We start from the raw sequence: 144,179 nt of genomic DNA on the forward strand, positions 1-144,179 counted from the left end.
CTTGTCCTGCCAGCTTATCTGAAATCAAATTATGCAGGGTTATTTTGGGGGGAGGAGGAGGAATGCCTTCGCATGCCTGGATCTTTTTCACATGTTCTTTGATTAAATCGGCCAGGGATGGGACTTGTTCTGAGTTTTCTTTGGCAGAAATCTCGGAGCTAAAAAAAGAAACTGTTTTACACTCTTTTGTTTTGCTCCATGAACTGTCATTCCTGCATTTCACCTGATAAAGAGGGATAATTACATTATCTGATAAACAAAAGTTCGAAATACAATATTTGGAGATTTCGTTGTTGGCCTTCAGATTGTGTAGGATGCTAGTTGTCTGTTTAACTCTGCTTTGTACGTCTGGAAAACCTGAAAGAGAAAATTGTATATTAGGCTGTTGAAGTCCATTGGCCTTGCACTTGTTGCGTAAATAGCTGACGGCCTGGCTTCTGTGAGTTTCAGAGCTGAAATAAATGTTAATTGGGTAAGATGTATGTCCTGAACCATTTATTTTGGACTGTAGTTGGACAATCTTGACTATGCTAGAGCTATTGCCAAATACTTTAGCGATTGAATCAAAATGTGAATCTTTGAATTTCCATTCACTTTCTAGCACAGATATTCCTAGGTCAGATACATTAGGGATGTGAGCGGATGCACCAATTCTGGCAAGCAGGGGGTCCAGTGAGTTACTGTTTAGATTTTGTTGTTTAGGTTTTTCTTGAATATTCAAAATTTTTTTCACTTTTTTCACTTCCATGGTCGATGCTTTGTTCTTCTCAATGTTATCAAGAAGAGCTTTGTTAGCTTTATTTTCTGTTTCAAGTTTAACAATTCTGTTTTCGAGATTTTTAACTGTTAGTGCCAAAGCTTCAAGCTCAGCATTTTTGTCACTTTTAGTGTCATTCGTTTTGTTGTTTTCACTGTCCATGTTCATTAAAAAAAGTCTTTCCTCTCTACCGAAAAGAGGCATTTAGGTAAAGAGGGGGGGGGGTGAGCTATTATAAAAATGAGAATTCTGGATTAAGTGGCAAAAAAAAAGAATTCATATATTTCAGATGGGAAAGGAGTTGTTTAAGTTAATAGAAGAAAAAAAACTGCATTTAAGTTAAAATTGTTATGTAAGATGTATTATGATAAGACAGGTGATAAGTCAAATGTAGGGGTATTTAACCCTTTATTCACATAATTTGAATATAGGTCAAATATCACACTTCAAGGACATGTTTCTTCCTCAAGGTCACAATTGACTAATTACAAAAATATATCTATCTATTTAAGAAGGTATAGATATTTATCTATCTATCTATATTATGATTTATGAGTAACAATTACTAAGAATCAATATCCACATAAACCATTTTAAACACTTTGGACTAAAACTTGAAAAATGATCAAAAATAAAGTATTACAAAAAAGCATTTGTGAAAAGATTCAATCCTCATAAAATTAACAGGGCCTGTATCTGTTTGTCTGTACCAAAGGATCTCTGTAACCGTTAAACTGAAATGATTCTCCTTTACAGTGTAGCTTCTCATGTGTACTGGGAATGTTTATAACTATTTTGGAGGAGGGCACATTTACAACCAACCTCCCATGAGAAATTGCACCTAGAAAAAATGAATGTTTATGTAAAATTTTTATTTTTGCCTCTTGGGGCGTAGCCGCTAGTCGTTGAATAAAGTAATACTGAAACTAAATATTTTAAAAACGCTCAATTTTCTACCAATCCAATATAATCTTCGTTTGTACTACTTTACAGTAAATATATTTAAAAGAAATTCTGGTGTTTTCCTTCACAGTTCTTGTTGAGCACAATTAACCCTGCACTTAGGTTACGCAGGGTAAGGGCTACAACCCCGCAGGGGTTAGGCATAGGAAAGAAACTATACACCCCCTTCACGCACCTCATAATTTACAATTCATTTTACAAATACGGAAGGGGGTGGGGGGGAGGTTAGTTCTCGACAGGCATTTTGTTGGGAAAGCACCGAAAATGTTTTCCAATATGAATCTACTGTGTATATTTTTGTACTGACCCATTTATGTATTAAAAGTTGTAAGTAACTGAAGCCGAAAAGAACTAGGTGTAATTTCATTTTAACAAATGATTTTAAAAATAATTGATGGTTTTACATTTAAAGTAAGGCAGGTTTAATAATATAATAACTCACGAAACAAAATGTTATTTAATTAAATTAAAAGATAAAAAATCATTCCTTTTATCTTAATAGTTTGATCTACGTTACCCACACTGAAACTCCAAATAATTGGTTACATTACCTAAGCACTATAAAAAATTACATAAGGTAGATTATTAGTATCGATAATAAATGATTTATTTGCGTACTTAATTCAAGTTTTGCAAGCTTTCTGTTACCAGTGGAAATACTCAATAACTATGGCTGTCCGTCTGTCCTTACCGATATAAATGTCAAAGTTAAACCTCTTATATTGCTTTGAAAACATCAAAGTAGATTATTTAGGTAGAAAAGTGGCTGTAAACTAAACTGCTCCCTGGCTGCTATTGAGCCGCTTATATTATTAATTATATTTTCACAGCTGCTATTTGAGTTAGACATCACAATTTTCGTTATTTTTCATTCAAGCAGCACTTCATTGCTGATGGATGTTGTCATCCTTGTTTTTTTTGCGTAAGTTATTTGTTAGTCATCTAATTTATGTTCAAGGAAAATACCCATTTAAATAGAAAATGTAAGATTTTGGATAAAATCTTTTACAAATCCTAATATTAAAGGGTGGACTTAATGGACTTTGTTATTCAGTAAAGCAATATTTAATTTTCAATAAGTTTTCAGGGAGTATTAGCCTCCTGCTATAATGAAAGGTTGATGGAAAGAAAATTGTCTCCTTTAAAACAAAATAAATCCTGCACATATTACAAAATTTAAAACATAAAACGTGAAATCTAAAACTAAAATTTTTGTAATGTCAAAAGCTAGTAAAACCGAAAAAAATTAGAGACTTTTGTCATTTCATTTTGACTTTTAAATCTCGAGATGGATTTATGCTATATTAATTCCGCCTTCTTTCCCCTTCGAATATATTGCCCTAAATGCTGGGGGCACAGCTATTATAAAGTAGTAAGGTTGGTTCTGTCTGAAGCTTAAGAGTTCTCATTTTAGGTAATTGCTTTACATATCTCTTGTGATGGTTTTAGGCCTTTCCATATTCAGACTTATGCTTGAGTTGGTTTTAGGCTATTATTCTAGCCCCCTCTGCCTCTTTGAGTACAGCCGCTAGTAATAAATAAAAAAGGCCTTAAAATCTGTTAGTAAAAAAAAAACATTTATAAGTCTACTGTGGAGTATCAAATATCCAATTAAAAGTAAATTTCTCAAATAAAAAGTTCCTAATTATTTTATTTCCTTCTCTAGAGAGACGTCTGAAATCTTAATTTGAAAAATAAGTATTTGGAGTCAAAGACAAATATTAGGCAAGTTTAATGTTAAGTATGCATAGTTAAAGTATGGCTTTAAAACCATTTAATATCCGATGGATTAGAACCAGTTCTCAACCATACCGAATAAACAATGTATAGCGTACTACTCCTAAAACAGACAATTTTCCATGAATAATAATATTTAAAAAATCATAAAATCAATACCAGTTTTGTTAGATCGGGCCTTTGGTCCTTCGGGGCGAACAAAACTGATTTTAATCTTATAATTTTAATATTCACGGACTGACTATAATACGATGCGATAAATAATTATTAAAAAGTTGCCCTTTCTTAAAATTGTATAATCTAATGTTTGTAAAGAAATTCAATTTGAATAAATGTCTTTATTATTCTCAATAAAAACATTAAGTCAGAAAAAAATGTGGTATTAATTAATTTTAATATAATGAAAAGACCTTTTTTACTATTCAAAATAAATCCCTAAAAATGTTAACCATTTTTGAATAGTTGAAGAGAAGAAAAGAGCTAAAGCAATGCTCGTACGAAAAAGCTAACATTTTTTTCTTGGGGGGGTGGAGGATGGGTTACTTTCAGGTCACATTAACTCCCAAAGAATAGCATAAAACCTGCTGTGACTCAAATAAAAATCTTAAAGATAGTATAGTACCTAAAAAAGTTATTCTTGATTTTTTTCATGCTCACTTTTTAGGGTTTTAAAATTTTTTGAATTTATTTTATAATAATAATTTAGTTACATTGTAAACACAACAAAAAAGTCAACAATTCATCAAAATTTTGTATAAAAAACAAAGAATGTATTTTGATAGTTCTGTGTAGTTGGTAGAAAGGTATTTTAATGATACTCTGCAGGTTTAAAAATGATCAGTTTTGGACAGGGGAAAAACCATTAGCCTTCAATTCTGTTTGGGGGAATGTCTCGTTTTCCAGAAGCGCAGCTTCTATATAACTTTGGTATTTCTGTACGTCAGACATCCTGACAGTTCATCCATCAATGTTTTCTTAAGAAAATTAAATGTATTTTTTTCTAAACATTCAATGACCATTTAACGGTTGTATTTGCGCTTCCTTGGAAAAGCTGGAAAGAGTCATGCGTGACGTCATAAAAATACGTCTGAAAAGGGGGGATGAGAGGAGAAGCTGGAAAGGAAACCCATAAAAAAGAGATGGATAATAGACTTATCTTTATGACGTCACACAAGACACTTTCCAGTGCTTCCCTTTCCTTTGTTTTAAAGATATAGTGAATTTTTAAGGTTTTTTATTAAATAAATGTTATTGTTTTCTAAAATAATCTTTTTTTATATTGATAATTGATTGTTAAACTTTGTATATTAGAAGTAGATAACCCATTTTTTTCAACTTTTCAACTGGTCTCAAAATAAGAATATGAAAATTCATTTTGTCCTTCAAGTAACTATTTTTTTGGTAAGATTATTGGTGAAATTAATTAAATATTTTTTTTTCCTAAAAAATGTCTGGTAAATCATCCTATTTTGAAATGTAGTGATCAAAAAAATACTCTAAAGTTTCAAATGACAAAGAAACATAAAAAAAAGTTTTAAGTATTAAAGTCGAATCTTTTAATTGAAAAATACTTACTTTTCTGCAATAATATATATATTGCACTTTTCTTATTGGTTAACACCAGGCTTTGCAACCCTTTTCTTCCCCCAAACTTTCCCTTTTTTCACCCCAGATAATCGCATTAACGTGTGGAGTACACCCCGCGGCTTTAACCCCTTTCTCCACCCTCTTCCTTGCGGGCATTGAATTGCTTATATTTGCGCCCGGCGGGCAGGAATCTAAGCCCTCTCATTGGTTGATTATGCCTGGCGGGCGTAATGTAAAGCGTTCCCATTGGCTGATTATGCCTAGAGGGCTTAACTAATGCTAAACGGGGTAAGGGGGGGGGGGGGATGAAATTAGTAAAGGAATGTTATAAAAATAGAAAGATTCTGAATTTATTTGCAAAAGTAAATAAACATTATTGTAAACGATATTTTTTTGGTAGCGCAGTTACTCTATAAATAAGATATGTCAGTCAAAATGACACCTTTTCCAATTAAGATATTGAAATTGTAATTACAATATAATGAATTGGTCAATTGATTTATTACAAAAACAAATACATTTATTCTGAAAAAAATGAAATACCAAACTGATCTTTTAAGTTAATAACATCTGTTGATAACAAAAACGGCCTAACAGAAAAAATTGGTTTCAATAACGATTGATAACTTTTTATTTGTGAACAAGTTAGGGCTAACATTTCTTTGAGTGAAAAATTCCTTCAAGAAATTTTATTATTTTTAAAATAGATTTTCATTTTATGTCAATCTTATTTTTGTTTACTTTCAAAATCTCTCCATAAATGTAAAAACCAGGGAGGGATAGGGAAATGGCTTATGATTTAGTTAACAGTATCACCCTACCTTTCCCAAAATATTTAGAGGCTACCTAAAGCAGAACTTTACAATATTTAGAATTTTTAGTCCAGTATGCTTTCCCTGAATATATCTTAACTTGTAAAAACAAATAAATATTTTCCTTTTTTTCCGGATTTAAAAATATCAGGGCTTAGGAATAGGACAATAAAATTTATCTTCCCTCAAAATATATGCGTGCAATTATTTGCTAGTCTGAGAATAATGGAGAAGAAAGTTGTGTAGATCAATTTCACCAAATGTGTATCTTCCATCCCTGAGATCTTATAAATATCCATAAATTTGTTGTTTTGATTTGGAGAAGTTAATTGACTGAGTCGCCTTGAGGGTCGCCCATTAAAAATAAATATGTTCATTCAATAACACAAATTTATATTGCCTATGCAATAATCATAAATACAGAGACGTGCATAAGGGGGGTGTTGGTGAGTGTGCACACCCCCTCTTGGTGTCCTATACACCTTACACCTCCCCTCACAAGGGACTGCTATCCTCTGATACACCCTCTGATACAGCCAGAGGAGGTTACTAGGTAAAAAAGCCACTAAATTAAATGGAATAAATTTTGCATCCCGCGTCAATTAACCAATTAATGAACACTTTGGGAGCGATGTCAACGTTTTAAATTGATAGGAAAACTCTAACATTAACAATCAACGCCACATTTTACGTATTTACGAAGTAACATACGGATGAACTAACTCTAATTGCAGAAAGGTTTCACTTTTAAAGATGTTAGTTTGTTTTTAAATTTTTTCTCTCCAGATATTAGGGATAAATACACATATTTACAATAGTTATACTAAGGATATTGAATTAAGGTTTCTTCTAATATTGATAGGTATACATATCTAGAGATATACTAATCTATCTGTAGTTAAACTTATACAATAGTAATAAAGTAATTATAACTAAATGTAAATACATATTTATTTTATTGTTTTTTTGGCAGTTTTATATAAACCATGTAAAAATATAGCAATTTTGTCTCTAAATGAACAGATGAATATCAACAAATGCATTAACAGGGCAAAATATCAATCCTCAAAAAACTTAAAATTTATAGTATTTTAAATTATCTTTCGATAACAACTATTTGATTATTTGACAGAAATAGTTATTAATGTATGAAAGGTTAAAATTAGAAAAGTAAACGTTGTTATAAAGCAGCAGAAAAAAAGTATTCTATAAAAAAGGACAATAATATCTAATAATAAGTTTTGATGTAAAATTCCTTGTATGAATCTAAATAGACCACAAGAGTTTTAAGCCAACGAATGGAGAATGGTATTTTTGTTCTGTTGAATTTAAAGTCAAATGCCCCTTTTGCTTTCTCCCTATATGTATACTAGAGGCGCATCCTCTAGCATCTATGGGTAGATAGGGTCTAGAAAAATCAAAACCATCTTCTGAGAATGAATAAGCTTAAACTATCAGGGTACCTATTTGATGCTTTCCTAGAATAGAGAACCCAATCATTCCATTAGTTATTGATATTTTAGGCTTCAGACAAAAAAAACCCTGAACCTTATGTAACACTGTTTGCTTCGCCCCTAGCCTCTATGGTAGATTATGAAAATAGCTTAAAACCACCCTAAGACATTTATAAATCCTCATTAAAAACTACATCTAATTTAGACCAGTATCTTCCCAGATTTTTAGCTTTAGACGAAGATTGAAAATTTAAAAAAATACTAATGCTCAATGATGGAAACTACATTTTACTTAAATGTAAAGCATACTACCGCTTTAAACGACATTTTGGTTGTATTGAAAGCACACTAATAAGCTAAAATGTCCAAATAAGTTCACACTTATCTTTTATTAAGTTGGTTGTCTTGGGGCATTAATAATTGCAAACACATTTCCTATAATCTTTTAAGACCCACTTTTTAGTGATGGCCGTACAAAACAGTTGATAAATGATTTAGCCTATTTTCACCAAAATTACTTATACTAATTTAAACAAATTTGACGAAATAAAAAAAATCAAATATATAGCTCAATAACTACTTAACCGATTGGACCCTCTTTTTTAGTCAATCTTCACATAGGTCCTGTGATGGTTTTAGGTATTTTATTTTCAGATTTAGTGTATTAAACCAAATAAACTATTAAACTATGTAGTGTTTTAAACAATTTTTCTAGCCTATCTCTGTCTCTTAGAACCCTTAGATGCTGATATTATATAAAGTTGAAAGAACAACTGCAACATAATTTATATTTACCTTTTCAGACGGACAGTCAAATCCTAAATACAAATGACCTTCTCTTTACTGAACTACAGTTTTGTGTGAATACTTGTTTCATACAAATGGATGAGGTTGCAGTATTTAAAATGGAATTTAGGTCATTTGGAATTATAGTTTTTGGGAGATAATCACTAATTGCGTTAGTGTACCAATCCTACCTACCCACACTTTCAAAAAGTCTTTTAACTTTTTCACTTCTCTTTTGGGACCTTTTCCACTCTGCAAAAGAAGTTTCTAATGATAATACACATGTGTAGATAACAATTAGTTGTTTAAAAACTAGTTGACGCTTAACTTAATAAACCAACAAATCCAAATTCAAAAAGGGTCCCCAAAGTTTTTAAGCCTAAGAATAAGAAACCGTTATTATAAAACTTTGGGGACTAGAGCAATGTCTCTTCCCTTCCTAATAACTATAGTTTTTTCTTCCTAAAAATTTCTTTAATTTAAATTTTTAGTGTGGGAGGGGGGTGGGGCGCATGTATAAGGTTGCCTATAAATGCGATTTGCCAATATTTCTTTTATGACTTTTAGTTATAATTGTAAAATCTTTGAATGACTTTTAAAATGACTTTTCTATTTTGTATTAAATACATTTATTGTTTATAATATTTTGAACATTTTAAACTTAACACACCTCTATGTAAATAATTATATTTGAACCTAACAGTTAATTTAAACATACAGCCTAATTTTATATTCAAATGATACAAATTGTTCTGCTCAAACCCTAACCCTTTTTTCTCCCTCCTAACCCAAAAAAGAAGAAAAAGAAGATAGATAACCTCTTTATCTATTTCTACTCCCTATTTTCTTTCCCCTCTAAACAAATATACAAATTTTCCCTCTACACAATTGAAAAATATAAGATATTTTAAAATTAAATTGAAAACAAGAGGGGGGGGGGGAGTTAACTTTTTAAATATCCTTAATTTTAACCATTACTCTTCGCGGCCTATACCTGCGGCGATATAACCCTGCGGGCAGGGGCTTCCAAGCTTTTTATTTTAGGGGGGGGGTAATTCGTGTTTGGGGGGGGTAAAATGGCGCGCGAAGCGCGCCGCAAATTTTTTTTACCCCCCCCAAAATTTTTACCCCGGGGGTAAAATTTGCTTTATTTACCCCCCAAAATTGTTTGGGGGGGTAAATACTCCCTCCTAAATGGTTGGGGGTGCCTACGGCACCCCCAGGGTAGGGGTAAATTTTGAAAGGGGGGGGGGGGGGTAAAATGGAAAAAAAATTTGGGGGTACCTACGGCACCCCCAAAATCGTTTGGGGGGGGTAATCGCCCCATTACCCCCCCCCCTTGGACGCCTATGCCTGCGGGTTTACTCCTTACAAATATAACCTAACCTAACCTGACCTAAAGTAATAAACAAACAAACGAAAAACTACCCTCTCACCTTATTTTCAATTTTGTATTAAAATAAAGTTGGGGCGGTTTGGTGCTTAACAAGGCACCCATAAAGCTCATATAAAAAAACTTTCAAGATGATCAAATTTGTAAATTATCACTGTATATTAATGCACTATAAGAGCAATACTAATCAAAATATTATTTGAATTTCCAATTGAGCTTCAAAATATTTCATTGTGCTTCTTAGCATCCCCTACTCTATCATCTGAAATGATATATCCCTTTAGAGTTGGTTGATATGGTAGTGTATTTTCATTTTAGCCGAATTTTTCATCAAGATTTAAAAAAAAATAATGGAACAACTTTGCAAATATATCGAAGCAGCTGTTCATTAATATAGCGGCTTAATGCAGCCTCTTTTGGTATTTAGGGTTCATCGGCTGCTTAGGAGGCCGTTGGCGTACTGCATAAAGAAAATAATGTCTACCTGTCTGTCTGTAGCTGTCTTAATAACCGCTGAATCGATATAGATCTCATTTACATGAAGCTTCTTCAATTGCCAGATAAGGTTTTAATTGCCCTAAGAGGCATCAATATTTCAATTATACGTGTTTTTAAAATCAGTTAATTATAGAATCTATGCACACTTATTAAATTTAACCAACCAATGATTTTTTTATCCAATCTTAACCAGACAAATGCCATCTAGCTAAAAAAGATGCGTAGATTTCATTTCTGGCAACCAGAAAATCCGCAGAAATCGAATTAACAAGTTCCAAAAAAGTTTTATTAAAAAAAACCTTACACCAAAAATAACAAACAATAATTATAACGACGACTTAGTTTCTTTTTCCTGTTTAATACGAATATTGAAACTAATTTTCAGGCATGCATGTTTGTTGGTATTGTACTTTTTTTAGAAACCAAAATACAGACATATTTAAAACTACGAAATTGTATATTAGTTACTAGAAAGATTATATTTTTTTTCTTGCTTTAAAACAACTTTTTGTACATAAAAACCCGTAATGTCTTCATTATTGACACAAACATGCATGCTGTATAGTTTAAAAAATGTAGTCAAATAAAATACCTGATTAGAATACAAAGCAAGAAATAAAGGTTATCAACTCCCTATGAGCTTTTTGTGTTAAATAGAATTATTAATAAGAATAAAAGAGTTTCAAAAAATAGTAAAATAACAAAATGTTAGGTTAATTGTTAATATTAAATCAATCAAAAAATGTTTTACATTCTTATAATTCATTTCAATAAAACATATATATGCTCAACAAAGGTTATTTATAATTATGAATTCTACCAGACTAAAATATAAAAGGGGAAATAGTTTATGAAGACGACACAAAATGATTTTAAAAATTACTTATTTTTTTCTTTTTTTTTAATCTTTAACAATTTTAATGTTTTTATTATGTAAATATATAAAGTATTATTCAAACTTAAAGGATTTAATCTTTTTCTTTGTAATTAATATGTCTAAACAGTGTAAAAATGAAGTTCTTAAATACGAATTTTCAAATCATTAGATTTTAATACAGTTTATTATAGAAAAAAAGAATAATTTTAACCAAAAAAAATTGCCACAAAAAGGCTTACTGTATTATAAATCTGACCTAATTGTATAATTGCATTCATTTTGTTTATTTACCTTGAAAAATGAGTGTTTAAGTGCTGCATTGGTTAAAATCAAACCTATAAGTGCTCCTTATTCAGTGACAGAGTGAAAAAATATATACCTTGTTTTATAGTTTTTGATCTCTTTTTTTTATATATTTTTATCTGATATGTATATCAAAATTTAAAAGTATCTATTTCATTAGATATTCATACTTTGCTAAAACGTCTTGGTTACTTTTTGCACTATATTTGCTCTAAAAAGGATTCTTTATCTGACTTTCACATTTAAAATGAAAGATTTTATGCCAATTATTGTGTTGACTGTAGAAAAAAATAATTATTTTGATTATATGCAATTTTCTATAATAAAATGTGAGAAATGCCTTTTTACTAACACTGAAAATAAAATGTATGTCTTGAACATGTCCTAAACTCATAGATAAAAACTTTCATAAGAACATTTATTTCAAAATATGTCATTTAAGGCATGAAATTAATTTTGCAAATTAACATTGCAAATGTTTGCAAATAACTTTTGAAAATGATTTCTGCGGATTTTCTAATTTACATAGGTGTTTTCTGCAAATTTTCCCCTTTCCAAAAATACCTTCCTCGTTAAGATTGGCTTCAAGAAAGTATTTACTTTCCAAAAATGATATGTGTATGAACATGCCAATAGTAATTCTTTGGTGGTTTTGTGTGATGACTGGAATGATATGGTTTTGTCTCCCGGGCATGGATAAATGATACAAACCAAAACTAAACACATTTATGCAAATATAATGGTTCCACTAAGATAAAATTTCGAAAAGGATAGATAGATAAGATAGAAATTAGATACTTAAACAAATAGCTAGCTAGATGTATAAATGATACAAACATAGGTTTTGTAAACATAATGGTTCCACTAAGATAGAGAAAATTTATACCAAGATAGATAAGATAGAAATGAGATAGTTAGAGTAGATAGATACAGAGATAGCTAGAGGTATACAAATAGTTTGGTTCTTCAACTAAGAAAAGAGAAAATATCTACTAGGATAGATAGATAAGATAGAAATTAGATAGTTAGAGCACATAGATACAAAAAGTTCTAGCTATACGTATGAATAACTTAAATTTGATGGTTTTTATAGAAAAGTTTTAGGTACATTTATGTAAGTTTCAATCTTTCTGATTAAAGGAAAAAATGTGATAAAACATCTATTAAATAGATAGTAAATGATAATTAAAATTATAAATTCTGCAAAGAAGTTGTATCAACTTTTTTTTTTATAGCTAGCCGGTTCTTTTAGTAAGTAGTAGATGTAAAATTTTTCATAGAATTCAGATATGCAATCGGTTTTTTTGTAGACCTCTTATTTTTTAAGTAATTTAAGTTTTTAAAAAAAATAATTAAGTCAGTTTTAAGGTACTAAAACGCAACAAAATAAAAGAAGAAAATGGTCAGTAAGAACAAAAATAGTAAGATCTTTAATTTGACACCTTACTTTTAAAATTCTGTTGAGTAATTATTGAAAAAATCTATTTTTTTAACCTCGGTATAATAAAAACTTTAGACCTAAATATTTTCTCAAACAGACATAAAAAACATGGGTTCATATATACCATTAGAATCAGAAAAATATTACGAATCCATTGTAAGCAAAATTGAAAAAAAATTAAAAAATTAAAAAATTACAGAAATGGCCAATTATTTTTTTTGTTCAGACAACACTATTGTCTTACCTTTTTTACCCCCTCTTTACCCCCTTCCCATTTTTATACTCAATTGAAGAATTAAGACGTTGCCTGTACAACATAATATGATATTTTCATATAAATCCTTTTATTGTAGTTTATATACTATATTGTAAACTTTTTTTTTCAATTTTGCTTACAATGGATTCGTAATATTTTTCTGATTCTAATGGTATATATGAACCCATATTTTTTTATTTGTGAAATAATAAAATTAAGTTCAAAGTTTTTATTCTCGTGGGTTTAAAAAAATCGATTTTTTCAATAATTACCTGACAGAATTGAAAAAGTAAGGTGTCAAATTAAAGATCTTACTATTTTTGTTCATAATGACCATTTTCTTTCTTTTTTTTGTTGCATTTTAGTACCTTAAAATCGACTTAATTTTTTTTTTTAAAACTTAAATTACTTAAAAAATAAGAGGTCTACAAAAAAACCGATTGCATATCTGAATTCTATGAAAAATTTTACATCTACTACTTACTAAAAGAACCGGCTAGCTATAAAAAAAATAGTTGATACACCTTCTTTTAAAGTAAAACAACGTTGTTTTACTTCAATTTAACTATATCTAACTTAAAGTTTCGTGCCTTTTCTATCTTTAGAAAGCAAAAAAAATTATATAAGAATTTTACATAGGAATTTTATTTTATCATTATATAAATTACTAGCGGCTACGCCCCTAGAGGCCTCTAGTGGCACTTTAAATGTTTTTTTTTATATTTAAAATATGGCTATGTTGCGTTTGACGTTTATGTTTGCTTTGAACTCTCTTTTCAAAATCGAGAAATTTAAAAAAATTAGATTTCTCTAAGGAGGGTGGTGGTATCCTCCCCCAAAATAGTTTTAAACCTTCCCAGGACCTATGATAATCTACCCTGTTAAGGAGAACCCGATCGGTTCAGCGGTTAGCGAGATCCTTTGGTACAGACACACAGACACACACACAGACAAACAAACAGACAAACATCCTGTTACTTTAGTATAAGGATGTTCAGTATTCGATTAGAGCTTGTATTTTTATTTGGCGCTTTTCTATTTTATAAAAAAATGTCTGTCTTATTAGTAAAAAGAAAGTTTTAAAATAAATGATAATAATAATAAAAGGTATTGTATTTACTAATTAGTTTGGACCAATTTTTCCCAACTTTATGGCTTTTTGGTGTATTTTCACCTCTTTCCTTTGTTTATTGTTTACAATATTAAAAGAAATACATAAAATTAGTTTTTTTTTTGCATATGCAGGGATAAAAAGGATAGAATAATAATACTTTTTTTCAACGTAGAAAAAAATCATAGTATTGTTTAGAAACCGAATAATATCCGCTGGATTGGAACTGGTTTCAGACATACTAAAAAAGCAAACATTAAAAACAATTTTCCACAGAAATTAAAATAAATCAGCTAACAAAACTGGTTTTTATATGATTTTTTATTTTAATATCCGCTTAAAGCTGCATATAATACGATGCGATAAATAACAATCATTCAACTACCACTTTAAATTTATAGCAATTTAAACTTGCTTACCTTTTACTTTTTTCACGGTTTATTTGTGGAGGGGGGGGGGGGGGGCATTAATAACCACCAAAAACTGCTAATCAATGTGGTTTCCCTTACAATAATCCCGACGCCAAATGCTTCTTTTTCACTTTGCCATAAGATTTATTTATTTTTTATGATCCAAATGGTAACTAACCAAAAAACCATAAAATTTCCCTATGCTTTTAAATATGGGAAAGTTGTATTTTTTTTGCTAATTGAACACGAGCTATCAATACGTGCTTAAAAAGATACTCTAAAAGTTTTATTGTTAGTTTTAATTGTTATTCCTGTATCAGTCTTATTTTATTTACAAAAAACGATACACAATATTTAGCGAAATAAATTTCTTTAAAAAAGCTAGAGATCCGTCATGTTTAACCTCAAATACTGATTTACTGGTAATGATTAAAAAGTGTACCCAAATAAAACAGGAATCACCATGAAAAGTTTGAAAACTATATGACTATTTTGGCATCCTAAGTTAATAATGAAATAATTCCGGTACGGACAGACTTTAATTTTTAAAAGCTTTGTTAAAAAAAATATAGTGAAAAATTATTATTTTTCTAGTTTCAACATTTTTGCAATGATTGAGACAACAATACAATTGAAAGAAATAAAAATTAAACTATCAAGTATCCTATTAAATAAACAAAAAGAATTGCCGAAAAAGAAGGCTTATACAGGGATACAGAGATAGGTCAATTTTAATTAAATTAATCCTCCAACAAATAATAAATTCAATTCCCAAGTATGTAGTTAGATAGTTGCTCTTTGACTGAACATCGAACTTATCAACTCAAGGCTAGGATGGATTTAATATTACTTGGATATTACACCAGATTTTTATGTCTAATAAAGTAGAGGTTGTAGCAGGCTAAAATAACGATCCCCTAAATCCACCCCCTTTATCCCATCCCTTTCTCTCCTACTCGATAAACGAGCTGACCAATAAATGTCCATGTTAAAAGCTAAATATTTCCCTGGTACAATATTCACGTATATTATACCAGTGTGGAGCAATCCATGACAGAAAATTAACCCTTTGATCACACTTTCTTTGTCTGAAGATCTTAAATTTGAATGGTTGAATGGAAAATAAAGATATTATCATAGCAGTAGGAACCATTTTTAACGTCTTTAGTTATGAATCATTGTTAAGCCGAGATTCAATATGGTATTCAAAACTTCTATTTTAACAGCTCGCTGGGGAAATAGGGGAAGGAAACAGTTTATTTTTTTTATTGTTGCCCTATCCCTGTTTTCTTTGGTACATTATGCTTGCAATCAAGAAAATGATTCATAATTTTGCGCGGCATTTGTGGCACGAGTTTTACCCGCGTAATTTGTACAACATGTGGCAGTACAATACTATGCTATGTAACTAGACAGTTGAGGTAATTAGGAGTTCAGGAAATTTTAATATATAAGATTTTTTAAATTATAAACAAAATCAATTTGAATAAAAGATATCTCATGATAAAGTGATAAATTCACTGCATTGAAAAAGTATCTTTCTTTAATTGTTATTTATTTGAAATATATTTCGGTGGACATGGCACCCTCTTCAGTCTTGTACAGTTTAGCTGGATGGTTAAAGTAAATCACAGTGCTTTTTCTGTGTAAATTTAATTTAGAGCAAATTAACTTACCAGAGCTGCCATATTCTAAAATATACCAAAGCTGATTAAAAGAGAAAAGAAGATTTGTCTATCTATTTAAACTAGCTCTAATGGATCATTTCTATAAAAGACTGCTAACTCTTTCTGCTATATCATTATAACTTTTAAATGAACTTTGGAAAAGAAATAATTTAAACGTTTAAAATGGCCAGTCATGTTAATAGAAAGACAAGGGCAATGCTTTGGCTTATAACGAGGAACTTTTAACATTTCTTATTTATAAAACTTCTCCCTTTTCCTGATTAATATAAGACACAGCACTTGCCATTATTAACTTCATTAGCAAAGCTTTCAAAATTATACAAGTGGTATTTATACTGTCTGTTAGACTTTTATATCATGGAGGAATAATAGAGAAGAGGTTGACTTTTTTACTCTATGCTTTCACTTAATATGCCTTGCGAGAAAAAACTACCCCCCCCCTTATTTTTTTAAATAAAGTGAAAATAAGGGGTGGGGGGTCTCTTTATGTGTCTAATCCCTGAGGAATGCCTAACCCTGCGTGGTCTACACCTCCGTGTCCCTAACCCTGTGGGGCTACCCTGTACGACAACCTAACCTAACCTAGCCATGGTGACAATTAACACCACAAAAGTCTACTCCCCCTAATTTTCAATTTTTCGAGCACTAAAAAACCCACCCCTTCCAACTTTTAAAATAAATAGACAAAAAGGGGTGGGGTAGTTTATCACCTTCGGGTCCTATACCTGCGTAGTCCTAACCCAGCAGCAGGGCTATCCATTACCCAATAAAACTAAACTTTAACTTAACTGAAGTATTTAAAAAAATCCTTTCCCTTTTTTCAATTTTGTTATAAAATATGAAAGTGGGAGGATTTAGGTGCTCAATTTGAGTGAAGCAACATCTTTTCTTGTTAATCATGTGAAGAATTTGCCTGTTCATGTTTTATGAAGGTGGACATTATGGACAAGAGTTTGTCTAATTGTCCACATTATGGACAAGAGTTTGTCTAATTGCAAACATTATAGTAATGGAATTTAATTCATTTTATACAATTGTTTTTAATTCTCTAAGCATGTATGAACCTTTTTTAGCGAAACTTTTCTAGTAATGCCCTTCTGTCTGTTTGTTTTTCCTTCCTTTTTAAGGCTATATTAAAGCTAGATTCTCTCAGATGCTTACAGAGATAACAACTAAATAATAGTTAGAAGTTATGAGTTCACAATCTCTTCTTCCACAAAATTTGAACTTCAGTATGTTATTTACTCTGCTTTTTATTTAATCTTTCTTGAAATTAATGCATTAATTTACTGTTCTTTATATAATAATAATTTATTTCCCGTGTGTACTAGTTATCGATGTTATACTTGTACTTGTTAAAACTTTAAAAGAATTTATATAAATTTTTCATATAAAATGGAGAGATATTTATAGATATCTTAAAATATTAACTAGTAAGGTTTTTTTAAGCTAAACATCTAGATAATCTTTAAAAATGTTTTGTGGTGGTTTTAGGCTTTTTTTCTGATGTCTTTAGTATTGAGTCTAGGGGTGAAGCAACTAGTTTAGAATTTTCTCCAACACTCCACTCCTATCAGTTTCAATTTGTGTTTTGTTAATAATGTACATGGAAAAAAAAATTCCTGTTGATGAGGGCAGTTTTGCCCTCGAAACGTTGAATAAATTTAAAAGTTTGATGCCTTGAGTTTTTCATTCTGAGGATTTTACATGTTGGGTCCGTTAACCATTCGTCTTACTTATCCACTCCTATCAGATGAACAAACTGACTAATAAATGAATTCCATGTTAGGAACCTAAATTTCCCCTGACATGATATTTACGTACATTCTATATACATTATAGATATTTATAGATAGATACTTATTAATAAAGGAGGGAGTATGAAAAGGTGTGTAAAGATAAACCTTGAATATAATATACCCCGAGGACTTATATGTATAGAATATAGATGCATATATATGTTAGAGTACCCACGATATTTGTCCTGTTGGAGTAAAAAAAAACTAAAAAAAACCATGTACAAGTAACAGGATGTTTGTCTGTTTGTTGCTTAAGTTTTCGCTAAATGCTTTATTGTGATTTCTCTTGGGAGGGTGGTGGTACCCTCCCCCAAAATATTTATAAACCTTCCCGGGACCTATGAGAATCTACCCTGTTAAGGAGAACCCGATCGGTTCAGCGGTTAGCGAGATTCTTCGGTACAAACACACAGACACACAAACAGACATCCTGTTACTTAAATTTCCATTGGAGGATCGACTTACCTCAAGTGCACCTAGAGACCTCTATGGATAATGGTTATATCCAATATAATAAACCAGAAAGATTTGTTTGTTTGTACGTCTTTATAACAACTGAACCGATTGGGTCGATTGATTACAACTTTCAACAAATTTGGTATAGTTTCTATACATCAGCATGGCGAAAATCTTTGGTACTCTTATGTACGTAGATGAAAATAAATGGATTTATTCAATATTTATAAGCACAGTCAACATTGTATTTACTTTTAGTAGCGCAGCTACTCTATAAACAATGTTGGTCTATCATTCTTTACGTCTGACCGGTTAAATTACCAAAAGAAGAATTTCATATAAGTTTTTTGAGATAAAAGTCGACATTTTTCTTTGCTTACAATAAGATTTAGATTTTCCTTTAGATGGAGGTACGTCTTTGCAGGGATCTAAAAGAATAAGACAATGGCCACTAATAATGTAGATCATAATTAGTAATTGAAATGTTTGGACACTCGACTAAACGAACCACCCAATCAAAATTGAATAAAAGTCCCCAAGGTTGTTAAGCCAACGAATAATAAAACGTTATTATATGATTTTGGGGACTAGTGTAATAAACAGAGCTTTGTCTCTTCCTCTCACTGACGTCTTTGGGTATGTATTTACAACATAAAGGTTGTACAAGGAAAAAAAAATATTCGATGAAAATAACGAGGAGCGGTCCTTACAAATAATCATGTTTGTATATATGTATGTATATTGTATATTCATAGTTTAAGCAATTTTGATGCAGAAAATAGTTAAATGTGCAACATCACCAAATAGTGTATATATACAATTATTCAATACAATAAATACAAATGTATATACATGATCAATCATATTTACAGATGGCGAAGCACTAACATCCAACAACGATTTGATATAAAGAACAGTAAAGTATTATTCAGAAAGAATTCAGTTAAATCAAGTCAGTATATTTTATGAAATCTTTAAAACCGCCAATAAATAAGAAGTCTCTGTTGGATGTACATAATTCTAATTAAAGAGTAGCTTAGCTACTAAAAATATGTTTGTAAGTTTAATTTGTTTATTTATTTGCAATGTCCTTCTGATAATGTTAATTCCTAAATACCTAAGGATTAGTACGTTTAGCAAGCAAGGGAAAGGACAATAGCATTAATAAAATTCTATAATTCTTTCCAGGGATCTAAAGGGACAAGACAATGGGCGATATATTGATGTACATCCCCATTGATGATGCAAAAAATAACAATTTCTGTAGATTACAATTAGAGGTTGAACCGTTTAGACACTTAACTTAATGATCCAACCAATCAAAATTCAAGTCCCCAAAGTTGTTAGGCCAACGAATAAGAAAACACTATTATAAAACTTCTAGGACAAGTATAATAAACATCCCATTGTCCTCAATCTCTGGAAATAGTACTTTAAGCCAACGAGGGAAAAGACAATGGCGCTAAAATGATTCTATACTTTTTCACCGGTATAAATGTACCTATTATTGAGGTAGGAATACCCAACAAAATGGTTAAACTTTTCAGGTGTACCAATGTTAACTTGTATGTATACGATACTTTCCCGAATGATAATTCCTTGTACATATAAAATTTCAAACATTTATCTTTTACAGCAGCTGAAAAAATAAAATCTGCAGACAGACAAAAATGGTTTTAGAGAAGATTTGTATTGGCCAGGCGAATTATTTGATAAAAGATAATAATTAGATTTTCCTATAATTTACTTTGGACAGGCAGGCAAACGTATGGATAGAAAAAATATATTACATAGAAAAGCTTCACTGTTAAAACAAGGATGACAACATCCATAAAAGCGAAGCACAGAAACGATAGGACAAACGGACATTAACACTTGTATAGTGTAAGAACTGAATAATCAGAATATAAATGTATAAATGTCGAAGCAAAATTCTAAGTAAATTCGTTGAAAAACTGTTTGATACAGGATAATGTTTATGGACATACTTACATTTTTAGGACTTAATTATAGATTTGCTTCGCTTATAACATTATACTTTGTTGTCCCAGGAATCAAAATACCAAAAATCAGATCAATCGGATGATAAGATCACATAAAAATTTGTTGTTAAAAAAGTAAAAAAATCAGCATGTTTAAAATGGACGTACGGACATTCTGGTAATGCTTATAGAGTTGCTACGCTTTCTAAGTCGTACCTAACTACTATAGGAATCACATGCTTATAGAGTTGCTACGCTTTCTAAGTCGTACCTAACTACTATAGGAATCACAATGCAAATTTTGAAATCGATAGGACAATTCTAACATGCCTAAATTAACGAAAAGAACTATCTCTCTGTGACGGGCGGACGTACCGACCCTAATTATAGAAAAGCTTCGCTTTTAAAAAGAAAGAAAGATAGAGAGAAAAGAAAAGGTCCCTTTCACCCCTTCCATCTCTCCAATTCTGTATATAGTGCTGATATAATTTAAGGCTATTCCTTGAGAAAGCATTAATCGCAACATAACATAAAATTATTAACTTCACAAGGGTTGCATTGTACTGTAATTTTGATGAAAACAAGAACACAAGGAACTAAATTGTTTCTATTTCCTGGAGCTATGATACTGCAGTGTAGAGATGCCCCGAGCTTTATATACTAGCTCTCTTATCTAATATATATATACTATAGTATACAGTATACACCAATTTCTTTTCATCTATCTATCTATCTAGGTATGATAGGTAGATAGTCATTAATTTCTATTCACCTATTATATATTATGTATGATATTGATTTTTAGTATCACAGGTTCAGGTCCGAATCAGATACTGAATCTATCTATCTATCTATCTATCTAACTATCTATCTATCTATCTATCTATCTATCTATCTATCTATCTATCTATCTATCTATCTATCTATCTATCTATCTATCTATCTATCTATCTATCTATCTATCTATCTATCTATCTATCTATCTATCTATCTATCTATCTATCTATCTATCTATCTATCTATCTATCTATCTATCTATCTATCTATCTATCTATCTATCTATCTATCTATCTATCTATCTATCTATCTATCTATCTATCTATCTATCTATCTATCTATCTATCTATCTATCTATCTATCTATCTATCTATCTATCTATCTATCTATCTATCTATCTATCTATCTATCTATCTATCTATCTATCTATCTATCTATCTGATTAAAAACTCTGGGGACGGTGGATTACTACACAGGGCCTATAGAGGATACTAACTATTGCAGACAACAAACACTTTGATTGTCTGGCCTTTGCCTGGATGTCCTAACTGTGCATGGTGTAATGAGATTTACCTGTTTTGGGCATAGGCATTCCCCAAATGGCATCTGATATATCCATAATGAAAATTAAATATATCTTTATAATATATTTTTAAAATGTATGGTAATATCATGTTTTAAAGGAGTATATAGATTTTTAGCATCAATATTTAAGGTTGACGTAAATATTTAGCAAATTAATTAATATACACCAAAAATCTTACAGGTTAACAAATATTATAACTTCTACAACATAGAGTTTTAATTTAATAGAACGATCATATTACTCACAAAAATAAAAGTTTAATTATTGTAATTATAAAATATTTTGTCGTTGTTGAAACTGCTAAAAGGGGTATGGCATAATATGAAAGTGAAAGCAGCTACATACACAAGTTTGTCTGGGAGTGCGCCCGAAGCCAGGGGTATACCCAGTTGCCTTGCGGACACTGGGATGGCTTGCGGACCTGTAGTTGGCCTGCGGACTCTGACATTGCTTGCAGTATCATAGTTGCCCCTAGGACCTAACTATATACACAGTTTGGAACTTGAGTTGATAGCTGTCTACTAAAGCTACAAAACTAATATTTTTGGCCCTTTTTGTTTAAATTTTCTTTACCAAAAATATGTTTTTCCAGTATTGTGTCACAGACAACTTTCAGCTGCGCTCCTAGCTTCTAGGGGCTCTGTATTGAACAGGGAAGGGGGGGTATGAAAAATTGACTATATCCATCCCAAGACTAAAAAACTAGATACCATCTCGGTAGCTATACCAAGTTTCCCTAAAAGAAAGAACTTAAGAAGAAGAAGAAGTTGGCGAAATCGTAATGGACAAACAAGAAAAATTCACAAAATTATACAAAAAGTGATTAATTTCAATAACAATTTTATAAACCAAATGTAGATATTTTTTTCTTTAAATTTCATGCTGTATAAAGTGAAAATGAAGTATATTCCTAGTCGTGTATGAAACTATCTATAAATATAAATATAAATGTAAAGCAGGCACTTTAGTTAACTCTAATACACTTAAGTTCCTACTTACAATATAAATTTTTAGATAGAAAATAGTAGAGCTGCTAAATTAATCTTTATATCCTAGAGCTACCTGTAACTTACAGGAACAGGGACAAGTTCTAGTAAATTATAGTACAGGTCATGGATTTGAATCTTTTCTATAAGATGTGTATCCTATTATATAAATTAGTATGTTTTTTTTATTATAGCTTAGGATTTCGATAACTACCGAACTGATTGAGTTCTCCATATATATCACGGGATGGTTTAATGCTATTTTCAATCTTTGAATACAGAGCCAAAGTTCTCAACCACTAGTATTTGAATAATCTAAAATTCGATGGCTCATAATACTGTTATGCCAGACGCGCTGGAGGTTGTTTAGCGAGAATGCTGAATCTTTAAAAACGCCAAATCTTTTTCTTAGTCTATTTTTTTTTAACATTTTTCTTTTCCGATTTTTACAGTAATTATCTACTTTCTTTGATACAAAAATAGATAGATAGATAATGAAATATGTTCTATATTAAAATTGTATGTGAAAGTTCCCGTCAATAGGTGTGAGAGAAAAAAGAGAAAATAAAGGAAATAGATTGACAGACAGATAGATAGATAGATAGATAATTATGTTATAAATAGAGTTTCAATGAGCAATAGGGCTTAAATTTATAAATATTAAATTGAAAGAAGTGTAAATAGCCAGGGAGGAAGGGCACATTGGGCTGTTTACTACACTAGTCCCCAAAGTTTTAAAATTACGTTTCCTTATTCATCGGCTTAACAACTTTGGGGACTTTTTATTGAATTTTGATCGGTTGGTTCATTAATTTAAGTGTCCAAACATTTCAACTACTATTTGAAATCTACAGAAGGGGTAACTTTGTTTATCATCATTTGGGTTGTACATCAATTTATCAGCGAATGTCTTATCCCTTTAGATCCCTGAGAATTAGCAATATTGGAAAGAAAGTAATTTTTTAACATACGCAAAATTTTGAGAAAACTTACTCTACAAAAAACTCTATTAGTTTATATTTGTAATGAATATGTAACAAATTATAAAATGAAAATATTAATATGCAGTTTATATGAACTATTTCCCATGATATTTATTATGGTAGTGAAGATACTCTATAACGTGGATATGTCGTGCGTCCAAACTTTTAGGTGATTTTGATAAACTTGCATAATCTATTCATAAAAATATCCATATTTCCCCATTTCTTATTATTGAATCTATTAATAGTGCCTACAAAATCGAACAATGGTAGGCCAATACACAGACTTAATTACCAATGGCAAGGCAGTATACATTTAAATTGACCATTGGTAGGCCAGTATGACGTCATTTGTTATAGAAACTATAGAAATCTTCTTACTATTAATATCACGGGCCAGACATAGTAGCAATGAGTACTAATTTAACGCTGTGTGTTCAAGTCAAACACATCCCAATACTTATTCTTATTTCTGCGCTACTTATGGACATTATTGTCCTGGTTTCCCATAGATTTATATAATTTTAGACCTTCATTTCCCATGTTTAAGAATATATTATGTATTTGTGAGGTAATTTTATATCAAGAGTGAAATTATAGACAAGGATGACAACATCCATAAGTTGTATGGGAAAATTTATTCTAAGAACAAAATAAGAATTTTTAGGGATATATAAATTATAGAGATGTTATACTTATAATACATTTAATTCATTATTACTGTTTTATTTCTTGGAAATCCTTTCTAAGTCCAAAAATATATTAAAGAAATAAACTGGTGGTTTCCCTCAAAGTCAAAAGTAGAGCACAGAATGAAATGAAAATACAAGGGGTGGGGGGGGGGGGGGCGTTTTTAGGTTAGGTAATGGTATAGAGGGGCCCTGTTTTAGTTCTGTGCTCGCTGGGCACTTGATAAACTCAAATTAATCCCATTAATACTAATTGTAGTTATTTTCAATCAATTGTATTCAAGTAATATATTAGGTCATTTCCCCCATAATATAAAAGTAACAGGATGTCTTAACGTCTTTGGCAAAAGTTCTCGCTAATCCGATATATGTTCTCTTACACAGTGATGATGCTTATAGGTCTGAGGGGGTTTTAAAAACTTTTTTGAGAGGGGTACCTTCTCCCTTCAAAGAAAAAAAGCTTGTTTGAAAATAAAAAATCTAATTTAAAAGAGGAGGGTCGACTCCACCCCCCTCCCTGAAGTGCACATTAAATTGAGATGGCTTAGAAGCTACGCTGATTTAAAATCTTTGGATATGTTCTAATAATTATCTATAATAAACATATTAATGACTATTAACAAGACATTTCCTTTTGATAATGAATTTAAAAATTTATATAAATAGTCATATAAGTTGGACGTGAGGAAATACAAACTGTCCCAATTTTGTATAACTTTTGCGGAACAAGTCCCAGTTACGTCATATTTTTCTTTCCCGAAAAAGAGAAGGGGGGAAGAAAATCTCTTCAAAAGAGATGGGGAAAACCCCCTTTTCTCCCATCTCTTTTTTCTTCCCCCCTTCCCTTTTTTTTCTTTCCCCCTTCCCTTTTTCGGGAATGAAAAATATGACGTAATGGGAACATGTTCCGCAAAAGTTATACAAAATTGGGACAGTTTGTATTTCCTCGTTGGACGTCATATTCAACTTAAGATCCCTATAAAGTATTTGAATTCGACGTTTGGCGCTGTTTTTATCTCAAAACAAGATCGAATAAGTCATAATGTCTACGAAAATATCCTAACAACTGAATATAACATGAAAGCTACTAGTTCCATTATAAGTGCATAATTGTTAAAATAACCACATAAATTGTAACCTACACAATGCTCCAACAGGGAAGTTTCGTATTGATCTTCTTAAATGTCTCAAATGCTTAATTAAAGATTATATTTTGTAATTCTAATAATTGTTTTAGAAATTAGATAAAGCCTATTGTATTAAAGCAAACTTTTAAAAATAGTAGAACACAAAAGCACCATTAATCATATTGAAAAACAGCATTACCCCTTTACCCCCTGTCCTAACTATTGGTTATATTAAAGGGAGTAAGGCCCTCTCACCCCCCTCCTTGATAGAGACATTGCCAATTTTCAGCAAAATATAAAAATAATGATAGAATACATCCTGACAAAAAGAGACAATATTTTCCCACTCTGACCATAGATAACTGGTGTCCATACCAAACTGTAAATGTACCTTTAATAAATAGCATAATCTTCAAAACAGATATTTTTGGGTATTTGAAGAGTAAAGTATTGTTCTCAATACATATTAACAATTTAACACACACTATAAAGTTTTATAGCATAAAATTAATGTTTAAAAGAACTCCATGAGGGGTAAGGGTGTACCAAAAAGTACCTGTGTATGTTTTTTTACCATTACACCCATATGACCTGGATGAATTGTTTATTGTTTACAAGAAAACAAATTAATTAACATTAAATTAGGTTGATTTATAATTTTTCATGACACAACCCAATCTGTCCCGATTTTGTATCACTTTGAAAAGTGCGATTCCAGTTACGTCATATACGTTTTGGGAAAGAAAAAGGGAAGGGGGGAAGAAAATCTCTTCAAAAGAGATGGGAGAAAAGGGAAGAGATTTTCTTCCCCCCTTCCCTTTTTATATGACGTCACAGGAATCGCACTTTTCAAAAGTGATACAAAATCGGGACGGATTGGGTTGTGTCTTTTTTCATCATAGATTAAAATGCATCAACTACATTGTATGGACACCCATTTTGTACGGGCAGGATATTGCAGCAGAAAGCTTGTAGACCATTCATCTTGTAACCATTGTCCTGCTGGCTATAAACTAAACCATAACATTTATAAAAACTGGAGACAAGGACATGATGATAGGCAGCAGGCAAAATTTAAAAATCTATCAATTTTTACGTGATGTTTGCATATTTTTATAGGAAAATAATAGAGTTTAGAAAATTGATAGAGGATCTATTATTTCAGTTGGCAATGAAGCCCATACCACCTTTCTTAGTGGTGTTATATTTGTTAATTTTGTGTACAATTCTATAGCCAACAGATAACTAATCATTTGTATGCAACAGCTTTACCTTAAACATGAAATATAAAATACCTAGTTCTAGAATAGCCTTGCTCTGTATAACTCATGTAAATCATAATTTATACTGACAAACTGCAACAAAATTACTCTCTTATTCAAGATTCCTTTTTGCGCAATGATTTATGGTATTTCATATACACTACAAAGTAGGGCTCTAAACCTAACAAAGGCCTTTTAATCATTTACCTAAACCAAGTAAGGTTTTCAGGGCCAAGTCATGCAAAAGTTTTATTTCCTTGTTTTCATCAATTAATTTATTTTTTATCAAAGATTATAAGATTCACAAAAGGAAATCTTAATAATTCTTACTATAAGACAAAAAACATTAACAAAATTCTCTTAATATGAATAATCCTAATATTATGTAGAAGTTTCAACAAAAATTATTTACCAATTATATAAACTTATTCACTTACTTTCTAAAAGACTAAAAGTTGGAATGCTTTTTAAATACAGAAATCAGTGTGCAAGGTTTCAAACATACTTTTTTAAAGAAGATATTTAGATTTTGAACATGGAAATATTTCAAACAGCACACTTGGTTAAGAGTTTACTTATTGCATAGGATAATTGCCTTAATTTTGACCAATTCTCTTTCCTATCTCATCCATTTTCCAACCAGCCACTGAGAGAAAAAGAAACAAAAAAAAACAATTTTGGTTTGCAACCGTAAAAATTGTGCATTGTTTGGGTTTTGCAAAATTTAGTGCAAATTTGCTAAGTGTGTTAGATATGTATATTATGTATATAATATAAATGCTGCTGATTCCTATAAAAGGTTTCAAATTATGGCCTCCAATAAATCAGAGTTTACGGGCCTGTGATATCTTATTTATGGATTTCCAAATGCATTCCTTTTCACAAAATTTGCAGATGCTTTTCAAAATAGATAACATTTAATGGTTTAAGCAAATAAAACAGGAATGGTATTTATCCAAAAATGGTAAACAACATAAGATAAATGACTAAATAGTGCTACTAAACAAGGCATTATAAATTGAGAACAAATTTTTTTAAGCTTTAATGTTGGTCAATATTTTACATTTGTATTAATGTTAATATAAAGCTTAGCAATTTTGACTACAGACTAACAACCCTTTGGGCTTTGACTTTATCCTTCCAGTTTTATACTTTGCTTGTATTGTAACTTGTAACTTTTTTTGACCAATGCAATGGAAAAATGAAATCAATATATCAGCAGTGTGAGATATTTTTATTGTCTTTAGTATGTTGTACTTCTAAAAAGACTTCAATATGTTATTGCTATAAAGTACCTACTGTCTTATTTTACATACAATTAACAATTTCAGAAGTTATGTCTTTAAAAATACCTCAAAAACAAAATCAAAATCTATTTTGTTGCTGTAAAACCTCACCAAATGATTGCATCTAGATAAATGCTCAATTTGTATATCTGTGTGTATAATATCAGTATCATCTTTTAGTTTGCCATATCTAAGATAATCATCAACCATCTTCTACTCAATATGATCATCACTAATCATCTCTATTATTTTACACACACACACACACACACATGTGCTAACACACATATATGTGCACACAAACCCAGTGTACATGCACACATGTACAGTAAATGTACACTACACACACATATGTACATACATTCAAGGGATCTTTAGGGATAAGACAATCGCCAATAAATTGATGTATATCTCCAAGTAATATATTAGGTCATTTCCCCCATAATATAAAAGTAACAGGATGTCTTAACGTCTTTGGCAAAAGTTCTCGCTAATCCGATATATGTTCTCTTACACAGTGATGATGCTTATAGGTCTGAGGGGGTTTTAAAAACTTTTTTGAGAGGGGTACCTTCTCCCTTCAAAGAAAAAAAGCTTGTTTGAAAATAAAAAATCTAATTTAAAAGAGGAGGGTCGACTCCACCCCCCTCCCTGAAGTGCACATTAAATTGAGATGGCTTAGAAGCTACGCTGATTTAAAATCTTTGGATATGTTCTAATAATTATCTATAATAAACATATTAATGACTATTAACAAGACATTTCCTTTTGATAATGAATTTAAAAATTTATATAAATAGTCATATAAGTTGGACGTGAGGAAATACAAACTGTCCCAATTTTGTATAACTTTTGCGGAACAAGTCCCAGTTACGTCATATTTTTCTTTCCCGAAAAAGAGAAGGGGGGAAGAAAATCTCTTCAAAAGAGATGGGGAAAACCCCCTTTTCTCCCATCTCTTTTTTCTTCCCCCCTTCCCTTTTTTTTCTTTCCCCCTTCCCTTTTTCGGGAATGAAAAATATGACGTAATGGGAACATGTTCCGCAAAAGTTATACAAAATTGGGACAGTTTGTATTTCCTCGTTGGACGTCATATTCAACTTAAGATCCCTATAAAGTATTTGAATTCGACGTTTGGCGCTGTTTTTATCTCAAAACAAGATCGAATAAGTCATAATGTCTACGAAAATATCCTAACAACTGAATATAACATGAAAGCTACTAGTTCCATTATAAGTGCATAATTGTTAAAATAACCACATAAATTGTAACCTACACAATGCTCCAACAGGGAAGTTTCGTATTGATCTTCTTAAATGTCTCAAATGCTTAATTAAAGATTATATTTTGTAATTCTAATAATTGTTTTAGAAATTAGATAAAGCCTATTGTATTAAAGCAAACTTTTAAAAATAGTAGAACACAAAAGCACCATTAATCATATTGAAAAACAGCATTACCCCTTTACCCCCTGTCCTAACTATTGGTTATATTAAAGGGAGTAAGGCCCTCTCACCCCCCTCCTTGATAGAGACATTGCCAATTTTCAGCAAAATATAAAAATAATGATAGAATACATCCTGACAAAAAGAGACAATATTTTCCCACTCTGACCATAGATAACTGGTGTCCATACCAAACTGTAAATGTACCTTTAATAAATAGCATAATCTTCAAAACAGATATTTTTGGGTATTTGAAGAGTAAAGTATTGTTCTCAATACATATTAACAATTTAACACACACTATAAAGTTTTATAGCATAAAATTAATGTTTAAAAGAACTCCATGAGGGGTAAGGGTGTACCAAAAAGTACCTGTGTATGTTTTTTTACCATTACACCCATATGACCTGGATGAATTGTTTATTGTTTACAAGAAAACAAATTAATTAACATTAAATTAGGTTGATTTATAATTTTTCATGACACAACCCAATCTGTCCCGATTTTGTATCACTTTGAAAAGTGCGATTCCAGTTACGTCATATACGTTTTGGGAAAGAAAAAGGGAAGGGGGGAAGAAAATCTCTTCAAAAGAGATGGGAGAAAAGGGAAGAGATTTTCTTCCCCCCTTCCCTTTTTATATGACGTCACAGGAATCGCACTTTTCAAAAGTGATACAAAATCGGGACGGATTGGGTTGTGTCTTTTTTCATCATAGATTAAAATGCATCAACTACATTGTATGGACACCCATTTTGTACGGGCAGGATATTGCAGCAGAAAGCTTGTAGACCATTCATCTTGTAACCATTGTCCTGCTGGCTATAAACTAAACCATAACATTTATAAAAACTGGAGACAAGGACATGATGATAGGCAGCAGGCAAAATTTAAAAATCTATCAATTTTTACGTGATGTTTGCATATTTTTATAGGAAAATAATAGAGTTTAGAAAATTGATAGAGGATCTATTATTTCAGTTGGCAATGAAGCCCATACCACCTTTCTTAGTGGTGTTATATTTGTTAATTTTGTGTACAATTCTATAGCCAACAGATAACTAATCATTTGTATGCAACAGCTTTACCTTAAACATGAAATATAAAATACCTAGTTCTAGAATAGCCTTGCTCTGTATAACTCATGTAAATCATAATTTATACTGACAAACTGCAACAAAATTACTCTCTTATTCAAGATTCCTTTTTGCGCAATGATTTATGGTATTTCATATACACTACAAAGTAGGGCTCTAAACCTAACAAAGGCCTTTTAATCATTTACCTAAACCAAGTAAGGTTTTCAGGGCCAAGTCATGCAAAAGTTTTATTTCCTTGTTTTCATCAATTAATTTATTTTTTATCAAAGATTATAAGATTCACAAAAGGAAATCTTAATAATTCTTACTATAAGACAAAAAACATTAACAAAATTCTCTTAATATGAATAATCCTAATATTATGTAGAAGTTTCAACAAAAATTATTTACCAATTATATAAACTTATTCACTTACTTTCTAAAAGACTAAAAGTTGGAATGCTTTTTAAATACAGAAATCAGTGTGCAAGGTTTCAAACATACTTTTTTAAAGAAGATATTTAGATTTTGAACATGGAAATATTTCAAACAGCACACTTGGTTAAGAGTTTACTTATTGCATAGGATAATTGCCTTAATTTTGACCAATTCTCTTTCCTATCTCATCCATTTTCCAACCAGCCACTGAGAGAAAAAGAAACAAAAAAAAACAATTTTGGTTTGCAACCGTAAAAATTGTGCATTGTTTGGGTTTTGCAAAATTTAGTGCAAATTTGCTAAGTGTGTTAGATATGTATATTATGTATATAATATAAATGCTGCTGATTCCTATAAAAGGTTTCAAATTATGGCCTCCATTAAATCAGAGTTTACGGGCCTGTGATATCTTATTTATGGATTTCCAAATGCATTCCTTTTCACAAAATTTGCAGATGCTTTTCAAAATAGATAACATTTAATGGTTTAAGCAAATAAAACAGGAATGGTATTTATCCAAAAATGGTAAACAACATAAGATAAATGACTAAATAGTGCTACTAAACAAGGCATTATAAATTGAGAACAAATTTTTTTAAGCTTTAATGTTGGTCAATATTTTACATTTGTATTAATGTTAATATAAAGCTTAGCAATTTTGACTACAGACTAACAACCCTTTGGGCTTTGACTTTATCCTTCCAGTTTTATACTTTGCTTGTATTGTAACTTGTAACTTTTTTTGACCAATGCAATGGAAAAATGAAATCAATATATCAGCAGTGTGAGATATTTTTATTGTCTTTAGTATGTTGTACTTCTAAAAAGACTTCAATATGTTATTGCTATAAAGTACCTACTGTCTTATTTTACATACAATTAACAATTTCAGAAGTTATGTCTTTAAAAATACCTCAAAAACAAAATCAAAATCTATTTTGTTGCTGTAAAACCTCACCAAATGATTGCATCTAGATAAATGCTCAATTTGTATATCTGTGTGTATAATATCAGTATCATCTTTTAGTTTGCCATATCTAAGATAATCATCAACCATCTTCTACTCAATATGATCATCACTAATCATCTCTATTATTTTACACACACACACACACACACATGTGCTAACACACATATATGTGCACACAAACCCAGTGTACATGCACACATGTACAGTAAATGTACACTACACACACATATGTACATACATTCAAGGGATCTTTAGGGATAAGACAATCGCCAATAAATTGATGTATATCTCCATTGTTGATACACAAAATTACTTCTACTGTAGATTACAAATAGTGGTTGAAATGTTTGGACACACAACATAATGAAACAACTAATCAAAGTTCAACAAAAGTTTCCAAATTTGTTAAGCCAACAAATAAGTAAAAGATTGGGGACTAGTGTAATAAACAGCCCAATATCCCCTCCCTCCCTGCACACACACACACACACCCACACTCACATGCAGAGAAAAGATTTCACTCACACCCCTTTCTTCTAGAGCTCTATTTTCTACATTTGGTGTCGGAATACTAAAACAAAAAATAACAGCACATGTATTAAAGATTAAATGGACAGCAAGGCAATAAAAAAGGGGACATTGGGTTGTTTATTACACTAGTCCTCAAAGTTTTATAATAATGTTTTGATTTGTTGGTTCATTATGTTAAGTGTCTAAATATGTAGACATATAGAAATGACTGGAAAATTGTGTTACCTAAAATGTTTTTTTTTTAGCTACTTCAAACCCACAATATCATTGGAAAAATTTCCTCAATCCCCCCCCCCCCCTTCTCCATATTTTGTGACCCATTGGCAATCTGCAAGGTGTGTTTGTGTGTGTGCTAGTATCATAAAGTAATTCTAAAAAGAGGAGAAATTTTATAATTGGATTTTCATGTTTTGTTCAAAAGTTTTTTCCCAATATATAAAAATTTTGTGAATATATTGAAATTATAGATTTATTATTTTTTTTTTCTTTTCTTATGTATAATTTTTTGTTTTATTATGTTACGAAAATATTTTTCTCTTTATTTCTTAGTCAATTCAGCATCTATCTTCCTTTTCTCTTTCTTTTTTTCTTAATCTCTTACTCTTTCTTTCACTCTCTTAGTTACGGTCCAGCGCGAATTCTCCCACGCCCTTTACTCCCATTCTCCCCCCTCACTCCAAGATCTCTGTAGTGGCGGCAAATTTGCCGCCAAATGAGAAATCTGTAGGACCCATTGGTCAAGATGTTGTGTTATAGCATCCCCCATCCCCAAAAATAGCGGCATTGCACACACACACACACACACACAGCGACCTGTCGTCATACTAGCTACCGTAAGAACAATTTATATTTATATATATGTATGTTTAGAAATGAGTATTTGTGTGTGTGTGTGTGTCTCAAGGGCCAGCGGCTGTGGTTGCAGTTTGTAGTGTTACTCCGGGCTAAACAGAGTTATATATACAGAGTTTCCTAGTTTACCTAGAGGACAATTTCCATACTAGACAGCAAGGGACAGCCTGTAGCCTTCAGGTTATATACACATATTTATACCATAGATAGATACTACAAACTATTTCCAATATTAGATACAAATAAAAGTTGCATCATGTAAATTATTTAAAGTCAACACTAAAAATTGCATTAGTCCCCAAAAATGCTTCTGGAATTTTTGTTTTCTATATATCAACTTAAATGTTAGGAATAATTAAATCTTTGAAAGTATTATAGTGTAAAATCACGTAAAATTTATTTATGCCTTCATTTTGAAATGTTAGAAAAGCATTCTTTATTTAGGGATAATATTATTAATTGTACGTATGGGAAGATAGGTATAACTATACAATATACATATATCTAGAATTTAAGCTAAACACATTATCAACCTTTCATTTTTTTCTCAATATTGCAAAAATAAATATATATTGTCTATGTTTCCAGAAGAATTATTTCTAGTTCAAATTTATTATCTTTTCTGTTAGGTAAAATAATTCTAATTAGGGATTAATACATTGTCTATTCTTTATCTTTAACATTATACAATTTATGTTTGTCTGTAGTTTAGAATCTTTCAAATGTATTTACTACAATTAAAACGTTAAATGATTTGGTATCAAAACTCTGTAACAGCAAACTAAGTAATACTAAAGCTAGTAGTACTTTACACTAATCTAAGATAGGTTGTAATATAACATAGAGAGATAGATATACCTATATTATGGATGAAACTCTCATTTAAAGATAGGTACACATAAATATTTTTCTTTGATTCCAACCAATAAAATGCTTAATATTGGGAAATATTATAGTCACCAAACCTTTATCACTTTTGGGTAATCTAGGTTTTATGAAATACTTTTTTTCTGTACCTTATTGCTTATTTCCTGTGATTTGTAAAGATTCACACCCTTACTGTTTGTGTGTGTGTCTGTGTGTGTGTGTGAATCTGTTTTGCTGTGAAAATTTGATATTATTACACGCGGATATGGTTAATAATAGACATGGGAATTAATACAAGATTAATTCAACCAACTTTACTGTTTTCTATATTTGAAATAATTTAATTAGATACTTGGTCTTAAAGCTTATGTTTTACTAACTTATATTAGCAAAAGTTGGCACTAAAAAATGTAAAATATGAACTTTTTAAAGAACATTTGTAATAAATTATAATGATAAATCTTATAAATTAATTTTATTTTTTAAATATTAGTAAATAAAATTTATATTAATCTGTTATTATTATTTTGGCTTGGTTTTATAGTATTGGACTGGATATTATTTTTTATGATCATTTTCAAAAATACATAATAGAACCTATTTAGTAGAATCTGTTTTAGTAAAGATTATTAATTAATATTTTTTTCTATAAATAGCTTCAATTAATTTTGTCTGTCCGTCTGTTAGCTGTGTTTGTATTGAAATAATATTTGTCTTTAATAAATATGTTTTGTTAATTATGGTTGTTGTCATTCTTGTTTTATTTTATTATGTGCATATGTCGATAATATGTTTAATAATATTAATCCGGAAACTTATTTATTATTATCTATTTATTTACAATATTATCTTTATCATAAAAGTAAATATTACAACATAATAATACTTTAGTTTTGTTATTGATTTGCATATTAACCGATATAATTTTTTTTTACTTAATATTCACAATTAGTATATAAAATAGCTCAAAACCATCCTGGAAACTATGTAAATCTTGCATAAAATGGAGGACTTAATTGGTTCTGGTGTAATCAAATCTTAAGTTAAAGACAAAAAATAATAGGACGATGACTGTAGTCTTAGGTTGATACCTGGTAAAATGAATGAGTTCTCTATTTAGAGAAGCTTCACATGGGTCAGAAGATTGTTTTAGGCTATTCTATTTATAAATTAGTCTCGAGAATAGGAAGGTTTGAGGCTATTTTAAATTTTTTTTCCTCCCCAAATTGTTTCATAGTAATTTGTCTAACACATGTTTATAATTTCAGATTGAGTGTTAACTGTCAGCCGGGAAGCTGTGGCCGCAGGAGACTATGACAGCCATGGAATTCCAGACCCCCTATTTCCCTCCGCCATTCGCTGGCTCTGGGGTCCAGGGAAATACACAAGATTTTATTTCACACAATATCTCCAATGATCCCTACCAACAGTACGCGGTAGGTCCAGTTTTATATTTAGGAACCTATCCAAAATTGAAAGAGTCGTGGCCCCCCAAAAACATTGTCTTCATAAAGATTTTAGAATGTTCATTGTCCCCTTTTCTCTCTGATTGATAGGTATGATTAAAAGATATATTTTAAATGAAAAAAGTAATAATTAATGATAACTTCAATTATTCAGTAATTTGATACAAATTTAGAATAGGCAAAAATAGGATAATTCATATTTTTTTATTTTTTTTTATAATTATTTGGCATACTGCTTATTTCAAGCAAAATATCTGACTTTAAAAATATTGGTGTTTCAGCAATACCTACGATTTTTGAAGAAAAATGCAAAAAAATTGAATTATCATTAAACTAAATCCTATACCATAAAGTAGTATGTCTGAAGTTAAAGATTTCTTAAATTGCTGGTCCTAATGGGTTGTACTTTTCCGGAAGCTTTATTAATGTCTCGAGGTGGTTTTAGCCTATTTCCCTGACCTCCCTCGCACTTCCCTAGAGGCTAGAGGCTAGTGTCTCAAAAATGATCTCTATTTTAATCATCTTTAAAACTGTTAAATTTATGTTAGAAAGAGAGAAAAATTGAAAACATATTTGCAGTTTTACTTAAAGACACAGAAAAAGGGTCCGGGATCTAAAGGGATAAGACAATGGCCGATAAATTTATGTACATTCCCAATGATAATAACAAATTACCCATCCTGTAGATTACAATTAGTGGTTGAAACGTTCGTATTCTAAACTTAATGAACAAACCAATCAAAATTCATTAAAAGTCCCTAAAATTATTAAGCCATTAAATAAGAAAACGTTATTATAAAACTTTGGTGACTGATGTAATAAACAGCCCAATGTCCCCTCCCTCCCTGGAAAGGGTATAAAAAGAATGTTGGACTCATATCATGTTTAATTCTTAACGCTTTAAAAATTTATATTTGGCATTGTGCCTTCAATTCCGCATATTATCAAAGCATCACAATCGCATTTTTTTATGACAATAAATGTAATAAGTGTACATGTATAAACCGGACAACTACCTGGCTCCTGTCTTGGAGACCTTTTTCGTCTGCTAAAAAAACTTTAGTTCTGATCTTTTGTAGAGACTTTGCTTGGCTGTGTGGCTTTTGATTAAACAACGTTTTTTTACTTCAATTTTATTTATCTTTAACTTAAGTGTCACGATTTTGCAATCTTCAGATAGATACTCACTATTGATTTATAGAGGTATTGTCAATTTTATTTATCATCGTATTATGACCACTGAACATCTGATCTTATAACTCACTTTATCCATTAGTCAATCCATGATTATGTGCTTTGCTACTTATGGATGTTGTCATCCTTATTGCGAATGTTTATGTGATACTATGCGACAGTGAAGTCACACAATATTTGGCATCCTTTTTAGCATCAGCAATAGAAGTATGAATAGTACGGTATCTTTGCAAAAAATGTCATGCTTAAAAAGTATATTACCTTATCAAAATGAGGAGATTAGCATTTTAAATAAGGATTATTAATAGAAGTAGAGAAATAGAGAGTAAATAGAAAAAGGAAATTGCATTACAAGAAGTCGATTGTATATAAGAATTGCAAATCAAATACAATTAATAAGATTTTAACTTCAAATTTAAAAATAAAAATAGAAATTAAATGTTTAGTTCTATAAAGTTTTAGAAAAGTTCCCATTCTCATTTAAAACTAAACAGGTTCTTTTAATGCCATTTACTGTATTGAAAAGATTCATATAAAACATTTTATAAGATAAATGCATAAAAAAATGAATATTACTTTTTAAAAACTTATTTTATGGAGATATACTTTGTTGTTTAAAGTTATTTTCCTAAAAATCAGATAAAAAAAATCACCATCCAAGTGTAAAATATTGCACTAAAACCAAGAAAATTTTTTGAGCAGCCAAATTCATAATTCACTGCGGTCATGCTGAAGCCAGATTTTTGTATGTGCATTTTTCTTGCAATTTTTGAGCAAGGTTCAAATTTTGGATTACATATATAAATATATATGAGATAAAATCTAAAAATTACAATTAGAAAGAGCCCGTGCCAATAAATTATTACTTGGATGTTGCACCAGATTTTTATGTGCTCTGATAAAGTGATGCTCGCAGCTGGCCAAAATAACGATATTTCCCATTACGAACAGATCAATAAATGAGGTCCAAATAAGCAAGCTAAATTGACAAAATATTCCTGTTAATTTATCCACGTATATCCTATATCCATTGTGCCAACCCAGTGCAGTGCATCAAAACATTATTTTTTTGTCAAAATAACGACGAGGCCAGCCAGCAGATGCGCCCCCAGATATACGAGCAGCTTAAAGCGAGGGGAGATATAATAAAATTCAAAATTTAATATTGTTTTATCGAGAAAGAGAAAGATGTATTCTGGGAGTGACATATCCCCCCCCTCCCCCAATGAAAAAAGAAAACTGTCGAAAGTGAATACATATGTATACAAAGTAAGAAATGTACACAGACAGACAGACAAACAACCACTTACATCTTTTGTTAAAAATGTGCATTTGTTGATAAAAAAAAATTGAACTGCGGCCTTTCTAATTCACAGTGCATCCCCTGTATATATTAAAACTTTTCTATTCGACTGTTTTTACAAAACACCAGAATATGATTTAATCTAAAACTAGCATAATAATAAAAAATGATAAAAAAAAGTAAAGTATTGAATAGGTGTTTTAAGACCTTCCTTAAAAATTAAGGTGCAATCGGTCCAGCCGTTTATGTGAACTTACTGGAAACAAACAAACAAATATACATACATTCTATTACTTTAGTACTTACTAGCGGCTACGCCCATAGAGGCCTCTAGTGTCACTTTATACGTTTTTGTTTGTTAAAGTCTCTACGATAATTATTTATATTACGATATCTCTTTATGTTATTTTTAAGTCTCCCAAATATTAAAAAAAATCGATTTTTTTGTCATTTCTCTTTGGAGTGTGGTGGTACCCTCCCCCGAAATAGTTATAAACCTTCCCGGGACCCATGAGAATCTACCCTGTTAAGGAGAATCCGATCGGTTCAGCGGTTAGCGAGATCCTTTGGCACACACACACAAACATCCTGTTACTTTAGTACTTATGGATTAATTGTTGAATTGTAAAAATACTGTCTATCTACCTGCATTATAGATTTTAAGGTTTACTAGAGGGTGTGAGATCAGCTCCAAATGGATTTCCTATTCTAGCCCTAGTTTCCTAAAGTGTACAGCAGATAACCCAATTATTGCAGACCCTTTTTTCAGCTACTCCGGAAATTTGTGAAAACAAAGCGATTTATACATTATACATTCAAAATTTTAATGTTTAAAATTAAAAATTTTTTTTGGAAGTTTGAAGCTTTTTTAGCTAATAGCAAATTTCGAGATAGGACGCGGACGCTAGGTACACTTTCGGAAACTAAATTGGAGTTCATCGGGTGTGAGGATGCTTTCTATTAGAGTTAATTAGAGTAGATTTTGATGATGGATAATAAGTAAAAAATCTCCATTTTAATCTATCTTTTTTTTTTGAGATCGGTCGGTGTTTAAATGATTTATTCATCTTATGGAAAACTTCATAAAAGATATTGATGTTTTATTGGATTAACTTACATACAATGTAATAAAAAAATAATAACTCTGTACGTCCGTTTGTCTGACCATTTATATGTTTTCAACCTTGGTTTCAGTATATATTTAACTTTCTTGACAACCGCTTTAAAAAAAAGTCTATTTTGTCTATTTTCTACATATATATGGTTGAATATATTTATAGTGCAGCAGTAGTTTAGCTCCGGGCAAACATACAGCTACAGCCACAGCTCCAGGGAGGGTATGGGCAATGGCAATCTTCAAATCTATCTTGTCCTAAATTTAATAAGCTATCAAATGAGGAATTTAGTACAGGAAGTTGGGGATGTTTAATTTTATGTTCATTAATATTATTATACCTGAATTCCTGATAAAAATTACATGCAACCTATTTCTGTAACTTTCTTTCTTAAGCTCTTTCATATTTTTTATGCATTAACGGATTTTCAATATTTTTATTTATAACTTTATTTGTTTCTATTTTCATTTGATAGTTTTTATTAGATTTTGAAAAAAATTTTCATTCTTATTATTCTTAAAGTTTTTACTTTAAACGCAAAACATATGATATCAATAAATCTATTTTATTTTAAGAAATGAAGAAATTAAATCTAAGCATATTTTTTTGCCCTAATCAGCATTTTTAAAGTTTAACCAGACATGCAAAAAGACAACCTAAAACTTTATCATAAGGAAAAATCTTTTTAAAAGTTGATAATTGAAAGATGGTGGTTTAAATCTATAAATCCCAATAGACGCATGTTAATAGGTTGAAAGATCAATAGGTCAATTGTAATGGTTAACTTTTGATACCTCATAAATTTATATCATGGATAATTGGGTAAGTTGAAAAGGAATAGGAAGGGAAGGGAGGGGACATTGGGCTGTTTATTACACTAGTCCCCAAAGTTTTAAAATAACGTATCCTTATTCCTTGTCTCAACAACTTTGGGGACCTTTATTGAATTTTAATTGATTGGGTTTCAGTTTCCAAATGTTTGAAACACAAATTATAATCTACAGAAGGGTTAATCTTATGTATCATCATTGGGGTTGTACATCAATTTATCGGTCATTAAGCAATTGTTTTTTTTTGGTTTATACTGCGCAGATAATAGATATGATTGTCCTTGTTAAAACTAATAAAACCTTTATAGAACATCTTTGTGCGTGAACGATTATTGGTTAGCGCGATCATGCATAAATGGCTATTTAATGAGTTTGTTTTTCAGAGAAAATTATCCGTTTCACTCTCCCTCTCTCTCTCTCTCTCTCTCTCTCTCTCTCTCTCTCTCTCTCTCTCTCTCTCTCTCTCTCTCTCTCTCTCTCTCCCTCTCTCTCTCTCTCTCTCTCTCTCTCTAAGAATGGATGATTATAATGGGTGGGAGAATGAAAGCTTCAGAGTCATAGGAAGGTTTAATCAAAAACAGTCATCTAGTGATTAATCGTCAATACCTGCTATAATTCTACACAGAAAACTCGTCATCAAAAGTTCTTATCATTGTTGTTATATCCTTGTGATAAAGTAACAGGATGTTTGTCTGTACCGAAGGATCTCTGTTTCTTCCTTACAGGGTAGCTTATCAGAGGTCTCTAGGAAAGTTTAAAACTATTTGTTGGAGGGTACCACCACACTCCCAAGAAAAAATATTACCCACAATCTAATTTTTCTAGGGATTAAAAGTTGGATTATGGAATTCATCTCCCCCCCTCCTCAAGTGCCCCTCAAATTCTACACATCTTTCATATCCCCAATATTCAAGCAGAATTCATGTATTGTTTCTCTTCGCCTAAACCTTTTCTAATACTTTGAGAGGGAGGTGCCTAGCTTATTAAACCTACCTCTTCTCAACAATTGTTGGTTGATATACAGCATGACCCTCGAAAAAGTATTTTTAAGCATCTGCAGCCCTTATTTCTCAATGAATTATTAAAAAATGCATATGTCCTTGTTCTCCATAGTATTCCACGTAAGTAGATATAAAAATATTTTTTTTACCTCCATTAACACCGGAGATTTTTAGAGCTAAAGTTTTGAAAAAATGACTGAGAAAAAGAATTTTTTTTTGTTTCTCTTATTTTTTGGATGGTTATATTATGTTTTTCTGGCAATTGAATAATGAGACACAAAGAAAAACAAGTTAACTAAATATTTCTTTTTTATTCCACCAAAAAATATAAATTTTTAATGGCAAAAAATACTACTGAATGAATTGATTATTTGCAAATTTTAGGTTATTTATTAACCCTTATTTATAGAAAAGGATTAATTATGACAGTTGCTCCGCCTACTTTTCTGACATCTCAATTATTTAATAAGGGGTAAATTAAGCATTTTAGACTAAAAAATCATTATGTTTTATTTTTATTTTCTTTATAACTTTTTTGTTATTAGAGTTAGGATTGTGAAACAAAAACAATTTTCCTGCTATATTCATAGAGATTTATTTGGTTTTTTAATCTTAAACAATTTTGCCTAATAAGTAAGTTTTTCAAAATATCATTAAACTAAAAAGACTCAAAAAATATGTGTAAAAAAATGCTTTTTACTCAAAAACTAAATTTTTTATTTCATTTTTGTATAAAGTTTCTGCTAGTAACAAAAATAAAAGGATTTCTAGCTTAATTTTGCTAAAAAAAGTCGTATCATGTTAAAAGTTACTTTTTCCTCAGTCACTTTTTCAAAACTTTAGCACTAAAAATCTCCGGTGTTAATGGAGGTAAAAAAAATATTTTTATATCTACTTACGTGGAATACTATAGAGAACAAGGACATATGCATTTTTTAATAATTCATTGAGAAATAAGGGCTGCAGATGCTTAAGATGACTTTTTCGAGGGTCATGCTGTAGTGTTTCTACAGTGTAGTAGAATTTTATAATTTGCAGACTGCCAGCTGTACCAAAGAATCCCATTAACCGCTGATCCTAGTACGGTCCTAGTTTACACTTTGTCATTCCTTACTATTTTGTTACAATTGATAATTAATATTTTTTTATTATATGTATTTAACTATCTTAAAGTTAATAAAATGTTATGTGATGTTATGATAAGGTTCTGATTTACAGTGTAGCTTCTCATAGGTCCTGGGAAGGTTTATAGCTATTTTGGGTAGGATATCACTTACTAGGTTTCCCTTCTTACAAGGCCGGTGCAAAAACTTTTCTTTTCAAAACTACAATTGAAAGTTGGGGAGGGGTAACTTTCCCCTACCAATTCAAGGGCCTCCAGAGGCCTCTAGGGGGCGTAGCCGCTAGTACAAAATAATCTTAAACCCATTTCTGTAGTTTTGCTATTTAGAACACAGAACATTTTGTGATTTTTTAATGAACACCTCTGGAGGAGTTTTAGTATACAGACATACTGATAAATTCCCTTACACCCTATTCAAAAAGTAAAGACACGATTTTCATGTAAAATAGCTGATTTCTTTATATTACACATTAAGTCATTATTATACGTGTTTTCAATACTAGGCTGCTATACAAAACAGCATTAAATTTTATTTTTATTGCAAATTTTTCAAATTAACAGAGTAGAATATGCATTTTTTTGCCATTAAGGTCATTTCAAAATAATAGTAGCTAAGTTGATAATATAGTTTTTACTTGCAAATTAATTTCAATTTTGTCAATTCTTTTTTTTGTGTATTCATGTTTCTTTTAAAAGAAGAAAAAAAAACAAAAATTGCAAAAAAAGATAACACAGAAGTTTGTAAAGTTACTGTATTTAGAATAGATTTTTAAAAATATCATTCTTTCAAGATATTTCAATTTTCAATATAGATATTATATTGATATTATTATATATTTTCAATTTATTTAATTTTAAAACTTTTTAAAATTCTCAATATCGTTTGTACACTAAATTGTGTTTATTGCACGATTTTTAGGTAAAATGTGCGAAATTTCGCGAGTTAAATTGAATACACATGATCGTGAGGGGCGAGGTTTTATTTAGCAGCTTTTATTACTTCATTTGGATGCTTTAATTCATTTATTAGGATAAAAAGTACGATCTATCTATCTTTCTTTCTGTTTATATATCTACCTTTAGGGGTAAGACAATGAAGATAAATTGATGTGCATTTGCAGTTATGACAATAATAATCCATCTGTAGTTTGAAATTAGTTAGTTTTAACCATCAAGCGAATGAGCGAGCTTAATTTTAAAACTTTGGGTATTATAATAATTAAGAGCTCTTTTTCCTTTCTTAACCTGCTATCTTTCTGTCTTTCTATCTATCTATCTATATGTCCAGGTAAGCCTGCAGAACTCTGGATTTGGGTCCGCGTATGACAGCTTGCGAAGAGAAGCGTATAACAGACACAATCTAGACCTATCTATCTATCTATCTACTTATCTAAATTTCTATCTCTATGTCCAGGTAAGCCTGCAGAACTCTGGATTTAGATCTGCGTATGAAAGCCATTCTATCTATCTATGTCTAGGTAAGTCTGCAGAACTCTGGATTTGGATCCGCTTATGACAGCCTGCGTAGAGATGCGTACAACAGACATATTTTAGACCTATCTATCTATCTATCTATCTACTTATCTAAATTTCTATCTCTATGTCCAGGTAAGCCTGCAGAACTCTGGATTTGGGTCCGCGTATGACAGCCTGCGTAGAGATGCGTACAACAGACATAATCTGGAACAACATGAAAATATCCATCACAATAATAATAGTCAGGTTGGAAAAATTATTAATATCTGCAGGATTTGAACCGGTCCTAAGCCATATTGAAAAATCATGTATATTAGCGTATTACAGACCATTTTTCACGAATACTAAAATAAAAAATCTTAAGATTAATACCAGTTTTGTTAGCTCCTCTTTTTCTAACAAAGTTTTCGCGGAAAGCTGTCTATAATACGATGCAATTTTACCATCTGTCAGACGAACGAAACAACAATAGTTGTAGATTAGCTATAATAAAAATGTTAATCTGACCTAAAATTATCAAACCAAAAAAAAACATTAGTTAACCAGTAACCTAATTTTTCCTAATAGAAATGTATTTAAAACTATGTTAATTCATTTGGCTAAAAAGCTATTACGTTAAGACAGAAATAAATGATTACCTTCCAAGAAATTAAAGGAAATTTAGAAATTTGTGAGGAAAAATTTGACAATGTTTTACACAGTGGTCTATAGGGGGCAAAAAAACAGATAAATAAAAGTATTTTTTAGCACATATAATAAACGTCCCTCCATTTTTTCAACCTACGAAAGGCAAATTTTGCAATGTAAGAGAAAGGTTGTTTTGTAGAATGACCCTTTCTACTAATTCAAAAAAAAAATTTCGTCTTTTAAACACCATAGTGAATTAAAAAGCTTGCTTAAGCCACCCACAGTTTCTAGATATAAAATCTACCCATCTTGTTAAGTGCAACGCTTTTCTATGGTAAGTTTGTTTAAACCGTCAGTAGGTATGATTAATTTGTGTTTTAATTACTCAAGAAGTCATTATCAAAATGATCAAATCAAACAATATATTTGTAGACTTTTCTATGTATTATGGTCATGACTGGCATAATATCGACATATTTGAAACATAGTTGATACGATAATAAATACACGAAATTTACAGGGGGAAAGAGTTTGTACCTGATAATAAAAACAATTTGCCTCGGCTCAATTTTTAATATAAGTCAAAAATGTTATTGTTTAAACAAAATATAATATGTACATCTTTTTTATAACAATATTTTCTACACTTCACACATCAACACTTTCCTAAATGGGTGTTGTTATCCTTGTTTTAGAATATCTATCCATCTATTTGAAACAGTTTCCTGAAATAAAATCTGATTTGCTAAGAATTTTAATGGATAAAACCATTCAACCAATTCTTGCATTTCAATCAAATAGCATTCAATAGAATCCCCCATCTTGACAGTGGACCATCCTAGGAGGGAGGGGCCAATGGGCTGTTAATTACACTAGTATGGTAATAAACGTTTTCTTATTCGTTGGCTTAAAAAAACTTTGGAGACATTTATTGAATTTTGATTGGTTGGTTCATTGAGTTGCGTGTTTAAATTTTCAACCATTAATTATAATCTTATAAAGGGGTAAATTTGTTCATTATCATTGGGGATGTATATAAATTTTTGGCCATTGTCTTATCCCTTTTGATGCTTGGGACCAACCCCATACTGTTTCTGCTTATTTGTGTTGTTATATCAAAATAAAATACATGTGATAAGAATGATGAGACTGTCAAGTATGACCACCTTCATTCGTGCCATATGATCGATATAATCGAGGCACAAAACATCCAGGATAGGGGGGGGGGGCTTGTTGAGTCCTCATTTGCTAATTGGAGGATTTTACTGTAATCTAATAGAATATAAGAAGATTTCTAATAAAATGAATAAAATAGAGCAAAAATCGACTATCCCATGTTTTCTATTCAATTATCTTTCAATATATTTATATTTTCAAGTAGTAGGAAAGTGTAGGACGTATCAAAACAGTTATTGAAAGTTTTATCTAAATATGTCAATTATTTAATCCTTTTTACTGACGTTGTAACTTACAGTCTTTGACCATTGAAAAGCTTTGCATGCATAATCTAAAATTCTTTCATGAGATAGTTTCCTAATAGGATTACTGGAAAAAGTTTGTGTCAATTTTTACTTGTTCATTCAAAGGGTTTTCCAGTTAAACTCCAAACAGGGTTTGATACAATTGATCTTACAATATTATGACTATAAATGAAAATTCATTGAGATTCCTGATATATTCAATACATATTTGTATGTTTTGTTTATATATAAAAAAAACACTTCTTATATTTTGGTGTCGTGCTACTTATTGTCATTTCTTGTCCTAAAATTAAAGATATGAAACCATCGTATGTTTTTTTGGCAATATAGTACTGAAAATCATTTTTTTCTGGCCTCCATTGTTGAGGTTCTCTGATCTAAAATTAGACTAAGAGTAGCTATTTATCACATAGACAGTTATCTGCTGATATGAAATGAGATAATACCAGTTTTGATAGTCCTGAGGAAGTAAAGGCCTGGGATAACAGAACTGCAATTAATCTTATGATTTTATTTTTACACTCATGGGAAATTGTCTTTAAAACGATTTTTTAGTATAGAGCCATTTTGACCGTTAGCTTCCCTATTGCCAAAAAGCTAGGCAAATAAATTTTATTTATTTTGTTTCCAAGACAAATGTAACAAATCCCTATAAAATTCCCAGGGTAAGAGAAACTTGTTGAAAGCTCTTTTGCTTCAATTTGCACGCAATCAAACATTTTATTTAAAGAAAGTTAAAAAGAATTTTTCTCTAAATTGGTCAAATGTTATTTTTCCATTTCCTGATTTTTATCGATAAGAAGATTTATGAGAAAATTAATATTATAAAGATATATTTCTAGTACAGCTTCGAAACTGATTTAAATTTTATAATTGTATCCTTTTAATAACCACGGAAAGCTGTCTATAATACGATGCGATAACTATTTATGTATTTAACACAAAAACAGATAAAACAGTGAAAGATAAATTACACAGATATACAACTTGGTTTTGAAACTTTAAAGTCTAGGTGCAAAGTTGTGCTTATAATAGATTTTTATTTAAAATAATGCATATAGGGTAAAAATAGTCGTCAATTTAGTTTTCTAACATGGACATCACTTATTGGTCAGTTCGTTCAATTAGTAGGATGGGAGAAGTTGGAGTAAAGATGGGGTGGATGGGGGGTCGTTATTTGAACAATTTCAAACATTCATACCAGGGGCGTCCAAGCTTTTTATTTTGGGGGGGATAAAATGGCGCGCGAAGCGCGCCGCAAATTTCCCCCCCCCCCCAAAATTTTTACCCCGGGGGTAAAATTTGCTTGGGGGGGGGGGTAATTACCCCTCCTGAAATCTGTTGGCAGGGGTAAATTTAGTTTACCCCCCCAAAAATTTACCCCCGGGGTAAAATTTTTGGGGGGGGTAATTTAAATTTTATTAAATATATAGTATTAAAAATGCGCGCGAAGCGCGCAAAATTTTTTTTTATGAGAGATTTTTTATTTTGGGCGGGGTATTTACCCCCCCAAAATTGTTTGGGGGGGTAAATACCCCCTCCTAAATGGTTGGGGGTGCCTACGGCACCCCCAGGGAAGGGGTAAATTTTAAATGGGGGGGGGGGGTAAAATGAAAAAAAATTTGGGGGTGCCTACGGCACCCCCAAAATCGTTTGGGGGGGGGGTAATCGCCCCATTACCCCCCCCCCTTGGACGCCTATGATTCATACGTACAGACAGGCAGACCTTTTAAAGTATAGTAAGAATGAAATCTTTGAAAACAAGATTTGTTTATAAAAACAAGGGCAAGTTTGTCAATAAGTTGCAAAGCAATAACAAACTGACAAAATTCAATGCAGAAGTAAATGATAAAACAAAATAAAAAAGTCAAAAATCAAAGAGTTATTAATTTAAGTAAGTAAAGAAAAACTTTAACTAAAGAGTAGCTGCGCTACTTATAAACAGAGTAGAAAATTACATATTTAAGAATCAATTAGTAAAAGTAGATTTGAATTGAATAAAAGTTACTTACAAGGGTCCATGTGATTGGTTAACTATGGGAAAACTTTACTGAATAAAGGACACTCTTAAATTTATTTTTATGTAAAAGTAACAGGTTCTGTGTTTTTCTTATTGTCTGTACTAAAAGATCTCTGTAACCGCTGAACTGATATGGTTCTCCTTTAAAGAGTAGCTTCTCAAAGTCCCAGGGAAGATTACTGGCTCAAGAAGTCTGTAGGGGCGTTACCGCTAAAAATAATATAATTCTAAAGAGGATCTAGGTTAGTGTTTGAAAAAAATACATGTAAGTCACAAACTAATACCCAATATCTTTGTTTACATTCTACATTGTTTAGAGAGACAGATAAAAGGACATATTACAAATTAGATTTATAGACAAATATAAAGACACACGGAAGCCAGAGGGAGAGACGACAGACTGGTTAGTTGAAAGGAGGACGGACATCCAGACGAATGGACGGCAGAAGAACAGACGACAAAAAGACGGTCAAACAAACAGACGGAGTGACAAACAGAAGGACAGACAGATGAACTGATAGACTAACAAATGGATAGATAATTAGATGGAGAGATAAAATTGTCCCCTTTATTTTTCAATTTATACATAAAATATTAAGTAGTGTAGTGTCTCCTTAACTATGGGAAAACTAATAGCAGAGTCACTAATTTAAATGTATCAATTCCACTTTGATACGTTCATACAAAAAAACTGTAAAAATTTCATAATTAGCGTCCCTTCTGAAAGATTAGATTAAATGACAACATCCATAACATAAAATTAGAAGGAAAGACTAAGGAAAAATAGCTCTTGTTGTAGTTACTGAAAAGCTTCGCATTTAAAACACTGTAGATATTGTAGATCTAAGGCAACATATGATTAGGCATTGTCATCAAAACAAATTGAATGTTTTAATTTCCATCAGTTCTATGGACACACTATTTAATTGTGAAATATTTAAACAGGACATACATATCACATATATGGACTATGTGAAATTATATTTCAATTAATACGCATTATATATCAGAAAAGGCCATTTTAAAGGTACGTTTGGAAAATAATAGTAGTTTATTTAGAGACAGCGTAAAGTGGCACCAAAAATGACGTCATGCAATAAAGTTGACCAATGAGAGGCCAGTATATACTGTAATTGACCAATGGTAAAATGTATACTGGCCTTTCATTAGTTATTTTATTGTATGACGTCAGTTTTTTGGTGCCACACTGTCTCGTTTATTTATGATTCTTAAAAAATTAACAAAATCTTACACTGCTTTACCTGACAATTATGTAAATAAACGACAAATATTATTCATTGCTACTAAATACCTATATCTACCATGTAACGCTATCATAATAATGACCTTATGACTGGAGCGTTATGTTAATATAGAAACAGTTATTTATCGCAGCTCTCCCGGATTTTAAAATAAAAAAAACATAAGATTAAAACAAATTTTTAGCCATATTAGGGGCCTAAGGTCCTGGTTGACAAAATTTATTAATTTTAAGAGTTTTATCTTAATATTCGTGGTAAATCGCTTCAATACATGATTTTTCAGTTTGACTGAGAACTGATTCTAATTCAGCGGATATCAAACGGTTTTGAAGACATACTGGAAAATAGTACAACCTGATTTTTTTTTCTTTAACCTTGGTATTTTCAGGGAATGGGAGGAGAATCATTCTTGCCACGAGAGCTGCCATTTGCCATCAAACGCGAGTTCGAGCACCATCCCTTGAGCAGTACAGGGGGTGGAGATGGCGGCGGCCATCAGAATGGTAAAGAGCCCATGGGAAAGTTTCCTAACGATGTGTTTTGTTCCACACCGGGCCGTTTGTCCCTGCTTTCTTCTACTTCTAAATATAAGGCAGGAGTTATTTACTTAGAGTATTATATGAAGAACCAAATATAATTAATGAATTTTAAAGAACTTGAATTTTTGACATGGAGAAAATGTCTATGTTTCTATACTTGTTTGTCACTAAAAATAGAAATACAAATATCGTAATAATGTTTAGATAAGCATACCTGCAACTATCTTAGTAATTGGGTATATCTGACTTTTATGTTATCCACATAAACATAGTTTAAACTTACTCTAAGTAAATATTTTATAATATATAAGGTTACCATAGCAGAAGTACAGAGACGACTCTCCCCTCCAGAGTGTCTGAATGCTTCTCTTCTTGGTGGAGTTCTCAGAAGGTATGTATAAGTATCATCATCTTTCAGTGATGCCTCTAAAAAGTCAAAATCAAAAGAAAAATGGAGAACCATTGTACGTGGCCTATGCTCTGAAAAGAAAGGATAAATGGCAATGAATGAATTAATGTATAAGTATCATACAGGGCTAGGACAATGAACAATATTAAAGTTTAACAAAGCTAACATATTTTCTCACCAGAAGAATGCTTCAATTTTAGGTGGAGTTCTCAGGAGGTATGTATTAGTTTTATACAGGGATAAGCCAATGAATGTTACAATTGTCATAGATACAGGTATAGGTTAATGGTTATTATAGGTTATCATCTCTCATCTCCAGAATTTTGAGCTAAATACCTTTTTATTAAAAGAATTTCAGTGACAAATAAGCATTTTATTCCCTTTCTCCGGCTATTTACTTAGCTGTTTTTTTTTCATTTTAGTACACTTTTTTTTATGGATGCTGTCTTTCTTGTTATTTTTATAATTCATTATGTAATCACTAATTACCAGCCAAAGGGTATAAATGAACTAGGAAGCAATTGTTTTATTCTATAATTAATGTTTACACAATAAAAACAAAAGTTTTTTTTAGCAAAATTATTTAAAAAAATAAAGTTGAGTTGTTTAAAAAAATATTATAGGTCAGCTTTAAGAAGCAGACTTTTTAAAGGTATTATCATATCTTTAAAATTTTTAAAGATTTGCTTTTAGACTTTTAGTGTAAACTTTTTGTTATTAAGAAATCTTTTTTCTTTCATAGCAAATAACAAATTTCAAAATTTGAACTTAAAGTTTAAGCAAATTATAGTTTATCATAATTTAGGTAAATCTAAAACCAAATCTTTGTTACTTTTTAAGAAGACACTTATAAATAAAAGGGTATTTCCTTATTTTGAAAAGAAATTCAGCTGTTTTCCCGCCCTAAGCGTGGAGACACTTAAGGCAGTGCCAAAGGCTTAGGGACCCACAACGTAATTTTTTCAATTCATTTCTAGCCGACTCTTAAATATTCTAAACTTATAAGAATTGTTAAATGTTAAAAACACGAAAAAATATTTTAAATACATGATTTATAAATTTTTTATAAAATAGAAAGTCAGCTTAAAAATTTTGAAATGAAAAAAATAATGTCAGGTTTTCCTAGTTGGCCAGCAGCTATGCAACCTTCAATATGGCGTCCATCTTATCATTCTAATAATATCTATCTATCTGTTCATCTTCATTCTTCTTATCTATTTAAATAAATCTATCTATTCAAATTCTACTAGTCTAATGACTAATTATCTATTGACTTACTTTGAATAAATCTGCTTTCAATCTATCTTCGTTTTTCTCTATTTTCCTTAGTAACCTTTGTTTGTGATATTTTCTTATCTACTTTGATACCTACCTATAATATATATCTATCTTCATATTGCAGTGTCTCTAATTATCTATCTATCTACCTTTTTATCAATCTATCTATCTATCCATCTATAGAACCAAGTTATCTTTACTAAATCTTCAATGCAAATATTTCATGATCTTTTTAGCCCAAAGCTGTGTCATTCATTTTCAAGTTATTTTAGAAGTTTTTCAAATATGCTTTCATCTAAAATATATTAACAAAGCTGACAGCTTTCAGTAGTTGCGAAGCTTATGAATTCAATACAATTAATAAACAGTTAAACAGAGAAACTGTCATATCTATTTAAATAAAATCCCTTCTCATACAGATAGTGCTGGATGGACAGACTGACAAAGTGTGTTATAGAATATATGATTTATCTTGTTAGTTATAGAAATCATCACAAGAATATTTATTAGCCTCTATAAAATAAAATTTAAATGGCATTGATGAACATATCAATATTTTTAGGGCCAAATCAAAGGATGGAGGCAAAATGTTGCGCAGTAAATTGGAGAGAATCGGATTGACCCTGCCGGCTGGTCGAAGGAAGGCGGCCAACGTGACCCTGCTAACCTCTCTGGTCGAGGGCGAGGCTATCCATCTTGCTAGAGATTTTGGTTATGTGTGTGAGTCTGAGTTTCCTGCTCGCCAGGTGGCTGAATACCTGTCCAGAAACCATACAGATCCTGCTGATATGTACAGGAGAAAAGAGCTACTTTATGCCACCAGGTATTAAACTTATTTTTTATAAAATTACATTATAATGAACTAGCAACTACATCCTTCTAGGGGCAGTTAAGGTCAACATTTCCTCGTTTTAAGTTTTAGTTGTAAAGAAAGAAAGTAAAATTAAACTTTTGGGGGTGGTTTATTTTTTTTAGGGAAGATTTATTCCTGTAGGATGATAGTACCTTCACAATAGTTATAAACCTGCCTAGGACATATGACAGACTTCATTATGAAGGAGAAAGATATCGGTTCAGGGGTTAGCGAGATATTTTGATACAAATAGATTTGAGTAAATTGAAATAAAATATAAAATCATATGAAAGGTAAATAAACATAAAAAAACAAAAAAATATTTAAAGTATAAACTCCAAAACCGAAATATACCAAATCTGTAAAATTATAAAACTGCTTTCCAATAAAATGAGGGATATTTAATAAGAAGAACATTTTTTTGCCTCCTCTTTTTCCCCCCAGTCAAAATCAATAGTTTTTTTCAGTTGAGTATTTTAGGTAGCGGCGCTACCATAAAAGTGTCTTCCATTTCCGTCCGTATGTTGCTTTCTTTGAATATATGTTTTATTTATCTTCTCCATTAGAAACCATTGCTTTTTGTTTTACGCTATGCTAAAATGCAAATGGAAGAAAAGCTGGAGGTAAAAAAGTTTTCTTCTGATATAATATCCCTTCCTGCTGTCTGCTGGTCAGATAAAAATCTTGCAAATACAGTTGAAACAGTAAAACTCAGAAATATAAATATTTTTATACATGCATATATAAGTAAAGGAAGAAATTGTTGTTCTTACAAAACCAAAATATATATAAACCTTGCGGGCATTCTTTAAGTCTTTGCTAATTTGTTTCATTATTTGTTCATAACGAAAATTAGTAAAATTTATTCATAATTTAGTAAATATTAAGGTGTTAGTCAACTTTTAAAGCAACATTGCAAATTAGAATAATTTTGTTTAATTTTATTTCAACAACTTTGTCTGAAAACTAAATAAAAAACCAACAAAAAGGGTAGCACTAAAAATGGGTACTTTTACATGTATATGATTTTAGAACTATTGAATCTACAAAAATTCTTCGAGAAGCGAAGATTTTTTACAATCAAGCCTTTCTCTTTTTAGGGTAAAATTGAAAGAACTTTTATGCGACCATAGGAAAAATTGTTCTTATATTCAATTTATTTTTATAAAATGAAATATTTTAGAGGGTTCGGGGGCTTCAAAAGGATTAATATCGACGGTTCCCAAAAAGTTAAATTTTAATGTATCCATTTGTATGAAAGATGTTTATCATTAATACATATGGGTAGACTGACAGACAATCGTATAGACAAATAGTTCTTTAAAAAGGATAAAACTATATTTTCAATTTTGGGGTCGTGAAACGGCTGATTCTTGTTTTCATGATATTTTATATTGTAGCATGCATGCAGAGGCATGCGCTTAGAGTGTTCATACAATATTACATTGTATTTCCATAGTGGAAAAGGATCCTCCCTTTCGTTATCTTTATTATCTATCAAACCAATTTTCATCATTATATTAAGTTTTTAGAACTCAAATTAATTAAAGAATTTAAATGGGTCTTTGTTGGTCATATCTGCTATAATTTTTACAGAATTGTTACTATTCTATTACAGAAACACCCATGCGTGCCACTTTCTGAAAATGGTATTGTTAAATTGGCAACTAAATTGGAGGTGGGGAGAACTTTTTTTAGAAAAGATTCCAAGAAAATGTTTTTATTTTGACAGGGGCCAATTTTCTGCTAGGGTGTTGATTCGAGGTGGGGGAGGGAGATTAGAGTGGTGTTTTTTTAGGGGGGGGGGGGGATAAAATTATTAGTAACACTTTTTAGTATTTGCTTTCATTCATTTCTTTAAACTTGTCTATAGATTGAACTACTAAATTAATATAAAATTCAGTAGCGAAGCTATATTATAACCCCATTGTCTGTCTGTTCTTCTATGTTAATCCATTTTTAACGCCTTTTAGAAATCTGATTTAAAACCTGAAAAGAACTTGCGTTGCTAGAACTTAATGAACAAAAAGAAACATTATGCACAAAATTTAACATTCTTTATACTCAAATTAATTAAAACATTTTAAAATTTCTTTTTGCTTTGGTTTCATAATAATGAAAAAAGGCGTTTGTCAAAAAAAACTTTCTTTAGGAATTTCTTGTATTTTCTCAATTCTGAAACCCTCAATCAAAATTTGTACAATTATAGGATATAGAGGAAATATTTTGAGAAGTGTAACAACAAAACAATAAAATTTTTTTGATAGCTGCAATAAATTTTAAGCTAACTAGAGCTAATATTTTCAAAGAAAAGAATTTAGATAATTTTATGGCTTTAATGCAAAACATTTAGCAATGCTGAACAATATATAACCTATGTATTGAGTTTTTTTTTTTACATAAGATATGATTATATGCATTAAAAAAATAGTTTGTCTTATATTGTACTTTTGATCGTTAATCAAATGTTAGGTAAAAACATATGGTATGAAAAAATTACAAGAGGGGGGGGGGGGAGCGTGCAAAATTTTAACTATGTTATGGCATACAGGGGTTAGTACTGGAGTAGTTTTTAAAGAGGGGGGGGGGTGTAATCCCCTATTAGACTAGGAGTCATTACATTGACACTGTTTTACAGGTTTTGGCTTCGGCCTATGAGGTGAGTGTTCCCTTAGTATTTTGTTAAAAATAAAATTCATTTATAGGGTGGGTCAAATTATCTAGGAACCTATTCTTTTGGGAGGGTTAATCTACTACCCTCCCCAAAAATGAAAAAAATCTCTAAAGACAGAAACAGACTGACATCATACCGCTCTATTGAGCATTAAATTTTTTTTTTTTGACTATGGATGATTTATAAGAAACTTCTATCATACCAATACCAATACCATCACCAATGTTTAGCAGGTGCTAGGGGAGTTCTTAAAAACTGTCAATCAATTCCTGAACACGTCACAAGAATGTGAAAAAAGTTCCAGGCTTTTTTTGTGTGTGGAAAATCATTAATTTCGTGACAAAATTGCTTTGCTATGTTGTTAAGGTGTGACTTCATTTTCGCTTATTAACAGATCTCTGTGTGTTTTAGTTTTAGAAATTTATGTGTTATTAATTACTTAGATTTTTAATCAGATTTCCATGTTCTCTAATGAAGTGAAAAACGCAGCGAACTAAAATAATGATTCCTCTTGGATGGACAAAATGACCAATAAATGATTTCCATGTTAGCAAGTTGAATTGATGACAATTTTTCACATGTCATAATATCCACGTATATTCTACACTACATCCATTATCATGTTTTACGATGCAAATGAAGAAAAGGTGATGGGGCAGTTTGTGCTGTTGTAATTATATTCATTTTTATTTATAATAGTGTACAATATATGCAGAAATGCATGTACACTTGTGCAGTGCCTTGTGGTTTATTCTGCAAAAGAAGGGGAAGAAAAAAGACCTACAAAATGAAAAGATAGAATTAAAATCATTTTCGAACATTGCTGGTACAGTGGAAAGTATCATGTGTGACGTCAAAAAATACGTCTAGAAAGAAAGAATGAAAGGAGAACTGGGAAAGAAAACCCCTAAAAAAGAGATGAATAATAGACATACTTTTTTAACGTCATAAATGACACTTTTCGCTGTCCCAGTATTGCAAATATATTTAATTTGTTGTTCTTAATTTGGTGGACTATTTGACTGTCATAAAAGTGGTCTTTGCATTTTTGAAATACATTTGTGGACAATTTTACGTCAACATTATAGCTTTAATAAAAAGGGCCATGGCTGATATAATATCGAAACATTGATAGTCCTCCATCCTTGTGGTTCATATTATATCTAGAATGGTCAGTTTTATGCCATTTTAAGTTGTGTGCTATGTTTCTTGTACTCACTAAATAGAAGTTACATTTCTATAACATGTTATTGTGATATTTTACAATTTGAAGCACCTCATAAGATGTAAGGAAGAGAATTAAATTGTAATTACTACTATTCAACCAATCTCTTTCTTAGTATCTATCTATCTCTCTCTCTAGATCCATCTATCTTTTTATCTCAAAAAACGCGCGGCTAGAGCTAACTACACATGGAAGAACAAACTTCTTTGTAGAAAATATATTTCGCTTTATTCAAGCCTTCTCAATTCTATAAAATAATAACCATATTTGCAAAAATTCTTAAGAAAACAACAAGCTTCATACTAGTTAAAATTAATATAAGTTTAACAAAAAACAAGTTAAAAATATTAAGAACTTTGAAAAAAAGAATTTTTAAAAACAAAATAAAATCCAAATCTTTTTACTTTGAAATATGGTGTACCTAATTGTTTGAGAGTTTATGTACAACTGAATTATTTATTGTAATGGAAGGGGGGGGGGAAGGGTTAGCAGATGAAAATTGGCGGTCAAACTTTTCAACAGTGGTAAGAATTTATACAACAACAAGGAAGAAAATATTCAAAATTTTGGTTGGGTTAGCATTTTTTAAAAAAAATATTGCAATTTGCAAGTCAAATAGGTATAAATTATGTTACAAGAAAAAACAACATGTATTAGCAAAATTTACTTTCATTAACAAAAATATATAACAATAACAATAATTTTAAATTTTTCTGTTCAGCCCCAGGTGCTTTGTTTCAAATTTATTGATGAAGAAGGATTCTCGACATTTTCTGTACATGGCTGACTCTTGCCTGCAATTTTCTATAACAGATACTTTCATGTTGGCAACACTGTGTCCAGGAAGATTAAAATGTTCCCCAACTGCAGTTTTATTCAAGTTTTCATTTTGAGATCTGACACAATCTAAATGTTGTTTGAATCTTTCTTTAAGCTGTTTCCCCGTTTCTCCTACATACTGTGTGTATTTGCATTCTCTCCTATCACATGTTATAACATAAACGAGATTTTTTGTAGAGCAGCTGACTGGTGTAGAAATAGGTACCTTAAAATTATTTGCTGAGCTGTAGACAACTTTGGCTTCACGGACATGAGGGCAGGAGGGACAGTTAGGTAGGTTACATCTTTTTATCTCTCCCTCTCTTAAATTCTCATTTATTAAATACAAGAATGAGATATTTATTTTACCAAAGATTTAAAAACATAATTAGGAAATTTTAAATTATTTTCAAAACTAAATAGATTTATATAATTTCCTAGAGAGATTAGCTTTCCTCAATCTCTCTGTAAATAAATCTGATTTTCTCTTAGATTGCCAAGCGATCAAAGAATTCTACCCACTCTTTTGAAATATATTGAAATTAAGGAGGGTTATTTTTTTCTTTATACCTTTATACAGGACACAAATTACAATGTAACCTAAGCTACGCTGAACTGAAGAAAACACAAATAAACAAAAGCTACTCCCCTTTATTTTTATTTTAACATTTTTAAAAAATGTGCTAGGGTGAGGGAGGGGGCAGGGCTTTCTGTCCTTGGCAAACTCTTTGAGAGATTTATTATGTGAATTTAACTAAAAATTTAATTTTGGCTTTATGTTAAAGCCTAAAATTATCTTTTTTTTATTTCCCTTATCCAAATCCTATTATCATATGAACATAGTAATTTATTTCTTACACACACGAACATTAAATTTCAAGATTTTTGGCAGATTTCAATTTTTATCACCTCGGAGGTATTCAATGTTAATAATTAGTAATTCTTAATTCCTCAGTAATTACTGCCTTTTAACATTCTTTTCAATTTTAAAACATTTCAATCCACAATTTCGTGGATTTATTTTATTAAATATTTTAATTACACAAAAAGATATAATTGTTATTAATTATAAAAGATTTTTATTATAATTAACATTAAAAATTAAAAACAAATGCAATATTAGCAGAGATAAGACAATGGCCAATAAATTGATATAAATTATACATCCCAAATTATGATACACAGATTACCACTTCTGTAGATTACAATTAGTGGTTGAAACATTTGGACACTCAACTAAATGAATAAACCAATAAAAATTCAGTGAAAGTCACCAACGTTTTTAATGCAATAAACAGCCCAATAGCACCTTTACCTTTAAGGTATAGAAACAATTCTTAATAGCTTTTAGATGATTTATAACTTATCATTTATTTTTATTTTGCAAAAATATAGACAAATTTTAAACTGTTGCTTTACAATATCTAAAATACAATAAACCATAAAAAAATGAAAAAGCCATTAAGTTTGGATAATAACAAATAAATTACCTAATCTAGTTTGGACAACAGAACAAACAAGATGTCCTTGCAATGTTGCAAATTTAAATATCATAAATTTTTTTCCAATGTCGTTATCAAATCAACATAAGTATGTTATTTTTAATACTATTATATATATTTTTCCAGAATAAAACTTTTCATTAAAGAAAATATACAACGTAATTTCTAAAAAATAATATATTTCTAAAATAGCATTTCGATGTTATTTCAGCCATTACAACTTCGTATAAAAGCATTACACATAGGTGAGATAGATTACATGAGTTTTGACAGGGTTAAAATGGGTTTAAGCCTATTTTTACTTTGAAGTTAATATCTAGTAGGGTGAAATAAATCACTATAAGAAGAGTTGGGCTTTAAATCTTATTCGAATTTGACTATAACTACAACCTTTTGCTTCAGAAAATACTTTTTCTTTATCTTAAATTTTAAAATCTTATATTGCTCTTTCAACTCTCATGAGCAAGCAAATTAAGATCCCCATATAATCTCCTTTATGGACAGGTTAATGCTGTTTTATAGGCACACCACCTAACAACAAACAATATGTCTGAGCTTGTCTAAAACTGATCAGATTCAAATTAAAAATTTGAATTTGATGACAATAACAAAATTGAAGTCATGATCGACTAAATGACAGATTTAACATAATATTACAACAAGTCCATTTTGTTAGAAAATGAAATAACAAGGACAATCTTAACTCTATAAGTAGTGCAGCAATAGCTTGCAAACTATGTTTAGGATAAAAAGAAAATCACACAGTACAGTTAAATCTTAGTTTATAGTTATTTTTCAGCTAGACAATGTCTAAAAAATAATAATAATTATGTTTATTAAGAAAAAAATTTGTTGTTGCAGATTATTTACAGTCAAATTTTATTGGTATGGAATTTTAAATGAAAATTTTCTTCCCAAATGGCAGTTTTCTAAAAGGTAGAAAGTATGCAGTAATGTGTATTCACACATTGTTTTTATTTAGGCCATATAAACGATTAAACGATACATAAATAAAAAAAACTAATAACTTACGAAGTAAAAAAATTATGTGTATAAAAGATGCTCTTATTTCATTCCAATAGGATAGACATATTTACTCTAATAGTATTTATACAGATGAAAGATGGCTCAAAATTTACTCTAATTGTGACAAAAACAAGATACACACACGTACTTTACTCTAATTGTATTTATACTGATGAAAGATGGCTCTAAATTCACTCTAATTGTCACATAAACAAGACACAAACACATACTTTTACCTTTGACATTATTTATAAAGCCGCCATGGAGTTTATACATTCCAGAATAATAAATAATGATTATCTAAATTTCAATATTGATTATATTATTGTAGGTTAAGATCTATCTTTCTTTCACATTTCAATGTTTTTTCCCTACTTTCTTATTAATTAATAAGAATTTTAGAAATATGGAAGGGAGGGAAGAAGCGGGTTTCATCGTATTTTCAGAATAGCTTTTCTCCTATTTCTAGCCCCTGCGGGGGGCTCTAATCCTGTGGGGACAATTTCCTAACCCTGCGGCGCAATTATTAACATTTACCTAATCTAACCTAAAATAATCTATCAAAAGCTACTGTGAAAATACGACGAAACCCGTGTTAAAGAATTTCATTATAATTTTTCTATATTAATTTGATATTTTGGTTGGTTTATATTGACCTAGTTGTCCTGGCGGGCAATTAAGCTGTAAATATTGTGTTGATGTCATATCTCTGTATCTCTAAATATCTCAAGCATATCTCAATCACGAGTAATATACGATCATGGGTAGAGATATACATTCAAAGATTTTAATTGGTTTTAATTATACTCTATCTGTGGTTTTAGAGGAAACTTTGTCCTGGAATCAACTATAATATAAAGTAGTAAGGTTTTTTTTTATCTGAATTGATTAAGTTTTCCTATTTAGAGAAACTTCAGGGGTCTCAGGATGGTCTTAGACTATGTAATTTTAGAGTAAACCATTGTGGTTGTTTTAGACTATTTTTCTGCCTCTTTATTATTCCTTTTTAAGACAGAGCCCTAGATGCTAGGAGCGCAACCGATTGTAATTTATATAGACTAAAAGAGCGAGGGATGACATATTATCAACTTGCCTTGAACCTAGTAATAGTATCTAACTTTTTATCTTTGTGACGTAACAAAAATTGAAGGATGAGAGGGGAGGTGGGAAAGGAAACCCCTAAAAAAGAGATGGATTTTTGTTACGTCACAAAGATAAAAAAGTTAGACACTATAACAAGGTTCCCTGCCTTAAAGTTTCCCTAGTATTTATGCTAGTATTATGACCAACACTTAGCATCATTACTAAAACTTAAAATCTTATAATCTACACACTGAATAAAACTAATCTAAGACAGGCTTTATTCCAATGAAGACAGCACAACAGTCTCAGGTTTTTATAAAAAAAAAGAGGAAAAACAATTAAATTATTACAAGATCTAAATAAATTGAAATTTTTAAATTTTTGTCTCTGTTTTAATAGTATACGACATTCAATTGTAAACTTCCCATTGAGCACTGGAAAAAATATGTCAAGCTTTAAAAAAGAAAAATATAAATGAGCGTTACTTTTTTTTGCAAATGAGAAAAGAGACTTTCTGAAATGGACCTATACCTGTATGAACATAAGACTGGGAATATTTTTTTGTGGGGGGGGGGGGGAGGGCAGAAATTTATAAGAATTTTTTTTATAGTGAACAATATAATAGTTTTATTACATCTCCTTACCTTTTAATCTCCGAAATTATTTCATTTCAAATGTATTTGCAGCTTTTTTATTTCCTATTCTTTGTTGACAAAAATTTTGAAATACACCTACTATTGCTATGTTAACCGCGCGACAATATTAAAAAGAATAGAGAAAATGTATCTTTATTAAGATTTTTGAGTTTGACTTTTAATTGATTCATTGAAATTACATGTAAAATTTGTAAGCAATCGGACAATCTGCAATTTTGATACATTATGTCGACTATAAAGATATAATAAAAGTGGTAAAAGATGACAAATTATCAGTATAACGATTGCCTAATGAACAAATATTCATGTTAATTTATGAGTTTAATTATGTCATTTTAGTTCTCGCTAATTACTGAACCGATTAAGTATTCTATTTTGGAGAATCTTAACCTAGTTTTAGGCTGATTTGTTTCTTGATCTAAGTTTTGTGGTGGTGTAATGTTATTTGAATAAAAGCTTAGGGCGCATCCTCTAATGTTATATAGGTATTGCTAATTGGCTCAAACTAATTCAAGTTGTATTCATAAATCTTTATTTCCAGGTACATAACAAAAGAATTGATGGACCTGTTGAACCAGGACAGATCACCCCTGTGTAACACCAGACCCACCCCCATCCTGGACCCAAGCATCCAGAGACACCTCACACACTTCTCCATGATCACCCACGGGTTCGGATCCCCCGCCATTGTGGCAGCCTTAACATCTATCCAGAATTATCTAAATGAGAGTATCAAATACCTGGACAAAGCGTATCCAGGTTCTGGTCTGTCCATCCATTCATCTTCTGGCAATGATGGCAAGCCAACCTATATCGAGGGAAAATCATTTCTAATTAATGGAGAGAGAAAATGATAATACGCCTTTAATTTTTGTTAATAAATTTTGTTTTTCAATCTGTAAACAATAAGTAAAACATATTAGGAAATAGTAAAAATTTTACTTTTGAACATTTTAAAGTTCATTTCTGATAGCTATTTGTATAAATTCTTGACATATCTTTGTCTGACAAACAGACGTACTAATTACAAAGTAGGTGCGTTACAAAAAATATTTTAGTCACTTAAGGTTGTAAAAGTAAAGTGTAATGTATTGTTCAAAGGAAGTATGTATAATATATTTTTACAGGAATCTCATTTTTAAGCCTTTGGCCGAATAAGAAAGCTGAAATCTGAACCCCATCCCAGGTTCTTACAAGGACATTTTGGCAGGTTTTTCAAAACTGTCTAATATTTGAAAATTACAAAAATACTTTTTTTATTCACTACTTTTATAAGTAAATTTCACCGAAACGAAATTTTTTTGCCTTCAGCTCTTTTGCCGGTCAAAAATTATTATTATAATGACTAAATGTCTTTTTGGCAGGTTAGTGTAAACTTATTTACAACGTTGTTATACTTTTTGACTATTGTTACATTTGATTGTTTTAGGCTATTTTTGATACATTTTATTTTGTTACTTTGTAAGACTTTCAATATTTCTAACTGATATTACACAAAAAGTGATGGCTTTAGCCTGACCTATTTAAAATCTAAATAATCTGCTTGCAATATTTCTCAGATTTCAATGCCTGCCGCTCAAAGTGACTTATGTTTTGCTTCTTAAAATCTCATTACTTAAAGCAAATACTATTAAATCATTTCTATTATTTTACTAGAAGGAATTGCTATTTAACTTAGTGAAAAAGTATATTCCCTCTCACTTTTTTTCAGTTTGTTAATTTTTGTTTTTAATTGTAGTTGAATTAAAAGTGCCATGTAAAATTTAAACAAGATATTTTACTAGATTTAAAAAATAATGTAAATATTTTTTTAAAATGTAAATAATTTCACTGTGCTATATAAAAAGCTTGGAAATTTTTCTCTAACAATTCATTTGTGGTGCCATTACATCCACTAAATTAGGCAGTGGAAGTGATAGCACGTATAAATCAATAAATAAACTAAGTTTTTGTTTGGAATAAAAATTTGTTGTAAAAAAATGCCATAGATATAAAAAGGACCTAAAACTCAATATGCATAATTTTAAAAAAAGTATAAATTATCTTTGTCGTACAAATGCTGTGATATAAAATTATATATTGGAGGAAGATAGTTAGTTATAGTGTTGCTTTTCCTCCTATTTTTTTGCTTAATTTTGATATGTTACCGTGTCTTCTTAAACTTATGAAACAGCTGATTTATAATGTTAAAAATTAATAAAGGTAGGAGCAGTTTTTGTAGAGGAAACTTAATTCAACGTATTAAAGACATTTTAGAATCATCTTAGTAAATTAAAACTTCAATAAAGCCATTAAGTACCAGAAATACCTTGATTAAGATATCTCTACAAAAATCGCCTACCCCTTTAAAAAGTCAGTTAAAAAATCTCATAAAAAAACTAAGTGCAATTTTTTCTCATAAAATAAAAATGCTTGATATACGTAAAGATACTATTCAGTTAATATTTTGTTACTTAATATAATATTATGATATGCATTATCTTTTTAATAATAAACTATAGATTTTAAATTATTTTTCTTTTTTTATTGTTTTCCTTTTCCCTGACCTTTCAACCGAACCTAATTTTTTTTATCCTAATCGTTATAGTCATCAAAAGAGTATGAAACTGGTAGGGATCTTTTATGTTTTTTTTAAAGTAGATTTGTTTGATTCTGGAAGCATTGCACGGCAGCCTTAGCCGCGCCGCTTACGAAAATCATCCAATAAGCCTCACCGTCATCTGCCTAGCTATCTAAGCCTCTGCTTCAGCAACCAAGTTTCAACTAAATAACCCTCATCACAGCCATCTTAAACATAACTTAGCTCAAGCCACCCTACGCCGCAGACAACCTAAGTCTCACTTAGCCTAAGACAACTTCATCCCTACCTTTTTACAAGCTGCAGCCTCAGCAATACTTAACCATTTTGATTATATAAAGCTGCAATAGCAGCCGCAAAAAACTGCACAGATTCGAGAAATGTAATTAGTTTTGAGGGAGAATCAGCCACTCCAAGTTGCAGCCACCTTCTGATACAACTGTGAGCCTCAAACAGCCTGAGCAACTATTAACTGCAGCCGCAAATTTTTATTAATTATTAGCAGCATCCGCACGGCTAAAGAGTTAACCTTCTCCCAAATTATGAGAATTATCTTTTCTACTTATCTGTCCAAATTATCTAAATAAAATGTAAAATTTGTAAGTGAATAAGAAAAACATTCAAATAAAACCCTAAGAAAACAAAAAGCTTAAGCAATTTCCTTTGAAATAGTAGAATATATAATATTAAAAACCATTAAGATTATTATAATAATTAGCCTCAGAATTTGATTAAGTTTAATTGCAACTGTGGAATATTTTATTATTACGCTGCCTAACGCTGAGTTTAAAGTCTTGTTGTTTAACTGATGTCACATCACTTGAATGACTTATAAAGCCTTAAACTTTAATGTTATACCACAAAATCTAATATTTTTAGAAATCACATCTAGTCTAAGCTGCCAACATTAAGGTTTGGTCAAAATTAATTCCTAAAAGTCTATATAAATATTTCTTATTTCTCTAAAGTAGATTTTTTTTATTTTCTGTGTTAAAATGACCATTAAAATACGGGAAAAGGGGGAGGGGAGGTTAGTTTTTTGTTTTGAATTGATTAGGTCAGGTTAGGTTGGAGTATATCGAATACTGGTGACCCCGCAGGGATAGGGAAACGCAGGTATAGGCTTTGCTGGGGTTAGACATTAGGAAACCCCTCATCCCCCTATAAAAATGTAAAACTTTAAAAAGAGAAATTTTGAATTTAATTGATATAATACATTCAATTAATACTATTAGTCAATAGTTTTCTTAGAGCAACTTGAATTGCTAGACTACGCATTGACCAAGTATTAGGCTTGAATCATTAATTTTTTCATAATGATGCTCAAAACTTTTATATCATTTCTCTTACAAAATTGTCTTGCCTGTAAATCTTCTATAATTACCATAATGTGTAGATAAGTGTGTTAGATCATTTTATAAACCATAAAAATATCCTGAAAAACAATTTGTGAGCGTAAAGCTTCACTATAAACCAGGGTTTGGCTGTATCAATGGAGTAAAACACTAGATGGGGAAGGGGTTTAATATCTGTATGTCCTCATCCAATTAAAAATCAACCAATAGCGTCGGGAATATTAACACAGTTAAGTAGCAGAATGCAATTTGCTAGCAGACGTAAAAAATCCTCGAAAAAGCTGCGGTTTATTTGAATTGGTGGCTTGAATGAAGACTGTTGAAAAGTAGCGTATACGGATGTCGGCTGCGATTGCAGCTGTGGCTTATATTGCAATTGATCTAAACTTGGCATTAAAAGCACTACAACGGACTTTTTCAACACCATAGATGAATTTGATGTTATTTTTTTCATAAATGTTTCATTTAACTAATTGTCCAGATTTCTCGCAACACCCTAATTGAGGGGGCTTTTTAGTTAGCATAATGATGGGGGCTTTTTGAGTAGCAAGAATAATTTCTGGAATTTTAGTAAAGAATTTTAAATGGCAGTGACAATTTTTCTATTAAACATTTGATAATTTGGGAGATATTGTGTTTGAAACTAGAAAGGAATTGGACATTGGACTGTAAACCAACTGGTCCAAAAAGTTTTCAAAACGTAGCTTAAAACTTGTTGGGACTTTTAATAAAAGTTAATTGTGTTGTACAGACTAGCAGTGCCAAAACTTTTCAAACTTAAACTGCTTGATTTCTTTTATTTGAATAAATGACATTATATTAAATAGATATTGTATTAAAGTGCACGATTAAACGAACAACCGTTCTCCCAACTCTAAATATTTAGTATGAACCTTCTTTAACATCCTTAGTTCTGACGCGGTGTCGGGCCGAGATTCGAATCTAACACCGTCTCGATAACGAACTTCTGTGCATGTTGATTTATTGTATAGAAAAATTGTCTCTAAATCGCTGGTCCTGCAGATTTTGAGGGGCCCGTGCCATGCCAAGCCAGAGCTTTAATATTATGAATATGATATTTCATATAAGACTGTAATTTTACTACGGATTTCATGGGTGGCAGTATAAAACAACTAAGTTATATCTTATTGCAATATTTGTTACTTAAAATATCTAAAACAGTAAGTATTCACGTTAAACCTTTTAATTCAATTGACATAATATTGAATTTTCCTAACCTTTATATTCTGGAAATAAAAATTCTATCAAAACTAAATATCATGTCGATTTAAAACAAACCAAAAATTCTAAAGAACTAAACATTTATGTTAGTTTTAATTGGGTTCTGGGTAGGTTTTATGCTATTGTGAAGTACTTTTTAAAAGTTGGTCAAAATGCAATGACACCATTTCGTGTGTGATATCTCTTTACAATTTTGCATTGTCAGCGTAGTGTTCAATAGACAAGGACAAAACAATGGGCTGGGCATAAGTCATTGAAAACCATCCCAATTTATCTACATTATATACATAGACGTCTAAGCTTTTTTTTTTGGGGGGGGGGTAAAAAATTTTAAGGGGGGGGGTAATTCGTATTAGGGGGGGTTAAAATGTTGCGCGAAGCGCGCCGAAATTTTTTTTACCCCCCCCAAAAAATTTTTACCCCGGGGGTAAAATTTGCTTGGGGGGGGGGGGTAATTACCCCCCCTGAAATCTGTTGGCAGGGGTAAATTTAGTTTACCCCCCCTAAAAATTTACCCCCGGGGTAAAATTTTTTGGGGGTGTAATTTTAAATTTATTAAATATTTAGTAGGGGATATTATGGATATTAAAAACGTGGATATATTGACAGGGAAAAATTTAACTCCAATTTAGGCTGCTGATATGGACCTCATTTATTGTTTAGTTCTTCCTTCCAGTAGAAAGGGAGAGGATAGGGTGCAAGGTTATTTTAGCACTCTACGAGTGTCACTTTACTTGAGTATATGAAAATCTGGTGCAACATCCAGGTAATAATATATCGATTAATCTTAATATTATTTCTCGTATTCATTCGAATCCGGTGGATAGGAACTGGTTCTCATCAATACGAAAAAACTATGTCTAGCATCGTATTATATCCTGTTTTCTACGAATTTAGAAATGTACAATCATAAAATTAAGAAATAACTATTATCATGTATTTTCCAACAAAACCCCATAGCCCACATATTAGATTTGTATCTTATTCTTTTTGTTGCACACTATGAAAATGTGCGTGTGTGTGCGTCCCTGTTAAGCTTAAACCCCTTTTGTTGACTGACATGCAATTAAAATGGTTTATGCCGACTTATAGATATTTAATTTAGTTACATGACATTATATCTAAATACTTTATATTAGCGACCAATTAAAGTGCGGAAAGGGGCCTGATTGTTAAGGATTATTTACAGTGTGTTATTAGTCTAATGTCGATGTAATAACAGCTTAAAATTTCAATATGGATCTGTGCACATAAAGTGTGTTATAATGTGATTGCTTGCAATACCAATTTATGTCTGAAGAAAGTTTCTAAAGGTTAGATTAGAAATATTTGCTGGTATACATTGAATTTCAATAAGTTGAAAAGCTTTATTATGATTTTTTAGATATCAGCAAAGTTTTTATGAAGTTAATTAATTATTATTAATACAATTTGTTTACAATGCGCTATAAGTAATACATATATAATTCAATTGATCACTATAAGAATTATTTTAGATATTGTTTATATTTATGCAATTAAGGACTTACACCCTTTATCTTATATTAAGCTACCCTTTGGTAAAGATTAATAAATAGTTTGAAAAAACTCACAAGCCAGTAAATAAATCGTAACCAAGAATTCCTAATGTCGGCACAAAATGTAAAACACAAAAATATTAAAAAACTTTAAGATAATTATGACTAATAAAAGTCAATCAAATAATTTTTAACATACTAGCGAAGCTTTTCTTTAATTAGGTTCGGTCCGTCAGTCCGTGCGTCCGTCTGGAACAGATAGTAATTTTCGTTAATTTAAGCACGTTAGAATTGTCCTATCTATATCAAACTTTGCATGGTAATTCCTGTAGTAGTTAGGTACTATTTAGACAGCGTAGCAACTCTATAATCGTTGTCAAAATTCATGTGAAATAATTATCCGATTGATCTCATTTTAGGAATACTGATTTCTCAGACAACAAAGTACAATGTTATAAGCGAAGCATATCTGTAATCAAGTCCTTAAAATATAAGTATGTCCTTAAACATTATCCTTTATCTATGCAGTTTTTCAACAAATTTGCTTAGAATTTTTTACGACTTTCATACATTTATATTCTTATTTTTTAGTTCTGACACTCGTTTTAATGTTCGTTTGTCCTTCACTTTCAGAGCTTCGCTTTTATGGATGTTGTCATCCTTTTTTTTTAAGTAAACATATCCTGTTTTAAAAAAGTATTTGTTCATTGTGTACACGTGAAAAATACATAGATTACAACTCTATAATTACATTTGAGGTTCATAATTGAACTTTAAGTGGATATTTATAACTTTCTATTAATTCAGCTAATATTTTTAAAAAGATTTTAGCAAGTTATCAATATATTTAAATTAGGATGATTGCAAAAAATTTTACTTTTGAGCTGTAACACTATTTTTTGACACCTCCCCGTCAAATGTGAAACAGATCCTGGAGGCCTAATGTCATGGGAATCTTCATTTAAATGAATAAGGTTATTATAACTATATAACTTTTGTATATCACACTTTAATAAGCCAAAAGTTTTGTTCAAATCTAGCCGTTGCGTTTGTTCTGCCAAACGGACAAATGGAAACACTTTAAAAGTCACAAAGCTTTGCATCAAATAAGATTGGTCATGAAAATTTGAAGTTTTGAAATATTTGCTGTGGATCAATTTAAGTTTATTACAAAAACACCTAAATACCAATTTAAGGATTGCAACATAGAGTTTTAAAACAAACAAAAATTATGACCAAACTAAAATTTTGAAGAGAAGGGAAGTTTTTTCTTAAAGAAAAAGTTAAAACTTTCTGTAACCTACTTTGTATGCTAGTATAAAAGCTAAGACGAGCTCTTATTCAGCTGCTATTTTAGATAAATGTCAATTTTTGTCTTGGTGTCCGTAACAAACATACATACATAATTAATTTCTTGTAAAGTTTAATAGACTTAAATGGCATTAAGCTTAGTTACGGAAAGGAAATGGGCTTTTGTACTCTTCTTTTTGTTAAGATTTTTTAGAAGAAAACATGTCTCAAAAATCCACATATATCTCTGTTCTTTATAAATTATATATCTATGGTATATATTTCAATAAACAATTACACTCAAACAATAGGAAATAATTTTTACTGCTATCTAGAAAAGTGTTTTTTAATACAAGCTAATAAAAATTTTATTTAAGCTTTTGGCGGTTTCCCTCACAGCGGAAAGTTTCATGTGTGACGTCATAAAAATACATCTCTAGAGAAAGTATTAAAGGAGAAGTTGGAAATAAGATGGATAATAGACGTATTTTTATGACGTCACACATGACACTTTCCGCTATCACCTTATGATTCAAAAACCAAATTCTGAAAAAAAAACATTTATTTGGGTTAAGTTAGGTTAAGTTAAAATTGGTAGAGCCCAACTGAAAAACACTTGGTTGTTTTTTTGTTACATTACAGAAACTCTTTAGGATATGCCGCTAAAAAAAGAAAGGAGTAAATGAGAGAAAAAAAAGAGTGAAAAAAATAACAGGAGAAGATTAAAAAAGAGAAGGGTCCTTTTTCGGCATTGTTTTTTTTAAACCAAGACAAACATAGATAAAACATGGAATGTTTGTCTATATGTAGCGCAGCAAATAAAAAAACTTCCCAAACAGAAAACCATCATAAGTTAAAAATATTTAAAATTGTATGATAGACAAAAAACTGAAAGAGAGTCTGCTTAGAGAATAAAATACTCCGAGAGAAAATGTGTATTGTAGAGTGTAGAATGTGTATACCCACAGAAGGTTAATCGGCGGAACCGACGGACTAACAAACGCACAGACGGCCACTGGTTTTCGACTAGCTGTGCTTTCAAAATACTCCAATTTAAGAAAACAATGATCACATAATTTTCAATACAATAAGCACTCTCCTTTATGTTCCAGCAATACTGAAAGAAATTTCTGACAATATCTAGCAATTTGATTAAAATAAAAATATGTGTGTATTGGTGCAAAAAATAGGGACAAATTTTAAATTGATTTGACGGGGCTGATTATTTACGTCACAAGTGAGGGGAAAGGAAAGGGAAGGAGGAAAGAAACCCCCTAGAAAAGAGATGGGGGTATGACGTCACACGCCAAAAAAATTTGAAATTTGTCCCCATTTTTTGCACCAATACTCACAGCATCCAATGCATAAAAGCAATCCTTATATGGCTATAAAATTATTGATTTTCAAACATCCACTAAAATCTAAACAACTCTTTGTCTGGAAGTCCTTATTTATTTGTGTCTTTTTTCAATTGGAATTATGCGCTTAAGCAGCAGTAGCTGTCTAGTATTAATTTGTAAATGAATACATTTTGCGCATTTAAGGACCAATTATGTTACCCTACTAATTTATGTCACGGGCTTGACATAGCAGAAATAAGGTTAAACCTTTTTATCTGTAAAAGAAAGCAATTTGACTTTTTCAAATGTATAGTGCAAAGTACTTTTAGCTATTATTTATATTTACAATATTGAAGAAACAGACTGTACTAAACAATTACTAGAATTTAATAATTTCATATTACTCACGTAATACAGTTAGGGAGTTGAATCCATTTTTATAGAAGCAGAAATATAATCTATGATTATGGTTTGGACCCTCTAAAACTGTAATCTACCCTTCCACTTTCCCCTCTCTTGGTGAAGATATCTTCAACGCCGATACGATTTTTGAAATATAAGATTCCACTTTTGTCTCTCTTGTTGAAGATATCTTCACCAAGAGAGGCAAAAGTGGAATCTTAAATTTCAAAAATCGTATCGGCGTTGAAGATATCTTCACCAAGAGAGGGGAAAGTGGAATCTTACATTTCAAAAATCGTATCGGCGTTGAAGATATCTTCACCAAGAGAAGGGAAAGTAGAATCTTACATTTCAAAAATCGTATCGGCGTTGAAGATATCTTCACCAAGAGAGGGGAAAGTGGAAGGGTAGATTACAGTTTTAGAGGGTCCAAACCATAATCATAGATTATATTTCTGCTTCTATAAAAATGGATTCAACTCCCTAACTGTAATAATATGGTTCAAATTCAAATATTAAATCTAATTAAAAAACAAACAAACAAAATTGAAACAATTGTTTGAAGTTTAATACTTGTACTATTTCAAAAGAATTGAAAAAAGTGAAAACATGAATTTTAAATAACAGAATATTAAAATTTAATAGAAAGTCTAATTTAAAAAATAACATGTTTACTTATATTGTGGCTAAAATGAGATAGATCTTGAAGACAAAGGTTATATAATTCATAATACATATATCATAAATTACCTAAATTGTATCTTTTCAAAGAAATATCATATTTGTCCTTAAAAACTCTGTGAATTTAGTAGTCTGACCCAAATATTAATATTTTATTCTAGACGACTTTTTAACACCAGATCCCTAAATAAAAACGTAAAAAGAAATCTAATACATAATAATTTCTTAAATATTATAATCTAAATGATATTATGTGAGTTCTTTCAAAATATACAATTTTGTTCTCCTTATAACAGCAAATTTACTGGAATAATACAAATAACAATAAATGATCTATTTTTACATTTTCATAAATCAAAGCTAATTATTCAGTCCTACATTCCAATTGATTTCAAGACCTTTGTTATGAGTCCTAACTCTCATTTAGAAGGTAATATTCTTTCTTGGCCATATACTCTTTGTTGTTGTTTTAAAATTTATTTCAATGAAACAAATTAAACACATTTAATATTTGGTATAATTATCATGTTATGATAATACAATATTGTAAATTATAATATCTAACTAATGCGAAATAAGTGGACATTATTTTTACTGAGCATCAAATAATCAATAAATTTATCAATTAAGTTACTATTAATTCCAGTGTTATTGAGAATTTTAGAAGCAAATTGAGCAATAAACATTGTCTGAGCAAAACAATTAAAATCGCTGAATTTCAATATTTGTTCATCCTTGCTTATTTTTAATGATCTGTCTTTTGCTATAAGTGTTAAAATACTAATTTGAATATATTCATCATTTTGATATACAGGAAAATGTATATTGAACAGATAAAAGTTTTCTTTCAAAAAAATAAAATCTGGTTTACCATCATTGTAGTAATTATCAAGAAATAATGCGAGACAATGCGTAAAATAACTAGGGAAGTAGCATTCCATAATTGAATGATCAGTGTCTGCTTTTACGTTACATTTCAAGCAAAGATTATTATCCAATAATTTCATTTCATACAATTTGCTTCTACTTATAAGAGTACGGTTAAATTGTTCAAACAGAAAACTTTTATAGTATAAAACAATAGGAAGCGACAGAATTTTATTAAAGCTATTTTTGAAAACCTCAAATTCTGGATTGTATTTTTTATCCATTTTTCTAGTTTTAAATGAAGGGGGGACAAATTGATCTTGCAATAATTCTTTGTTTGTTTTTTTAAAATAAAAGGTATATATTCTGGGAGAGTTTTCAAAAAGCTTTATGATAGGCTTCAAAACAAACTTTTGTTTTGATTCAGTTAAACAGATTAAGTTATTAAATTCAAAACCACTACACATATTTTCCACCACTTTTTGTAGTTTTAATAAAACTGGTTTCTCAGTAAGATTTTCTTTAATGGCAGAATTTAACAATGGCCGATATAAAACTTTGTGCTGTATTTTGATGAAATCAAGAATTGATGCAATGGTGTTTAGTCCATGCTCGTTTAGTTCCATTATATCAACATTGTTAAATTTGACATTTTTTGCCCAAACAGATGAAGTAATATTTGAATGAAGAAAGGTTTCTCTATGCTTTTCTAAAAGTACTAAAAATCCTTTGGCTTTTCTAAACATTAGTCCACTTTCTAATGGATAAAAGGTTCTAAAATTTTTAATATAATTATGAAAGATTTCAGATCCAAGGTTATCAAAAATACTACTTATTGGTACATGTTTGTGAGACAAAAGTCTTGCAATATTTGAGTTTGGAAAAAGATGGGCGTGCTTGATTAAATTTAAAAAAGCATTAAACCAAATAATAAATGATTGTTGAGATGGTAGCAACATATTTAGCCCACCGTGAGAAAAATCCATCTCTATTCTATTTTTTGCAACCTTGTATCTATAAGAATTGTTGCCTTCATTGCTTTTTGAAGACCAAAGAAATTTTGCTGTTATTTTCCAAAGTTTTTTTATTTGCTTTTGATTAGGAGCATAAATTCTAAAAATATGAAAAGCCATGGTGTTCATTAAGGAGAAAGTAATATTTCTACGTTTGAAAACATTATCACTGCAAAAAAATGCAAATTTTTTAGATTTTGTGTTAAGTTTTTCAAATAACTGTTCATATGTATAATCTGCTGCTTGAGTCAAATTAAAAGATAAATATACCCCTAAATGTTTTACTATATCACATTTAGTCCCTAGAATTGATATGTTAAGAGGACACTCCCCATTTGTAAGAATTTTAGTTTTTTGAAAGTTGATTTTGATGTTTACTGTTGACTCTAATTTTTGAAGTGAGTTGGAAACCAATTGTATGTCTTCATTTGATTTTAATTGAAAGGCATTAAAGCCATCGTCAGCAAAAAAAATTGGATCAAATGGTTTTCCATCCAACTTCAAAGTTAGGTTTTTAATTTTAGGACTTGTTAAACAACAATAAAATATGTGGTTGTAAATATCAAATAAACTTCCACTTGAAGGTGCCCCTTGAGAGAAACCAATTTTATTTTTATATTTCTTAGATGAGTTTCCTTTTACAACAATTTTAAAGCTTCCGCCATTTGTAAGAGAGATCCAAGATTTTGCAAAATTGCCTTCTGGAAAAATATGTTTAATTATAGTATTTGATACACAATGTAATGCCTTATCATATGCACGTTGTAGATCAAAAAATATAAGTTGGCTATTGTAGTTGTGCGCTTTTATATGATTTATTATGCTTACAATAGAAATAGTGGCATTGGCCATATGACGCTTAGGTATAAATCCATATTGGTCAGAATGACAAATTTTAGAAAGTAAAGGAGTAACTTTTTTATTAATTGCTTTATCAAGAATTTTCAAAACATTTTCCATTTGTGCAATAGGGCGGCGGTTTCCAGGTATTGTTGGATCAAGTCCTGGTTTGGGAATATATGTAATATTTCTTTCCTTAACAAATGATAAACTAGAATTATCCAAATCAATATCATACATGTTGTTAAAAGCTTTAGTGGTGAATTTAGGTAAATTATCAAGCAAGAAAGCAAATAATTGTGTTGGTTGTGAAGTTGGACCAGGCATGCTATTTGACTTCATGCTCTTGATTACTTTTCTAAATTCACCTGTTGTTGAATATGGATTCGTTAAATGCTTAATTTTAGGATACATATTATCAAGCTTTAAATCAAAAAAATTAAGTAATTCATCTAAATTCGAATTAGGCATAACATTTGGGCACACTAGTTGTGCATGCAAATCACCAAAAATGTTGGCTATTTTCTTTGGACAATCAATCAATTCATTATCAACCAGCAAGTTTGAACATTGTTTTTTTGAGTTTCTAAAGTTTTTATAAGTAAAGTTGTTTGGTAAACCATCTAGTAAGAGGGCTCTCATTTGAAAAGTTTCAGAATTGGTTTGAACAAGCATTTTAAAATATTCTTGCTGTTGTTGTATAAGCCGATTGATTTCCTTACTAGCCTGGCCACAATTTATATTTGAATCAATCATATCATAAAGCAAATTAATTTGTTTGTCAAATTCTTTAGTCTTGTTATAAGATTTGAACTTTAATTTAGAAAAAAATCTATCATGCGCTTTTTTGAGATGATTTATTAAATCAAATAAAACTGTGCTATTTTGATGTTCTGAGCTTACATATGTAAAATCATTATCTATTAACCCAAAATTATTACTATAATTGTGACTGCTAATTTTAAAAGAAATAGGATCTGCATTTTCAATTAGAAATTTAGATGTTTCTTCTTTCATTAAATTAATAAAATCCTTATTATTAAATAGATACCCTTGCCATTTTGGTGCTGAATATTTAAATTTTTTCTTGTTTCCAATTCTCATTGATTTATGATCAGAGAAAGAATTGTAAGAAAATTCAATAAAGTTAAAAAAATCCATATTTGTATAAAAATGATCAATATATGAATAAGAATTAATTCTTTGCTTCGTACCCCTCCAGGTATAACCTGGTTCAATATTTAGTTTATTTGCTAAATCATGCATATTATATTTTTCAAGAAAGGATTGAATAAGGATGTTCCTGTTATTATGTCGTTTTTGATTAAAATCACAATTGGTATCACCAAACATACTAAAATTTGTTATGTTGTTTCTGTCTAAAAATGAGCTAACTTTTTTTAATATTTTGTTGCACTCCTCCCTATTTGAGGGCAAGTAGACAGGGACTAGATTCAAATATTCATTCCCAATTTTTACCCTTACAAACATAGCATGTTTAGAGACAATAACTTTTACATCTCTTTTTCTGTCCTCAATTGAATAACAATTATCCATGAATCCAAAAATGCCTCCTTGCCCCGAATCACATGAAGTCTCCCCAATATATTTCATCCCCTTGGGTAATCGAATCCTTCTGTGAAAAGATTTAAGTTTAGTTTCAAGGCAAAAATAAATAGTTGGAATATGTCTGCAAGAAGAAACCATTTCCTTAATTTTATACGGGACACCATTTAATCTATATCTATTTTTCTTAAACTGTCCCAAACCTCTGACGTTTGTACATAGTATATTTACAGGGCTTTTAGGTAAACTATTCATTCCCTAAAAGTATTACACTATTGCTGTTGGTTAGCAAACCAATACAATCTAAGGTCTATTTATCAAATAAACCCCTTAAACCAATGTTCAAAATTGATGGGTTGGTTTTTTCCCTTGTAGAGTAATTATCAAAAGAAGCAGAAGAACTATTAATATCTTAAAATATAGAGGACTTTCCTAAATAAATTTTTTGAAACAGAATTATAATCTAGAAGTATTTTACCAGTCTAGTGTGTATGTGTGAAAATTTTTATTTTTGTATCTAAACTTTCCTCCCCCCCCCCCATCCCCCTCCATCTATCCATTAAATTTCTTCCCCCATCTCCTTATAGTAGACCCCCGCAGCTAGGAATAACATAAGTATTTTTCCCACGTATAAGTAAAGGGTTAACTTACCCCCCCCTCCCCCCCTCCTACAAAACTCCTTATATATTCATGCGAACTGTAAGAAATATATACTTATTATTGTAACGCAGCTACTCTATAATTATTTGTTATTGCATGCAATTTAGATAAAATAATACAGTTCAATTATAAAGGTTAATATAGGTACACTAATACTATTTAAATTATTCTATTGGCTATTATGAAATCCAATTAGCATATTAGCAAATGCATCAATGCTAGAATTTTGTTCTTGTTGATCCTGAAGTGAACTATTTTGGCTTACTGTTTGTGGTGGCATTGAATATATTTGAGTAGCTGGTGGGCTTGTATAAATTGGACAATTGTTAAATATACTTGGGCCAATTGCTTGATATGCAACGCTATAGTGTTTTTGCTGCAAATATGGACCTTGCTTAAAAGTGGTTGTATATATGTTTTGATATTTTGGCTGTTGCGATAGCCTTAGGTCTGCCATAATTGCACTCATTGGTAGGTTGGGTTGTTGCATTGTTGCATGATTGGTTGATTGCTGAATAGGAGATAGCATTATATTCCTTGGGGAAATGCTATTCTTTTTTTCACTGTTAAGTGGCGTGCTATTGCATACTATTTCCCCAAAATATGAGGACTTAACATTCTCACTCATTTTAACTTTTTTACGCCCTTGATTATTAGACAATGGACTACTTTTAGCCCCACGCTTTCCTTGGCTATTTAGCCTGTCACTATTGCTGGCGGATGGTTGTTGCTTTGTTTTTCTAGCTGGTGTTTTAACCATGTCAACATATGATGGTTTGGTTGCTGCAGTCTTACCCTCCACATTCTGAGGTGTGGTGTTGCTCTGAGAGCGTGTGTTTCCAGGGGCTACAGGGATAGTGCCATCAATTTGTGTGCTCAATGATTTTTTCCCCTCCACATGTTTTCTAATAGCGTGCATGAGCATGTTGAACTCGTCAGATTCAAAGCTTTTGTCATCTAATGGAATAAAAACTCCATTGTGAAACATCTCATTTGTAGCACAGTCGCTGTAGCTTGTAGGTTCCTTCATCCCTGGTGTTCTGAAAACATACATTGGGGCCACTTTCTCCATTCCATTAATCGCCATAAGGTTGTTGGTAGCAAACCAAGTGATCTCCCCTTCTTTTTGTAGCTGTTTTAGAACAGAAGTGACAGCTCTCATATTGTGTTTTAACAGAGGAAATTTATTAACACAATAGTGCACAGGAAATATTTCCCCTTTCTCCTTACCCAACTTAGTCAAGGACTCTACTGCCATGTCCCTGGCAATCCTGCTGCTAAACTCAATGTTGATGGGATACCGTTTAACAGAGCCTACAGCAGGAAGTTGTCTAAACTCTTTCACATGGTCAATCCCTGCAGGCCCAACGCCTAACAAATCAGCAAATGCATGAAAATGTGAATACTGCTTACCCCATAAATGATAATTGACCTTCATGATACGCCTAGCATCAGGGATATGAAGAGATTGCTGTAGATAGCTTAACTCAGGAGGTAAAATATCACTATGCAAAGTGACTAAATTGTCAGGGCTGCCATAATCAAGCCCAAGCCTAGTTTTTAGAGATGAAAGTTCTCCTCTTATGTCATTTACTAGATCATACAGAGCAAGCATATGATTCGCATGCTCCTTATCTGTTTTGGATAAAGCTCCCAGCTCGCTCTCTATCTTTGATATTCTGCCATTAAAGTTTGACAGAGCTTTTCGTTTGTCAACATTCACTTTACTTTTTGCACCCGTCATGTTTATTGCAATATGTTAGAAAATCAGCACAGTGTGCTCACGATGATAAAAAGTTGGATGCTATGGTTTAGATATTAACTGGTTTAAAATGTTAGTATTTCAATGATATTTTAACTTTAAGTTTATTTAAATAGATAAGTCACTCTTAAAATATTAAGACACCATTAGTATAACATAAACAAACATTGTGCTATATATAGACAAGCACACATGTTAATGTTATCACACTAGCGGTCAGATAACTACTGCCATATACTCTTTAATGTCATATTCCTAACATAGTGACATTTAGTTGTTTTTTTAACATCTTTAGTTTCATTTAGTGTGTTTGACTAATATATGTATTTGAAGCAGCTTATAGTACCTAATAAAAAATGAAGTCATACAATACAAACGACTAATGATATACCAGTATGCATTGTAATTGACCAATTTTAAAATGTATACTGGCCTCTTATTGGTCATTTGTATTGGATGACGTAATTTTTTATTAGGCACTACAAGCTGCTTCTATGTATTTAAAGTTTTTGTAAGAACCCTTATTTTCCAAAGCTAGAAATGCTACCAGGAAGTCTAAACTATCTTCCCCCCTCCTTTTCTTTTGCCTTGTGTCTATTTTCTTTGCTCTCAAGGGGACAACAAAATTGTGTCCTTTAGCATATATGTATCATATTTATATGTATAGAGGAGACTTTTAATTTTAGAATTTCAGATTTGTAGAATATAAGGTATAGATTTTTTTTAAAAATTAAAAAAAAGATTTTTTGAAAACAAATTTTTTATTTGATTTAATCATCTTATTCAATATTCATCTGATTTTTTGAAAACTGATTTCTATTACAACAAGGTACAATCTTAAAAGCGAAGCATCTCTATAATCAAGTACTAAAAATGACTTTAAACAGTATCCTGTTTTTTTCTTCAAATCTAAATAAATTTTGTTTATACTTATACATTTATATTCTGTTGCATATTCATTTCTAACACTCTACAAGTTTGTTTGTCCTACCGTATCAGAGCTTCGATTTTATGGATGTTGTCATCTTTGTTTAAAATACATTATATGTCCTTTAGTCCCTGAAGATTTTTTTCGGAGGCGGACATTGGACATAAACATAAGGTTTGATGTTTTTCTAACTAAGCAAAAACTTTAACATTGTTTTTAGAATGCAAAAATTACATATCATATTTGGTAGATATCCTCACGGTACTATGAAAGAAATTATATTAGATTCTAACTTAAACCTTAACAGAAGGGGGGTGGGGTGAGTGCATTTAACTGAAATTAAGTGAAAAATTTGCCCTTCTGTGTTACAGGAACACCACAAGGGTGTGTGTAGGGGTACAAGATGTCCCATAAAATTATACATTTCTTCACATTATCAAAGACAGAGCAATGCTTTCCGATACATAAAGAATATATGTATATAATAATTATAGGAAAAATATTAGAAAAAGAAGCTTTTTTTGTCCACTTTTTAGTCAGTAAAAAATGTCACTATTAAGAAAAAATGAAATGTATTATCGTATGTGTTTGAAATATTTTAATTTCTATATAATCAGCAGGTTTTTTTTTTAGTGTTTTACACTAATATTTGTATTAAACTCTAAACAAACATCTTAAATAATATTATTTCCGATGTATTTTGTTTAGGTTAGCGTTAGGTTATGTAAGGGTTAAAATAGTACCACAGAGTTATCTCTAGATTATCTATCTATGTCCTGTGTCACTAGAGATAATAACATAGCTCCACAGTGTCAAAATAGTATGGAGGAGATTTAAAAGTCGTGTGGTAAGGGTGGACAGGTACAGTTTTATGTATAATTTGTAGGATGCTCTGGCTACCACCCTGTAGGACTTGATGGACGTATGTTGACACAAAATTGACCACATCGATTTATAACTACTTGGATGTTGCATCAGATTTCATGTACTCTAATGAAGTAATACTTGCAACTGTCTAAAATTAAGATACATTAAGATTGGTAAAGGCGATTTTATTTTCAAATTTATTATCAGTCGGGTTAATTTTAGGCTATTTTAATGCAACATCCAACCCCTAGATGCTTTAAATAACAATGACTAAATTCATAACTTATTTAATGTTATGTTGATATAATAGCAAAGCCAGAGTTTAACATGGGTGGATAGTTTTGTAGATAATTTATAGGATGCTGGATATGTTGCTACCAAAGCCTTTAATTATTAAAAGGACATGTGACAGTTCAGAATTATATTGAATCTTCCGGTGTGGCTCCGTAACCTATTGGTATCAGCTGAATTAGAACAGGTTCACGCCATCATGTATAACATCATATTACAGACAATTTTCTACTAATGATAAAATAAAATCATAAAATTTAGTTTTGTTAGCCTGCTATATCTTAATTAGGCATTCTATTATTTTAATATCCGCTGAAAGGTGTCTATAATACGATGCGATACATAACGTCTGTTCTCCCTATAATTCCATTTATGTCCACTTTTCAATCCAAGGTTGGGAAACAAATTAAGATTTTAATACTTTTTTAATGTTTATGTACAAATAGAGTTCATCTTTTAATGGCATTTTTCTACCCCCTTACTTTTTACTTCACAAACTTTTCTAGGGCTAGGTATTCTGAAAAAAAATACACATGTTAGAAAGGTTTATTTACTTTTTGCAAAATTCTGACAAAATTCTCTCATATTGCATAAAGGAACACAAACACACCTGTAGTAAAAACAAAACGTATTTTTACTAACAAAACAGATATTTATTTATGCTTTTTATTTTTCATTCGTTGAAAATTGTCTGTAATACGATGCTATGCATCATTTTTTAGTATGGCTGAGAAACGGTTCTAATTCAGCGGACATTAATCGGATATAATAGCAGAATAATCCTCAGTATACTTATCCCTTAAAGGTTATGAAAAATATAATTTTTCTCATTTACAAAAAATGGTTGTAGATAGCAATTTCATTAAGAAAAGTAGTTGAATTTTATAAATTAAATGGTCCATCCTACCCTACAATTAGACTAACTTCAAATATGAACAAGATAAGAATATGAGCAGGGAATTGAGCTTACAACCCTCGGGGCCATGGTTTTACTATTTCTTCGCTTATATTATAATAGTGGCACAATGGGTTAAATCTACAAAGAATATATTTAATATTAAGTATACCCCTTAAGCTACTCTCGTTGATCGTCTTTTTTCACTTTATATGTATCTACTCTAAAATTCAATGTATTCGTTCTTTCTGCAATGGAGATATTGTTTGTTATTATAGATATACGTTTTTCTCGGCTACTATATAAGATAGACATTTGTAATTTCATAATAAATTTAATTTCCTTTAAGGAGGTGGTTAAACTTAATTACCCCACTAAGTGGATTAGGAATGAGGCAAAACCCCCTCAAAAAAATATGAAACCTACCAAAAAATATGGTACAAGGCACCTAGTTTAACAAATCGGGTAAACTTTTGCATACGGCAAAATATGGATTTCTAGAGGGGGTAATTAACCACCCCCTACACAAAAATAAAAAGCTTCCAACCCATTTCCTTTTTTTTTTCATTGATACAGCCGTTTCAAAGATCGTTAATGACTGAAAAAATGTTGGAGACATTAATAATGACTTTGGATATAATTTTTCTTATTTTTTATCTTCATTTACAAATTATAGACCATTGTGTGGAAAAACTTTTTTTTGTGGCAAAAAATGTTTTAGGTCTAGGGATTATAAACCTTTTATTTGCGGGCTAGGGAAAGGTAATTTCAGTCAGTCAATATCATTTCAGAACAGTTGAAATAGAGGGGTTCCAATTTATTTTAGAAAAAATATTATCATTTCCTTTTGTAAAAAAAGGAATGAATGGGGAATGAGCTATATGTCCCGATGTTGTATTGGGTCTTTAAAATCAGCTAATACCATCGGAAAAATAAAACAACTGAGTCCCTGCAAAAAAAGAAAGCAATTTACAAGCAGACGAATAGGGTCTCCATCACCTGGGGCAAGTAGTTGTCTGGATTATACTACATATACATATACTTCTACATTTATTTTTGGTATTCAAGTTTAGTTTTAATGCTAGAGATTGTTGATGTTAACATTAACATTAATGCTAGAGATTGATAATAAATGTTTTCTTTCATGATACAGGGATGGAGGTATAGAACAGTTAATCCCTCTATTAATTAGCATAGTAAACAATCATGTTTTTTGTTGTTGTTTTACTGTCCTTATTTACCTGGGATGTCCTAATATAGTTATTCTTGCTCATAAGCATATTCAGAAATTAATTATAGCCATGTACGTATAAATTATATTATATTATAGGGAGCCATTTGTCTGATGATATATGTATTAGATTATACTTTATGAGTGGCTTTGCCCCTATGAGTAGAGGGCTCAAACGCTTAACTCTTCCTGAAAAATAGCCTAAAAACCACCCAAAATTAGTTTATACTTGATCTGAAAATAACTGAAAACCAACAAATTCTATCGATCTATGTGTCTGTCTGTACCGAAAGATCTTGCTAACCGCTTAACCGATATGGTTCTTCTTTACAGTGTAGCTTCACATAGGTATTGAAAAGGTTTATAAATATTTTTATAAAATATATTTATTTAATAAATATAAATAATATAAACAAAATTTATATTTCAACAAGGATAGCATCATTCATAAAAAGTTGTGTAGCTTTAAACGCTCCAGTAGTAAGTATTATTACTTTGATTGGAAAATACATTTATGCATTTTCACCTAATGTGAACTTGAAGCCTAAAATGTTTTTGTTATTGTTAAAAAGCTTTTAAATGTGTTTCCTATTTATGGTTATAAACCTTTTTTACTAATTTAAAAAAACTTTAATTCAAAACTAAAAACCTAAACTGACGAACCATGGCTATAGAAAATCTTTGCAAATAATGATAGATATATTTATGTATGTATTGTATAAATGATATATATACTTATATTTATAAATCAGTACTTTGCAATGTTAAGTGTTCTTTCAATAACGTTAAATGAAAAAAAACAAGGGTAGAAACATCCATTATGAAAAGATAAGTAAATCCGACAATAAGACAAGCGAACATTAATAATCATAGAGTAATTTCGCTCTATGAAAATTCAGAATAATGCTGCAAAATTAGGCATGCTGAATTGTTAATTTCTTCGTTGTTTTGTTTCCTCATTAAATGTATATAAGAATGCTGATTTGTTTATGATTACATACTTTCAACTATATATGAAGCATATCAACTCTGTATATCTGTCTGTATGTCTGTATATTTGTTTATGATTTCATGATTTCAACTATATATGAAGTGTAGTAACTCTGTATCTCTGTCTGTATGTCTGTATATTTGTTTATGATTTCATGATTTCAACTATATATGAAGTGTAGTAACTCTGTATCTCTGTCTGTATGTCTGTATATTTGTTTATGATTACATGCAATCAACTATATATGAAGTGTAGCAACTCTGTATCTCTGTCTGTATGTCTGTATATTTGTTTATGATTACATGCTTTCAACTATATATGAAGTGTATCAATTCTGTATATCTGTCTGTATGTCTGTATATTTGTTTATGATTACATGCTTTCAACTATATATGAAGTGTAGCAACTCTGTATCTCTGTCTGTATGTCTGTATATTTGTTTATGATTTTATGCTTTCAACTATGTATGAAGTGTAGCAACTCTGTATATCTGTCTGTATGTCTGTATATTTGTTTATGATTACATGATTTCAACTATATATGAAGTAAAGTAACTCTGTATATCTGTCTGTATGTCTGTATATTTGTTTATGATTACATGCTTTCAACTATATATGAAGTAAAGTAACTCTGTATATCTGTCTGTATGTCTGTATATTTGTTTATGATTACATGATTTCAACTATATATGAAGCATAGCAATTCTGTATCTCTGTCTGTGTGTCTGTATATTTGTTTATGATTACATGATTTCAACTATATATGAAGTGTAGTAACTCTGTATCTCTGTCTGTATGTCTGTATATTTGTTTATGATTACATGATTTCAACTATATATGAAGTGTAGCAACTCTGTATCTCTGTCTGTATGTCTGTATATTTGTTTATGATTACATGCTTTCAACTATATATGAAGTAAAGTAACTCTGTATATCTGTCTGTATGTCTGTATATTTGTTTATGATTACATGATTTCAACTATATATGAAGTGTAGCAACTCTGTATCTCTGTCTGTATGTCTGTATACTTGTCTATGATTACATGATTTCAACTATATATGAAGTGTAGCAACTCTGTATCTCTGTCTGTTCTGCATGTCTGTATATTTGTTTATGATTGCATGATTTCAACTATATATGAAGTGTAGCAACTGATTTGTTGAGCCTCTCACTAAAATCTTAATGGATGTTGTCATTCTTGTTTTAAATGTGATCTAGTTCCGATTTGATATGAAATTCATATCTAGACAGTCTTTATATGCAATTATTTTTGGCTTTACACAAGGACAAGATATTATATTTATTATAGTCATGTTAGGTTAGGTTATATGGGGTACTTGGCGGCCCCATGTCAATAAATTCCCCTTTTTATTAATATACAAGATTTTTATTTTAAATTTAATTTTTATGCTTTGCTAAATAATGTTAGCCTACTATTGTATTTTGTAAATCTACTTCATGTATTTAATGTTTTTTGAGATTATTTTCTAGTTGCGCTACCTATTTATCTATCGTTTAAATCATACACACAAAGTATGGTTAAGGAATTGGTAAGGCAATTTTAGTAAGTAGCACAGCGAGAAGTATTTAGTAGGGCACGGCAGTCACGGCTTAGTCTTAAATCAAAACCCGTTTGGATGTTTTAAATATTTTAAAAAGAAGGATTGTCACATTTGGGTCAGGAACTTCCAGCTGATTTTAAAGTTGAAAAAGGTTAATTTCCCTTGGGCTTACAGGCGGCTGACGCGTGGCTACCGATCCCCAGTAATTAGTAATGACTGTCTTGTACTTAAAAACAAGACAATTTACGATTATTTTATGAGAAACTGCGCAAAAGCTAATGGGTCAAGACTTTTTAGTTGGTTTACATCCCAAACTGAAATTGGTTTAACGTATAAAAGTTAAAAAGTAGCTTTGCTTTCTAAAAAACACAAAGTATGTGGCAATGAAAAAAAGACAAGTATAGTAATGAAAAAATACTTTGCTCAAGTAAATTCTAGGCTTCCTATAATTGGTGTTCGTACATAACAGTTTAAATTTATTCAAAAATTTGATTTCTAATGTAAATTCTACTATCTAAATAAGGCTTTTTTTGTCTGAAACTTAAAGATTCAATTACAACTGAACTGATTGAGTTCTTTTTGTTGAGTAGGCTTCGCATAGGTCTCAGTCGCTGTTGTTATTGACTGAACAAATTATAAAGGCATAATAGTTTTCTACAATTACCTCTTTCTATTTTTTTTATATTAAATCTAAAAAAAATAAGTATATAAAAGAGTTCTATTTGAAATTAATGGTGAGAGGCAAAAAAAAGCAAAATAGAAGTCGATTTATTCTTAAATATAACTTTTTATTCTAGATTCTGCTCTTTAGAATTGCTATCTAAATTATTGGGATTTTTGCTTTTACCAAGAAACACGGATAATTGACTATTTTTCTCCAAGTGAAGATAAATCAAACACAGATTTTCAATTTGGTTTTGACCACCTCTCAAGCACTGCTAGTGCTTTCTGCTTGGAAATGGATATGTGTTATTAAAAATGGTTTCTACCAAGGATGTCCAAACTCTTTTTTTGGGTGGGGTTTCTTAGGGTTTGGAAGATGTATTACCTATCTTATATTAGGGGAAAATTTTGTATGGAGTGGGAAGGAGGGTATGTCTTGTCTCCCTCCTTTGAACGTCAATGGTTCCTACTACTGCTATTTCATATGTATGTTAATTATAGCATGACACATTAGATGAGCAATAATTATCGATACAATTTATAGTAAAGACTCTGAAATAAAGCTTGTTCAATCAAAGGGTGGATGTCTGCAGGATATTCGCCTTATTGAACCTGTGATTATTCATCAATTTTTTACACAGCGAATTACAGAACGTTTTTTAGACCAGTATAATTTATGATCGTTTAACAACCTTCCTTTTTTGTATATCTTACTATTTTTTTAGAAAACTAATGTATGTGAAAGGAGCTGCTATCATATTGAATCAAACAATAAATTTAGTTAATTATATCTTTACAATATTACAAAAGTAATTGCTCTTACAGAAGTTATTACAAAAATTCAATAATCTTAGTGATTCTTTTAGATATGATTGAGATAACGTGTATCTTTTACGGTTATGCTTTTATTTTAAAAAAGATTCTGCCTCTATGTCTCTATATTGTGGTTTTGGTGAGAATCAAATTGGAGTAGATTAATTCTATTTTTTTTCGCTGTTTATTATCTTAAATAACAGATATTGAGTGATTTTGGTGCTTTTCATCAAAGTATTTATAGAGCTGTAATCCCCCCTCCCCTTATTTTTTAAATTAATTGAAAAAGAGGGAAAGAGGATGGAAGGGGGTAGTTGTTTCTCTATATATTTCCCCTGTGAGGAACCCTAACCCTGCGGGTATACCCTGTACCAAATATAACCTAAACATATAACTTTGGAGGACATAGAAATATCACTTCGGAGGATTTATCCCTCCCCACAGCATAATTGTAAATAGAATCTTTTTAGATGGTCATATTTAATAACTTTGGACATAGAAATGGTTTTTGCCCGAATGTTTTAGTCTTTTGGTTCAATATTTATAAAAGAAAGTTATAAAATTGAAGAAATCGCAAACTTACTCTATAATTGTTTGTTACTTTATAGTGAGATTTTACATGGGGTACCTACCTTACGAAATTAAATCTTTGAAGCTAAAAAAAACATAATACTTTTGGAATACATACGAATCTTCTTAATATTCTTGGTTTTTAAGTTAAACAGTAAAAATGATAAATCAAATAATAGATCGTATAAAAAAAAGAATAAACTTTTTTCCAAAAAGATTATTTAAGAATTAATTTAGATTAGTCACATAACTTTTTACTCTGTATTTTAAAATTCTAAAAAAGCGGGGACAAAAAGTACTCTGATAGATAAACTTTGCACAAACCCTCACACAAAAGGCAGACATCATAAAAGAGAAAAATGAAATGAAAAAGCTAATGAGCAAAGGAAAGGAATAAAAACCTCATTAAATTCCTTTTTTTGTCATTTTTTTTCAAGCAAGGATTTTCTACAATTCAAAGTTGATATTCGGCACGTATATACTAAAATAAAAGTAACAGATTGTCTTTCTGTCAATGTTTGTGTGTTACAAGGATCGCGCTAACCACTGAACCAATATGGTTCTCCTTTTAATGTAAGCTTAGTATATGTCATGGGAAGGTTTATTACTTTTTAAAGGGAGAATAACTTTAACCTCTCAAGAGAAATCGCCACTAGAAAATCCCCATCCCCCCCCCCCCCGAATTAAAATTATTTCTGTTTTTTTTCCCGAAAAGGTAATCATCTTAGATTTTCTTTATATAATTGGTATAAATATATGTGGATATTATGACAGAGGAAAAATTGTCGTGAAATTAGGATGCAAGCATGGACATCACTTGGTCAGTTTGGTCAGCCCATACGAAAAGAGGGGATGGGGTAAAGGGGCTGTAAAGGGTACATGAAAATCTGGTTTAAGATTCAAGTAAAGAAATATATAATGTGTCAATGGACATTTTTATCCTTGTTCTATACTTGAAGCATTTTAGAAGGGTCTATTGTAGTGTTAAGCATCGGACGGAAATTTAAATTTTAAAAATTTAACATCTTTTGTCAAAATAATCATAATTTTTGCTAATTTAAAATTAAAAGCGTTCATTTAAATTTTTTCAAATACTAAAATTCTAATAATATTAGAACAAAACAAAAATGACAGCATTCAAAAGGCGAAAAAATTGACATCTTATAATGACTGTATTAAACCTTTTCAATTATTCCTTATAGAAATCACCGAGCTAAATTTGAAAAAAAAGAGATCATAGCTATACGTTACGCACAGACGGACAGACTAACCGACAATAAAAGTTCTACAAGATGAGTAACTTAAGAACATTTAATGATTATTTATGCAAATAAAAAAACATCTTTGTTTCGTTTATTCAACTAAAAGTGAATTTTTAATGGTTATATGTTCATACTAAATGGCAAAAATGTAATTAGATTATAGAAAATTTTGACACCCTCCTTACGATTTTGACATTTCTACAAACCAAAATCCAAGGGGGTGTATTGAAGAGAAAAAGAGGGGTGTTATTTAAATGTCCACCCCTCAAAAAATAAACATAGAAAAAAATGTTGAATTTTCGCGCAAAGCACGCAAATCTGATTTAACAACCCCCTTAGTTTGGTTAAGGGGTGGATACTCCCCTTGTACCCACCTTCTGGACATAAAAAAGTTGAAATTCATCACTATAATATAGCTAGAATTTCAAAGAATATTGACAAGTTACCGTAAATACTTATTTAACCTCTATAGTGTTGGCCCTCAAAGGATGAAGGCTCAATCCAACTAATATAATTCAACTTTAAGTTCCCGTTGACAATTCTAAAAATTAATGCATTATTAAAAAGTATTATAACATTTAGTTTGTGCTATAAGGGAATTAATTAATTCTAAAACATTCTTAAATTGCTATTTAGTTTTGAAAACTTGCAGTAATGAATAAACTGCTAATAAACATAGCTAGGTTATCAATCAAACAAATAATTTAGTATTTCTAACATTATTTGCCTATGTTTAGAGTGGGGACAAGTATAAAACAAAACAATTATCTTACTTTGTTTAAATTATTGTCATATATAAGCAACAAAACAGCTTTTTAAGTAGCATATAATAAACCTAAGGTTTGCATTTGCTGAAAGAATATATTATATAGAAATATACGATTATAACAATACATATATATATAATCCAGATAAATACCTGGATCATGTGTTGGGGACCTTCGTCTGCTAGCAAATGGCTCTCTCCTCTTTTGTAGCGTCTAAGGTATATTTACGACGCTATTGGCTGATGTTCAAAGACCCAATTGAAAGTTTGCACAGGGTCTACGGGGTGGGGATATATAGTTATTTAACCACTTGGCCTTCACCCCCCTATAGTTTTACTTTGATAATAGTATAAAAAGATGACTTATTTTAAGTCTATATTATTGCTTACTGATTTTTATTATACTTTTTTACCATATTTTTGTTATTGTTTCACTATACATGTTTATCAAACATCCATGTTACGATAATATTTAAAATTTCTTTTAGTTTCTTTTTTTAGATTGCATGATTCTATCTCCAAAGCATAGTTTGTAAGAAATGAAGGCACGTATACCTAGTTAATTCGTGGTCAGATGTTGAACAGTATATATTTTGTACAGGCAAGTTTTTCTCGATCTTCAAGAATAAGTTTTAAAAGATCTAATTATTAAATTGTACAAACTTAGATTAATAGCGAATATTTATTCAACTTTTAGAGCAAATATTTTTGTTGTTATATGCCGAACTATTTTCAAATTTGGAACTTTTTGGGTCTACTGGGTATAGGTCATCTGCATATCTACTTAATGGGAACCTACATTACTTTATATTATATTTTATATTAAGGACGTCTAAGGGAGTCGGGATAAAGGTTTGATTACCCCAACCCCCCAACCGTTTAGGAGGGGGTAAATACTACTACTATTTTTACTACTAAATATTTAATAGTATTTCATTATTAGGTAGGTAACTTTTTACTTTTTAAATTACACCCCCAAAAATTTTACCCCGGGGGTAAAAAAATTTACACCTGCTAACAGATTTCAGGGGGGGTATTTACCCCCCAAGCAATTTTACCCCCGGGGTATAAATTTTGGGTGGGGTAAAAAAAATTTGCGGAAAGGTTTGCGCGCCATTTTACCCCCCCCCCCCCAAAAAAATACCCCTCCCCCTTAAAAAATTTTACCCCCCCAAAATAAAAAAAATTGGACGCCACTGATTTCAATGATGATTACTGCAACGAACAAAAGTAAAATAAAGGAAAAACTATTCTACCTTCTTCCATATACAAATTCCGAAAAAATTTGGACGAAATTAAATAAACAAATTGATTGAAACTATTTAGAAAATACTTAATTGTCAGAGGAATCTTCTTAATAAAATATCCACTACTATAAAACTCATTTATATGAAAATAATAAGCAAACAAATAGAACAATGTATGTCTATATAGAAAAATAAAATAAGCATTAAGAGCTTCCTTTAAACGATGCCTAGGCAAACCTAACTAAAGCTAATCTGTCAAAATAGAGAGATAGATTCTAACACACAGTAGACTAAAAACAAAACAAAACGTGTCCAAACATTTCAACCACTAGTTTTAATCAACAGAAGGTTAATCATCTTTTGGTATGCACATTAATTTATTAGCCATTGTCTTATCCGTTTAGATCGCTGAAAAAATACTATTGTGGAAAATGATCAAAATAGGCCAATGTGTTGAAAACAGTAAAAGTGTCTGACTATGACGTCAGAAAAAATTAACAATTAACCAATGAGAGGCCGCTATATATTTACCATTGTGAATACTGGCTTCTCATTGGTTGATTGTTAATTTTTTCTGACGTGATAGTCAGACACTTTTACTGTTTTCAATGTGTTTTTATTCAGAACGGATTATTTCAGAGAAAAAAACTGATTTGCACCTAATATTTCCTTCCAATTAAGAAGAGTTCACTCTGGAAACAATTTTAACAGCCTCAATCATAAAACAAAACAAAATTCTATCGGATATAAAGTCTTAAATATAAAAAATTATGAATGAAAATAAAAAAAATCAACATTATATTTCAACTGAACATAATTTGTTTGGCGACTTATTTTTAGTTACATTCATTGCTACAAAAATAGGAATGAATTCAAATATATGCACTTATAGTTGTGTGAATATAAAATTACCAAGAATTTTAGAAATAATAGCATACCACATTTTTAATTGCAATATAGTAAAAGTATAAAAACCTACACCCCCCCTCCTTCCCCCAGGGATTGGGGTTTAAGAGTTTAAGACTTGAGCGTTGTATTTAGCCTAAAACTTTCGCAAGACCTTATCCTAAAAAATTGCCTAAAACCATCCTAGTACCTATCTCACACATTCCTAAAAAAGCAAAATAGGTTCAAGAGTACAAAATTTTAAACTAAAGGCAAAAAATATAATTACTTTATATAACAGGATTAGCATGGTTGTGATAGAAACCAGGATAACAAGGTAATCATATTTATGATTTTTTAGTTACATTTGTCAGAACACCTTTGTTTGTGTTTTTGCATATAATTTGATGTTTGTGCTTATGAATGTAATATGCAACCATTTGCAATGATCTAAGTCTTTCTATATTGTAAACAAAACTCTTTTTTTTCTCAACAAGTTAAAGGAATGGTTGTAATCCAAAAGAGTAGACCTACTTACTTTATACAGATCGATTAAAATGGGTTCTTTGGTGACGCGACGGTGATCTATAATGATTTATTTAGGCAAGTTAGAATTGTCCTAACAGTTTTAAACTTGGTTCTTATAACAAACAGTAAGGTACAATTAAGAAAGCGTAGCAACTCTATAACCATAACCCGAAAGTTCGTTTTTCTATTTAAAACATGTTAATTTATTTTCTCGTATTCATTTGAATCCGGTGGATAGGAACCGGTTCTCATGAATACGAAAAAACTATGTCTAGCATCGTATTATATCCAGTTTTCTACGAATATAGAAATGTACAATCATAATCTACATTCTATATCCGCGGAAAGCCGTTTATAATACGATACGAGAAATAACTATTATGTTATGATTTAATTATCCTATTGATTCGATTTCAGGTGCAATGTTATTAGAGATTCTTTTCTGTAATTAATTCTTTAAATGGAAGCCTCCGCCCTTTGAGTAAGTATGATAAAGATTTGCCTATATAATTTTGGGTCAGACTTCTTTAATAATTTATATATAGTTGCTGACACTCTACATACATGTGTGCGTTGTTTATTGTTTGCTTTGTTCATGTTCCCTTTTACGAATGTTGTTCCTTGTTAAATTCTAAAACAAAAAGAAAGTTAAAATACCAGTACCCAACAAGTAATATGATTAGTCAAGGAGGGAGGAGAAAGCATATTATACCCTAATTATCTTATTTGTTTGTTCGATAACTTTTAATGAATTTTGAATGATAGCGTCAAAACTTTTCAACCAATAATATTAACCCATATTATGTTTTTGTTTCTCACCCTAGGGTTGTGTATATAAACTAATTTATCATCCATTGTCTTATCCCTAGATATTACTGATGATTAGTAAAGTATGACTATGTAATACTAAACATAATATCTACCCTTACTCCGACAATGAATAAAGAGTTACAAATCAAAAAGCTTCAAAGAATTTGCCGACAGTTTAGATATAAACAAGAACAAACACTTTGAGGATTCAACGGGAGCGCAGCAAACTTTACCAAATGAAATGAAAATAGGCAATAATATTCAGAGAGGAAGTGGACATTGGGCTGTTTTTACACTGGCTTTAAAAGTTTTATAAAACCATTTTCGTATTCTTTGGCTTACAACATTGGGGACTTTTATTGGATTTTTATTATTTTATGCGTTAAGTTGAGTATCCAAACGCTTCAATCAATAATTGTCACACACAGAAGAAACAATTTTGTCTATTATATCAAAACCCAAATGAAAAAAAATATTTCATATTATAGGTTAATAAAGCCTCCCCATTTATAAAAAGGTTAAAAACATCAAAGGATGAAGATTGATTTTAGAAATTAACGCAACAGACCGACAAAAATAATTGTTTAGAGGTACGCTCTGACAGCAACAAAAAAGTTTGTCTTGCCGCTTCAACAACAATGACAAAATAAGAAATTAGTTTGACCATCAAATACATAAAAAAATGCTATTTCTATTGACAAATAAAAAAAGTATTTTTCTTTAAAAGTCGCGTGTCTCGTATTATAATTAACTGATTAAAAACGATGATATTATATTTTTTTCTCTAGAAACAGTTATAGCTGAATTTGAGGCAAAAAGTTTTATTTTAATTCAAAGATTTTAGAAAAACCAACAAACAATTTGTTAGCACAGGATTTACAAAAACAAAGAATAAAAATCTAAATCGAATAAGGAATATTTGGATGCCTTGTTCGTATTTTGAGTAATATCTATCGTTTAATGTTTACAGATAAGTTTTTGCTAACATGTATGACGTTTCAAAAGTACTTTATTGGCTTTGATGGCAATATTTGTTTTATAATCCTAGTAAGAATAACAGAAAGATTAACTATAGTAAATCAAACAAAAGTGGACTTTCTTACTAATCTAAAAATGTGACTTCTTCTGTTGCATTTTGTTTTATAAAACAAATTTCCCCATCCTATATACATTTTGTTACAAAAGCAACTAATAATTTTCATAATATATTTTTTGCTTGAAATCTATTGATAAACTAAAAGTATGAATCATCTTATTCATATTAAAAGTTCTTTCTCACACTAGCTTAATAATTTCATAGGTTATACAAATTGTATTCTTATGAAACTGGGATGACTATTTTCAAAATAGCATAGCCATCAAATTATCGCAAATCGACTTAAAATATTTTGATCAAATAGGAAATAAGACATATTATTAAACATAGAAAAACATCATCTTTATATAAAAGTAATAGGATGTCTGTTTGTACTGAAGAATCTCGCTAACCGCTGAACCAATATATTTTGCCTTTTCAATGTCGCTTTTAATAGGTCTTGGCCAAGTTCTTTACTTTTTTTTCGGGAGTGTTCCAGAACCCTCCAAAGAGAATTCATCACTAAACTAGGTACATAAAATCTTAATTCAGTGAGAATGAAAATAGATTTCTGTGATTATATGTGAGATATCTGTATCAAAAGAACTCTTTAACCACTGGACCAAACCCTGGATCAATGCTTATGTCAAGATTATTATTTCCATATACCAGTCCCTGTATTCCTGAATGTAAAGGTATGTTTATGACAAGATTATTTCACATTTAGTACTCCATATTCTTATCCTAGAATCTTTGGTTATGTCTATACTACAATAATTATGGATTTATTTTCCATATTCATATCCCCCAGTATCCCTGAATGTAAAGGTATTTTTATGACAAGATGATTATATCATTTCAAATTAGTATTGTCATGTACAGATCATATTTATATGGAATTTAAAACTGCAGATTTTTCCTAATAGCTAAAAAAATTGTGAGGTTGGTGCTACGACTGGTATAATAATTTAAGATGTCTTTTTCGCGAGGTTCTACCGATTTAGAAGAATTTACTACGTAAAACACTTAAACTTATTTGTATATATTATATTTCTGTGCTTTTTAATTTTGTTATCCTTGGTAGGTATTTACAGAATATTTTGCGCTACTTTTGTGGAACACCCATATGTGTTTGTATCATATTATTAGGTTGACAGAAACCTTTGCTTGGTATGTTGTAATCACACACTTACACACACACACACACATATACACACACACATACACACACACACTCACACACATTACATCAAGGGCTATTCGTTAAAGTTAAAAAACAACATACATTAGATGATGCCTACTATTGCAACTTGTTTTCTAGTTGATGGAAAGGTTTTGTTTTGAATCTTTGCCTTCTGTGCATTATATGAAACCAGATTTGTTGCTATCACTGCTTGTGCTTTGTCAGACTTTGACAGGAATGCTACAAGTAAGAAACTTAAACAGTCACAACCAAAGTATAAAGTAAAAAGTTCTAGCCACTCAATATTAATAAATGTTAATTAAGCGAAAGTTGCACAGGTGTTATCCTTTAGTAAGCAATCCCTGACTTACAGACAACCAGGTTTTGACCCACCTTTAAAATCTTAGTCCTCAAATGAAGCAAAATTTAAAGTATCTTTACAAAAATTCTTATTGATATCATCATATTATATTATGACTTCAAGATAATTAAGACTACAGCATCTACGCTATCTCTTTAACATTATGGATTCTAGAGGATTTAAGTTTTTACGACGTTTCTTTCTGCGTCGGGAAAGTCACATCTCAAAGTATTTATGATATTTGCCAATTTTCCACAGATTTGCTTTGAAATTAATAAACTATATTATTGTGAATTTTCTTTTTCTAATTAATAATATTTGTTTTTTAATTTTCTTTTTGTATAAACACTGTGTAGCGCTTACACCGTATTCTTCTCTTTAAATTCCTTTTCCCTGACCCTATATCTGATACTTCCCAAAGTCCTGCTGTTTGTCAATTTTACAATTCAATACTTTGCTATTTCAGGAATATCTTTACTGCAACCGTGTGTATTTGATGACTATGGAAACATTCTCTAATATCCACCAGGAATCTAAAGGGATATGACAATGGCCGATGAATTGATGTAGATCCCCAAAATTGATACACCAAATTAAGCCAATTAATGATTGTAACGTGTTAACACTCAAGTTCATGAATCAACAAATAAAAAATCAATAATAGTCCCCAAAGTTGTTGGGCCAACTAATAAGAAAACATTATTATAAAACTTTGGGGGCTAAACAAACAGCCCAATGTCCCCTACAACCCTGAGTATCTACCCAATAAAGACAAAACTATAGGTTTGTAACTTTGTAGCCTTGGTGTTTTTACAACAACAGAGAATTTTACATATTTATACATAGCAACAAAGAAAATTAAAAACAATTATTTGGACCTAACATTTGTCTACTAAAGGAACTTAAAATTGTACTGAATGCTCACTTGTTTTGTTTATGATTGAATGTGAAAAGATATGGTTTAAATGCTTTTAAACAGTTATGTATGTACAAATCAACGTTTTAATAATAATTAAAAATCATTAGTTTTAAGCTTTTAGCTGTTTTGTAAATGAAAGCATTATTTTCCCCACCCTGAACTACCTAGTTATTACACCTAAATTTCCCCCTACTCAAATCAAATCCAAAACTAAAGAAACAAGTAAATAGACTAAAATAATATTTTCTAGAATCTTATTTAAGTCATTGGTCAATAAAAAGTATTTACCTTTATTTAAAGTTTAAACTTTAAACTCATTTATTGGTCAGTTCGTTCTTCAGTAGAGGATGGTTAGGAAGGGAAGTGGAAGGGGGGAATAGTTATTTTGGCCCACTGTATGCTTCACTTTATTAAGGAACATGGAAATCTGGTGTAAGATCCAAATAAGTAATAACAATATATTCATTTCTGCCACATATATGATTGTTTTTTTTCAAGCATTGAATTATACTTTTCACCTATCCTTTCATCCCTGCCCAAATTGGAGATTTAATTTTAGGTGTTAGTATCCACATATCTGTGTTTATATGTGGCAGACGAGTCACGCAAACATGGAATTCTTACACCCTTGGACACACTTAGAATAATATGATAGAATTACTATGACATATAATTCTTACACCCTTGGAGACACATAGAATAATAGGATAGAACTAACACTAGTGATATAGACAAGGAATTCTTACACCCTTGGACACACTTAGAAAAATTGGATATAATTACTATGAATCATAAAAATATGGAATTCTTACACCCTTGGACACCCATATCAGAATATTATAGAATCAATATAATTATTGGATTCATTTGTTTCTTAAACTTTGTCTAACAAATGTATTGACCACTCCATTACCGATCAACACCATAATGTATTTCTATCTATTATTTTTCTCTGGCTACGCCCCATGTGTATATTTATCTCAATTTTCCAGCCCAAACATACAAATCATATACTGATCAAAATCAACTTGTTACCAAAATTTTTGTTCATAATTTGTGTAGAAAATTTGAAATATTTCCAGAAAATATTGCAGCTAAGTTGAAATAGTAAAGCTTCTCCATTTATATTCTCTGTTTTTTTTCTACATTGTATTCAATTTATGATAAATTTTCATGGTATGAAAAGTCCCAAAAAATACGTTAGAATATTAATTAAGTAATTAAAAGATAATATTCTTTCAATCAATCAATCGTTTAGAATAGGAATATTCTCTCCCAAAATTTTCCCGTAAGATGGTTATCATACTTTTCTTTACATTTTCTGGTAAATTACTAAAGTGGCTGTTCAAATAAAACCACCAAAAATAGTTAATATTTGTAAGGGGACAAAGTGACTAAGAAATCAGCTATGTGACGTCATAATAATGAGGGATTATCCATCTCTCTTTTAAGAGGGTTTCTTTCTCATCTCTTTCATTTTTATGACGTCGCATGGCTGATTGTTGAGTCACTTTGTCATCATACATGCTTTTAAACAGTTTACTTTAAAAAGCGAAGCTACTCTTTAATACATTTCTCTACCTACATCGTACAGAATAGGAATCTAATATTTTTTGAGAAAATTTCTATGCACAATCAGCATCTACTCAATTTATTTACATTTTTGTAATAAATACTTAAAATGTGTGTATGTTTTCCCTGCTTTAGATGAACACTTTTAAAAAAAGGTAGGTGCAGCTCTACAAAATGGTATCATCAATTTTTGTCTCAAAATCTTAGATCTGATAAAATTCAAATTTTCCAATTTCTTACCATCTAATACATTACACAAAGATTGGACGTTGTAAAAATGGAATTAGGGATGAACCGAAAATTAAGGAATTATACATTAAACACATAAAAACTACAATGAATATAACATTGCGTGGATCTAACACCATATTTTCAAAGTGCAACACATAGCGGACTAAAATAATGTTTGTCCCCTTTCACTCCCTCTACGCCATCCCCATCAACTCTACTGGATGTACGAACTGACCAATTAGCGATGTCAATGTTAACAAGCTAAATTAGAGACAACTTTTTCCCTGTCATAATATCTACGAATATTCTACATTTTTTAAAGGTACTAAATAGTTTCAATATAAATCTATTATCTATTTACAATTATGGCGATAACAGTGTCGACAATATGATAATCAATAAAAGAGGTATAATCGACAACACGTTATTATGATGACCTATCCAAATCTGACTTTTATCAGTCATCTTATATGGTTTTAAATGTTTATAGGATTTGGCCTATTCTTCATTATAAATACTGCGCATACAACCCTAGTTTTAATACTATTGATTGTTTGACTGCCAAACTGCTTTATCTTTATTTGAAGGATTCTTCAAATTTTCTTTTTATATCTCCATCAAATTTGCATAAAGCCGTTTTCCACCCCCTTAGTAATAGATAATTTGATTAGATTGATCAAACCTTTTTTTGCTCCAAATATTTAAAAATAAATTTCGTAAATATTCAATTAAAAATGCCCAAAAATAAAAGTAAAGACATTTTTGTTGAAAATTACAGAGTTGAAAGACTATTTTTCTCGTACGATGACGTTAACTATAGGAAACGCAAAAATATTTTAATAGTTATTTCTCGTATCGTATTATAAACGGCTTTCCGCGGATATAAAATGTAAAATTATAAGATTAAAACTAGTTTTTTTAGCCCCGTGGTGCCGAAGGCACCGGCTAAAAAAACTAGTTTTATTCTTATGATTGTACATTTCTATATTCGTAGAAAACTGGATATAATACGATGCTAGACATAGTTTTTTCGTATTCATTAGAACCGGTTCCTATCCACCGGATTCAAATGAATACGAGAAAAGTTGATTCTACTAGCCATTTGTCTATTCACTTAGCCTAATCTAACATACATATTTAACAGTAAAATTAAATTTACCTTTATAAATGAGTGTTTATATAATAAAGAAGAAAAAATTTTTAAATTATGAATTGAAAAAAAATATTTTCTTCGATTGAGCAAAAATTAAGATATGAAAAAGTAATGACTTGTAATCATTGTTCCCCTTTTTTGTCTAAAGCTAAAGATATCGTAAAATGCTGGTCCGAATTAGTTGTTAGCTTAATAGATGTTTTCTATTTTCCTAACTTTTTTCGCTCTAACCCCCTTCGTCCTAGATACTAGAGGCGAAGCAACTAGTGGATTTATGAGGAAATACTGCTTGTCTTTGCAATTAATGAGCTTTGAGTGCGAATAGGTCATATTCTATGATTTATGTACAACGCCTGCTAATTAACTCAACAAATTTTTTAGTGGTTTTGGTGCTCTCTTTTTAATCTAAAATGTTGTCAGATTATTATTGCTGCGCTAATTGTCTTTGTATTAAAATGGTTATGCTATTTTTAAAGAATATTATTTGCTACAATCAAAGAACTTATTTTACTTTTGTATAAGTTACAAAAGAACTTTGGAGAGGGTAGGAGGGGCTTTATAATCCACAAAAAAAGACAAAAAAGGGAGCCTTGAATAGATTCCGCCCATCTACACATCATAGGTGAAAATTATACCTCCCCCTCCGCCCTTTTTATACACGCTTTATATGGTGGTATTTTAGTAGCGTAGCAACTAAAAAGTTTGTGATATTTCTTCTTATAATAGATGTATTTTTTAAATAGAAGTTGTCAAAATCTTTTTTCATTAAAAGGGTGTAAGGTTTCATATATTAAAATAAATGTATACTTAACTGTTATTCCAATAAATCTACAAACATAGTCAACATTCTGGATCCCCCTGTTTTCTGTTCTTTTGTAGCGACTTGGCTGTGTTAATATTCCCAACGCTTTTGGTTGATTTTCAAGGATCAAATTAGAAGTCGGCACAGGATCCTCGAAAAGAGGAAATGCGTTATTTAACCCCTTCCCCCTCTATTGTTTTACTCTAATGTGTTTCCTTATTTAATCTTCTTTTGCATTCCATACTACACAATGTTCCTTTTAGCAACATTAGGATAAAATCGTACTTGTTTTATTAAATTTATACAAGATATTAGGACAATTTTTTGGCCTTACTAGGACATTTTATGCAAAAGTATGTGTGACTGCAGGGATGACGATAATAGAATCTCACAAGTTTATCTAAAAATATTTTTTATGTTAATTGTATGAATCCTTTTTTAATTAATTTATCATCCTTATAATCCATCGGTTAAAATGTAGACCTTTGGTACCTGGTAAAGGAAGAAAGGATTGTAGATTAAATATCCATCTCACAAAAAGAAAGATCAATGAGAGATTATTTAATCTTACTACATTATGGAAATGGTTGAAATAGCAAATTTTTTTTTTGATTAAGGGGGGGGCATATACATAATATTTGTGAAAATAATTAAGCAATGCAAAAAAATATATTTTTAAAGAAGATTGATTTTTTAACCTTGAAAGGGAGATTATTAAGATACAAATTTAAAAGTTCCCTTTTTTATTCTATTTATCTTACAGCTAAATCTTGGTGAAAAATATTGAAAAAAGAGGCCGATTTTAAAAGTGTTTTGTGAACTATCAAAATATAAACAAAAATGATTTTATCCATAGAAAGCGAAGCTAAAAAATCAATTTTCAAATAAATGACCAGCAAAACATACGTATATAGATTGTATGCCTATTTGTCATGAGAATCTAAATGTCAAAGCAGCAAAGAAATTACGCATATAACAACAGTTATGGAGTAGATGATCGTTGCTTTGTATTAAAAAAATCTAAGAAAATGACGGACGAGTGAACGGACAGACATTGTGTGTGAGTTAAATAGTAGCTACGCTACTAAAATATGCGCTACATTTTCGGAGAAATTAAATGACCTAAAGAATTAATGCGACGTTTTGATGGATACCTTCAAAAAATAAAAAGAAATACGCGGCTTCTACTTTTTAGAATAGAGAATATTTACGTGGTCAAAATAAAGTAGCGAGAACTTACTTTTTTTCTCATTATCATTAGTACAGCTTCTCTATAACTAAGTAATTCCGTAAAACGGCGAATGCTTAATATGCTCACACTTACCTTTCCATATATGCGTAATTCAAAAGACCCTAATCGTTCTAGGATTCATCATTAAATAAGATGCCCTTGACCACAAAGGCTCTAGCTACTTATAAAAGCGGGAAGTTTGTAAATATTTTACTCAAGACACTAAATCGTTACAATTTTCATGAGAAATACGCATTTTATAAGGCATACAAAACGCTCTAATTTTCGTTCTATTTAACGTAACTTTGTAATTTTTTTTTGCTGGTTATTTCATTTTACATATACTTTTATCATTTTATCAAAAAAAAATTTATCTTTTTTCATCATTTTTTGGAGAAATTAATGCTTAAACTAAGGGTATCTTTAAACGCAAAATTGACGCACTTAGAATTAAAAATGCGTATTGAGTACAAAGGGGGGATAATTTCAAGATATGCATTTTCCAAAGATATCTTTTTTTCCATAAAATTTTAATGTTTAGTCCACCGGAGATTACCCTGAAAATCATATATCAATTTAGGAAGATAATTTTTGTAGAATAGTTACTGAATTTACAACTTTATGTTCTCTAAAAGTATAGTTAAGATCAAAGGCGTGCAAAAGGTTGGTATAGGGGTTGTTTACACCACCCTTGTAAAATAAAGGGGGATGGATACACCTCTCTAGGTGTCCAATCATGTCCACCCTCTTGACAAGAGCCTACACCCTCAGATACACCCCTCTATAAATTTCAAGGGGGTATAAAGGAAATAAATTTACACCCCTTAAAATAAAGTGGGGTTGGGGGTGATTAAGGAGGGTGTATTTAAGCAAGTCACTGATTCAGATAATTCTATGCTATCTATTTTTAGGTAAATTAATTACCAGACTTTAATAAAAAAATCTTGCAATATTCTGTACAACTGTACTGTACAACTTTTAATTAGTAAATTGAGACATGAGGAAACTCTCATACATATGTAGGGGGGGGGGGAGTTAATGCAACCATCCCATAATCAATTAATCCAAATTTTGTTATGAAAATTGGCATGTGTAGTCCTTAGTAGGTCTGTTTTTCAAATTTAACAATAAGTTAAGCTTAAGGGGGGGGGGGGGGTTAAGGCAAACATCATGTAATCAATGCACAAATGGCACCTAGAATTCGAATTTCATTACAAAACTTGGCATGAGTAATCCTTGGTAGATCTTTTTTCCCAAAATGGAACAAAAAATTGGAAAAGTAATGTCTAAGGGCTGTTTGCTCAGCTGTTTAGCCATTTTTGGGCTATTTTCAGGGCAAATCCATTAATAATTACGTAGGAATCATCCATTAGGGATAGGTTTTAAGGGGTGTTGAGCTGAAAAATACTACCAAAAATAGTGGCAGCTGGGTAATGGCTTATAAGGATATAAAAATTGAATATTTCCATGGAATTAAACTTTTCTTAATTAACATTATAACTTTATGTCATGGACAAGGATATATTACTAAAAACACTTTTTTAATTTCTAGATTTCGCTGTCATAACAGCTGAAAACTGCCAAAAATGGCTGAGAACAGCTGTCAACAGCCAAAAGTATATATTGTAGATTAAATCATCCCACCATGAAAAAATTTTGAAAATTTTTTTGCCCCCAGTAAAAATGTGGTTGATTTAAGCAAAATAATGACCCATGCTAAATATTTTTTTCTGTGATGCAATAATTGTGACCTTACGAGCACTTCTACTTTGAAATCTGCAAAAAGAATGTTTTTTTGGTTCTTTTGTGTGATCTCAATTTTAAAGATTTTTACAAAATTTCAATTCTAGTATGTAAATATAAACCTGAAATTTACCAAAAAAATGGAGCAGTCTCAATAATAACATATGAAGGTGTAGCAAGAAATCTGCAAAGTCAAATTCCATTTTTGCAGTTTTTCTTACCTAACTTAAAAAAAAATTTAATTTTGTTTTTCTTTTAGATGCAGTAACTACTGGACCAGGTAGTTTAAAAATTTTAGCTCAATATATATCAATTTTGCCCACCTTCCAGCACCAAACCCCCCTTTATTGATAAGAAGACCATTAATTTTATTTTATTAATTTTTAAAATACCACAAAAAAATTCATTTGGCAGCTTGCTAATGGCCGCAGCTCAGCTGGGAGCGGCCAAGAGTAGAATGAGTAGATAGGGCTTGTGACGTGTCTCTAGGTAGGTTTTTAACAGTCTGTGTAACAGCCCCAGCTGCCAAATGGATGGACCCCCACTATTTATAGTAGTATTTTTGAGCTCAGTACCAATATAAACCTACCCCTAGACATGTTACAAGCCCTATATACTCTTCATACTCTTAGCCGCTCCCAGCCATTTTCAGCCAGTTCTAGCAGCTGTTACAAGAAATTTTAAAAATGGATATTTAAAGCAAAAATATGTTTCAAAAAGTTGATTCCTATGCAATTAATGATAGTTTTGCCCTGAATATAGCCCAAAAACAGCTAAATGACTGAGCTGCCAGCTGTTAGCCGTCACTTTTGCAACTTTTTGTTCCATTTTGGGAAAATAGATGTACCAAGGATTACTCATGCCGAGTTTTGTAACAAAATTCGAATTCTAAGTGCAATTTGTGCATTGATTACGAGATGGTTGCATTAAGCCCCCCCCCCCTCAAACTTGAGTTAATTCCTTTAATGATCTTGATAGATATATGTTTATAACTTTTAATATATTTTACAATAGTTTTTAAAGTTAATGTTGAGAGGGAGATATATCCCAATCCTCTTTTTATAAAAAAAAATTTAAAATGTAATAAATTTCTTATGTAAAGTAGGTTTGGTAAAATACTAATAAAATCACCCTTGATTTTAGTTAAAGGGGGCTGTTAAAAGTCATAAGTGGGGTGTCAAAAAATTTAGTTGTTAATAAATTAATGGAATATAACCTGATATTATAAATTTGAAACATATTTTTGATGTACAAAGAGAATAAAGGAACATGTATTACACTTTTCTTCAATCTAAGAAATTGAATCATTTTTTATTTGTTTTTTTCAACACAAGGTTATTTGTGTATCTCTTGGTACAAGATACCACCATATTATTAGTTAAATCTAATTTTTTATAAATTAAGTGAATAAGTCTGTTAGACCAAGGGTAGAAACTAAGTAGATAGACAGACAGACGGGCAAGAAGAATTATCAAAGTTTTACTAAAATAGACAATTAATTAGATAAAATCCAATAGAGAACCTGTGAATGATCAGACAGACAGAGGGACAGACAGACAGACAGAGGGACAGACAGACAGACAGAGGGACAGGTAAATAGTAACAGAGAGTCTTTGAGGCATTAACAAATTACAATTAGGCTATGCTAGATGATTCATTGAAATCCAAAAGAGAGGCAGTTAGACAGATAGACAGACAAGTGGTGGGACAGACAGACAAAAGGACAGACAGACAGAGGGACAGACAGACAAATGGGTATTGCCTAAAACAGTTTGGCTGCTATATGAATCATTAAAACCCACTGTAGAAAAGAAATTTACATTAGTTTCTAATTTTGATACTCAACGCCCCCCCCCTCCCCCACTCAAAGGGGTTTATTATTTCTTAATATCAATAAGTGACTTTTCAGCTTAATAAAATTGAATGTACTTTTTATTTCATCAATTTATCTTAAATAGAACGAAAGTTATAATCATTTTATTGTCTACAAGATATATGCTTTGAGTAAAAATCAACCTAATTGTCAGTAAAAACGTCATATTTATGCATATTTACACAGTAAATAAATTTTAAAATTGTATTTTACTGTAATGAATAACTTAAGGGGGTTGTATGAAATATCAAAAACCTAAAAAAAACCTAATTTGGTTAAATTAGTCCAAGTAATGATTGATTTAGTACAGTACGTATGAATAAGTTGTCAATTTCCTACCAGAGTCCTTGTGATGTTAATTTATTCAGTTACAAAATGGACGAACGGATTTTAAATACACGATGGACGTTAGGATATGAAATGTAGGAAAGCTTCGCTTTAAAAACTTCCCTCTCGCTCTGTTTTGACTTAAAAAAAAAAAACTGAATATTAATAAATGTATGAAGTAATTATGTTTACATTATAAAAATAATACAGCATAAGATCTTTAAGAAATATTCAGCTTTAAAATCAGCATTTTCATTATTTGACACAGAAAATGGGATCTTTTATAATGAAAATTTAATTTTCTTCACTCTTTCTTCACTAGGAGCTACCTAGGCAATTTGAGGAAAATCGCCAAAAAAAAAAATGTTTTCAATAGAAATTTTCTAAGCAAATTCTTATACTAACTTTGTCCTTTTGCTTATCTTTAATGATTTAATGAAAAAATAATTCACTGTCTTAAACTTTTTCAACAATAATTATAATCTACAAAAAGTGTATTTCTGGTCATCATACTGGGGGAATATATATCAATTTCACCTCCATTTCCTTATCTCTTAAGATTCTTGCTTTTGATCTGGCCGTGAACATCTATATGTTTGCTGTTAGTAATTTTGTAATCTTCAAAAATGGTCCAGAATTTTATTTAAACTGATAACTTTGATGGACGTTGAGAAATATTGATTGAATGTGTTATATTAAATCATGAAGCTAAACTTAAGTTAAATTCTTTTACCAAATTTGTTTCTGGATGTTTCGATAATACGACAAATAATTAACCATAAAAAGAGCAAAAGTCTTTAAATAATTAAGAAAAAATGCAGCTAAACTGCAGCCAGAGGGTTTTTTAATGGACGAAGTTAAAAGATAATTTAGAGTATAAGCTCAAAAATCATTAATATCTTCAATTTTTTGTGTGTACTTTAAGAAGCTAGGTATTTTATATCTGCTCGACTTTTAGCTATTTTCAAATATTTTTGTTACTTTTTAGTGTCTTCAGATTTACATATTTGAAACCTTTTTAATCCACTTTGTAATATATTCTTTATGTTAGTTTTCTATCTTGTATGAAAACACATCGTTTTTCATCATGTAGAAAATAGGTGGTTATCATAATTTTTATGGTGAAACTTCACTTTCGTATACAAATCTTTAAAACATCAATCTGTTCCTTAAATTGTACATTTGTAGCATAATATGCCTATTTCCATTATTATACTTTATGAATTACCTGGATGTTGCACCAGCTTTTCGTGTACTTTGATAAAGTGATGTCTGCAGCAGGCTAAAAAACGATGCCCCCCATCCACACCCTTTACCCAGTTACCTCCTCTTTTACTGACCAAGTAAATATGTTAGAATTAGCAAGCTAAATTGACGACAAGTTTTCTCTTGTCAATTTATTTGCGTATGTCCTAGGCTATATCCATTTGTGTTGGATTCTAATAACAAAAAAAATAGTTTGGACGTTTTATTTTAAGCCCTGGCACACCAATTTTAATATGTTCATGTTGAATAACTTTAAAGTGAATTAGGGCAATGTTACATTTTAGTGTAAGGTTTTAAACCTTAAAGTTTCTTTAGTTTTAAATTCTTTGCTGAAGTTAGAAATAAGGGTGTTAACATCCACCGCTAATCAAGCAAAGGGACGAATTAACAATGCCAAAAATAGAATGGCAATTATTTTTTTTATTGAAGTTGTCTATACAAATGTAAAATTTTTGTTTAATTTAAAAATCACGCTGTTTCTTTTGTGTACGTTGAAATCTCTATAAAAATAATATCAGATAAAATAATAGTTATTTCTTTCATCGTATTATAAACGGCTTTCCGCGGATATAGAATGTACAATTATAAGATTAAAACTAGTTTTTTTTAGCCCCGAGGTGCCGAAGGCTGGATATAATACGATGCTAGACATAGTTTTTTCGTATGGATGAGAACCGGTTCCTATCCACCGGATTCGAATGAATACGAGAAAAAATTTAAAGAACAAATTAAAATAAGCATATATTGGTTAGCTTATCTGCAAAATTATAAACATTTTACTAATATTTTCCAACTTTTTTAAATTATCTATTTTACATTAATGTTGTATTACTATTAATAATTAGTTAAAGAACAATTCATTACAAAATAACTAAATACTATTAGTTGCATTTTTAGCAAAATTTAGTATTTCTAATACTAATTGAAAATAAGGAGGGGGGGGGGGGGAGGGGAATGGATTAGTTTCTTATTCAAATGCATAACCTCTGCGGAGCCTATTATTGTAGTGCCCATACCTTGCTGGGCTAGGCTAATACACAGTACCCAATACAACCTAAACTGATCTAAAGCAAACAAACTAAAAACTGAACCTCCTTTATTTCAAATCTATTTTAAAATTATGAGTGAGGCAGATTTCTATATTCAACAAAGCACTTTGAGGAGGAAACCGCTGTTAGTTTCTTAAAGGTAATCAAAATTTCTTCTCTTTACATTGTTTAACTATTAGTATTATTGTATGAGGCATGTATGAAATGTATGTGAAGTTTACAAAGTATATGACAAGTAAACTACAACAGTAAAATATTTTTATGCCTTTTCTTCTATGATCGTGTAAAGATAGAAACCTCCATACCTCAACTCATGGAAGGAGGTGACATTGGGTTGTTTATTTTACTAGTCCCCAAAGTTTAATAATACTATTTTTGTATTCGTTGGCTTAACAACTTTGGGGACTTTGGTGGATTTTGATTGCTTTGTTTATTAAGGTAAGTGTTCAAACCACTATTTGTAATCTACAGAAGGGGTAATTTGATGTTTTAACATTTGGGATGTACATTAATTTATCGGCCATTGTCTTATTCCTTTAGTTCCCTGACCTCAACTACTCTACCTCATTAACGATTTGGGTTCTGTAAGTACTAGGATAATACACCCATTAGAAGCGCAGCAATAACAAATCACTTCAGAAATTTACCTTACTTAACAAACTTTTTATAAAAACGTCAATACTGCATACATTTGTAGAACGAATTTAATTTTTTTTGTCAATTAACTCGATCAATCGGACTTATCTAAACATACATAAAGACATTAATTTGTTATAGAGTAGCTGCGTTATTAAAACTAATTTCCTTTTAAATTTAAACACTTGCTAAATATAAAAGCTTAATGGCTAAACTTTCTGAATTTGGCCAATCAAAACATAAAGAATTGTTGATTTTCATTCAAATTCTAAAAATGTTTAGAAGCTTTCTTTTTAGTAATGAAGAAAATACTTTTGATTTTCCTTTCTGTGATTTGAAATTCTTACCTATTTTGTAATCATATAATTTTTAGTGTTTTTATGACAAATTTTAAGTTTATATTACAAAAGAAATGCATAAAATTATCGAGCTTATATTTGAAGCACAGCTACTCTATAACCAGAGTTTTGTCCTCAAGTTCAAGAAATTGTCCGCAAATTTCTCTATAGACGAATTTTTAAAATTTGATCACTACTTAACTTAAAATCATATCTACAAATAATGCCAAACCTTGTGATTTAGTAACAATGCCTGTCAAAAAATTACATTACCAGTTCAATTATCTAAAAATTTACTTTTGTTAATATCTTTTTATGTTTAGATTTATTTTCTATGTATATTTTTACCATTTTGTACATAATATTTACATTCTTTTAATATCTGAACATCTTATACATCTTATATATTCAAGTCAAATACTTTTGGCTGTAAATTATAATTTACATTTTTGGGTTTTGTTGAAACTTTAGTTATCCTGTGTAAAATTGCGTGTCCAAATAGTTCAATTCCACCTTCCTATTATTATGGATTCATGTCAATTTTTGTATTCTCAAATTTACAAGTTGGGTTGCTAGACTATTAAACCATGAGATTAGTTTATGCTCTTAATTTCACCAAATTTTAAAGGCTATTTTTTTGTTTTTACGATTGTTTTTTTTTACAGTTTAGCTTTTTAGGCAAAATATGTATGTTTGTTGTACTATTTTTAGAACTTATTATTTTTGTGCTGTTTTAACATTTAAATGATAAATAAAATCTTAAAACAAGAAATCTATATACTTTAAAATTACTCAAAAATTTCATAAGATAAATTTGTAATATATTCGATGGTAAAATAAAAAAAACCTTTTGATTTAAACCTTGATAAACTTTTCTGAAGAAATTAGAGATTGACATCAGTGTTCAAAGGGATAAGACAATGACCGATTAATTGACTTACATCCCCAATGATGATACACAAAATTACCCCTTCTGTGGATCACTATAAGTGGTTGAAACTTTTGGAAACTTAACTTAATGAACCAACCCAATCATAATTAAATCAAAGTAACCAAAGTTGTTTAGGCAGCAAATAAGAAAACTTCATCATAAAACTTTGGGGACTAGTGTATTAAACAGCCCAATGTCCCCTTCCTCATGCATAATGTAAATTAGGCTATTTACATTCAACCATTAGGTCTTCAAAAGTTTGTTTTTCATCATTCTTTCAATGTATTTAAAATTGCAATATACTCAATTTACAAATTCAAAATCTGTGTGGCCTTAGAAATCAAAGGCTACACAAAAACCATTACCACATCGAAAAATGCAAATATTTGAAGAAAAAAAACAGGAAAAAAATGCAAATGTAATTTAAAGAAAAATTTATTCAAAAATGTGTTTTCTTTTTACTACATAATTTATTGCAACGTGGCCTGGGTAACAAAGAATATTTAGGTAATAAAATTACAAATAAAACGAAAAAAAACATTCAACAGTAAAAAATGAAATTTTGTCAATTTTTGTGCATAAATGCTTCAAAATTACTCAAATCCTTAAAAAATAAATCTTTGTACCAACAAGCATAAAAAAAAACTAAACTATATAAATAATACAATTATTATAACATTATAAATATCACAGATATGCATAGGAACAATTAGGGAACCTAATTTCTATAGATTTTTGGGCGTCCAATTTTTTCTAAAAATCCTGACTTGTGGATTTTGTTTTAATTTTGTAATGGTCTTTTTTTTTAAAATCACATTTGTATTAACTTTTTATACATATGTTAATAACAAATTAATTCACTTTCTCTAGAAATGTTTTTTTGTTTTTAAAAGGTTTTACTATTTTCCAGTTTTATCTTCTTGTCCAAACATAATTTTAGCGTCCAGGTAAAGGGATTTGTTCTCGATGCTGGAGACAGGAAGGGAGAGACTCGTGCTCGGGTACACCTTATCCAAATATTTAATACTCTCATTCAGATAACTCTGGATAGAGGTGAGGGCGGCCACGATGGCGGGGGACCCGAACCCGTGGGTGATCATGGAGAAGTGTGTGAGGTGTCTCTGGATGCTTGGGTCCAGGATGGGGGTGGGTCTGGTGTTACACAGGGGAGATCTGTCCTGGTTCAACAGGTCCATCAATTCTTTTGTTATGTACCTGGAAAAAATATAAATATTAGTTACAATCACAAATTTGATATCTAGCAACTATACTTTTAATTAAATTTCAAAGTATTCTAATTTAACTCTAAAGAGTAAAACAATTGCAAATACTTACTTTGTAGCATAAAGAAGTTCTTTTCTCCTGTAGAGATCTGAGGCCTCTGTGTGATTTCTGGACAGATATTCAGCTACCTGGCGGGCAGGGAACTCTGTCTCACAAACATAACCAAAATCTCTGGCAAGATGGATGGCTTCGCCTTCCACAAGGGAGGTCAACAAGGTGACATTCGCTGCCTTCCTGCGGCCAGCTGGCAGGGTCATGCCAAGTTTGTCCAATTTATCTCTGAGAAGCTTTCCACCGTCCTTAGATTTAGCCCTCCTAAGAACTCCACCAAGAAGAGAAGCATTCAGACACTCTGGAGGAGAGAGACGTCTTTGGACCTCAGCAATGGTAACTTTATATTTAGAAGTTGATGAGAGTAAAGATAAACGGCCGGGAGTTGAACAAAATACATCATTGGGCAGCACTTTCATAGGATTCGGCATTGTTTCCTTGGTGGGTGAATACATTGTCAGCTCCTTCTTGATTGTGGGGGTAGTGACAGGTTCATAGTGCTCCATGCTGGTGGCCTCTGGAGGCAACTGGTTTTCCTGCATCACCTCCTGGTCAAACCTCTCATACTCAGCCCGGCGCAGGCTGTCATAGGAAAATCCATGCAGGTTGGCTGTATTGTGCTGGAAATGTTGCTGGTACGGGTCAGGTATTGGCTGGAAGATGTCTGCCTGGTGATGACCTCCCACCCCAACACCACCCTGCAAGGTTGTTGGGAAATGTGGGGGGAAGTAGGGCGGTTGGAATTCTGTCATTTTGATTCTTTTTATTTGTTATATTTATATATAAATAAACTACACAAGCTTATTATAACAATACGTTATCTTTTGTTGATATACTGTTTATTAAATTACGTATATGAGGTAACCATGTATAGATCTTTGGATGGTTGAATAGTGACTGAGCTCTAGATTGGTCGTCTGACCAATTCAAGTGTACGTAAGAAACTGTGTATCGGTCAGTTATTTCATGATTCACGGAGTTACGGCACTCAGTAGCCACAACCACAGTCAGTTTGGCACCACAAACACACACCTCCCCTTACACACGCAAACCATAAGGGATGGACGGACTGATGGACTTTGGTATAGGGGTGGTTAGGGGGATGTGGCTCGCGTCCAAATCAACATTTTTATGCTAGATAGATTAAAGTCAAGCTCCGCAAAATAACAAAATACACACTCACACACATATAACATGATTCACATACACACACACATATATATATATGAAAAAATAAAAAGTCTGTGTATTTTTACTACAACTACTATAACTATAATGTGGTGGGAATGAAGGGAGGGGGTTGGTCATCGGGGGGGGGGGGGCGGGGGGGGGGGGGGCTATCATTGGTTGATAGCCGCTGGCTATGGACCAATGGTAGCTAATTAGAATAAACCTTATATTCATAAATATCTGTAAGTTTATTTTATCTCAAGCCCGCAGATATGGACAATTAAAGGCAAAGAAATCTACAACAATTAAATCAAAAGAGGCAATTATGTGTATGTATATTAAAAAGAGACCCTTAAGAATTGTTTTACTTAATTTAAACCATTTGTAAATTATATTTTCCAGCATGGCTTCGAAACTGATTACAACAACTTAATTGTCTTATCACTTTAGATCTCTGCTTTTATACCTTGATCTACGAAGACTCAAGAAATAATCTATAAAAACTTATATCTAAAGACTTTTAAAATGGTTATAACAAATTTGGACAGCAAATTTAATAAAGCTTTAAAAAAGGTATTTATATTGGATATAAATACCAGAATACCTATCATCAGGGAGGAAGGAGACATTTGTGTGTAAATTAAACTGGTACCTAAAGGTTTAATAAAAAGATCAATAACTTGAAAATACAGAAGGGGTAATTTTGTTTATCCTCATTGAGAATATACAAATACATCAATGTATTATTGTCAATTGTTTTTTAGAAAATATTAGTTGATGTCAAGTCGAAATTAAGTAAGTTTGTTTTTTTTCTCATTGAGAATATATGTACATCGATTTATTATTGTCAATTGTCTTTTATACTATATTCATTGGTTGGTTAAAACTAGCAGTCATGTACAAACTTTTCAATTAATAAGTCTAATCTGTAGAAGGTATATTTTGTATATAATTATTAGGGTGGGTCGATTTTGGAATTTCACATTAGTAGACATTGGCAAGGGTTACTGGGCCAGTATAAAAACCTGTGAAACTTGAAAGAGGTTTTTTAATCCAAAAACAACGGGCGCGCGGGGGGTATAAAATGTGCCCGCCCCCCTATAACACCAAAAAATGAAATTCCTTCAAACACAGGCATGTTGCATATCAAAATGACCGCATTGAAATGCTGATTACAGATCTGAAAACCGTTTTGAAAAATATTGATTCAGTCAGAAATAATTTTCAAATAACCTATCAAAATTAACAATTTTGACCAAATCAGCTGTTTTTAGGTACTTAATGAGATCTTATTCGAACTAGGAGCAATATTTTTCAAAACGAGTTTCAGATTCGTAATCAGCATTTCAATGCGGTCATTTTGATATGCAATATGCCTGTATTTGAAGGAATTTCAATTTTTGGTTTTATAAGGGGGTGGGCACTTTTTATACCCCCCGTGCGCCGGCAGCCATTAGAGCCAAGTCACTTTTGAAACTTGGATGGGGCTTATCATACATATATATGACTTCCACAACTTATGATAAAGGGTGAAATGGGCCCACCCTAATAATTATTGGGAATTTCTTATCAATTATCTTATCCCTCAAAATCTTTGCCTACCAAAGAATTTGTATTATGGGACATAAACATAATAATCGTGTCAAACAAATCCTGGCCTAACAACCCATAATAACCTAAACTAAAGTGCAGTGTTCATATATTCAAACAAATTCTGCCCTAACAACCCATAATAACCTAAACTATAATACAGAGTGTTCATATATTCAAACAAATCCTGCCCTAACAACCCATCATAATAACCTAAACTATAGTACAGAATGTTCATATATTCAAACAAATTTTGCCCTAACAACCCATTTAATAACCTAAACTACAGAGCAGTGTTCATGTATTCTAACATAATTTCTTCATTTTCATAGAAAGATGATGTAGCTGTTTTTAGCACAAAAGTTTTTGAAATCATGGGAGTGAGGGAGGGGGCTGTCAACACTCCTTCACCTTCTTTACATTACCTTAACAAAACTTTTTTTTTGTAGAATTAGACATCTAAAAGAATTGGAGTTATCTTTTTTTGAGTTTGATGCAATAGAGATGTTTAACTTTTAATTAACTGGAAAAGCTTTAGTAATAATTTAGTAATATCTGCTGGATTAGAACCGTTTATGAGCCATACTGAAAATAATATGTAATATCGTATTATAAACAACTTTCTACGAATAACTAAATAAAGAATTCATCGTATATTATTTTTATTTTCCTATCCGTGGAAAGATGTCTATAATACGATGCGGTAAGTAACTATTATTCTTTTCTTCTCGATATGATTGATATCATATCCTTGTTCTCATTTAAATTATCTTTTGTTCTTTATTGAAATTTACTAATTTTCGCAGATATATTCTTAGCAGTATTGCTTTAACATATTTTTCTGTAGTTAAAAATTGTTGTAAAATTTGACCATGTTTATGTAATGTGTATTTGATTATGTAATTACAATTTTACAAATATTTTTAGGTTTTGATCACTGACAGTTATAGATTTTATGAAAAAAAAAGTTGAATAAGACTGAAAATATAAAGTATAATTTCCTTTAAAGACTCCTAAACTTTTTAGCTAATAACTAAAAGACTTTAAATGTGTAATCTATAATACAAAGTAGAACGATGTCTGTCTGTCTGTCCGTCTGTCCCTTAAGATCTCGGTAACCACTGAACCGATCGGATTCTACTCTTCAGGTCCTATTGGTCCTGTGGTGATTTTAAGCTATTTTCTTGGGGGGTTGGACACCCCTAACCCCCCTAAAAATGAAAAAATCCCTTCCTCTAATTTTTTTCTCTATTATTTAAAATTAGTGGTGGAGTGGGGGCTTCTCACCAGGTACTTAGTTTTTGTTTTCATTAATTACCTCTTGGGGCAAAGCCCCTAGAGGCTAAGGGCGATGCCATTAGTATATATATAAGTTATTAGAATATTGTAATACATAATATCCAGGTAGAGAGAGTAATTACACTAAAAAGTAAAAGTCCCCAAAGGACCGAAATTTTATAAACACATTCTCTCATTTAAAACTTTGGGTTCTCCTATTAACTCTTTATTGGTTTGTATAAACTTTTCCACCAATAATTTTAATCTACAGAAGGGAAATGGGGGGGGGGGGTGTACTCTGTACTCCCTTCAGAACCTTAGTCACAATATAGATAAAATTATCAAAAACCCAACCAACAATTTTGAAGTTCTATACCGCTCTAATATTGTTTACATATGCTTTTTAATTTTCAGAAATTTTGTCTCTTTCATAGTATTTTCTTTGCACGACTAAAACAAATAAACATTTTTTAGTTAAATCTAAATATTTTAACTCCAATTTAAGTAGTTCATATTCTAAACCAAACAAAAAATGAACCTTACAATAATTGATAAATTTCCATTTTCTTAACTTTTATTAACTTTAAGCATTTTGTTATGAAATTTTAAAATTTCTTACATAGGAAGATAAGAAGTGTCAATTTCTGGAACTTACAATGATTGACGTATATACTTACAGAGCCTAGTAAAAGAGTAGTTGCGCTACTTAACTATCAATTGAACAAGCAGCTTTTTAAAATTAATAGCTGGTATTTATGACATCATTGTTATATTTGAAAAATCAATTACCAACAAAAAAGCACTCTGTATAAAACTATTTAGGATAAGTTAACTAATTCAAGCACGCAATCAATATACTCAGGGAGACAGGGATAAGATTTGGTCACGTGAGAATTGTCCTGATGATTTCAATACCTTGCATGAGGATTCATGTTTCGATAATTAAAAAGTCCTAAAAGGATGTACATACAGGAAACATAAGATAATTATTAGAAAGTTCGAAAGCTCATTTTAATAAATTATTCTTACTTTATATTGGTAAAAGATATAATTATTCTATTATTCGTACTCTATTCGAAAAAGTAAATTGAAATGAAGAATTCGAAGATGATTGGGCATAATATAAATTGAAGTATATCTTTATCAAGAATCCATTTTGTCACTGATAACACTAATGCGTTGGACATACAATCAAAGAAAAAACTTCAACTTTAATTACCTATAACTGTTTCCCTGAAAAAAAATACCTCAAAAACATCAATCTTTGCAGTACAATGGATAAAATATTATCAAAGGAGTTAAGTGCTTTTTAAGATCGTAGCATCTCATTATTTTACTACTCTAATAATATTTACTGTGTAAAATAAACAGTTTATGTCAGAAAAAAATTCTATAATCTACCTGATCATGCACAATATATTACTCAAATAATGCAATAATTTTCACTTTAGAAAAAGTTTATTAAAATTTTCTTGCTCCTCAGAGAAGCCCATAACCCACAAAAAGCTTCCCAAAATAATTGATTCTGTTTGCTAATTTCAAAATATACAGCACCTGAAATATTTAGGATTCTAAGTTACCAAACTTTTAAATTTTATTTCCTTGTAAAAATGTATTTTAAAGAAGTTTTGTTTGTCGTGCGTAGTTTGATTTTTGGTTTAAACCAAACATGGAGTTCTATTACAAAACGTCAGAAAAAGAAAATAGCGAAATTTTCGAATCTTTCTATCAAGATGATTTAAAAATTATTTATTGTTTAATATTTTCAAATCAACATTTTCAAATTGAATATTACTTGTGAAAAAAAAACTATTAAATCATGATCATGTTTATATTTATTTATTGGCTTTTTAAGATAAAATGTATAATATTTCTCTTTTGCTCTCCTATCGCAGTACTATGTATATTCTAACCATCTTAGCCTATCTCAACCTAAATTATGCATATCGATATATCTTTGATAAATTTTTTAGTTGTTTTTAATGAATGCATAGAGACTAAACATATGTTGTCGGAATGGTTCGGGCTGCGGCTGCTCTGCGGTAAGCTGCGGTTAGCAGGGGAAAACATAGGTGCACTGCACAGGCTTTTAATTTGCCAAAATAACGACCTACTGTTTCTTATGGCTGCCAAAAACTACTTCCAACTTTTGTTTAGAATATTAAATATCCAGAAATTTTCAGGGATAAGAGTTAGACAATGGACGATAAATGAATACTCGTCCCGAATAATTTAATCAAATTAACCCTTTTGTAGGTTGAAGTTATTGGTTTAAAAGTTAGGACACTTAAAGTTTGGAATAAACCAATTGAAATTCAATATAAGTAACCAAAGTTCTTGAGCCAACGAATTATATAAGTTATAAAGCTTTGGGTATCAGTGTAATTTACAGTCTAATGTACCCTCCCTACCAGCAAAAATCTGGCAATGGAGTTTGATATAATAAAACAAGGATGATAACATCCATAAAAGCGAAGCACTGAAACGGTAGGACAAACGGACATTAACACTTGTGTAGTGTCTGAACTGAATAATCAGAATATAAAAGTATAAGAGTCGAAGCAAAGTTGTAAGTGAATTTGTTGCAAAACTGCTTGATACAGGATTATGTTTATGGACATACTTACATTTTTAGGACTTGATTATAGAGTTGCTTCGCTAATAACATTATACTTTGTTGTCCCAGGAATCAATATACCAATTTCAGATCAATCCGATGATTAGATCACATAGAAATTTGTTGTTAAAGAAGTAAAAAAACCAACATGTTTAAAATGGACGTACGGACATTTTGGTAATGATTATAGAGTTGCTACGCTTTCTAAATCGTACCTAATTACTAAAGGAATCACCATGCAAAATTTGAAATCGATAGGACAATTCTAACATGCCTAAATTAACGAAAAAAGCTATCCGTTACGGACGGACGTACGGATGGACCGACCCTAATTATAGAAAAGCTTCGCTTTTAATAAAAAAATGTATTCGTGTTTACTTGCTAAAAAATTTTTTAAGCTGTACAAAACTAGGAATAAACTTTTTTTACAGCAATAAACACAAGTTAAAAACAACGTAATGTTAAAAATCTATTTGATTTTTGAAAAATATTAGAGAGTGCTGGGACTTTGGACAGTAAATTACAGTTATATAACCATGTTATCTTATTCGTTGGCTATAAAACTTTTGGTACTTCCTAACTAGCAGAGACTAACCTTTTTGACCAATAATTTTAATTGGCATAATCATTAGGAATGTTAAGCAAAAATCGTCAATAATCTTATCCCTTAGAACCTTGAAATGAAATTTTTTTTAAATAGTCAAATTATGCAGAATATAATTATCAGGGGAAAAGTATTTTTCTTAACTGGTATTACAGATAGGTCGATGAATTTTGCAGGGAAAATATAAACATGAGCTCATTAATTCCATTTATAGTTCTACATTAGTATATTATTTTATTTTTAAGAACTTCACTTCTTTAGTTGTTTTCAAATTCTTGCCAATTTATTTGTCATTTCCTACAAATTTAAAATAACCTATAGCAAATGCATTTCTTTGTTTCATTTATTAATAGTTATTTTTTAAAATAAAAAATGTACTTTTCAGCTCAAACCAATTGTGCAATAATTTCATTTGTTGAACAGTTTATTTTGGCACTTTGTTCATTATTTTGCACAAATTAATTAAGATAATAATTAAATTAATGTAAGTACCTAATTAATTACTATTTTTGCAATAATTAACTTATATATAAAGCATATTTTATAAATTAAAACTCATCACTTACAAGAGAAAATTTGTATTATAAAATCAATTTCAGTTGCAAATCATAAAATTTTATTATTTTACATAATGATATTAAGCTACTTAAGATTAATTATTCTATATATTAATTACAGCATGTAATAGTTAATAGTTAATAATAAGTGTTTATTAACTAATGAAATTTCTTAAGAACAATCAATTTAATAATAATCACGAGTGGCTTCGCTATTAGCTTCTTTGGCATTATAACTAAAAGTTTATATGCCTATAAAATTAATACACCAAATTTGTACAAAATACTAATAACAAAAAAAGTAAATGTTTGTGTACTTTTATTAAACTTTTAAAAACAGCAACAGATAAAAATAAAACAATAATCTCTAGCCTTAGAACAAAAAGAAGTGTGGTTTTTTATTATTTGACCATCTTGGCATGAGTTTTAGGTAGCATAGCTACTATATACCTTGGGTATTTAGTTTCATATCAGACAGTATTTTATCATACCCTGTTAAAATGATTCTCCCATCTAGCTAATATAATGATAAACCTCACCCCTTTATGACTTTACCCCAATCTTCTCTTCTGATCATGAACGTGTATATATATAAGCAACCTAAATTAAAGATAAAAATCCCCTGTCACAATATCCATTTACTAGCGGCTACGCCCCTAGAGGCCTCTAGGGGGCACTTGAGGAGAGGAGAGTGGAATTTGATAACCCAATTTCTTATTTTAGATGCCCCCCCCTAATTTTTAATTTTAGTTAAAAAAATCAAAATTTTTTTTTTGGGGGGGGATTTTTCATTTTTTGGGGGGGTTGGTTCCCACCTCCCAAGAAATAGTTATAAACCTTCCCGGGACCTATGAGAAGCTACCCTGTTAAGGAGAACCCGATCGGTTCAGTGGTTAGCGAGATCCTTCAGTACAAACAAACACACATACTGTTACTTTATTATAAGGACTAGCGGCTACGCCTCTAGAGGCCTCTAGTGACACTTTAAATGTTTTTGTTTGTTAAAGTCTACGATAATTCTTTATGTTACGGATACCTCTTAATGTTACGTTGAAGTCTCCCAGATTTTAAGAAAATTTTTATTTTTTTGTCATTTCTTTTGGGAGGGTGGTAGTACCCTCCCCCAAAATAGTTAAAAACCTTCCCAGGACATATGAGAATCTACCCTGTTAAGGAGAACCCGATCGGTTCAGCGGTTAGCGAGATCCTTCGGTACACACAGACAGACAAACATCCTGTTACTTTAGTATAAGGATTGTACCTATATCCATTTTGCCAAGGTACCACATTGTAAAATTATAATTTTTTTGTTTCATTAATGGTATTACATAAGTCACTAAGCATGTAACCCAGGCTTTATCTACTATTGAATAAATAAAAATATTTATGATGTTGCTTCGCTACTAACGGACCTACATATTCTTGATTTGGTAAGTACTGCCACTTATATTAGGTGCTGATTTTTTCGGATAATATAAAAAATTGAAGTATTAGACTTAATTACTTTATTCCAAAAGCTGCAATTTTTCTTAATTGTAGTTTGTTGTGTCTGTTTCTACCCATCCACAATCCACATTCGTCATGTGCCTGACATATAAGCAAAAAATTCTGTAAAGGTTTGGTTAATTATCCGTATTTCCTAGCTTTAAGAAATGTACTCTACTTTATCTGTTATTATTGTCTGATGTAATGAATTTTATTACATGGTTGCTTGCTGCCCAGCTTTATGTCATAGACATAGGGTTAAGCATAATTAAATTTTGATTGTAAGATGTTAAGAATTTTATTAAATAGCCGCCCAGTTTTATATTATGGATAAAGGTATATGTTTATTTTATTTGTAAATTTTTGCTGTAATGAATTTTATCAAATGGCTGCTCCGCTTATGTCATGGAAATACTGATATGTATTTTACTTGTGATTGTCTGATGTAATGAATTTCCTTACATAGCTGCCCAGCTTTATATAATGGACATAGGGGTATGTATTTCGTTTGTGATTGCATTGGCTTACTTAAAAGCTTTTATCATGGATAAAGGTATATTTATAAAAAATATTTTATTTCTGACTGTCTGATGTAATGAATTTTAATACATGGCTGCTGCCAGCTTATATCATGGATAAAAGGATATGTATATCTTAATGTTGATTTTTAATACATGGCTCTCAAACTCATACCATGTATGCAGGGATGGTCTTGTATAATTTTATTGCAATTTTTATCTAGCAGTCCGTTTATCCCTGTTAGTTTATACAGTGTTATCAGGGAGGGAAGTGATATTGGACTGTAAATTTGACTGATTCCTGAAGTTTTATAACAACTTTCATGCACTAATTGGATTAAAACTTTAAATCTCGTCTGCGTTGTACAAACTAGCAGAAGTATAACCTATAGAAGTGCTGATTTTGTTTATATCATTGGAGATGTATATAAATTTATCGTCCATTGATATTCCTGATTATTATATTATTGCTGTAAGGAGCAACTTTAATTATTTATAACCATAATTGATGACAGTATCCTATAGTAGTGAAATGAACAATAAGTTCTCCCCCCAAAAAAAGATTTCAGATTGTCTTTTAAACTTTTGGCGAAGATTCCTCTGACTATTAAGACTTTACTTCAAAACTGACTTTGTTTGTTCCCTTTACCCCATCCCCTACCCAACTACTAGATGAACGAACTGACTTATAAATGTGATCCACATTAACAAGCTAAAATAACGACAAATTTCCCACGTATATCTTATATCCATTGATGATATGTTAATTGGGATGGTGAACCGTATTATCATGTCTCTTCTTTAATGTGAGAGGGAGTAGGGGAGGCGAGGGGTCCATTTGTCCAACTGTTCATATGATGGGATATTCTTTAATTGCCCCTTTTACTCTCTTTTGTTTGTTGCAAATATCTGCGCAGTGCGTAAATAAGTTGGAGCCGCTAAACCAAATTTATAGTAATATGAATATCCCCTAAGATTAATATTTTATCCCTTAAACTTTTAATTTATAATTTCCTAAAACTACATAAAGACACCGTAAAGTTAATTTCATCTCTCTCTATTTATTTGAGTACCTACATAGAAAAGAAAGACATAAAAAGTTAACATTCTATAGATTTAAAGGTTCTACAAGTTAAACTTTAGTTTCGTAGCCTAAATTTTAAGTTTTAAAGAATTCTATTATTGAAACCTAATTGTTGTACTTAGTGCTTCATAACTTTTTATGAGTGCAGATACTCTAAAAGTAATGCTATACTAAATATTTATATGATTAACAAACTAATATATAAATAGCCAAAAAACAACGCTTGAGCCCAAGTATTCTTATATTGACTTAAAAACTTTGGGAACATTTTAAAATTTTAATAGCCTTGTCCTAATTTTTCAATCAATGATTTCAATTATCAAAAGAAGATTTTTTAGTGAACGTAATTTGGGCTTTCTAATTTCTTGAGATCCCTGATAAAACATACGTAACTTTGTCACCACTGCTGCACTATTCTTGTACATAATTGTTCTTGTTCTCGTCCAAATGGAATGTGTAGGTATGTTTGTAATTTGTTTATAAGTATGTTTGTAATTTGGGTTAATAAAAGAAATTAATTAGAGTAATGCCACAGCAGACCTTTTTATGACGGTACGGCAGCCGCATTTGCACCCGTGGTCAATAGAACTGTTTAGCTGCAAAATTATCAGCCGCAGGAGTACAGAAAAATTTGCAACCGCAACAGCCAACCGCATAATTAAGATCTTTTTAGAAACAGTGTCTGCGGATTTCCACAAAAAGCGGTTGCCCTCCTTTCTATTTTATCATTTAAGCAAATTGAACTCATTAGGACTTTCAAAGAAGTGTTATTATATTCATTCTTTTTGCTTGCCATTGTTTAATATTTGAGAGATACAAAAAACTACTTGTAGAACAGAGTAACAAATATAAGAGTAATTCTATGTATATTAATAGGTTGTCCAGAAGTCCATCGTATCAGGTAGCTCAGATCAACAATTTACAATGACAATAAATAAAATATATACATATGTGTGATTTTAGCAATTATGTCCTATTCATTTTAAATGAAAACAGTAAAAAAGCGAACACTTGCAATTCTAAGTGAAACACCTTTAAAACTACAACTTAAACTGTAAGTTTGTCCAATTAAATTTTTGCATTTGAACTAAATCTGCAGCAAGATTTGGTAGACAAAGGATTGGGGATTCCAGTTTTAATGTTTAAACTTTTAAATTGTAAGTTGTATTCTTTCTAAGTGACTGATTACATATTGCAATGCTTACAAAAACAAATAAGATCAAGGAGGATAATATCCATAATAGCGAAGCTTTACAAATTATTCTATTAGACACTGAAAATTTTAAGACATATTCATATCAAAAGGCGCTTGGTTGGTAGTTGGTATTACCTATAAGTCAGAAAAAAATAAAACATTCCTTGTCGTCTTTTTTATACAAGCTGAAAATCTTATGGTAATTGTTACAGTATTCCATTTGCAGGGTTTGGATAAGACGATTCTAAAACAACTTTCTATTAAAGACTGACGAACGCATGCTAAATTATGAAAAGCTTCGCTTTTAAGAAATAAGAACAAGAAGCAGAGAACAAATTAACTTTTTCCATTAATCTTTAATAATTAAACTAAACAATTAAGGAGAACTAAGCACAATTAAAATTATACAGAAAAAGAAATGGAATTAGATAAATGCTTGAACCTTTCAACTTTTTATAAGCTTTGTAATAATTATTAAAATGTACTTAAATTAAAGTAAATGAAGTACAAGGGTCACGAGTATAACTCTAACCACTAGGTGAGGACTGTTTGCCGACTTTCAATTGGATTTTTGAATATCAGCCAATAGCGTCGAAATATAAACAAAGTCGAGTTGCGACAAAAAATCATAAAGCAATTTGCTAACAGACGAAATAGGTTCCAACAACTAAGGCCAGGTAGTTGTCTGGATTATACTTATGAATATACCTATACACTTAATGTACTGATGTAAAACACGCTTCTCATATATATGATACTTTCCGACAGACAGACATTAATTTGGATTTATAAAGTAGCTTTGCTGCTTAAATTCTTTGTTATTATATTCTCCTTTAACTTTGTTAGATATTCATAAAATGGAGATATTAATACTTGGATCAGATTTTTATATTCTCTTATAAAGTGAAACTTGCAGCTGGTTAAAATAACGATTCTTACCCCATTACCGCCCCTCCTATTTGATGAACGAAATGACCAATACACATGTTGGCAAGCTAAATTACGAAAATTTTTCCACTAAAAATATCCATGTATATTCTACATCCATTATTGTAATCTTTATTATTACAAGTACGCATATGTACAATATAATCCTTAATAAAATTTAATGTATTTGAAATATCAAAATCTTATCTGGAAGCAATAATAAGTGGGTTACTTATTTATTGGGGTGTGCTTACATTCTTACATTTTAAAGTTGTAAAATTTAGGTCAAGATTCAAGATTCTTTATCAAACTGCAAATTACACTATCAAACTAACAATGGAAATAGAATATATAGAATAAAGGGTGTGGAAGGGAGCTAAGTTTTTTACTTTATTAGAGAACATAAAATCTAGTGTAACATCTAAGTAACAATTTGCCATTAAACTTAAAAACAAAGTTTACTCAAAAATAAACTAATTGATAATTTACTTACTCAAATAATTCATTTTATTTATTGTTAATGCTTCTATTTTCCACATTTTCTATGATTGTCCATAGAGTTATAATTTTTTTATATCATATGAGCATTATTAGCTTACTAACTTCATACGTATATACAGATTAAAGATTGTACAGGTCATTTATTAAATTATGAGTGCGCATTGCAGGGATAAGGGAATTAAAAAAATCATATACTTTTAACTAAAATTTTAGAAGTTACGTTTTACCCCACAATAAAATTGAAAATAAAACAATTTTAACTTGAAACAGTCGAAAAGTTGGTGGCAAATTAAGTTTTGCAGTCACTTTCTGTTTTCTTTTATAAATCAATTATTATTTAACTTAGGTTTAATTGAATAGAATGATTCTTTCATACTATAGCCATTTATTATTTTTTCAAAAATAAAATAAATTGTTAACTTGTGAAATTTAGACACTTTTTATTCTTTTTAATGAAGGAATAAAAGTTTAAAACCAATATAGTGATTCTATCATATTCAAATTTATGGTAAACTAGAAAAAAATGTTTTCAGTATGCCTTCGAAGCCGATTAATATCCTGCGGAATAGAACCGATTCTCAGCCATACCAAAAAATCATGTATAGCATCGGATTACAGACAAATTTCTACGAATAGTAAAATAAAAATCATAAAAATTTTCATTTTACTCCCCGCAGAATACGATGTGATAAATAGTAATTCATTTCATCATCATTTAGAGTTTAAAATTAAAAGGGTGATTCTATCATACTTTAGTGAACAAAGATACCTTTCTCCATGGTATCAATGGTGAACTTTGAACACATGTTAAGATTCTTTACCTTGATAACATATCAATGATCATCAATTGGACAGGAACAATTAAAATCAAAATCAAATAATTGCCTTGTTAAACTTTGAGGCATTTTACTGACATACACTATTTTATGTTAAAATCAATTTATAGAATTTGAGAAAAATGGTCAAACCTGACTTCATAAACATGGTGTGATTTGTGTAGATATTACGACAAGCATGCAACTAAAAATCTGATAATAAAAATAAATGTTAATTTCAATATTTATACTTGCTTTACTTAGCATCCTTATATTAGAAGCACAAATTTCTCTATATCTAGGATCTGTACGTCCGTCTGAATTAGATTCTCTACCAGATTCTAAATTAGTCCTTACGTTATATTTGACCATTTCATAACTTTAGCAGCCAGATCTCTCCTTCTCTTTCTTATAAAACACTTTAAATGCTTCATTATTTAATGCCTTTTTTTGGAATAATTTTTTAGAATAATTCATGAACTATCCTTGATTTTTAAAAAAATATTCCGCAAGCCTTCGAGTTTATTCTGTTTATAATCATATTTAGAATACAATTCCCTGTTTGGATAAGATATTAGGGTTGATGATTACAAAGTTAATAAGAGGACTTCAACTCAAATGAAAGGGCTTTGGAAAGGATTAATAGATAGGTAAAGCTTGGGTCTACAGATAAATAGTATTTCAAGCAGGAATCTAAATGGAATAGACAATGGCCGATAAGTATATGTAGTACATCCCCAATGATGATACACAAAATTACAATATTAAGTAAATTAAAACTAGAGGTTGAAACGTTTGAACATTCAACATAATTAACCAACCAATAAATTTCAGAAAAAGTACCCAAAGTTGTAAAGCCAAGGAATAAGAAAACGTTATTGTAAAACTTTGGGGACTAGTGATGTAAACTTCGAGTTGTCCCCTCTCTCTCTAGGGTCCACAGATAAATAGTAATATAAGTAACTGGTCACATTTGGATTGGCTTAGTAAGAAGTTACTTTTTTTTAAGTAAGCCAATGAAATCTCTGCGATAAATTATATATAAATACCTTTTCCTTTTAAATGTGAATTACTTTTTCTTTTTTATTTATTTTATATTTTTTGGTACAATATACTTCTTTGAATTTGTTAAATCCTTTTCTCGTATTCATTTGAATCCGGTGGATAGGAACCGGTCCTCATGAATACGAAAAAACTATGTCTAGCATCGTATTATATCCAGTTTTCTACAAATATAGAAATGTACAATCATAAGATTAAAACTAGTTTTTTTAGCCGGTGCCTTCGGCACCACGGGGCTAAAAAAATAGTTTTAATCTTATAATTGTACATTCTATATCCGCGGAAAGCCGTTTATAATACGATACGAGAAATAACTATTATTAAACATTAAATGCCTAAAAGAGAAAGTAAAGTAATAAATACATATAATATATCCAAAACATTAAATTTTATATCTTAGATATGATACATATGTGTGTGGTTAGATACGAGAATCGATCTTGCTTAATTGGAGATTTTTGATCGATGTATATCCTATAAATAACATTATTATTGAATCTTTTGTATGTATGGTAGTTAGTTGAAATACATATATCAAGTACACAGCATTGATTGGTGTATCTTACTATTATATATTTAATATGGATTATGGAAACAGTACACAGTAATTCATTTGTGTATCTTACTGTATGTATAGTAGTTAGTTAAAATCCACACAATTTAGTATGGATGCAGTACATAGTAATTCATTTGTGTATCTCACTGTTTGTATGGTAGTTAGTTGAAATCTACACATTTTAGTATGGATTATGGATACAGTGCACAGTAATACATTTGTGTATCTTACTGTATGTATGGTAGTTAGTTGAAATCCACACAATTTAGTATAGATGCAGTACACAGTAATTCATTTGTGTATCTTACTGTTTGTATGGTAGTTAGTTGAAATCCACACAATTTAATATGATTTAGTGGCTTCCCTTTACTTATACTAGATGCTTATCTGTCTTTATCAGGATTTAAGGTACAGGAAAATTATACGAAATGAGATTAATTGTTTTTTTGCTGATTTAAAGATAAAGTATAATTGTTAATTTTTTTTTGGTAAAAAAGAACATCTTAAAACAATAATATGATTTTCTTAGTAGCTAACAATGAAAACATTTTGTTTTGCATTATTTTATGCATCCTATTTACTCCTTTATCCCTGTAAATAATATTGCCCGGGATAAAGTATGTGTATTGTAAAATATTATTGAAAAGAATTACAAAAAATAATACAATTTGCTTTCGTATTTAATCAGTGTTCGAATCAGCGCTTAAACTGTTTGACAACTGTTCCACAATAAGTAAATATGAATTGTTATAAATTTTATTTCATATGGGAGCCATCCTTTGATCCTTGATAGCATCCATATTCTAAGTAACAAGTGTTCATTCATGTTATCAATATTTTGTAAGATTATTGGAATTTAATTTTGAAATTAAAAACAATATTTTGTTCTAATGACGGCTTCGCCCCCTAGAGGCCTCTAGTGACACTTTAAATGTTTTTTTTTGTGATTTCTCTTTGGAGGGTGGTGGTACCCTCCCCCAAAATGGTTGTAAACCTTACCGGGATCTATGAGAAGCTACCCAGCAAAGGAGAACCCGATCGGATCAGCGGTTAGCGAGATCCTTCGGTACAGACAAACAAAAAGACATCATGTTACTTCAATAAAAGGATAAGAGTTGGAAAAAGCATAAAATTATATATATTTTGAAATTTCCATAAAGCTCTTTCTAAAGGTTAATACAGATAAAGTTAGTTCACTCAGTTTCAAATTTAGTTTTTACAAAATATTGATCCTCGCAAATGCTGGTATTATCCATAAGTAACCTCATAACTAGCCCAAGCCATATTACCCAATGTTTTTCCATACCTACCACTTTACCATATAGTAAGCACCTATTACATTATGTTTTCTAAATGTAACATGTTTTTTTTACAAAATTTGTTTGGTATTAAGAAAGATTAGAAAACATTGGTAGTTGTCCTTAAGGTGAAAGGTTCGAAAAATAGACGATTAAAATAAGAAATTAAGACAGGAACTTTTTCAGTATTGTATTGAAACCGATTAATGTTGGATTAGAATCAGTTCTGAGCCATACTGAAAAATGTGTAAAACCACCGAATTAGTCAACTCTACAGTAACTCTGTGCAGAAAAAGCTCATTTTTAGTAAATTGTTCAAATCTCGCCTTTAAATCTAAAGCTTCTTGCGCTTCTTGGAATCATAATTTTGCACGACTTGTGCGTTACTATATATAAATGATGTGTATTTTGTACTTTGTATATTTACTAGTTACTTCGCTCCAAGCCTCTAAGGAAAGATATGAATATCAGGAAAAATCCCAAAAACACCCCAAGACATCACCCCCCACCCCACCCGGCTTTTACATCCTTGAAGACTATAACTACAAATAGGCAGCTATTGATTGTATATATTTCAACTCTCAATATTTCCAGACTAATTTATAGCTTCAATACATAATCTTTAAAAATGTATATCTCTTTTACAATTGTATTTGTCTGTTTGTTTGGTTTAAAACCAGTGGCGTGCACAGCGATTCAACAAAAGGGTGAGAAACCATTTTGGGAAGAAAAAAGGGGAAGGGAGGCCTTTCTAATTTCAATTTCAACAGGGGTGTTAAAAACCACAGCACAGCAATAATAAGCTAACAACATTTAAGATAAAAAGATTAACAGAAAAACAAAGTTCTTTTTGGAAATACTAACTTTTAATTTTTTTAGATTATAAACAGTATTTGTTTTAAATTTATGAATAATCATTATTTGTCAATAAATTCCGCTTCCATACTTAAAAGACACTAAAAGAACGACATTTTCCTTTTTTACTTTTGGTGAATTAGTCTTGTTTTATCCATGTATATTTAGTAAATCCAGTTCTTTATTTAACTTAATGATTACTCATTAGGAATTTCAAGAAAAATGATTTTTCATAGACACAAATTGCAATCTTAAACAAGAAAGAAAACATCTTAAAGTAAGAAAAAATGCGAAGCCCAACAATTCGGACAAAAGCAATATAAAATGTTTACATGACTAGAGTAGAGCTTTCAAAAAATCAAAATAATTTTACGAATTTTATGAATAACCACATTTGTATATCATAAAACTGCTTTAATACAATATTCTTTTGAAGGACTTAACTATTGAGATATAAAAATGATTTTATATTACAAATAATATTTCTTTAAAAGATATCCATTTTGACTAATATATTGTAATTAATAATAACATGTCTAGAAAGGCTTACTTACAGACACACACCAAATTTAGAAAATTTTCTCTTATAATAAATTACACATAAAATGAAAAATTTACCAAAATTAGTATAAATCAAATTTTTGTTAACTCAGCGCATTTTTTAGTTAATTATGATAATAAACTTTAATATATGAACCATTTATACAAGTTTTTAAATATATAAAATTCATTTTGCTAAAATTTTTCATTCGTACTTAGCCTCTGGGAGGGTTGAATCTCCCCACCCTACACTAAGACCTAAACAGTGATTTCCTGCAAAGGAGAACCAAAGGTTGGGAAAAAATAGTCTCAAAGCTTTAAACCACAATGTCTTATTTGTTGGCTTAAAACTTTGTGTACTTTATAAAAATATTAAATGGTTGATTCTCAACTAGAAGTGTCCAAACTTTTTAAAATTTGAATGTACAGAATGGTTTTTATCATCATTTTGGATGTATATAAATTAATTGTTTATTGTATTATCTTATAAAAAAAATCTGTTTTTTATCCAGAAAAACGATCCAGTATTGGTTAATTATAAAAATTAAATAAAAAAAAGCTTAGCATTTAAAACAATAAATTGTAATTTTAATTATGTGGATTTGGTATAATTCAATGTAGATTGTTTAAATAATGTTTATTATACAAGTGGAAAAATTAGATTGACACTAAAAATGTTTTTTTTTAATTGAATTGACAGATAAAAATTTTCAAAATTTTAATCATTGAATAATTGAGAAAAAATCTTCCAATCAAAATATCAAAAAATATTAACGATAATCTTTCAAGTGCTCTTGAATAAATGTTTGATTCACCCACCTTAGTAGAAAACCTTGAGATAGCTCTAGGGACGTGCACAGATAAAACATAGAAATGTTTTTGCATTATTAATTATTAGTTATGCGCTACTTGTATGTTTTTAGGTGTTTATATAGTTACGCAATAATATTCTTTAAAATCTAGTAAAGATAATGCTTTTTTCACTGTCGGCTACACTAAACTTTACACTACACTTTATTTCAATAATGATATTATTACAATACAGGCTGGTCCTAATAGTGAACTTTGTTAAATGTTTAATTAATAGCAAATTAACAGTTTTACAGTTTTGATTTAAACTTATTAGGACAATTCCATAGTCTAATAATGACCTAAAAATGATTACAACTTTGTGTAAACACCATTAAGAGGGGGGTTCTGATTATTTGTTGTAACCGTGACAAGAATTTTACACATTCATCATGAATTTTAGCATCACTTCCAAGGAAAATGGTCAAACAGTTCAACAGTTTTAAATTGTTTGGTTCTAGGCCTACCAAGGAGTTTCGTAATTAGAAGAACTTTCGAGTACGGTTGCGACGAGACTGATTAATATCCGCTGCATTAGAATCGTTTCTTAGCCTTACTAAAAAAATCATGTATAGCAACGTATTGAAGACGATTTTCCATGAATATTGTTAAAATATTGTAAAATAATACCAGTTTTGTTAGCCTGGGCCTCGGAACCTCGGATCATTTTAATATCTGCGAAAAGCTATCTTTAATACGATGCGATAAATAACTATTACTAGGTGGACGGAAAGCCTTCTCAGGTATGAAATTCTGCCATGGAGAAAAATTACAGGGGACACATTTGAAAATAAATAGTTACATTATGAACTTTTGGATAAAGTTCGTGCCATCAAATGGTTGGTTGTCTGCTAAATGTTTGATTACCTTGGCGAATAAGTGCTGTAGGTCTTTGAAGGGTGGTAACTTTCACCATATAAAACTTTACAATCAAATAAAATATTTGAGGTCTTTTATTTAATTAAATGAAAATGATAAAAAGCTAAAGATAAGATAACTTTACAACAACTTCAACCCTAGCATTTAATTTATGATTATTCTACAGAAGTTAGAGTGCCACTTACACAAGGACGATTAAATATAATATATTTAGCTCTAATTTTCATAAAAAATAAGACAATTTCCAAATATGAAAAGCATCTAATTTGATATTCGAGAAAAAGAACAATAACATCTAAGTTAAAGCAATTTTTATGTTTAAGAAATAGATAAATTAAAATCTGTATTAGATTAAGGTTGAAAACTCTTAGAAGCTATGGACGTAGCCGCTAGTAAACTGGCAAAGTTATAGAATTCAACAAATATTGAAAGCACAATAAGAACCACTTTAGCTGTTTTTTGCACTTAATAATTGAAGAATTATGGATACGTCAGCACTCTAATGCACATTGGTTTGCAATTGGATAAAGCCTTTTAAACCAAATATTTGATTAACATATATTTGAAAAGTAAAGCTTCATTTAATAAAATGGTCCAAGGACCTATTTTTGTTTAAAAGCCTAACCCCTGCGGGGGATATTTGTATATTCATACATCACCCTAACCTAACCTGTACAGAAAAACTGAATATTTTAGACACTCCTGCGTTTGCCCACTTCGACGTTTACCCATTCTTCTTTTGTCCTGAAACCAATAAAATGTCACTTTTTTTCAGTAATTTGTCGTTATATAGAATTTTAGGAATTTTAGCTAATTGTATTGACACGTTTGGGGGAGATTTTGAACATGCAAACAAAGCAAAAAACTTTGCTGAATTGTCAAGGGTGTGGAATAACACCACTCACCCCCCCCCCCCCTCCAACACACACAAACACACATACACACACACGGACATACACACACAGACACACACACACACACACACACAAGTGTCTACAAAAAGTCTGGATATAGTCTAGATTAAAGTTCAAATTTAAAAAATAATAAGAACCATTTTGTTTTAAACAGTAAAGCAGAAATAGGTTATAATTATACTTTAGCTAAAACTTGAACAGTAAAATAGCCTAAACCATATAAAAATAAATAGTTTAAAACCATTCTGTGGCCTAATATCGAAAGCCTCCTAAAACGGAGAACTCAATCGGTTCTATGACAATCAGGATCATAATGGACTAACAAATAAACATTACTACTTTATATAATTGGTTAAAATACTATCTTTATAAATTTATTTCAATGCGTATTATGACATTTCAGATGGAAAGTCCTAATTTTGATTTTAAATCCAGATATGTAATATGTTGTACTTATTACATAAATTACATGTAATTGTTGGGAATATTATAGAATTAGACCTACATAGAGTAACTTAAAATTAAACAAGGACATATATGTCTATAAGTATGGAAAGTGCAGCATTAAAATTCCGGACTGAACATTGCTATAGAGTAGCTTGCGCTGCTAATGTAATTTGATCGTTGATGAGGAGGTGATTAAATCTTGGCTCTAGCCGTGTCACAACAGAAGATATTAATATTGGTTAATCCAGCTTCGGTCTCTAAATGGTAATAGTAAGAGTAGGGGATATGCTTTGATCAATAAATTACAACCCATATTCTTGCACAGATAAAACTTTCAGACAAAGGTTAGACAATCAAAGAGAATGTCTGTAGACTATTTAATTGGTAACTAGGGAAAAGGGACATTGAAAATTACACCGGTACTCAAAGTTTTTTATTGGTTGATGCCCAAATAGTAGTGTCACCAATCTTAATCTACAGGTGGGTTAATTTTGTCTATCATCATTACAGATGTATAGTAATGGTTCTTTTATTGTCTTATCTCCTAAGCTATCAGACTCCAATTGCTGATTCCTCTTGCTAATCAATTACAAAAAAGAACGATACATATCAAGGTAGAATTGGGGACAGCGGCAAGCGTCATGTATGACGTCATAGAAATACGCCTAAAAAGAAAGAATGAGAAGAGGAAAGTGGGAAAGGAAACCCCTAAAAAAGATGTATTTTTTGACGTCTCACATTACACGTTCCGCTGTCCTGTAGGATTGTATATTCTTACAAGAATTAATCTGTGTCTTATTGTACAAACAAAGAAATATAAAAAAAATGAAAATGAGGGGTAAATTGAAAAATAATGTATATGCATTAGTCTTCACAATATACACGAGTGTTGCTGTAAAACTACATATAATATATGTCCGTAAATAGCGCAGCAGCATTAAGATAACATTTTTATTGACAGAAAGAGAGCAGGAAATTGTAATACAGCTTAAAATTTTTCCTCCTTTATATTCAGTAAATGTGAATTAGGATGATAGTAAACTTAGTTGAAGATTATATAAAGCAGAGTTAGGGTTGCACAAATATATATTAACAAGGATGACAAAATCCAGAAAAAAGGTTGTTTTAAAAGGACGTACATACTTTCTGGTAGCGATTATAGAGTTGCTACGCTTCCTAAATCGTACCTTGTTGTTATTAAAATCACCATGCAAAGTTTAATACCGATAGTACAATTCTAACCTGTTTAAATTAAGAGCTTAGCTTTTAAAAATATAATAGAGATGACAAATATTGGTATTTTTGTGAGAATATATCTCCTCACATGTCAATCTAATATCCTTGAAATTATTGTCAGAATAATACCAAGGTGTGTGTTCATTTCCTCCCATAATATATACCATTATCAAATCGCTTTTCTATATTCAAATTTTCAAATTGCTATTGTGTAGACATATTATTTTGGTGTATCTATGAACTAAATCTGCCAACTAAGTACATGATGATTGATTCTATGCTCAACCCAACCTTTGATTGGATGACGTTTGTAGAGAAGTCCTAATAGTTCATTGTAATGAGTTGCACCTGTGCCAAGTCATTCCTCTTATTATAGTTATTTATGTCGCGCAACAGACATAGCAGCATTTGTAACTATTTTTAATGTCTTTGATTATGATGCGATGTTTCGAACCTATCACATTTCCGACTAGATTTTACGCGGCAATTGTTGGAATACCCCTCAATACTGATGTAATGATATGCGGAAATGAATAAACACCTCATGCGAATTGTCAATATTATTCTTCAACATTTCTAGATCACTTTTTTCAATCACGGTTGCCATGTTAAAATTATCATCAGGATCATATTTGTTGTCAATGTTACACTAGTGATAGTCTCCAAAGTCTTATGATAACGTTTTCTTAATTGTTGGCTTAACAACCTTATTGGTTGGTTGGATGGTTGATTTAATTAAGTGTCAAAACAATTCATCCACTAATTGTAATCTAAAGAAGGGGTAATTTTGTGTATCATCATTGGGGATTTAAATTATTTTATCGGATATTGTCTTATCCTTTTAGATTCCTGATTTAAACATGTCTGAGGCGCAAGTGCTCCACAAGAAAGGAATATAAGACTGATGATTTGTTCTATTTTGAACTAGATCGCGAAAATGCAGTGTATTTTTAAGTATTCTGGAAATAAAGTAAAAATGATTTATAGACAATTATTTGCTACTGAACATTGAACAAACCATACTTGAATATATCTTATATTTAAAAAAAACTGTCTGAATATAAAGATTTCCTTATTTGTACTAAACAAAAAATCCTTGAAATGAAAAACCACATTTATAATCTTTATCATGAGAACTAAAGCTTTTAAATGTGTCATAAACGTACTTATTAAAAATTGGACCAAAATTTGGACATTCAAATTTTGTATTGTTTATAATTCAGAGTACTTAACTTTAGGAAGTGATTAAAAACTGATAGATAATGTATATTTTTCATTATGATACAGAGTTTTAAAAATCAGGAAAAGTTAATTATTTTGTTGGTCCCTAGACCTGCGTTTTCAGCACGGCTTAGGACAAATAAAACAAATTTCATATAAATATTGAAAATATTGTTTTCGGTTACGGCTGCAATAAAATTTTCATCTTTTAGCAGCCACGTCTGGCGGCTGCAAAAAAGCATAATTTCTTCTTATCCAACTATAACAATGATAAAAATGCTATAAAAGGCTTTTCAAAATAACTTTCACCCTTTCATATTGTATAAAAAAAACTACAAAAGAAAAAGACAAAAGAGTTTTTATCAGCGAAGCTTTTCTATATTTAATTTCTGTACATCAGAAGTATGGAAAGAAATGTCTGATCGATATGAAACGTGGCAACATTGGCTGTTTCGGACAATTCAAGTAGCAAGGCTACTTAATAAAAAAAACGTCCATTGAATTTTTTTGTATGATATATGTATCCTATTCATCTGATAATTGGAATGTTGATTGCTAGGACAATACAATACTAAAAGCAGTGCACTCCCTAATCAAGTATGTCCTTAAACAGTATTCATGTATTTTAGCATTTTTACATGACATTTATATACAATTACAAATAGATTTACAAACTTATATTCTGACAATCTACAAGTGTTTAAGTTCGTTTGTCATACCGGTTAATTTTAATTGCTTCGCTTTCATAGATGTTGTCATCCTTGTTTTTTTATTATTTTGTTATGTCATGTGGCAAGACTATTTGCAACTTTTCTTATGCTCGTTTGTCATAGTTTTAATTGCTTCGCTTTCATGGATGTTGTCATCCTTATTTTTATATTATTTTGTTATGTCATGTGGCAAGACTATTTGCAACTTTTCTTATGAGTAATTGTGTTTAAAATTAGCGTATATTAGCAGGGAGGAGACAATGGCGTGTACAACCCTTTCTTCCCCCAATACAAAATGTTACAAAATGCATATATAGGGGGAAGGGAGAGATTAATTTATCACACATAATTCCAGTCCTGCTTTTCTGTATAATTATACTCTATTATATACTGTTATATAATAATAATCTTACTACAGTTTGTCATTTCAATCATTAATTGACATTTAAATGTTTTTTTCTTTCCTTGTCTTATTTATAAGCTATTTTTTCAAACCTTTATTAGTAAACTGAAACAAAGGTTTTATTTTAAATTTTTAAAATTACCAAGTAAAATGATAAGCTCTTGCTTTTTTCAAATTTATATACCTGTTTGAGTATGTGTTAGATATGTGAATTATTGATCAACAAACTAACAAATACATTTAAAGAGTAGCTTTGCTCCCAAAGCTCTGGCCAATTTAATTGAGTGCAATGTGAATGTCGTAAAAATTTCCCATGGATTTTTATTATAGACATTTGATGAAACACATTGTTTCCATAAAACAGTAGAAATTACTTTTAAATTTTTAGTAGTGCAGCATTAAAGTAAAAGAATAGAAGGAACACGAGCTAAATATATCTCTACCCATATAACTTTCTTTAAATATCAGCCAATAGTGTCGAAAATATAAACATAGCCAAGTCTGAAGTCGCTACAAAAGAGCAGAAAGCAATTTGCTGACAGATGAAAAAGTTCTCCCATCACCCATAAAATTGTGGTAAAATTAATGAATACAAGCCATGATATTTTTACTTCTTTCAAGCATACTTATTTGGTTATAGTTTATCAGAATATTATATTTTATTTGCTTCATTGCAAACCCACTAAAGAAACCACTTTTTTCTTTTCCCAAATTTTCCCCACCCTATTGGTTCTGGTCATTTGTCATTTCAACAGTTTCCTGTTTATACAATTTCATATTTCGCGTATTTTCTTTTTATAAAGATTAAGGTACGTATCTTTTTATGTTTTACAAACTTAAAAAAACATACTTTTTATAATAAACTTTTTTTAAAAATTTGTAGCAAAATCTATATGACCTAAGATCAAGGACGTGTCGTCCAAGCTTATTCATTGGGGGGGGGGGGGGGGGCGGGGGGGGTTGGTGGGAATAAAACAATTTTTTTTATGGGGCGGGTAATCTTTATATCATACAGGCAGGCAAGGACGTCTTTTTTTATTTTGGAGGGGGGGGGGGGGTAAATACCCCTTTACCCCCTCCTTGGATGTCCCTGTCTCCAAATATTGAAATGTTATAGGATTGAATTCAAAATATGATATAGGTATATTTTATGCAATTTTACATCAGCTAAACTTTGGATTATCTTAGATTTCAATGATTCGTCGAGCAAAGCTCTTTACTTTTTAGTTTTCAAATTTTTTAAAGATTTTTTTCATCCTTGTTTTACTTATCTTGTATTTAAATTTTCAAAGAAAACTTTCAATTTTATTTATTTGATTAAATACAAAAATTTATTGAATAAAACATGATAAAAAACCATTTCCTATTTTTCTGCATAATGAAAAAAATAACAGATTTTCATGGGAATCAATTCAATTTAAACTGCATTTTGCCATTCAAATTTGTTTATTTACTTTTACTTTTTTTTACCAGAGTAATAGAAATCAGTCTTTTTAGTACAGCGTCTGTAAATTTTTAAGAAATCAAAAAGAATGTTATCTAATAATAATGATTGTAGCTAAACATTTTTTGAAGGAAGAATTTTTTTGGGGGGTAAAACTTCTATGAAAATTGTTATATTTGAACTTAAAAACAAACCTACAATTATCAGAAATAAAAAAACACACACTTACAAACCAGCACAGCAGTGTGCTCCATTAATTTACAATTTATAATTTGTTAAAAATAAGACAATTATTCTAAAGATTATTGAATACTCTTTTAAAAAAAAAAATAAATTTACTTTTTGTCGGTCTGTTTGTTTGTCCCAAATATCTTAGACTAGCCTACAGCTCACGTTGTTCGCTGGTCTGTAATGCTCTTGAGAATATTAAATATCTGTACTGGAAAGGTAGAAGGCTAATGCAATCATTAAGGTATAAAATCCGATCAGTTAAAGGACGCCTGCAAGAAATAACACGCTTTAACTGCTGAAAGACTGTCACAAGAAGACCCAATACCCCAAATTATAAGCCTTCAGCTTCAATAACAAAAAAGTTCTAGGCATTTCAAAATAGCATTTTATGTACAATGGAATTTTTGAAAGATTTCCAATGCTAATAAAAGAAAAAACAATATTAAATTACGTTGCCTAGATATAAAATTATAACCTTATCTTTGTCAGAAACTCAGATTGCCTGTAACTGATTACATTTTTACAATAAAAACACCACATTTCATAGTCAAAATCTATGAAAAAATTCGATTTAAATTGCATTTTTAAACGAAAATCATAGCGGAAACAAAGGGGTAAACTAATACAAGCTTAGCTGTGATTGGTTGTTAAGCTGATTCAGCCTTCTGATTGGCTACAGTACATTCGGTACAACGCAAGTAAAACTTAATTTTTTTTAATGATTTTGACTATAAAAATTGGTATTTTTATTGTAAAAATATAATTAGTTACTGGAAACCTAAATTTATGACAAAAATAAGCTTATAATTTTGTTTCTAGGCCACGTAGTTTAATTTTAAAGTTTTCAACATGAGCATTGCAATTCTTTCAAAATTTCCATTGTACATAAAATGTCATTTTAAAATGCCTAGAACTTTTTTGTTATAGAAGCTGAAGGCTTTAAATTTGGGGTATTTGGTCTACTTGTGGCAGTCTTTCAGCAGTTAAAGCGTGGTATTTCTTGCAGGATTCCTTTAAGAATTTGTAGAGGGCCCGATCTTTCAGTGTTAAGACAGAAGACTTATTTTATGTTTGCTGACCAGTGCACCTCTACTCTAAGAATAATATTGTCTGTCGGTCTATCAGTAATGCTCTTAAATAATTTTCCCAGCTTTTATCGAAGATATTTTTTGTGTAAAGATTCACTATGCATCATTTCTTTATATGTCTGTCTGTTGTGCACCCTTTTTGCTTTTATTTGCTTTGCCTTTTTTTTTTTTTAATTCAAGAGCTTCTATAGTTATGGATGTTGTCATCCTTATTTACCTGTTAAATGTTAGTAGCGAAAAGTTTAAAATTTTTATTCCTTACTTAGTCCGTTATTCTGTCTATAGAATACTAATATTTTGTGTGAAGTTTTGTATGACCACTGCACTGATCATCGTTCGTCTGTCTGTTGGTTATGCCGCGTTTTCTTCTTTTTGCTTTTGAGTTTTACTTTTACTATGAGGATTTTTGCTACTTATGGATATTATCATCCTTGTTGATGATTTTTAAACTCAGGGATCTTAGGAAATAATGTTTTATATTTATTTTACATCCCCCATGATGATAAACAGGGGTAAGCCTTCGGTTGATTTAAAAGTTTGAACACTTCTTGTTTAGAACTGACGAAACACTGATTAAGTTTTTTAGTCAAAGTGGTTACTAAACTTTGGTTAACAGTGTAATTTACAGTCATATGTTACCTCCTTCCCTGAGGAAAAGAAATTTTGGAATTTAAATTATCCTTCTTACTCTATAATTCACTCTAAAATATTTGTTTTCTCAGCTGCTATATAAATTAGATGGCTTAAATTTTTAATCAAGATTATAATAGACATTTGTTATTATAATTGCTTATTGCTTATTTATAATTCAAAATGTCCGTCTGTTCGTCTGTTGGCTAGGATTAGAGGAAAAAGTAATTTTCTCATTTGCTATTCAATGGCTGAATATTCCCTATATAGCTTGCCAGTATGGACCATATCTATTGGTTAGTTCTTTCATCCAGTAAAGGAGAAGGAAATGGGGTAAAAGGGTTGTATAATGTTAATGATCTATTTCTTGTTGAAAGCCAAACTTTTCTACAGTGGGGGTTGATCTGTCCATCCGTACGTCCCTAACAGATAGTTCTGATAGCCCTATCACCATGACGTTAGTATGTCCAAATAAAATAACTTTTATTTAAGCTATTAAATGACATATTTACTTAAATTTTTGCTGAAATCTAAATATTTTCTCTTTTAAGTGCAGTTACTCTATATTTCTTAATGTTCTTTAGTAGAATTGATTAATGTTTCTATTTTACGGATTTTGTCATCCTTGTTAATGTTATTAATTATCAGAGATAATTACTCTTTTTAAATACTATCGCTCCTTGCCTTACAAATTTTATTCTCTTATTCTTCAATTAAATGTTCATTTTATCATCTCTTCAAATTCAGATTGCAATAAAATTAGAATACCTATGATTAATTATGTACTCCCCCCCCCGTCTCTCTCTCTCTTTCTTTCTCTCACTCCCCCCCCCCCCCCCACCCAACCTCTCTCTCTATCTCATTCTCCCGTTCTCTCTCGGTCTCCCCCCTTTCTCTTTCTATCTCTCTCGCTCCTTCTCTTTTTCTCTCTCTCTTCCTCTTCATATATACGTTACACATAATGATTTGACTTTAACATTTTACGTTAGAATATCTGTTTAATATATATTTAATCATTTAATTATTAGTTTTGTATTTACACCCAATGTAACAAAACACGATTTAACGTTTTGCTCCATTTTTTTTATCATATTTTAAAGATTGAAATCCTAATATTCTTCATTTCAATTTATCATCCTCAAAGGGTTGAAATGTTTAGTTCAATATCTGACCACATTACGGGAGTGTCACATGAATCATTTCATTTTAAAACTAAGTTTTCTTAGATTTACTGTAATATAAAATTAAGTTTTCTGTTTTATGAATAGAAATCAAATACTTCAATGTTATTTAAATAGCAACATGAATTAAAAAACTAAATTTATGATGCTAAAAGTAAAATAATGGGTCTTAACGTTCTGGTCAATGAGAATTTAATAGGGATTATTGGAGCACTATGAGTTTTATACACTATACTCTTGGAAGATTCGAGCTCATTTATAGACGTTTATTTCCTATATAGATCTGTCATGGATCTTGATGCAATAAAGCAGGCTGTTTGGTAAATGTTAAAAATTGGAAGATTTCATTAAATAAAAGTAATCGCAAATATACTTAGTAAATAATATGAACCTCATTTATTGGTCAGTTCGTTCATCCAGTAGGAGGAGAGGGGATAGAGTATTGGTGTGTATGGATAGAATCGTTATTTCAGTCAGCTGTGAGCAACACTTTATCAAAGTACATGAAAATCTGGTGCAATATCCAAGTAATTATATAGCGATTGGTGGCAAAGAATTCCAGCCAATTAAACTACATAAATAATAAATATGCATTATTCCTAATATTACATTTTGAGGAATTATTTAATATTAGGCAGCTTTGCAGCTAATTTTTATTACAAAATAATCCTTGCTTTTTATATTATTTTTATGCTCAGATTTTCTATCCCTGTCCTGTAAATAATTTGTTATTTATTGATTGAAGTTGGTAGCCTGTTGATCATTTTTGGATGGTTAGTTCCGTGGGAAACCAGAGAAAAAGTTTCACGGATTTTCAAAGGATGTTTCATTCAAATTTAAGAAAATGTCATATTTCCCGAGTGCTTAGAAGCTTAGTCAGCCTAAAATATAAACCCGTTTGGATGCTTTGACGTGTGGCTGCCAAGTCCTTCATTAACCATTTCACAAGTAAAGTTCCTGAAAATCAAGGAAAATGTGTGTTTATTTAAAGATCTAAATAACTTTATCCATCTACGGATAAGTTCTTGTGACAATTAAACCTAACCAAATACTAACCTTACCTATTCATAGCGATCAAAAAAATCTTGATAGCGATGTATGTAAAGCTGTTTATGGGCCAAGAAATAATTCTTACTACTACTCATAACGTAACGCACCTGATATAGCAACAGAGTAAATTATTTTTAAATGTAGATTATTATGACGAGGATAAAGCCAAGACTTAGTCTTTCTAAATAATAGGGTACTATCAGGGAACTACTGGTGCAAAAATAGAAATTATTTTGTCCCATAAATCTCTGGAATAATCCTTATACTAAAGTAACAGGATGTTTGTCTGTGTGTCTGTGTATCTGTGTGTCTGTAACGAAGGATCTCGCTAACCGCTGAACCGATCGGGTTCTCCTTAACAGGGTAGCTTCTCATAGGTCCCGGGAAGGTTTATAGCTATTTTCTTTTTCGCTCCCCCCAAAAATTTTTTTTCTTTTTCTTTTAAAATCTAAAATAAAGAATTGGGTTATTAAATTCGACTTTCTCCTCCTCAAGTGCCCCTAGAGGCCTCTAGGGGGCGTAGCCGCTAGTAGTTAAATAAAATAACAGCTTTTTCTGGGAGTATTTCCCCTGATTCCTGATTTATATTTATAGCTTATATGTGTTTGATCATTATATAAAGTAAGGCACACGCACAGATGGGCGGATATATAGCTACTTTAGTTGTTAAAAAGAAATATAACCAACCTATAGTTATTATAAGAGAAAAAACAAAACATTATTTTAAATCACTATATAAAAGTAACTATATATAATGTTTGTCTGTCTGTAGAAAATGGCCTTGCAAACTTCTAAACCGATATGTTCTTTTTTTTTCCAGTGAAGCATCTTAAAGGTTCAGAGATGTTTTAGCTATTTAAGTGAGGGGCACCTCCATCCTCCCAAGTGTAATTGCCTTTAGGGGAAAAATCCTGCCAACTCTCAATTTTTTTATTTCTCTTTTGTAGTTTAAAACTAAGAATGGCTGCAGGCCTCTAGGGGCTTAGCCGCTAGTAAATATTAAGGTATAAATCATTTGTCTGTCAAAAGCAGACAATAAGTTCAAACTTTGATGGTAAAATCTGTAAAGTAAAAAAGATCAGATTGTGTTATTTTGATAAAGTTGAAGATGTTCGCCCATCAATTAAGATTAGCTCACGCTTGAACAGCTTTTCTGGGAGACTTTCTCGCCATTATTTTGGGACTCTAAATGGAAAGATAGGCATAGATAGATAGCTGGTTGATTTTCTTTAGGAATATGGATATGGATGGTTAACTTTGTCCCATTCTCACCAAGGAGAAAGGGGACAGTAAACTTTAAAATAAAAATGTACCTAATGATTTATAAACATTTTCTTATCTACAAAAGATACACTTTTGTTTATCATAATTGGGATGTGGATCAATTCATCGTGCATTGTCCTATCCCTTAATCCCTACAGTCTCATATATTGTGTTTATACAAAAAAGTGAATATGGTTACAAAATAGCTATTTAAAAAAAAAAACTTTATTAATTCTTTATTGGTTTTGAACTTACTAAAATTACTGAAGAAGATATCTATCTATTTATGTGATTTTGCTAATATAGGCCAATCTAACGGGCCGAGATGAAGAGGCATATCTTTTCATACAGGTACATCTATCTATATACATATAAATATATATTATATATAAACCTAAATAGTTTTAAGCTTTTCAATTAATATTCTTTAATTTTACTTTGTAGGTTAGCTTGAGGAAACACTTAATAAAGCCATCTGGTATTTATGATTATAGACAAAATAAATAGGAAATAATTTATAATATTTGTACTATGCCTTACAATTTAAACAATGATAACAATATTCATAAGTAACCAATCAAATAAATATAAAAGAAGAACATTCAATTTAACAGAAGAATAAACTTAGTAAATTTTCAGTAATCTATGTTAACTATCAGTTAAGAAAAGCACTTTTTTCAATTGTAGAATCTACACAACAAGACATTATTTATAATATGCAAGTGGTTCTTAAATTAGATACTTTTCGGTCGAAAAATATAAACAAGTGAGACCCTGTACACGCCACTAATTTAAACAATACATTTTTTCTTGATATTTTCGGTTAATCATGATTGTTTAAAGAAAGGAGAAATAATTCAACCTCCTAATTGTATTAGGATTTTTACAAGATTTCCCCTAAAATTAGAAATTGTTTTGTTAAGAGAACAATCCTTCACGAAATTGCTCATCAAAGTTGTAAACCAGAGACTAAGGATTGGCAACTTTATACTTAAAGAAAAAAGTTTTAATTGCCAATAGATTGTGTAGTTTATGTTTGGAGGTAACGGGTTCTAGTCAGAGGGTAAATAGCTTTGCTATGTCCGGCGCTTGACATCAATAGTATTAGTTGGTTTAGTCTGCTAAGAGGAATTACTGAAAGTTAAAATTAATTTATATGGTTGACAATTAATTTATATGTTTTAAAAAATTTTATTATTGATTCTGCAGCAGCAATAGAATTTAAACTCCAGTAATATCACTTAAAATGAAATTGTATACGAAAACAAACAATGTTTCCAGATTTCATTTTATATGAATCAAAAAAAGGAGGGTGGGTCTTTAGTTTCTTAGGTTAGGTTATATTGGAAACAGAGTAGCCAAGCAGAATAGGGCACCATAGGTA

At 30.5% G+C, this 144,179-nt stretch overlaps 2 protein-coding genes across 2 annotated transcripts; one reads left to right on the forward strand and one right to left on the reverse strand.

The window, feature by feature from the left end:
- Positions 1 to 33,390: 33,390 nt before the first annotated feature.
- On the forward strand, positions 33,391 to 63,659 carry LOC145313376 (transcription factor AP-2-alpha-like). The gene is made up of 7 exons (XM_080152741.1): positions 33,391 to 33,501; positions 35,457 to 35,624; positions 43,829 to 43,942; positions 49,475 to 49,678; positions 49,937 to 50,016; positions 51,875 to 52,135; positions 61,692 to 63,659. Exons 2-7 carry the CDS (start codon positions 35,502 to 35,504, stop codon positions 62,002 to 62,004), a joined length of 1,095 nt encoding a protein of 364 aa, XP_080008867.1. The 5' UTR covers positions 33,391 to 33,501; positions 35,457 to 35,501; the 3' UTR covers positions 62,005 to 63,659.
- Positions 63,660 to 110,156: 46,497 nt separating this feature from the next.
- On the reverse strand, positions 110,157 to 111,545 carry LOC145313386 (transcription factor AP-2-beta-like). Its single transcript, XM_080152753.1, has 2 exons — positions 110,598 to 111,545; positions 110,157 to 110,477 (listed from the first exon to the last, which is right to left on the reverse strand). The coding sequence occupies exons 1-2, from the start codon at positions 111,347 to 111,349 to the stop codon at positions 110,162 to 110,164; spliced, it is 1,068 nt and encodes a 355-aa protein (XP_080008879.1). The 5' UTR covers positions 111,350 to 111,545; the 3' UTR covers positions 110,157 to 110,161.
- Between the last annotated feature and the right edge of the window lie 32,634 nt (positions 111,546 to 144,179).

This window comes from Acartia tonsa, chromosome 1, assembly GCF_053477335.1.
Source record: "Acartia tonsa isolate MP-2025a chromosome 1, ASM5347733v1, whole genome shotgun sequence".
Classification (NCBI taxonomy): Eukaryota; Metazoa; Arthropoda; class Copepoda; order Calanoida; family Acartiidae; genus Acartia; species Acartia tonsa.

Excerpts from the sequence above, each read along its gene's own strand:
- LOC145313376 (XM_080152741.1), top strand. The coding sequence starts at position 35,502 with ATGACAGCCATGGAATTCCAGACCCCCTATTTCCCTCCGCCATTCGCT. Across the intron at positions 49,679-49,936 it reads CTTCTACTTCTAAATATAAG|GTTACCATAGCAGAAGTACA; the intron begins GCAGGAGTTATT and ends ATAATATATAAG. Across the intron at positions 50,017-51,874 it reads CTTGGTGGAGTTCTCAGAAG|GGCCAAATCAAAGGATGGAG; the intron begins GTATGTATAAGT and ends CAATATTTTTAG.
- LOC145313386 (XM_080152753.1), bottom strand. The coding sequence starts at position 111,349 with ATGACAGAATTCCAACCGCCCTACTTCCCCCCACATTTCCCAACAACC. Across the intron at positions 110,478-110,597 it reads GAACTTCTTTATGCTACAAA|GTACATAACAAAAGAATTGA; the intron begins GTAAGTATTTGC and ends TATTTTTTCCAG.